This window comes from Cucumis melo, chromosome 10 (assembly GCF_025177605.1).
Source record: "Cucumis melo cultivar AY chromosome 10, USDA_Cmelo_AY_1.0, whole genome shotgun sequence".
Lineage (NCBI taxonomy): Eukaryota > Viridiplantae > Streptophyta > Magnoliopsida > Cucurbitales > Cucurbitaceae > Cucumis > Cucumis melo.
Genome location: NC_066866.1, coordinates 4,585,442 through 4,695,182, shown reverse-complemented (window position 1 = coordinate 4,695,182; position 109,741 = coordinate 4,585,442). Strand labels below are relative to the sequence as shown.

At 33.7% G+C, this 109,741-nt stretch overlaps 15 protein-coding genes and 1 non-coding gene across 31 annotated transcripts; 7 read left to right on the top strand and 9 right to left on the bottom strand.

Moving 5' to 3' along the window:
* Positions 1-4,949: 4,949 nt before the first annotated feature.
* LOC103488830 (uncharacterized) lies at positions 4,950-14,553 on the top strand. Of its 2 annotated transcripts, none has more exons than XM_051091305.1 (13): positions 4,950-5,112; positions 5,928-6,020; positions 6,633-6,767; positions 7,701-8,606; positions 8,839-8,929; positions 9,002-9,075; positions 9,785-10,772; positions 10,857-11,155; positions 12,068-12,174; positions 12,711-12,855; positions 13,438-13,590; positions 13,704-13,865; positions 14,104-14,553. In XM_051091305.1, exons 1-12 carry the CDS (start codon positions 5,074-5,076, stop codon positions 13,824-13,826), a joined length of 3,153 nt encoding a protein of 1,050 aa, XP_050947262.1. In that variant the 5' UTR covers positions 4,950-5,073; the 3' UTR covers positions 13,827-13,865; positions 14,104-14,553. The 2 variants fall into 2 exon arrangements, with proteins under 2 accessions (XP_050947262.1, XP_008445957.2); XM_008447735.3 differs by having other exon boundaries at positions 13,991-14,553.
* Positions 14,554-16,353: 1,800 nt separating this feature from the next.
* Positions 16,354-17,915, top strand: LOC103489540 (uncharacterized). Its single transcript, XM_051091304.1, has 2 exons — positions 16,354-16,874; positions 16,961-17,915. The coding sequence occupies exons 1-2, from the start codon at positions 16,867-16,869 to the stop codon at positions 17,541-17,543; spliced, it is 591 nt and encodes a 196-aa protein (XP_050947261.1). The 5' UTR covers positions 16,354-16,866; the 3' UTR covers positions 17,544-17,915.
* Positions 17,916-19,308: 1,393 nt separating this feature from the next.
* On the top strand, positions 19,309-23,991 carry LOC103488831 (protein S-acyltransferase 18). The gene is made up of 9 exons (XM_008447736.3): positions 19,309-19,476; positions 19,589-19,702; positions 20,181-20,501; positions 21,308-21,376; positions 21,468-21,539; positions 21,624-21,752; positions 22,181-22,261; positions 22,357-22,536; positions 23,227-23,991. The coding sequence occupies exons 1-9, from the start codon at positions 19,435-19,437 to the stop codon at positions 23,758-23,760; spliced, it is 1,542 nt and encodes a 513-aa protein (XP_008445958.2). The 5' UTR covers positions 19,309-19,434; the 3' UTR covers positions 23,761-23,991.
* Positions 23,992-24,422: 431 nt separating this feature from the next.
* Positions 24,423-34,552, bottom strand: LOC103488832 (protein translocase subunit SecA, chloroplastic). 3 transcript variants are annotated; one of them, XM_051091302.1, is made up of 20 exons: positions 33,929-34,545; positions 33,621-33,693; positions 32,149-32,355; positions 31,899-32,001; positions 31,625-31,805; positions 30,193-30,411; positions 29,579-29,692; positions 29,376-29,489; positions 29,003-29,170; positions 28,458-28,633; positions 28,221-28,287; positions 27,994-28,140; positions 27,734-27,829; positions 27,585-27,653; positions 27,305-27,406; positions 26,969-27,220; positions 26,815-26,882; positions 26,106-26,223; positions 25,276-25,515; positions 24,423-24,842 (listed from the first exon to the last, which is right to left on the bottom strand). In XM_051091302.1, the coding sequence occupies exons 1-20, from the start codon at positions 34,334-34,336 to the stop codon at positions 24,687-24,689; spliced, it is 3,078 nt and encodes a 1,025-aa protein (XP_050947259.1). In that variant the 5' UTR covers positions 34,337-34,545; the 3' UTR covers positions 24,423-24,686. The 3 variants fall into 3 exon arrangements, 2 of the variants coding, with proteins under 2 accessions (XP_050947259.1, XP_050947260.1); XM_051091303.1 differs by having other exon boundaries at positions 33,621-33,813; positions 33,929-34,064; XR_007824440.1 differs by lacking the exon at positions 24,423-24,842 and adding an exon at positions 26,519-26,664 and having other exon boundaries at positions 25,484-25,515; positions 33,929-34,552.
* A 705-nt stretch (positions 34,553-35,257) lies between these two features.
* On the bottom strand, positions 35,258-40,574 carry LOC103488833 (protein transport protein SEC23-1). Of its 5 annotated transcripts, none has more exons than XM_008447739.3 (6): positions 40,288-40,571; positions 39,522-40,213; positions 37,470-39,290; positions 36,446-36,562; positions 35,855-35,926; positions 35,258-35,614 (listed from the first exon to the last, which is right to left on the bottom strand). In XM_008447739.3, exons 2-6 carry the CDS (start codon positions 39,981-39,983, stop codon positions 35,477-35,479), a joined length of 2,610 nt encoding a protein of 869 aa, XP_008445961.2. In that variant the 5' UTR covers positions 39,984-40,213; positions 40,288-40,571; the 3' UTR covers positions 35,258-35,476. The 5 variants fall into 5 exon arrangements, 4 of the variants coding, with proteins under 4 accessions (XP_008445961.2, XP_050947256.1, XP_050947257.1 ...); XM_051091299.1 differs by having other exon boundaries at positions 39,522-40,208; XM_051091300.1 differs by having other exon boundaries at positions 40,316-40,571.
* Positions 40,575-41,563: 989 nt separating this feature from the next.
* Positions 41,564-44,555, bottom strand: LOC103489541 (probable receptor-like protein kinase At5g24010). Its single transcript, XM_008448775.3, has one exon. The coding sequence runs from the start codon at positions 44,290-44,292 to the stop codon at positions 41,779-41,781; it is 2,514 nt and encodes an 837-aa protein (XP_008446997.2). The 5' UTR covers positions 44,293-44,555; the 3' UTR covers positions 41,564-41,778.
* A 2,753-nt stretch (positions 44,556-47,308) lies between these two features.
* On the bottom strand, positions 47,309-56,830 carry LOC103488834 (ABC transporter B family member 4-like). Of its 2 annotated transcripts, none has more exons than XM_051091297.1 (13): positions 56,650-56,830; positions 55,386-55,441; positions 54,604-54,973; positions 53,964-54,018; positions 53,489-53,664; positions 53,176-53,397; positions 52,402-52,640; positions 51,798-52,323; positions 51,084-51,357; positions 49,722-50,596; positions 49,011-49,277; positions 48,650-48,913; positions 47,309-48,224 (listed from the first exon to the last, which is right to left on the bottom strand). In XM_051091297.1, the coding sequence occupies exons 3-13, from the start codon at positions 54,943-54,945 to the stop codon at positions 47,562-47,564; spliced, it is 3,903 nt and encodes a 1,300-aa protein (XP_050947254.1). In that variant the 5' UTR covers positions 54,946-54,973; positions 55,386-55,441; positions 56,650-56,830; the 3' UTR covers positions 47,309-47,561. The 2 variants fall into 2 exon arrangements, with proteins under 2 accessions (XP_050947254.1, XP_050947255.1); XM_051091298.1 differs by having other exon boundaries at positions 55,386-55,436.
* A 6,933-nt stretch (positions 56,831-63,763) lies between these two features.
* LOC103488836 (acyl transferase 9) lies at positions 63,764-65,270 on the bottom strand. Its single transcript, XM_008447744.2, has one exon. The coding sequence runs from the start codon at positions 65,198-65,200 to the stop codon at positions 63,875-63,877; it is 1,326 nt and encodes a 441-aa protein (XP_008445966.1). The 5' UTR covers positions 65,201-65,270; the 3' UTR covers positions 63,764-63,874.
* A 2,376-nt stretch (positions 65,271-67,646) lies between these two features.
* Positions 67,647-72,828, bottom strand: LOC103488835 (peptide chain release factor 1, mitochondrial). The gene is made up of 11 exons (XM_051091296.1): positions 72,120-72,828; positions 71,876-71,982; positions 71,082-71,180; positions 70,597-70,780; positions 70,442-70,490; positions 70,266-70,344; positions 70,121-70,195; positions 69,946-70,023; positions 69,685-69,843; positions 69,505-69,600; positions 67,647-69,419 (listed from the first exon to the last, which is right to left on the bottom strand). Exons 1-11 carry the CDS (start codon positions 72,271-72,273, stop codon positions 69,222-69,224), a joined length of 1,278 nt encoding a protein of 425 aa, XP_050947253.1. The 5' UTR covers positions 72,274-72,828; the 3' UTR covers positions 67,647-69,221.
* Positions 68,634-68,767, top strand: MIR408 (microRNA MIR408). Its single transcript, NR_120770.1, is given in 1 exon segment — positions 68,634-68,767. It is a non-coding gene; the product is annotated as a microRNA MIR408 (primary transcript).
* A 1,500-nt stretch (positions 72,829-74,328) lies between the features above and the next one.
* Positions 74,329-76,600, top strand: LOC103488837 (uncharacterized). The gene is made up of 6 exons (XM_008447745.3): positions 74,329-74,482; positions 74,565-74,657; positions 75,761-75,791; positions 75,995-76,021; positions 76,099-76,231; positions 76,314-76,600. Exons 1-6 carry the CDS (start codon positions 74,417-74,419, stop codon positions 76,366-76,368), a joined length of 405 nt encoding a protein of 134 aa, XP_008445967.1. The 5' UTR covers positions 74,329-74,416; the 3' UTR covers positions 76,369-76,600.
* Positions 76,601-76,901: 301 nt separating this feature from the next.
* Positions 76,902-81,690, bottom strand: LOC103488839 (tricalbin-3-like). The gene is made up of 8 exons (XM_008447746.3): positions 80,605-81,690; positions 79,893-80,134; positions 79,615-79,633; positions 79,298-79,503; positions 79,035-79,144; positions 78,804-78,902; positions 77,400-77,865; positions 76,902-77,295 (listed from the first exon to the last, which is right to left on the bottom strand). The coding sequence occupies exons 1-8, from the start codon at positions 81,396-81,398 to the stop codon at positions 77,207-77,209; spliced, it is 2,025 nt and encodes a 674-aa protein (XP_008445968.2). The 5' UTR covers positions 81,399-81,690; the 3' UTR covers positions 76,902-77,206.
* Positions 81,691-83,685: 1,995 nt separating this feature from the next.
* LOC103488840 (60S ribosomal protein L3-2) lies at positions 83,686-87,075 on the bottom strand. Of its 2 annotated transcripts, none has more exons than XM_008447747.3 (6): positions 86,910-87,075; positions 85,913-86,006; positions 85,408-85,518; positions 84,745-85,049; positions 84,191-84,600; positions 83,686-84,082 (listed from the first exon to the last, which is right to left on the bottom strand). In XM_008447747.3, exons 2-6 carry the CDS (start codon positions 85,995-85,997, stop codon positions 83,827-83,829), a joined length of 1,167 nt encoding a protein of 388 aa, XP_008445969.2. In that variant the 5' UTR covers positions 85,998-86,006; positions 86,910-87,075; the 3' UTR covers positions 83,686-83,826. The 2 variants fall into 2 exon arrangements, with proteins under 2 accessions (XP_008445969.2, XP_050947252.1); XM_051091295.1 differs by having other exon boundaries at positions 86,168-86,941.
* A 979-nt stretch (positions 87,076-88,054) lies between these two features.
* LOC103488841 (uncharacterized) lies at positions 88,055-93,062 on the top strand. Of its 5 annotated transcripts, none has more exons than XM_008447748.3 (10): positions 88,055-88,538; positions 89,392-89,448; positions 90,291-90,368; positions 90,709-90,762; positions 91,137-91,219; positions 91,535-91,634; positions 91,806-91,868; positions 91,997-92,215; positions 92,491-92,551; positions 92,673-93,062. In XM_008447748.3, the coding sequence occupies exons 1-10, from the start codon at positions 88,305-88,307 to the stop codon at positions 92,780-92,782; spliced, it is 1,059 nt and encodes a 352-aa protein (XP_008445970.1). In that variant the 5' UTR covers positions 88,055-88,304; the 3' UTR covers positions 92,783-93,062. The 5 variants fall into 5 exon arrangements, with proteins under 5 accessions (XP_008445970.1, XP_050947251.1, XP_008445974.1 ...); XM_008447750.3 differs by having other exon boundaries at positions 88,091-88,538; positions 92,676-93,062; XM_051091294.1 differs by lacking the exon at positions 90,291-90,368 and having other exon boundaries at positions 88,072-88,538; positions 92,676-93,062.
* Positions 93,063-93,492: 430 nt separating this feature from the next.
* LOC103488842 (SWR1 complex bromodomain subunit bdf1) lies at positions 93,493-98,252 on the bottom strand. The gene is made up of 7 exons (XM_008447753.3): positions 97,288-98,252; positions 96,744-96,821; positions 95,909-96,152; positions 95,532-95,622; positions 94,980-95,115; positions 94,288-94,629; positions 93,493-93,831 (listed from the first exon to the last, which is right to left on the bottom strand). Exons 1-7 carry the CDS (start codon positions 97,885-97,887, stop codon positions 93,631-93,633), a joined length of 1,692 nt encoding a protein of 563 aa, XP_008445975.2. The 5' UTR covers positions 97,888-98,252; the 3' UTR covers positions 93,493-93,630.
* Positions 98,253-101,484: 3,232 nt separating this feature from the next.
* Positions 101,485-109,202, top strand: LOC103488843 (probable ion channel SYM8). Of its 3 annotated transcripts, none has more exons than XM_008447754.3 (12): positions 101,485-102,526; positions 103,835-103,903; positions 103,987-104,613; positions 104,901-105,083; positions 105,168-105,227; positions 105,315-105,518; positions 106,104-106,352; positions 107,108-107,206; positions 107,335-107,529; positions 107,650-107,742; positions 107,905-108,177; positions 108,499-109,202. In XM_008447754.3, the coding sequence occupies exons 1-12, from the start codon at positions 101,651-101,653 to the stop codon at positions 108,712-108,714; spliced, it is 3,144 nt and encodes a 1,047-aa protein (XP_008445976.2). In that variant the 5' UTR covers positions 101,485-101,650; the 3' UTR covers positions 108,715-109,202. The 3 variants fall into 3 exon arrangements, 2 of the variants coding, with proteins under 2 accessions (XP_008445976.2, XP_016900212.2); XM_017044723.2 differs by lacking the exon at positions 101,485-102,526 and adding an exon at positions 103,484-103,503; XR_007824438.1 differs by lacking the exon at positions 108,499-109,202 and having other exon boundaries at positions 107,666-107,742; positions 107,905-108,051.
* The last annotated feature ends 539 nt before the right edge of the window (positions 109,203-109,741 follow it).

Below are 109,741 nucleotides of genomic sequence, written 5' to 3'. Positions count from 1 at the left end.
TACTCCGTTTTTGTCTTTAGTTATATTCATTCTTTTTTAAAAAAATATTTAAGAATTATAATTAATTAAAATTTTCTATTTTTTCCCACTCATAAAAGTTAAATTTAAAGTTTCATTTCAAATTTAAGACTTTTAGTCAAAAAATCAAAATTAAAAGAGTATGAATCTTTGAATATCAAAATTAAAGAGTATAAATTTACATTTCGAGACGTAAGAAACCAAATTCAAAACTTCCGAATTGAAAGTGTATTTTTTTTTTCTCAAATTTATTATATGGCTATTCGGCCCTAAGTCTTTTTTGAAAATGCATTTTATTATTTTATAACTTAATAGAAAAATCGAGCATGTCTTTAAGAGTTTTTTTTTTTTTTTTTTTAATGAGTAAATAAACATAAATTATAAAGAAAAGCATAACTAAAAATTATGTTGATAGCCATTTCGTTTTCAATTTTCATTTTGTGAAACTTCGGTCTATTTTTCCTCAGTTTTTTGTCGTGATTTATCCGTTTATTATACGAACATTTGAAATTTTAGTCAAAATAAAATTTAAAAAGAAACAAAAATCTTTGGTTTTTAAAAATCTTAGTTTTTGATAATTTTAGGTGGCTTGGGACTTAAAGTTTGATAAATGATTTTAGAAAAATATCGAGATTTAAATTTTATTCATTTTTAAATAATCAAATTTATGTTTGTTATAAAATGCTTAACAATTTCTATCTTCTACCGTTGTATTTGAAAATTTTAGAAATTATTTTACACAGAGATAACCAACAAAATTTTAACAAAAACTAAATTAGATAATCATTGTTCGACTAATTCCAAATCAAATCACTTGACAAAAATCACCCATCGACTCATTCCTCGATCAATTTGAAATCATTTTAGATTTTTCTAAAATCAATTTTAGGTCATTCAAAATACCATCATTTTAAGGAAAAGAAAAGCGATTTTGACCAAAGCAAAAAAAATAATTTTGATCATGTCAAAATCACTTCCAAACACATCTTTAACGATGGTGTTACGAGAAGTAGAATCTAACCTTTGATCCGAAAATACGTCATATTCAAACTTTAGTAAAGACAACCAATGATGTTGAACATATTGAAGAGTTATATTTGGATTCATTCATTATGAATATACATAAAAATGTATACCACAATAATTTTCTCTTTCACGTGCTATTATTGTAATTACTATTTACTATCACTATCACTATTATTATTTTAGTATCACAATTGAGCTGTCTCAACACATACAAACGTGATCTATATGTTTGTAGAATATCATTTAATGGCTCTCAATTAGTCTTCAAGTTGGCTTTGTATTCTTATCCTATTTGTATTATTATTTTAAAAATAAATCCGATTGATTATTTGTTGTATCGATTTAGACAATAAATTTTTACGAATGCTTGCATGAATTTGGATTCTAAACTTATTATTATAAATGTATTATGAGTTGATATATACTTTTATTATTAATTATTAATTTACAAAAGTTGTACTATTGGGTCATTTATTTTCTAAAAGAGAAAAAAAAAATGTCATTTTCTCATTGTTGGTGGAATTGAATTATTTTGTTTCTTTGTTGTATACTTCATATTCGTCTTTATATTGGTCATAGTATACCTTTTTCCAATTTCTTTTGAGAGATTTTTTATCAAACCCCTACTTGCATTTCATTTTTTTTCTCTTCAAACAAAATAGGGTTGAAATATTGTCTTGATCCCCAATTTTGAATTTTGTTCTATTTTAATTCCTATAATTTTAATTGTCTAATTTCAATCTCCATATTTTAAATATAAATCATACATTTGGTGAAGAAATAATAAATTTGATGTTAAGTACAGTTTAAAACCAAACGTTAACTTAATATTTATAGTGTCTTTCTTCTAAAAGCCCGCTTATTCATATTCACAAAATTTAAAGGGTAATTATAATAGGTAGCAATTTTTAGAATAATTATTAAGTATGTAGCAATATTTTTAAAAAATTACAAATATAGCAAAGTCTATCAGTGATAGAGTCTATTGTTGTTGATAGACTCTTATGGTTTATCAGTGATAGACCAACATTTGTTATATGGTCTATAAGTGATAGACTCCTATCATTAATAGATTTTGACAGATTTTACTATATTTGCAATTTTTTTAAAATGTTGCTGTATACTTAATTATTTTGAATATAATTGCTACATTAATTATAAAATAATCATCAGTTTAAATTGAAACAATTCTCAAAGTTTAAATTTTTACAAAAAATTAAATTAATAAATTGAGTTCAATCGACAACCCACGCAAAAAATAAACGTAGGGTAAGCCATTAATGAAAAATATTAAAACGTAACAATTGAAGTTGAAAATTCAACCATCATCGGAATTGAAGTGAAATTAGAACCAATAACAAGCAAGTGCAGTTCAATAAACAAACACCGATGGATGATAGATAAAAGTGAACAGTAGTCGATAGATAAACAAAATAAATAATAATGGAAAATATAGAAACGTCCCCACAAAATTTACAAGAATTAAGCAATAGAAATTGAAAATCGAACAAGATATTGAAATTGACACGAGACCTGATGTTTAGAAATGATTGAAATTTTGAATAAAACAAACATGACATTTGATAGAAAGTTAGAACAGGTAACCAAATTGAAAACTAATCATGACATTGAAATACAAATGAAATGGAACAACAAAAAAGGGATTCTATAGGAGTACTCATCATCAATTGAATGACAATGGAATACTAAATCTCACATATTATATATATCGAACTATATTTCGATTCATTTTCATTTTACGTGTATATATAAAAATGTACCGTGAACTTTGAAGATTAAAGATTTGATCCACTCAATCTCACATATTATAAAATAATAATAAAAATAAAAAGAAACGTATATGTCTTTTCCAATGTCAATCTTAGGATTGTCATGGAATTTGTTCGATTGATGATGATGTTTAATTCTTTTAACTCTGGTTAATTACGGGTAGCATCTCAGACTCTCATCAAAGTTCATCCTTACTTCATCTTGAAACCAACTCTTGAGGTGTCTCTCTCTCTCGTTTAAAATTTTCATGTGCTATATATGGAAACGAATAACTCAAATTCATTTTGTTTTACCATATATTTGGAAACAATTTTAACATTTTCTCAATCACATTTAGTGACATTATCTAATAATTCTAAATCTACTTTTAACGGTGCCAACCATAATAGAAAAGTTGGGTCCTCACAATCAATTGAAGGTGATCCCACCAAGTAAAGTGACAAAGGTTTCAAGCCATTGATGAGGTGGTTGAATTGTGATGGGTGGATATGTGCAAGTAAAATAGCACAAGTCTTTTAAGAAAAATGGTAAATATCAATTTGTATCATTGAAGTTTAGGGGTTGTATCGATTTAAACCATAAGCTAATAACTGTATCAATTTGAATCGTGAACTTTGAAGGTTCTATCAATTTGAATCATAAACTAATAGTTTTGTCAGTTTAAACTTTAAATTAAACCTTTCATGTATTTATCGATTCAAACCTTCAAATTTTGTAATTTATAAGTGTGCTCGAGTACATAATTGAGGGTTTGAATTTGATACATTTGTATAAGTTCAAGGTATAAACTGATACAATTGACAATGTTTAGGGTCTAAAATTGATACAATTATTAGTTTTGGGTTTAAATTTATAAAATAACCCCCGACATTTAAATTTTCAAAAAAAAAAAAAAAACAATTTGAGTTCAATCAGCAACCCACACAATAAATAAAAGTAGGGTGAGCCATTAATAAAAAATATTGAAACGTACACAAAAAATTTATGAGGACTCATAATTGACGTTGAAAATTCAACCATCGTCCAAACTGAAATGAAACAGAACCAATAATCAAACAAGTGTAGTTCAATAAACAAACTCGATAGACGATAGATAAAAGTGAATGATAGTCGATAGAAAAACAAAATAAATAATAATGAAAAAAATTGAAACGTCTCCACAAAATTTACGAGGATTAAGCAATAGAAAATGAAATTGACGTGACTTTTGGAAAAAAAAAACAAAATAGAAAGTTAAATGAGGCAACCAAATTGAAAACGAAATTCAAGTGAAAACCAATAAAAGAAGAATCATATTAAAGTACTTATCATCGATCGATTAGGATTTAACTATAAAATGAATATGAGATTGACGATATTATTGTCTAATCGACCCAAATTTAAGTCGATAAATGAAAAGTCATTCATCCGAACGCTCTTATAATCATATTAAAATCACCCTATCTAACTATGTGGTTTGACAAAATTGATTAGGATTAAGATAAACTTGCTAAGATTTTTTATATTGATCACATTCATTTTTTTGCTAAGATTCTTAGCATCTTGGGTTGGGTTTTTCTTTTCATTTGTTAGAGAGCTAACTTATGACTATGGGCTTTTTCCAAGTTACCTAAACCCAAATATATTGCACCATTTATTTGTCAATTTTTCTTCTTAGTAATGTTTAGAATAATTATTACGTAACAATAATTTTAAAAAATTGTAAATATAGCAAAGTTTATCGGTGAGAGAGTTTTATTATTGATGGACTCTTAAGGTTTATCAGTGATAAATCAATATTTGTTACATAGTCTATTAGTGATAGACTTCTATTATTGATAGATTGTGATAGATTTTGCTATTTTTATAATTTTTTTAAAATGCGGATAAAAATTATTTATTATAATAACTACTTTTTGTTATTGTAAATATTATTTAAAAGTCTTTGACTAGAAAAAAATAATTTACATACCAAATCATATATTATTCTAATCTAAACTAAATTAATATAGGTTTCAAATACAAACTATTATTTATAATGCCTCGTAACTATTGCTTTAATTTTTTTACTTTAATGAATAGTTTGAAACATATATAAAAATTTAAGTCATAATGAAGAACACAAATACCCGCCACACCGAAGTTCATTTTGGCGCCAAATCTGTCTCTACTCCGCCGCTCTCCCACCGATCCGTTCAATTTCGATTTCCATGGAGGACTAACCGACTTGTAACATTGATTTGTTCCTCAAACTTACAGATGGAAACTCTAGAGCTTCGTCTTCCTCAATTCTCCGAGGTAATTTATTCACATTTCTCCTTCTGAAAATCAAGGTTGCGTCGATTATCATACCGATAATCTTCTGGTGTATTTGTTTACTTTCATTGCCACTTCCTTTGGTTTCTTGAAAACCGGAAAAATAGAAAGATGAACCACGGAGCTAGCTTTGATTGATTGTTTTATTACACTGCTTATGGAAAGAAAATAAGTTGAAATCGATCGCGGATGCCGGAAGATGTTTTCAATTTCGTACTCATTATCATTATTTTGACCTATAAATGAATTGAGTTGCATTGATTTGAGAACAATTTTGGGAAAGAATTTGAGAAATTTGTACGATTCTCCAGGAGAACAATGCTAATTCAATCATTGATTCGCTTTTTATTTGAGATTTTGATTAATTTACTGTAGTGGGAAAAGAAAAAGAGTCATAATTATGCTTTAATTACTCATGAGTGCTTACCGATTACTTGTATGTTTGTGTTTCTTTGTTGCCTGTTACTATAAATACTCAAAAAATGAAACCTCTTGTGATTTTTGTTCAGTTCCAATAAGTTGAGCTTCATCAAACGATTCTACAAGAACTTATTTTGCTTATCTTTGTCCTAGGATTTATTAGGACTTCATTCTTTTAGATGCTTCATGCATGGTTTTGAAATTCATCTGTCTGATCAGCTCCGTTTCTTATAGATATATTTGCAGTATTTTAACCCATGCTTCTATAGTACTCTCTCGATCAGATAGATTAAATTTTTTCATCGGTTTTACACTTGGCATTACAGCCACCAGGCATCCTAGCTCCATTTGATTTTTCGAACATGTACTAATTTCAGGATTTAGCTTGGCTTCCTTGCTGGCTTCAGCATAGTCAAACAACACCATCCAGTGAGCAAGGAATAGTATGTAATTATGAGTCAGCAATCAAGGTTGGTATCCATCTCTGGTATTTACATTTACCATGGTCTTCTATTGACTAAGGATTTTCTTTTTGGCTTTTCCAATTGAACAAGTAAACAACGGGAAAGAATTAGTAGAGCGTATTAACATAATCTAGAGATGCCTTTCGTTTTGTTTCATACTCCAAAAGCAACTGGTTCAGGCACTGTACATTTGTCCGTCCTAAAAGTCAAATACTGAAAACCTTGCCCCACAATTGTTGAACAAAAGGAAAAAAAAGAAAAGCAATAGCGTTCTTGATCTCTATGGCTAAATTCAATGGATCTTTTTAATTTTGATGTGATACATTCCAGCGGCTTATGTTTCTACTGGGGTTGTCAGCAACTTATTTTAAAAATTGACAATACCGCTTTTTGGGTTTGAATTTCATATCATGGAAAGAATGTGATTTGCTATTACTAACGTGGGAAATCAGTACCAGTTTAAAAGAGAATAGGCATCTCTATCTGAATATAGTATTGCATGATTTTAGAGTCTTGGACCATATTTCCATATCGGGTTAGCTCAGGTAGTAGTTGCACTTCCTGGAGAAGCTACGTGGTAGTCAAATGTTTTGATAGCTCTATTCATATTTACTGCAGGAAGTTGGGTACGGAATCATCAATAAATTGGAAGATGCAAATATGTATCCAAAAGACAGTGGATGCAACAGATTTCAATTATTTCTATCAGGAGAGGACAGCATACCCGAAATTGTAGCTCCATCATCCAGTAATGTAAGTTTCTAGCCAACTTTACTAATTTGGGTTTCTTTTTTGTGGATTTCAAAATTAGGCTTCTTTGACGCTGGATGGCTGAATAAGCAAAATTTAGCAGAAAGCAAACTTTCTCTGACAAAAATAACCAGCTTCAGGCAGAATGCCGCAGATATGAATAAATAGTAATTAGACATTTAAACTGAAACTTGAGGAAAATGGATTAGTTTTAGATGTATTGTTTAATACCAACTTTGAGGAATGTATCCCCCAAGATTGGGAGAGTGCTGTATGGCAATCTAGACGTCTGGCAGACATAATTTCTGGGAACTTTGAGGAATGTATGTATTTAGTGATGAGAAGATCAACTACTATGCAAGAGAATCTTAGGAATGTGCCAGACATGGTATCAATAGTTAAACTGACTCCTGTTTTTGACTTGAAACATTGCAGTTTCATTTTGTAAATGAATTGGAAAAGGAAAACCAAGGGGGGCGACAAGTAACCAACACCAACAGAAAAAAAAAAAAAAAAAACTCTTTAAAGGATCTTTACTGATGATGGGAACTGGCAAAAGAAGAAAAATTAATGAACTTAATTTAATTGAGTACTATTATTCTACTTGTGCATTTAAATTCATCAACACACTAATTTTCTCTTTAAGAAATTCATCGCTAATTTTCTCTTTAAGAAATTCATCATCCTGTTATTAGGCAAAGCATTCCCTTCATCTATAGAAACGACCATAATATTTACGATCTTGAATTAAATATCAACTAAAGAACTCAAAGCTAAATGTTCATTTCAATACGTTTCCTATTGTTATTCTTATTTTTAAGGCTCCGTAGATTTGTAATATAGACATTTCTGCAACTGATTACCCATTTTTCTAAATGAATACATAAGTAATATGGTGCCATGTTTTTCTCGTTGTTTTTTTCACAACATAAGCAGGCGCTTCATTTTCATTTGCATCTTTCATCATATGGTGGCTCAGAATGTACTTCAAGTCAACATTTGGATGAATCTCACCAGTTGCTTGAATATAGTAAAGTTCAGTTGATCAGTATGTTTGAAGCACCAGTTGATCCCAGGGAACGTAGTCCATCTCAAAAGAGCATTAATGCTTGTGACACAGATTTGCCACCTCATTCTAGCAACAAAGATGTGTTGCACAATGTTGGCTGTCAATCTCTGACCAATTCTGAATATCATGAAAACCAACAGGGAGAAAAATTGGATGTTGGGTGCCTTAAAAACGCTGAAGTTAGTGATGCAATTGAGCTCTCTGTTGTGGCATCTGAAGCACTGGTTATACACGAATTATTAAAGGTTGAGCTAGATTCAGCAGCGGTATCAGTTGAAGCTGTTCTCGAAGCTTCCATTCAGGTCAAAAAAGCTCGTATTGAGTCGTTGGAAAGTGCCCATGAAATCATAAATGAGGAAGTGGACTTGAGTGACTCTCTTTCAGATTTGGACAACTCCACAATGAGAGATGCATTTGATGATGTAGGACTACCTTCGAGTATTTGGAACAGTGATCATTCTGGAACAACATGTTTTGATGTTCAAGATGCTCCTGTAAATAAAAATGAATTCGCACGTGGTAGTCAATGTAATTCCATAGATATGACAAGTCGACCAGACATTTTAGGGAATGGATTAACCTTGAAACAGTTCGAAGAGAATCTTGTTGTGACAAGACCTGTGGGTTTGCCTTTGGAAGATCTGAGTTGTAACATTCAACATCAACTTTCTAATGATGACGTGTTCGGTTCAACTAGTCCAAGCTATTGTAAATATGATTCAATGTTGCAACACCCAACTCAAAACGAATCGGACGAGTTTGTTATGAAACAGGTAAAAGTCCAAAAAAGGACATTGCTGTCTTGAGATTTTCCTGAAGTATTTTGAATGAGGTTTAGCAATGATCCTCCACTTCCTCCATCCACTTAAAAAAGAAGTGTATTAGGTTTCCTTCACTATTTGCCATTTTGCAGATAAATATAATCAATATTGAACGTCAGCATTACAAATAGCATTGAATACTCTTTAAGTTATTGATAACAGCAATATGATATCATGATTGCAGAAAATTGTGTCGTCTATAGTTAATACAAATTTGTGTACGATCCATGCCAAGGAAAACTCTAGCCTACATGAGTGCAGTAAGGTGTCAGCAAGTAAGTCATTTTGATCTGTATTTTTTATGCTATTGAGGCTTAAATACTAAATAGTCTTCTTCCCATTTCCAGAAAATGATGAACCGGTTGCTTTCTTAACTCCTGAGAGATTTAAGAGTCGTTGGCTGGGTGGATGGTCAGGTAAGGTGTGTACTCCACTCTTATTTACAAGCTACCATGTTGATTTATACATTATAGTTTAGACTATCGTGTTAAAATCTGGAGTTTGATAGTGTTAAACAGAGGAGATAACTCGGTGTTCAAGATCAACAAGCTTTTCCTTTGGTGGTTCTTTTATTATTTATTTCCAAGTGTTCTAGCAAAATAGATTCAATTGCAATTGAAGAACACAACCATTTTTTTAATAAGAAAAATAATGATAACCATATGATATGGTGATTTATTGAGTTTACTAGAATATATTTAGAAACGTTGGTCTTGTTTCAATATGTGAAAATGGTTATCAAAGGTCCCTATTCAGAACCCTTTTTATCCACATATTTATTCATGACATAAAGCTTAATCTTCTCACCAGTGATATAATGAAGGTGTTGGTAATTTTTATGTACTCTTATTGCTATGAATCCCTGCTCATAGTGGAGGGCTGCATTTACATTTCTCGTTGATGTAACTCCCTTAACCCAAAACCTTATTCTTTTTCACTTTTAACTTTATTTACGTCGAGTTTCATTTTTACTTTTGATGCATAGTCATACAATCAAGTACTTCATTTTAGCAGTCACTATTCTGGTCTCCTTCCCCGTTCATTTCCTTTTGGTTAGTATAATCAATTTTTCTTCCTCATCTAATTATTACTCTTATTGTGTGTTTCCTCTTCCATTTCCGTCTTGTAAGGAAGTAGATGTTTCCGAGCAATTGAGACAAGATGTTGATGGAAAAACCATTCCTTTGATGTTTGTTAATGAGACAAGCTTTCTTTCTGAATCCGCTGATATAGCACCAGATGAGAACTCTTGTGTGCAAAGATGTGAATCTAAGTTCCAAGTTGCTTCACAGTCAAGTATACATTTTGGTCATTTGGACGAAAAAGGTGACGACGGTTTGCTGATAGCTGAAGAAATCGTGAAATGTAGCCTATCCTTGGTCGATCCTCTTTGTTCTTTTGTTCCATGCAGCATTTCCTTGGACACTGATTCTGCTGGACAGAATCTGAATGAAGGAAAAGATCATACAAAAGAATGGTTAGGCACCTTTGTGGATGTTGGAGGTTCTAGGCTCTCAATTCGAAGGCAGGTAACTTCACTTAAAAATTACAGCACGATTTCACCCACTCATGCTGCTATGGAAGGAGGCCTAGAGAACCCTTATGCACATCAACTACAAGGCAATATGAGGCTATTATCATCAGATTCTCAGTTGGATTGTACACGACTTTCTTCTAAAAGAAATTTTATGGAAACTTTACCCTCTCAATCTACTAAATCTAGAGATGTGGATATTGTGGAGGACAGCCAAACTGACGCTGGCCACAATTTGGTTGAGGAAATAACAGAACTGAAAAGCAAAAGTGATGAAGTTGCAGGTGATGTGAGCGAGTTCCTAGTTGATACAGTGAAGAAAAGAAAAACTTGTGATATTTTAAATGAGAGCCTGCAGCTATCAAAATCTACAATGAAGGAATCCTCTATCGAGAAAGATCATCTACAGAGCTCTGAAACTATATCCAATCCCCAAAAGGTTGACAACGTCGTGAAGATGCAACATGAAAGAAAGAATCCCCTTGAGCCATGTATGTTGGTGCAGAAGAGAGTCCGTTTCTTAGAAGCTAATGATCAGCCTCAAGACAACTTGGACTTTCAAAAAGTACATCCTCCAAAAAATTGTAAGTATTGGAGTATTGTTGGTGTTATTGACATGATTTACTATGTATTTTTCTTAAGAAATTTACCTTTTGGTTGGAATGCAGATTCTACTCTCAGAAACAGCAAAAGGCGGAAGTTTTCTAATCAACATTTACTATCTCATCATCATGATGGGAAAGGTCATCTCAAGAGTCGCTACAATGGGAGCAGGAAGAAATTAATATTTCAAGGTATACAGTTCTTGGTAACAGGATTTTCTAGCCGTAAAGAAAGGGATATTAATGGAATAGTATGTAATAACGGAGGTATAATTCTTCCCGACATTCCTTGTCCAAGTTCAAGGGCGCAAAAGATGTCAAAATCAGACCGTAAGTGGCCTCCTGTTATTCTCTCTTCAAAGAAGGTTGGTTCCATGCAACTAATGTCATTCTTTACTTAAAATTCTTATGTTGATTTATTTTCCCCTCCTACTTGCCTATAATTGTGTAATTTTGTTGTTTTAATATATCTATTTTGATAACGTTTTGATGAAAAATTCAGAATCCCTTAAAAGAAAGGTTTAGAATTTTCTTTTTCTTTTGATGTAACTTTGCTTTCTTAAATTCATGGCAACATTCTACCTTCTTAAATTTTCCTTCGCTGTTCTATGAAGAATCCAAGATTAATGGAAACTTTCTAGTAAAAGTCTCCAACAGTTGCTTCACTATCATTAATGAAACAATAGGCGACCTTGATTTTCCTTTACTTTCTTATAAAGTGTAAACCACACGGGTCCGAGTAGAGGCATCTTTCATGCAATTTCACCTTAGCTTAGTTCCTAATTTCCAAAAAAGAAAAAAAAAATTCAAGGGAAAATATGTTTGCAATCAAATTCTAAAACTAAGATATTGCCGACACCAGTATACAGGCCTGTGGGGACGTCCTCTACGGTTCCTTTCGAGATATTCTTGTTGGCCCTTCTTTTGTTGGTTCGTGCTTTCCATAAAGAAAGAAGTCTGGACTTTCGAACTTGTCTTCCTGCTGTCTAGTCCGCTCCTTTGTTAAGGCTCTATAATCTTCTCCCGGAACATTTCTTTCGTTTCAGTAAGATGAGCAAAAAATCAGACTTTATAACAGACGTTTGAGGCTATTTCATTCCTCATGTTACTGCTTATTTGTTTTTATTATAACTATCCAATTAGATTCTAATGTTACTTAATAACGAACATGAGTATTCCATTACCATTTGCGCTGAGATTTTTTTTTAAAAAAAATATAGGTATTCTTTTCAATTTATAAACTTTATTAATTGATTAAATTTACTTGTTTGTTTTAGCTCCAAACAAAAAAATTCTTGTATGGGTGTGCGGTGAATTCCCTTATCGTCAATATCAGTTGGCTTACAGATTCAATTGCTGCTGGTTCTATCTTACCACCTTGGGAGTAAGTTATTCTTACATTTGTGCGTTTCACTTGTTTTTGAGAAGAATAGAGTATTATATTTTCTACTGTCTATAGAATCAAATACAATTTTTTATGTCAGAGATCACCATCTACAAGTATTGAAAAAAGAAAAAGAAAAAGAAAAATTTGCACATATTGTTTACTAAAATATTAAACATAAATCTAAACGATAGCTAATGTACTATTAATATCACACACACACACAAAATGTCAATGAAATTTCATAGTTTCTTTACGGCGCCATGACATTTCCATGGGTAGATCAACATTTCATAGGTTTAATGCCGCCAGACCTTTCAATTCTGGCTGTTTTTCAGTGAACGAAAATGCATTCGTCCATGCTGTTTACTTGATATATCCATATATTTCTTGTGGAGTGCAATTGGATTGCTAGTTCTGAAACATTTTTAATCCCATTATAAATTGTTGTTATTTACGTAGCTGTTCTTGGTTGAACTTTTGTACTTCTGATATTTCTTTATCTGTGGCTTATTTGATTTTTTTCCCTTGTTAAGATACATGATTATATCAAATCAAGCTGATTGTACTCAAATTGGAAGATCAGTTAGATACAGCAGTCGAAGATATATATTTGAGAATGTTGGAGTCATGCTTCATGGGAAGCAAGGTTTCTGCACCAAATTGACAAACGTATTAAAGGTAAGGCTAGCCTCCTTTTACAGATTCTTCAAGCTAAGTTCATTTTATCTTTCTCGCTATCTATTAAATACCCAGCTCATCAACTGTACTGGTTATACATGATTTTAACCATAATAAAGATACGCTTTGATCTTACCTTCAACTTCACTGTTATAATATCTTCAAAAAGACTAACTGTGACACCTTGAATCGACTGATGAAGACATCAATTGCAATCTAAAAAATTGATGGTTCAATCTCCCACTCACAATTGTTGAGTAAAAAAATGGCAGAAAGGGGAAGGGTTATTAAAAAAGCCATGCTCATAGTGTGGAGAGCTTTAAAAGTCACAATCAAGAAATAAAATATAATTTACATAGGATGGTAATTGTAGGACAAGATTCAACTAGAGTTGCCAAGAATTTCTGTTTCTCAATATATCCTTACCATTTTGCCTATCCACAAGCCTTGTATCTCTGATTCATATATGTATATATCCTGCATTTAGTTTTGATTTTCCAAATTCTGTTTTCTTTTTGTGTACTAATTTTCATTCACATTTTAGTACCAATTCAATATTTTTCTATTTTTTGGTTCATCCAGCATGGAGGTGGACAGGTTTTCAAGACCCTACAGTGGTTAGTAAAGAGTCTAAACCAGGAGAAGATTTCAGTTGGAGTTGTTATAGTCGAAGACGAGCACAAGGTGTCCCGTCACCTGAAGCAATGTGCCTTGGAACAAGGGATACCCTTGATGGTAACTACTTGCTTGCCACTCATAATTGTGTAATTGTTGTATAATTATAAGATATAGCACTCCACAATTCGGAGGAGTTAAATCGTTTTCTCTTCCTCTATGTCTTTTTACAGTCTACAAAATGGGTCATAAAGAGCTTACATTTGGGAGAGCTCCTTCCTTTGACAGAAAACAATCGATCCTCTTTAGTACAAACTACAAAAAATGGTAAAAATTTCGGCTTTCAAAGAAACTAGCATGGAATTATGAGTTGCCGCTTCAGAGTTATTTATGAGGTAAATATGTTATATAAGCATTAATTTTAGAACAAGATATATTGTAGTTTGTTAATACTTCATAATTTGAGTCTAAATATGAATGATACGAGAGCATTACTTCCATTCATTGTTGGTAATTGTAGATATCCAGCACCAACAAGCACTGGCAAATTTTTAAAGTTATGATATGTGATTATCGTACAACACAGATTGTTGGTGTGAGAAACTCGCACACGTGCGGTTGTTGTTGTTGTAGGTCTCTTGAGGGATCGTCCACTAATTCACTATCAATGATTTCCGAATTGGCCTACGTAGAAGTTTCTTGCACTTGTGTGGTATAGAACCTACCACACTTCAATGCTTAAGTACAACTAAGGTCGGGTATCTTCGTGGGATCTACTTACTCTTCACTTAGGTGTCGTCAAATACGGCTACACCAGAGTAGTTGTAATCTTCGAGGTTGCAAGGTATTTGGCCAAGCACAATTCGATTATTTCTTGATTGGTATATATTCACTCATCCAACTAGTCAGCTCCTGACTTTTCTCTTAACACAATAATTTTAGATGTTTTCTTTTTTTAAAAAAAACAACAATTGATCTAGCTAATTTCTATTGATATTGTATTTAGATGTTTCCAAATATAGCAAAATGAGTTAAATTATTTACAAATATAACAAAATTTTGTCAATGGATAGATCATTGATAGACATCTATCATTTTCTAAAACCAACATAATCCATTCGATGCTAAATGATTTATTAATTTGTTATTCATTTATTACGTGGTATTCACATAATTCTTAAACGTTATCTTTGTAGCAAGTTGAGTAGTTCCATGCAAAAGTTTCATATTTCTATAGTACTAGAAATCTTCTCCTAAGGTAAAGTGTAGCAATGTAGTTGAGTTTAGATATTGTTGAATGAGAAATGTTGAATCAACCCCAAATTGTCATGTTATTTGTTACATTAATAACAAAATCATAAATAATTGAATTTGTGACTAATTAAAAGTTATAGATGCTTCTAATGGATTAAATTAATTATTATGATTCAATTAAATATTAAGATTTGGGTTAAAATTCAATAGATTAAATAAATAGACTTAATTGACCCGAATATTAAATAGGGTAATTGGATGTAGAAATTTAGCAAAAAAGAAAAATAAAATGATTGATTTTCACCTATGGTGTATTTTTAAATGTAAGACATTGGTAAGGTGACCGGATTTGCCAAATAGGTTTAAAAAAAAAAGAAAAGGAAATTTCTTTTTTCTTTAAAGCGAAAAAGAAATAGAAAAGGAACAAAAAAGAGTAAAGGGATGCAAAGAAGAAAAGAAAGTAAATGAAGAAAAATGGATAAAAGAAGTTTCTTTTTCCTACCTTCCTTCCTTCTCTTTCTGTTGATAAGAGAAAAAAAATGATTGAGATGTAGGTTTATAGGTCAACAAGTTCAATTCCATTACAATCCTTATATATATTTTTTAAATAAAATAAAAATATCGATTTTCTTTTTTTATTTTAAAAGTTTTTATTTGAGGATAATTAGAAGGGAAGTTTACGTAAATATTTTATTTACGAGATAACCATTTTTTAAATATTTTAGATTTGTCATTCCATCTTTCTTTTGTTCTTTGTCGTCTTTCTTTTTTCTCTTTTTTCTCGATTTCTTTATACTTTGAGACTTTTTATTTGAGGATAATTAGAAGGACTTTTTCCGTTTTTGAAAATTTTTTATATTTTTGAAAAGATCCCTAATTAAAATCTTCAAAATTTAAATTCCATTCTAAGTTTAAATTAAAATTTGGTCGTACAGCACACTTTATTACAAAATTCACAAAAAAAAAAAAGAAATAAATTAAAATCCAAGTCAAATTACCTTGACCTCTACTTTATCTCAAATTAGCTATAATCTCGACTTTATATAAAAAAAGTTGAGAACTCCTATTTATATCAATTTTAGAATTGACTATATTCTAAACTTTTGTGCTACAAATTAAATTACGAATGAGAAATTAAATTTATCTTAAATTAAAATTAGTTATATTCCAAACTTCATTTTCAAACTTATATCATACAAATATGTCAAATGTTCATATTTTTATTTAATATTTATATTCTTCGACATTCATCCACCCATAAATTTTTCAAAAAATTTTAGATCAATAATAGATTGGCACGTCATTTACAAAATTAATCATAAAAATTATAATTTGAGACTAATTAAAAGTTAAATTCAAACTAATTAATAATAGACATGTACCATCACATACATTTGCATTTAGTTTATTATTTAGGTCAAATTGAAAAAAGAAACACACACAAGCACAGTCTATAAAATTTGTCACTTACGTTAAAAGAGCTCAAATATATATATATATATATATAAATAATATATATTCAATCTTACGAGATTATATTTTTAAATTTTACATAATATGAAAGTAATAAACTCTATATTATATTATATAATATTGTATTATATATATATATATAAACGCCCAAATCTGTGTCCTTCGAATTCAAAACCCCAACCAAAACCCTTACTTCATTTTCTTCAATCCCATCCCCAAATGTTCAAATTTTCCTCCACATTTCTTCTACATTTCATCCAGAAACGTTCTTTCAATACCGTTTCTACTTCTACGTTGCCTTTAGCCTCCGTTTCTACCATCCAATTCCTCACAAATTCATGTGGCCTTTTTTCAGCATCGCCTACTTCCAAAGGTCGAAAGCTCCAATTCCATGAAAAAACATCCAGGAGTATGAAGCCGTTATCGGTTTCTTCAAATCACATGGATTCGAGAATTCACATATCGCCAAGTTGGTCTCGAAGCAACCTTCAATCCTTCAATCCATAGTATCCACCAATTTGAAGCCTAAATTTGATTTCCTCCAGGAAATCGGGATCGTCGGTCCTTTACTTCCTAAGGTAATTCTATCGAACCCTGGAATTCTTTTTAGGAGCGTAAATTCTCAGTTGAAACCAACATTTCGTCTCATAAAGGAAATGCTTGAATCGGATGAAAAGGTAACTGCTGCTATTTGTCGTGCTTCGTGGATTCTAAGTGCTAATTCCAAGGGTACTATGCGATCTAACTTTGATGTTTTGGTCAGTGAAGGAGTACCTTCTACGAATATAGCGAAAATGATTGCATTGAACCCTAGAAGTATTATGCGAAATGTTGGTAGAATGATTCATGCAGTGAAAACGGTTAAAGAATCAGGCGTTGAACCAAAGGATCGTGCGTTTGTTTATGCAGTTAGTGCAGTGGGTTCTATGAATCATTCAAGTTGGAAGAAGAAAATAAATGTTATGAAGAGTTTAGGATGGTCTGAGAAGGAGATTTTTACAGCCTTTAAGAGATATCCACTTTGTTTAACTTGTTCAGAGGAGAAAATGAGGGATGTTGCAGATTTCTGTTTCAACACTGCAAAGTTGGATCCAGGAACCTTAATTTCTTACCCTGTGTTCTTCAATTTGTCAGTCGACAAGCGACTCCGACCGAGGTACAAAGTTCTCGAGGTTTTGAAGGTGAAAAATCTCGTCAAGAACAAAAAGATTGCTCTTACTGGGTGGTTTATGCAAGGGGAGAGAGAATTTGTGAAGAATAATGTTGTTAAGCATTTGGATGAAATCCCAAATCTGATGGATATATACCGGGGCAATGGCGCATCTGAAACCAAATCTGTTTCATAGGATTGGAAAGTTGTAAGTTAAAATGTTCTTAAAGTCTAAATTTGAGCATCATGATCTTCAAAGGTGAGAGCACTTTTGTTGTTATTGCGCCTATTGTTCTGTTTCAAATAACACTGCTTCTCGAGGTTTTCAAATGGGAGAATTGTGTTGTCTTCCATCCAAATGAAGGCAGTTAGTTAGGTAAATCTATTTGGTGTATATTTGTTCATAGACATGTTAATCTTGAAGTTGAATCCAATGATGATGTTGAAATGGGATGAGAGACATGAGAGTTGTAGATAAACTTTCTGCTTTGTCTGTTTTAATGTAGAGGAGATTTGGGTATTGTAGTAGAAGGGATGTAATACACAATACATATCCATCTCATCATAATTCTTTTGCTATTCCAAATAACAATCTTCTTATTTTCATAGCTATATTGCCAATCAAATAATGACCGTAGTATTTAATACCAATTTAAATAGCATCGTTAAAGTATGGTTTTTTTTTTTTTAATAATTATTGGGCTTGTAATGACAACAACTTATTTTAAGAACGGATGGTATGAACTAAAATATATACCACAAGATATCGATAAACACTAATATATTTATATCACACCCTATTGATTATTCTTTGATTTTTGTTAATTATTTTCAAATTAGTTTGGTTATTTACAATGATTTTTTTAATTTTGACGAATTTGAAGCCAGAGATTTTAGGGAAGAAAAAATATATGACCTTCTTTTTCCTTTATTTTTTATTAGAAAAAATTGAAAAGCAGGGAGTGAAATCTTTTAATTAATTTCTGGAAACGATGAATTAATTTCTGGAAACGATGATTGATTTGATGCAAATATAAAATCATAAAAGAACTTTTATCTTTTCTTTTTTTCTTTTTACATCGAGTTTATTTACATATCCTTCGCTAAGAATCTTAGGATAACACCTAGAAAATTAATTTTTAAGTAGGTTATCACGAATTGAATCCAGGATGAGAATAAAAGACAAATGAACCTATACTAACAAAAAATTGTCTTTTATAAAGGGGTATAATCGAACAAAAAAAAAAGTAAAAAAAGTTTTTATCAAACTCGAATTCAATATAATTGGCCTGAGGTCATGCCGAATTCCTAAAGCCTAAGATTTCTTTTTTCAATTAGAATACTCTCTAACTTTGGAAATTGAACTACACCTTTCCATACAATATTAAGTTCAACTGAAACGAATCATAAGATCAAGTTCTAGAGATCAAAACACATGACATCAAATTTTGCATCAACACAAGTTCAACTCAACGACATCATCTAAAGTGATTACAAACATAAAATAATCTACAAATTAGCAAAAACGTAAAGAAAGAAACGAAACCCAAATTCTTGTCTTCAATTTCAATTTCCGTGCTGTAATTAACTCCAAATTTAATAATTTGAATGTTGTCTTTAATTTAAAAAAAAATGACAATTCCGTGTGATTGGCATAAAAATCTCGAACATCCATAATGTATTGTTATTATTATCATTAGTAAAATTGGTAAAAATATTTACAAATATCTACTTTTTCACGTAGTACTTAAAACAATTTTCTTCTTATTATTACTTTTTTTTTTGTAAGATTATTATAAATGACAGAACTATTATCCTTTTTTTTTCTACAGTAAATTTTGCTAAAATATTTTTGTTCATTTTTTTTTATTGTTAATGAAAATTTATTTAACGATTAGATGATTTAGTTGAAAGTTGAAAGGCGCCGTTCAAATTCAAATTTGGATACGAAGATATTCGACCGTTGGAGGGTAAGGACGAAAGGAAATGGGTGTCCTCTAAACTCCACTCTGTCCCGTTCTTTTGTGAACTCCACCTTCTTCTTCTTCTTCTTCTTCTTCTCTCTCCCATTCCTCAAACAAAACATCATGAGACGCCATGGCTGGCAACCTCCTCTCCATCCTTTACAGGTTTAACCCTAATTTTCTAATTTTTCTTTCCCTACTTTACCAACTGCATTTCCTTTTTCATTTCCTCATATTTTACATAAGAACACAAAATCATTTCCATATTTCGTTTCAGATTGTGGGCATCGCAATTTTCAGCTTTCTAGTAGTTGCCTTCTACACTTTCTTGGGGCTTTTCCTTGGGAACAGAATTGCCGAAACTACAATCACCACTCTGTTTTCCTTTGTGGTAATATGGAAGCTTTGATTCATCCTTTCTTTTCATTTTTAATGCTTTAAATCTGATTTTTCTAGTACGGGTGGTCTCAACAGTTCGTGGTAATATGCCCTAGAGTTTAGAAGAATGTGGTGGTGTTGAAATGACCCAACAATCTGGACCATCGGGGGGTTAGTTTTGTTTTTGGGTGGGTTCAAATTTTTGTATTTTAGACGGGTTGGGTTGGGTATCGAGTTAGTATATATGATCCTTGCAACCCAGCCCGACTCAACCCGAGGTGTCTCTTAATCTGTAATCTAGATTGTTTTTCTTTAATAGCAAAATTGCTCTCACCTCTCCTCGTGGATGTAGCTAATTCAGTGAACAATATGAGTTTCTGTGCTGATTCTATCTTATTTATGTTGTTCTGCATAGTTCTTTTTGTCGATTTCATAACAATATCTTTCACTAATCGTTGGATCTTTACTGCTTTCCGGGTCTTTCTATTCAGGTTCTCTCAGTTATGTTTCTGTTCATAAGGTGCACTGCTATTGACCCAACTGACAAAACCCGCCTCCGAAAAAGGAAAAAAATTAAATCGAAACCAAAACTAAATTTTGGATTCGTGTTGGTGCAAATCGTTTTGAGACGATTCAGGAATGTAGAGAGAAAGATTCTGAAAAGATTGATCCGGAGGAAGTATTTGGATCCATGGATGGGTGGCCCTCAAATGGAGCCTTTGGTTCCTTTTCCTCTTCTAATGAAGGAGGATGTGATCACTCCTGATCACAACCAGGATGATATAACATTTTGCTCTCTCTGTGATTTCGAGGTACGTACTGTAATGCAATGTTTGATCCCTATGAGGAATAAGTATTTGGTTGAATTAAATTTGAGCAGTATGGTTTTAGATGTTAGAATTTAGTTCTCCTTTATAAAAACTCATAAATAGTTCCATAGTTTGATAAAACACTCATGAACCATAAGGACCAGAATTTCAATTCAACCTTAGTATTATTATCAGTATCATTGCTCACACTCAATCTAATCCAAGCCTAATATTAGAGAACACGTTCCATCTGAAAATTAATTAGCAATGAAATGTACACTATATTAACATGTCCCCTCTAGATGATGCCTCTTTGGGTTCACTATTCTTAGATTTGATCCAACTTTTATTTTTAGATTGAATGTAGGTATGGATTTCATGTGCTCTTATCATATTAGATAATATATAGTTTCATCTCAACACTAATTAGTTGTGGGAGGAGTATCCATATTAACACGATTAATGTTTTGATAAGCCTAGGCGTATATCTGGCACCTTACTTTAAAATGGCACGCACCTTTTATCAAGTCTTGGGGCTTGTGGTTTCTTCAGTAATAATTTGAATTTTCCTTCTTTCTTAATTAAAAAAAAATCAAATTTATCAAAGCTAAATGCAAAAGTTCTGTGTTTAAGGGTCTTTTCATATTTTCAATTCAACAATGAACTCTTCATTATGTATTACTTTTATAAACAAGACCCTCACAAAAAAGCCGCACAACAATAAACTCTTCTTTGTTAGCTATTTCTCTTTATTACGCCTTGAGCTTTAAAAAACATTGGTTCTTATAAAACCTTGCCTTGCAATGCAGGTGCAGAGGCACAGCAAGCATTGTCGAACCTGCAACCGTTGCGTTGAAGGATTTGATCACCATTGTAGGGTAATATATAGATAACCCAAATCACATTCATATCCATGTTTCAACAGACAGCTTTCTTGATTCACTGGTTGGTTGTTTCTATTTGTTCCAGTGGCTAAACAACTGTGTTGGAAAAAAGAATTATACCACATTCTTTCTTCTGATGGTATCCGTGTTGTTAATGGTTAGTTGCTTTATTTACTTTTGAGTATTGTCAAACTATGGTTCTTTGAACATCTGATTGACAAATTGTTTGGGGCGAATGCAGTTAGCGATTGAAGGAGGAATGGCCATTGTCATATTCGTAAGGTGTTTTGTAGATAAGAAGGGAATGGAAATGGAGCTGCGAACAAGACTCCACGTGGACTTTCCACGAGAAGCACTTGCTACAATTACCGTAAGTACATCAATCAAATTTATCTTAAAATAGTTAAAATCACTTTTTTCATGTTTAAAATACTCCAAAATTCACATTTAGTGTATGTCTAAAAGTCAATTTGAAATTGCTAAAATAACTTTTTTCACGCTCAAAATCACTTTGAATATATCTTTGATCTCGTAGAATCAATTTAATATTTAACTTTCATATTATCAAAACTGATTTTGAATAATTAAAAGCATGAAAATGAATCACTTCAAACATTTGAACTCAAATTTCATACTATTTAAAAAATTCTTTAATGATTAAAAGCATTTTTTTATAGTTTTGAGGATGACAAAAGCGATTTTAACCGTTACAAAATTAATCTCAAACATCATTTTTTGTTTGTGTTGATTGAGATTAGTTTAACAAGAATTAATCGAATTCGTCAAATGGGACGACAGGCCATGCTTGTGTTGATGACTGCTTATGGCTCAGCAGCACTTGGACAACTATTTTTCTTTCACATAGTTCTCATACAAAAGGTGCATTTTTATGATTTTCTTTCTCCACTTTCTTGATTCATTATGGAGTCTATGTTTGTTCTTCAATCAATGTATTTAATGACCACTGGCTTCAGGGAATGAGAACATATGACTACATACTCGCCATGAAAGAGGAGAGCCAATCTATTATTGAGGAGTCATTTGATGAAGACTACTCCGATTTCTCTTCAGACGACGACTTTGATTCGCCCGAGAAAAAGCCAACTTTGGTGTCACGTCTTGTCATGTGCCAAAGAGGAGGACAAGTCACGGAGGTAATCCTTATTTAGAGAAAATTTCCGGTACTACGATAGTGTTACTTTCATTCATAAGTTGGCATATATACTGATTTACGACAAATTACAAAAAACCTATCTCTAGAGTATGGTGTTAAGTTGTAATTATACTTTCAAAACTTTCAATTGTAAAACTTAGAGCCACCCTTAAACTTACACAAGTATTAAAATTGGACCCCTCAAGACTCAAACTTAAATAATTATAGAATTTATAACGATCGTAGAATTGTTAACACTTGAAGTTTGAAGGCTCAATATCTACCGTTGAAAATCTTAGTGTTATTGCAACTATATTAATCATACTTCAAGGGTGATTTTTACTATATGTGAATTAATTTATTATTCATTTATATTGTAGATCCCACCAAATTCTTAAATTCTACTCTTGTGGCAAGCTATGATTATGAAGTTAGTATAGAAATTTTTTTCATACTATCGTTTTAGCACAAAATTTCACCACCCAATTGACTATCAAGACTTTGCCTGTCTATAGCTTTAAGCAAAAAAAAAAAAAAAAAAAAAAAAAGTTCTATTACAATTTTTTTGCCACAAAATAAATAAATAATAAGTTAATATATCATTCAAACAATGGAAAGCAGTAAGTTCTCTAAAATCTTCCATATAAATGAAATGACAGTCGCCTCAATCTTTTTTGTGTTGTACGTTCAGGAGTCAAAGAAATTGTCCATAAAAATAGATGGAAATCCCCAGACTCCGTCCACTAGAAAACAAGGCCTTCATATCAGTATCAATCCATGGAAATTGATAACTTTGAGCAGAGACAAGGCTCTTGCAGCAGCTGAGAAAGCCAAAGAAAAGCTTGAGAGGTCAAAACACAATTACCTCAAGCCTTTGCCACTAGAGACCAAATCTGGCCTTCTTACAGATAATGTTACTACTACTACTACTACTAGTAGTTATGCTGATATAGATAGAACGAGGAGGATGAGCTGGGGGAATGCTAAGGGAAAGGTACCTACCGGTTCGCCGGGAAGTTTTTCAAGCCCAAGGAAGCGTTGCTCTGGCTCCGCCCTAACGTCTGCCGCTTCAGCAGCATCCTTATCATCCCCTAAGCATAACAAATATAGAAGCAATTTTGACCTGAAGTTGACACAAGTGTCTAAAGAGCTTGAGACTTACATTTCAAGACAGGTTTTATGCTCTATCATTAAAAAAGAAGAAAGTGTGGCCTCCCCAAGATAGTGCTTTCTTTGTGTGTGGTGGGGAAGTAGTTGTGAGTTTGTGTAACTATTCTTGAATTCTTCTTCCCAAAGAAATCTTGTTCGGCATCGGCATCATCTTTACTGTAATATTCCATTACAATACTTATTTACTACACTGACGATTATTATGTGCAGCCTAGGCTACACTTATTATCTCTTTATGCAACTCCCATTTATTACACAATAAAAAAATAACCATTCAATTCTTTTATATATATATATATATATATATATAATATTTATCGTATGACAAATTTTAATTGGACAATTAGTGAACGACATAAAAATAGGTGAAACAAATATACTAAGAGCATGAAAAATTCATCTATAGTGTGACTAACATTTTCTAAAATCAAAGTATGAGGTTCATTGACATTTTAGGAAGACTAATTTACAATATAAACAAAAAGAGTATAGTTCTACCAGAGTACAAACATCGAAATTCTTTCCAAGAAAAGTGGCATTAAGCACCTAATCATTTTTCTTTTCACACGATGCTTACCAAATACACCGGTTACTGATGAGCAATACTTTTGTGCATTCTAAAAATACACACATCTTTGTATTTCAAAAAAGATCCAAGAAGAATTAGTCCTATGAGAACCTATGAACGGACAATTTCGTGAGAAGCACAAAGAAAGATACAGTTTTAAGTATTTTCGATTTCTTATTACTCTAAAATTTCTACAAAATTATATGGTACAAATCATCTTGGATTCACCATACTTTTGCAGTTGAACAAGAATTGAAATATACAAACAAAAAACCCCCCACGTTAATCCACAAGTACCCTACTGCTCATCTGCAAGAATGGCTTCAAAAGAATCCTCCTATACTGAGAATTTATGCCGGACTACGTTCTCCATACAATTTCTTAAAACACATAAAAAGGGGAAACTGCAGAACTTAAGCAGTTGCTTTGGGATTAGTAGCTGAAGAAGATGATTCAGCTGCAACTGGACCTGAATTATTATTATTTGTACCTCTACCATTGGTTACAACTTCACCTGATTTCTCCTTCCTTCCACCATCCTGATCCTTCTTAACAAGCACCGGTTTGAACTGTCAAAACACGAGTAAAAAGAAAATTTGTAATAAAAATATAGGAGAGTGCAAAAAAAGAGGAACAACGAGTGAAGTGTACAGTCCAGTGTTTTAAAAAGCCTTGCCGAGCCGCATCTAAAGCTCAAGGCTGGAGCCTCCCCTTTTGTGAAGTCCCGAGGCTCAAAGTCTAGTCCCTTGGGGCTTTTTTTTTATTTTAAAAAATTAGTAATAATTTCCTGTGTTGTGTGTTTTTTCTAAGCACTTCTATACATTGGGGCTATTTTTTCTCCCTTATGCTTAAGCCCTAAAAAACTATTGTTTTTTATTAATGGCATCGTAAGCAAAGTACTCTAGAATGGTCATCAAAATAAGCTTAGCTCAATTGACAACAACCTGAAAGCAAAAAGGAGAAAATGGATAGATTCATTACTTAATAGAATAGGATATATACCTGATAAATAGAATAAATAACATTTCTCCGTATCTGTGCCATCATATCCAAGAAGAGGTTATAGCCCTCAAGTTTGTACTCTATAAGTGGATCGCGTTGTGCATATCCACGTAACCCTACAGCTTGTTGCACGAACTTAAGTGCCTGCAAGTGTTCTTTCCATAATCGGTCAATGTTGCTCAAGATCAAGAACCTCTCAGCTTCCTTCATTAGTCCTGGCGCTTCCTTCTCTACAATATCCTGAAAATAGAAACGGTACTACAATATCAATAAACTTGAAATTTTCATTTGTTGAAACGGTACTACATTCTCCATACTTGGAAACGTGGAAATGAATAATTGTTCAGGATACAAACTTCTGAATAATTGTTCTTATAATAAGCTCAACAAGGAAGAAAACCAAGAACCAACGACAAAAAGATAAAGATCCAATGGCTTATCTAAATCCTAAACCCTAAACCCTCAACAAAAGATCCAAAGGCATCAGCAACAAAAGCAGGACATGAAGGTACTCGAAAAAACGCTATTACCCTAATAAATCACCACGACTCCAAGAATTTAGGCTGTTAAAATAACTATATCTTTTCATTTCGTTCCATGTCTTTTCATTTCGCTCTTTAACGCATGCGGCAGTAAATTTAATTTCATAAAGGCATGGTAAAGAAGGTAAAGAAAAAGGAGCGCCATCAAGGAGGTGAGCATCAACTTAAAATGAAAATAAGACACTTCAAAAGGTAAATTTAGGCGGGTTAGGGGTGGACCACAAGCAAGAATCCGATGGCAATACACACAAACATATATGTATGTATGTATATTATCGAAGTACAAACCCTTTTCTGTAAGTATGCTTCACGCCCACGTAGACGAAGATAGTTCTGCAAACTCTCATATGTTGGATATTTACTCCTTAGTAAATCTGGGGTCAAATCGTCCAACAAATAGCAATACCTAAACAAAGTGCGATATGAGTCAAGGAAAAAAGATCAGGTTATGTGAATATCTATCACAAAGCATTTGTAAGGTTGATTGCAAATACGATTTCCAACAACACAACCATTCTAAGCCAAGGAAATATACCGTTCTATTGATCTCAACCAACAAGAACAGAGCTCCACAGCAACAATTACGAAGGAAAAGAGATCAACCACGACATGACACGGGACAAAAGGAAAGATAATTTAACCCAGTTATTCGAGAGAAACACTCTCCACCTTCAGCAACCTGATTGCTATAAACAACCTACCTTTCTCTGGCACGTACAAATCCTCAAAAAGCCTTCTTAATGAACCCCACCTGACAGACTTGCTAACAAACTCCAGCAGCCCGGCCCATCAACAGCCACATTGTGCAAAAAGGCATCTCTTAACCCTCCTTTTATACGCTTGAATACTTATAGCATTTCATGCGGTAGATTTAACAAATTGATGCACAGGCAAATTAAACTTCATAAGGATTTAAATCACTATTATGCTTCATGCCTTTCTAGCCACCTAACAACAAAGCTGATGATAAACACTGAAAAGGAATTCAGCCCCTTACTGTTGAACTTTTGCTATGAGCTTCTCAAGATCCCAGCTTTCAGTTGGAGTATCAGAACCAATATTTGCCTGTAGTTTTTAAAATCAATGAGACATCTGTTATATTTGGATTAAATGAGTCCTCTGCGATATGAAAGAAAGTTCATATGACTTACTTCTAATATGTCATCCATTGTCAGCTCAGCATATTCAATAATAAGTGACTGTAAATTGTCTGATTCGAGTGCACGCCTTCTCTCGGTGTACACACGATCTCTTTGGCTGTTTAAGACTTCATCATACTCAAACAACTGCTTTCGGATATCAAAAAAGTAGTTCTCCACTTTTCTTTGGGCTTCATCAAGTGCTTTTGTTAACATCTGGGATTCAATAGGAAGGTCTTCTACCCTAAAAGCTCTCATTAAACCCTACAGATGCAAATAAAAATAATAAATCAACAATCATGGATCAGAATCTGAAGAATAAGTCCTAAGCTAAATATAAATGATAACCTGAATTCGGTCTCCACCAAATATCCTAAAGATGTTATCTTCAAGACTTAAGAAGAAACGTGAACTTCCAGGATCCCCTTGTCGACCACTTCGACCACGCAGCTGCAATGATATTGAGAAGTCAATTTCATCCCAAGTTTCGTAAGAATAATACACAAAGCTTTTACAAGCATAGAGTAATCGTGACAATGGAAAAATCATTGTAAGATGATAAATAAATTTCAAAACTTAGTATTTTACAGGATTACAGCCTGGCAACATCAAAATACATAAATTCGACCTGATTATCAATTCGTCGGGATTCATGTCGTTCTGTCCCTACGACATGGAGTCCACCTGCTAACACAACCTGCAAGGATGAGAACATAAGAGATACAACATGAAATTACGGGCAATAGATTTCCCACTTTTTGAAAGAAAAAAACTGACCTTCTTCCTTTCTTCCTCCGTATAAACCTTGTATTCTTTGACAATTTCTAAAAATGCATTCCGCAACTTAGCTATGACATCATCTTGAGCAGGGCCCTACAAATTCATGAGATAAGAAAACAACACCAAAGAAAAAGAACCTAAAGTTGTCTTGTAACGGAATGATAAGAAGTGCTTCACTTAATTTTAAAAAAAAGTACATAAATTCTAGGAATTCTTCAGCTGCCGCTTAAAAAGGATACAAGTTTCAAAGTATATACCTTCTCACAAGAATAAGATAGACGCTCTTCTGCTTCAAGCTCAGTTAGTGATTTCTGACCCCAAGTTTTCACAGCAAACTGTACGGCTTCTTCAGCCAATTTGGCATTCTCACTTGAAAGATCACATGGAAATAAACTTTCGTTCACCTAATGTATCATAAAATTGATCAAATGAGATACCATACAACAGAAAGATACAAATCAAAGAATAAAAATCGTTACTGCACCTTCCATGTTTTCTTTGGAGGAGGCTTCTTCACAGATACAAAAGCTCCATTAGTTAGTTTGACAAGTCTGCAATAAAATATTCCCACAAATCGTAAAGCTTGATTTATTATGCTTTAACTTCCATCTATTATTTTGTTTTCTAGAATTCTTCCTAATTTCTTTCAATGCAACTACTTCGAGGACAAAAGAAGTTCATCATGGGAAATATTAAATCCATGACAAGATGAAGATGATACCTTGGCATAAGCAGCTCACGTAACTTCAGCCTTGCCATAAATTCGGAATTTCCACCCAGAATTATATCAGTGCCCCGTCCAGCCATGTTGGTAGCAATGGTCACTGCACCCAGGCGACCACTCTGAGCAACAATTTCTGCTTCTCTCTCGACGTTTTCTGGTTTTGCATTGAGAACCTTCAGAAATTGAAGTGCACTAAATATCATCAGTCCCAAAGCCCTCTAAAAGATTGAAATGTTTCCAAAGCCAAATGGTAGCTTTGGAAGGAAGCACTACAAACTCTTAGCATTGCAATCGAAGCGTAGCACCCATTTTAATGATTGTGTAGAATTTTTCTCAATCTTCATATTCTATCAAAATTTACAAGTTCTTAACACAATTTGAGAATATCAATTAAAAGATTAAAACTGAAGTATAGTAACTTATCGGCTTTAAGTTACTGAATTTAGTGGAATTTAAAAGGGTAATAGAGTAGGAGGTTCTCTCCATTTCATATAATAGCCTATTTGTTGACTTGTAAATTTTCAAGAAGTAAAAGATTTGACCTCGTGTGGAATTCCAGCTTCTTGCAACTGTGCAGAGAGAGCATCACTCTGCTCAACACTAGTTGTGCCAACAAGCACAGGGCGACCAGTCTTATGCATTCTAGAAATCTCTACCACAACAGCTCGCCACTTTCCTGTTGTTGCCCTGAAAACCACGTCTGACTCATCCTGATAAAAAAATGGAAAAGAAAAAGAAAAGAGCATATTTGTATGATAAGACCACAGATTTGGGTGAACCTTAACTTAACACTTCTAAAGAAACTAAGGTTAAACCGCAGGCTTTAAGCATGTAAGCATATAGACACATGTAAAACATGACAATCAAAGTTCTACAATTATCTATTTATGAGGATCAGGCTTATCATATCAGTACCTTTCTTATCATAGGCTTGTTTGTAGGTACAATTGTGACTTTGAGCTTATATATACTCTCAAATTCAGTGCTTTCCGTTGCTGCAGTGCCAGTCATTCCACAAAGCTTTGGGAACTGCAAACAGTGGAAAGAAGATGCATCAAGGAGAATGAGAAGTTTTTTTTTTTATTGAGTTTACAGAAGAAGAAGGTCCTGGAATCTACCTGGAGGAAGAAGTTTTGATAACTTATTGAAGCTAGTGTAACAGTTTCATTTTGAATTGGTAAACCTTCTTTTGCTTCAACTGCTTGATGAAGTCCATCACTCCATCTTCTCCCCTGGACAGTTAAATAAACCATTATAATTCCATCACCAAATTGTAAAGAATAAATACGTATGACGTACATGTACACATATATTGTAATATGAATGATTGAATGCAGCAATTGACATTACATTATTTACACTTCACAGTATCATTAAATAAAAAATATGGTCAAATATCAATTGAAGGAATGGAGGTACAGTAAAAAAGAGGACATACAAAAATATAAGCTAAAACCAAAGAAACAAGGTACAAAGAGTAACCATGTAGGATGGCCCTCTAACTTACAATCAACAATTTGTAGCTTTTCTCATTCCTCAAGTTATTTTATACAAATAGGTAGCTGAAACCATAGAGCTGATCATAAAAGAACATGCCATCACTGAAACAGATGACCTACTCATGGGACGAGATCATTTTTCTAATTCTCAGAGAAAGAGTGAAAAGAAAAACCATGGGTGCAATCAAATAAAAATATCTTCCTGAGGGTACGTATGAATTCAGAAAAACTACCTGCATCACTCGACCAGTGAATTCATCTACAATTAGGACCTCTTTACCACGAATTATGTAATTGACGTCTCTTAGAAATAGTTCTTTAGCTTTTATTGCATTAAGAACATACGATGCCCATTGTTCTCGAGGATCATACAAGTCTTTAACATCCAGAATTTCCTCAGCATCCTCATAACCTTGTTCTGTCAGCAGCACAGTCTTCTGTTTCTCATCCACCTGCAACAATTACAGCACAACTATTAGAATTTTATATTCTTGTTTTTCCCTACTTTTTATCACTCAACTTGACAAAGCCAGAAATCTCCATTACGCTAGGGAAATATGCTATTTCTTAAAATCACATGTACACGAATCAGATCATTTACCAACCACACACTACATTAGAACATTATATATATATATATATATAAAGTAACGTACATAGATAGGGAAACTTTAACACTTGTTAAGACTTCCAATCTATGTCAGCCAGTAGAAGTCAGGTCACCTAAAAGATAGGACAAACTAAATATTGCACAATCCAACAGCATATTCTCAAATTTCACTTCAATAATGAAATTAAATTTTACTGTTTAATTGTGAGGTGCTAGTGTGCTCATCCCTTGTGGAGCAATTGCTTGAGCTTGTTCCACTTATGTTTGACTCATAGAGAGTGAAGTGTCATGATTGAGGAGGTGCTCTTCAATTCACTGTATCAAGATAAATGAAAAGTTGTGGTACTCTTGTTTCTTTACTACGATCAGGGGGTTTCAGCTTGAGAGAAATAGCAGAACTTTTTGAGAGATCAAGAGATCTTGGGATGAGCTTTGGGAGGTTGCTCGATTCAATGCGTGCATGAGGACATTTATTATCCAACCTTTTGTAATTATGAGCTTAGTTTAATCCTCTTGAATTGGAGTTTGTTTCTTTAGTTAGGGTGTGGGTTTTAGTTTTAGTTTTCTTTTTTCCTTTTTGGTCCTTTGTATATTCTTTTATATAGAAACTCAGTTCCTTACCCCCTTTTGCTATTTTAGTTCTGAACTCTATATGGGGAGTCTGATATGAACAAGATCCAAGAGAAACATAAAAGAAGCCTAATTATGTCCCTGATAGCTAATGAATGAAAAAGAAGAACTAGTTAGTTATCTTGCAACAAAGATAATAACTAACTGTAAATATTACGTTATCATCTGGCATGATCTGGTTTAGTTTTTTTTTCTGAGAACGCCAAATTTTATTAAGAAGAATTGAACAACAAAATGTATCTGAAATCTTTCTTGTAGTCTTGTTCTTAATCAAACAGCCAAAGTTCTAAACAATATTTTCAAGAAATCTGGGGAATGGGGAGAGCTATGGAACAAAATTCAGTTCTTGAGCTACTAAAGATTTAAGCTAGCATACTCTCCCTAGCATCTTAAGCAATTATAAGAAACACAATTGGTAATCTTACAGTGTAATGTATATCACTTTCAAAAGCAGAAGCCAGCTTTGCAGCTTTATAATATCTATCACTAGGTTTCTCTGCAGGGCCAGATATAATGAGCGGCGTTCTTGCTTCATCAATGAGGATCGAATCAACCTCGTCAATCACACAGTAACTGAAATCTCTTAAGACAAGCTCTTCAACACTCTGCACATGTCACAGATGCATTTAGGTGATTTGATTGGAACAGACCAAATAAAATGTAACTCAAAGCAAATGAATAAGTCAAGGATTACTTTCCGTGGCAAGATTGTCCCTCAAGTAATCAAAACCAAGCTCGCTATTAGTGACGTAGGTAATATCACTTAGGTAATTCTCTCTTCTTTCTTCACTTGTCATATTCTCTGTACACAATTTTGGTGGGGGGTTAAATGAGAGGCCAATGAAACACTATGAAAGTCCAAACAAATACAGATAAAATTTTAAAATTTATAGTGTGGCAGATGGAACCAGACGGTAATAATACAAATTTAAAAAGGAATGAGGCATACGTTGAATGAGGCCAACCTTCAGTCCAAGAAAACGAGGGACTTGACCAACCCATTCACAGTCTCGCCTGGCCAGATAATCATTAACAGTAACAACATGAACCCCTTTTCCAGTTAAAGCATTCAAATAAGCTGGTAAAATAGCAACTAAGGTCTTTCCTTCTCCAGTTCTCATCTCTGCTATTTCCCCCTTATGAAGAACCATCCCACCTGCAAGAAAAGAACTAAGAAAACTCAAAAGTTTGTACCTTAATAGTGCATAATAATACTTCAGTACCAACTACCAAGAATTCCATATGCATTTGAACTTCAAATACACAAAAAGGAATGAACCAAGCAAACATTACTCTGTTGTAAACAGCAATTCCAAAGTTAAAAAGTAGTAACTAGCTTATCGGAATATTGATAAAAAAAAAATAAAGCTGGCATTCCAAAACTATTTCTTAGCAAAAAACCAAACTTTCATAAGAATGAGTATGATGATAGAAACGAAACCCAAAACAAAGGAGCCAACAGCAAATTATAAAAAAAGTCCAGGTTTCAAGAATCAAAATAAAAGATAATATACAAACAACCAGCCATAGACACCGAAAGGAGGAATTGAGTGAACAAATGCCCTTCTACACCTCCTCTTAGGCAATCCTATAGCTTTTATATGCCACATAAAAGCAAAAAACAGCAACTAAAGAAGAGTCTTTTATCCTAGATCGGTGAATATAAGAGCACCTCCTCCAACATCAACTAACACTACTCAAAGCCAACTTCAGTCCAAACATGTTCAAGAAAAAAGAATCTTCCCTCAACTCCTGCGATAAACTAACATCTCCATAGCATATCATCTAAATCCTCTTCTGCACAAACACACTACTGAAGCTCCTAGACCATTGATGAGATCTTCTAAACAAAATAAATGGTGTTAATCCTGACATGAGCAACCAACAATGTAAGAATTTTACTGCAAGATTTTAACTTTCGAATGAGTCCTTCTAACAAAAAGAAAAAGATAGTATCAAACAATTAACAAATTTCTAAAGCAATTCATTACATAACAAATATACCAAAAACCATTACTGGTAAACTAAATTCGAGGCTCAAGGAGTTCTTTTTACTGCTTACCTCTTGAATACATGATTATTTATTTCTAGATGTCAACTGGTGGTTTTCTTTCTATAACCCTCTTGGAGTACTCATTGGGTATATGCACTCATTTCTCATTCAACTTTTTCTTTTTGTTTGATCATCCAACAATAATATGAACCCGTCTTCGATCGAAACATTAGGCATAGTATTTTTTTCCCCGATAAGGAACATTTTACACTATAAAGAGAGATCGCTAAATAATTCGTGGCAAATCATCACGAACTTGTTGTACACAGTAGCAATACTGCTAAATAAAGCTAACTCGTAACAGATGACAGACAGAACTATTCATAAGAAGAAAAGAAACGGAGAAAAATGTAGCTTAGATAACTTGCCTATCAGTTGAACATCAAACGGCCGGAGCCCCAATACCCTCTTCGAAGCCTCTCTCACAACAGCAAATGCTTCCTGTAGCAGGAACTCCATGGTTAGAATTTCTCTTTAGAGCATTCAGAACAAATTACCACCAGAAACGAACTTTCCGCATAAGTTGGCCAGACATTATAACTTCGAGTATCAAACTACAAACTAGTAAAGCAACAGTTATCATCAGAACTTTACGCATGAACGTACTACTGAAAATTTTAGCAAAGAATAAGCATAGAAACAGCAAATTATAGTAGTATTTGTTCACGAAACTTACAGGCAAAATAGAATCCAACGACTCGCCCGATTGCGCTCGCTCTTTCAGCATAGACGTCTTATCCCTTAGTTGCGAGTCCGATAAGGCAGACATTTGCGCTTCAAACGCATTAATAACAGCAACAGTTGAAGCATATTGCTGTCTAGTAGACTCACCAGTGTCAGTTCCTTTAAAAATTCCGCCTAAAAAACCACCAAGCGAAGCAACAGGGAGCGCATTCCGTTTCGTAGAATGCACCAATTTAGAAGTTCTGGGTCGGAATTGGAAGGGGTATTTGTGGATAAATGCGGAACGGAGATGGGATTTGAGCGAGAACGGCTCAAAAGAGAGGAGAAACTTATGAGATTGAGATGAAAGGGAAGGGAGGTAGTGGTTCACCATTGGTGAATCACAAAGCGGCGTTGTCATACTGATTGCAATTATCAGATGGGAGAGTGGATGAACAGAAATGATGAGGAAGTTTATGAAGTTGAAACGGCAACGGCGAGAGTGGAAGTGAAATTAAGCAGTTGGTCGGAGGTGGTAAGCTGGAGCGGAGAGTCCATCGGCATTTGACTATGGATAAGGCAACCAAATATTGAGGACAGGTGGCGTTAACGCTTACCACTACGGCGCTCCCAAGATTTTCTTTTTTCCCATTTAGACAATAATTCTTTTTTATGTGTCTACTTAATTCGAACCACAAATTTCTTCTTAACCATCCTTTCATATATCTATTTAATTTGATTTATTTTCAAATAGTAAAATTAATTAAAATATTTATAAAATATCAAATCATAAGTTAAATGAACAAGAAATAGATTCAAAATTTCTGATATATTTCTAAATATTTTTAGAAGTTTTATCATTTAAAACAATTTTTTTTATAATTATTTATTTTGAAACTCTTTCATATGTGAATCACCATGTAGTATTAATCACAAACGTCGACTTCATTAATCTAATATTTAAAGAAATAGAATTTACAAACACCTAAAGGATATAAATTGATTCAATTATAATAGTGGTAGGAGGTTGTTTGAAAAGGAAGACTTATGTACAACATTTAACAATATTTGGGAACACCAACCATTTCTTGTGCACACACCACCTCATTCATGAAGAAGAAAATGCACTAAAACCACTCGAAAACCTAAGTTAAAGGGGCAAAGTAAACTCAAGAAGAAATAACATGACAAAGTTTATCTGTATTCCGTTGTTGATTGATTCAAAAACTTAAACTAATGAATGTGCAAAAATTGAACGCATCAAACACCGAAGAACAAATTAAACAAACTAGCGAACTCCAGTCTTTGTTCAAAGTGGGAAAAGAAAAAAAGGAACTTTACGTGTCTCCAAGGAGATTGCATAGTATAATTTTTGGTTCCTGCAAAAGCTTATTGCAAGCATCCGTAAGAATACAAATGTGCGAAAGAACTTTGTTTAGTGAGTATAGTATAAAATTTTGCCGTATGAAAAGAAGAGAGAGAGAGAGAGAGAGAGAGAGAGAGGAAAGACTGTGAGAAGAGATCCACAAAAAGAAGAAGAAAGAGAGAGTAAATCCTAATTTTAACTTGGTTCTGGTGGGATCAACTTCAAGCTTCGCATCCATTCACAGTAGCTGGGATCATCGAAATGAAGAAAACTACTTTTCAACTTTGTTCTCTGTTCTGTCGATAATGTTCTAAGTTGTGGAAATCTCGCCTCCTACGATAATCAAATTCATACAATCTGTTAGCATCACCATATCAAATGACTTATTAAGCCCCATTTAATAATCATTTTCGATTTTAAAAATGATCCTTTTCACCTCTAAAAAAAGTAGTTTTTGTTTTTGGAATTTGGTTAAAAAATCAGGAAATAAGCTTAATTTTTAAGATCCAAATGATTATCAAGACAAACACAACCAAAATTCATGAAGAATGGGTTTTATTATTTCTAACTCACCTGTTCGTAAGGAGGGTCCTTGTGTGCTGGAATCAGCCGAGAAACAAAATACCGAGCTTGAGAGCTCCCTTCCTGCTTCAAATCAAATAGGTTCTTGGTTATTGCAGAGTTTATAAATTAATTTAAAATTATTATGAAGCAAAAAAAAAAAATTAATTTTAAAAGTGACGAAAGATGGTTTGACAACTCTTTTGATGCTGTTAAATTAATTAATAGTTATTAACACCAAAGACGATAAAAAAGGAGACCTAAAACCAAATTGAAACAAAACTAAAATATAAGGGTTAAATTATATTTGTAACATATTGAAACAGGGGACTAAATTAAAACTAAAGTTAAAAGTTAGAGACAAAAAGGACCTAATAGAAAAAGAGAATAGCTCAACTATTATAGGACTTGTACTATCAACTTTGAAGTTCGAGTCCTCCACCCACGTATTGTCAAAACATTAAGTAGAGTAAAATAAAATATATTTTTTTTGCAAAAGGAAAAAAAAAGGTCTCCAGTAGAAGACCAGCAAACCAGGATTACAAAAAACCGAATCCAACAAATAAGGAAAGAGCATGTAGCATCTATAATAACGCGACATACCTTGAATGCAAGAATCCTGGGAGCTGGAAACCTTGATTCAGTAAGCTCTTCTGCTAATGTTCTGCAAGCTGCTAAAGCAGCTGCACTTTTTCCTTCTTCAGCTGCAAGCTCAGCACCCTAAGTACACCAAAAGTAGAAAAATGAATAATAAGTTATGCCAAAAGAAAGGACAAAAAGGAAAGCGAACTAGAAGATTAACCTTTGAATGTCAAAAAAAAAATCAGAACATTACAAGGCCATGACTATAGAAGAATAGGAATAATCGCACATAGGTTAAAGAGAGAACACTCCTACCCTCTCTATCTGATGCTCATTACCATTCAATTGTTTTTCATCTTTATATATTATATTTGAGTCAGAGTAAACTTCAAAAATAATAATTATTCATAGTAAAATAAAAAGGAAATAATTTTAAATGACAATTTCTGAAAATATTTACAAACATACCAAAATATCACAATTTATCCGTAATGGACCACAATAGACCAAGATAGACCAATATAACAAAATATTACAATCTACATTATGATAAACATAGATAGTAGTCTATCTAGGTCTATTATGGTCCATCGTAAATAAATTGTGATATTTTGCTATATTCTGGTTCATTTTATTATATTTGAAAATAGCCCTAAATAAAATATACTTCTAAATATACAGGACAATCTTCAAAATAGCACAATATTGCATCTGTTCGCGACGTTTTAGTTTTTTTATATTGAACTTCTCTTGGGAGAAGACAACAAAGTGGCAAATTTTTCCTTTTAAGCGTTTCCAACTATTTTTCTTTTTATTAAACTGGTAAAGATATCAAGTCATATTCCACTGAACAGGTTTTCCAATTAAAGAAAAAAATTTCACGTAGCACTTGATTTTGAAGAAAAAAATGTCAATGGAAGCATTCCCAGGAAAAGATTAAAGATGACGCTGCAATATGTGAGGGTACAAAAAGAACATGAAGCACGCCAAAAATAAAAATAATCTGCCAAAAGATGGTAGAGTAACTGAGCAAGCGGTGACATACCAACCAAATGAAGACATCCGTTCCATGGTCGAGCACAACAGCAGCATCTGACTGCATAGCTAGATCATATGCTGGAAGCTCTTCAAAAGTACCCCCCTCCCGGTGCATTAAACAGCGAGGTGCTATCATGCGGAGGGAAAGGTCAAAAGACGCATTCAAAAACAAGTTTCTCAATACAGACCTTTCATCTTCATGACCAACAATGCTTCCAAGAAGAGGGCCTCTTCTCAAGTGAAACAGCAGCTCTGGCACTGAAGATAGTTCCTTTGGAAACCGATAAATCTTCGACTTTGGTGCCAGGGTACCAAATTTCAAAGCAATATCTTTTACTCTTTCATCTATTGTAGCCCGCATATCTATTGTATCAGACTGGCTTTTAGCTTGCAAAGCTGTCCTCTTGGCAATAAGGACTGCAGCTATTTCATCTTGAACACTTTCAAGATATTCCGATACACTATCAACAGTAGGTAGTCTGACAGTAATTACTCTCGATATGTCAGCTTGATAAACATTTGAATATTGTACAACAAACTGGAAAAATAAAAAATCACTCTTTAGGTCTCTTTTAGTCTCCATGGAGAGTGCGAAGCTCTGGGATTCTTCTACACTTAGCATTTGAATGTAAAGAGAGGTGTCATTTTTGAAGGTTTCATGTGTATCTACATGTGCCTCTTCGCCCGGACCAACAACTTGGGTGATTAGAATTTCATCAGAACAGCGTACTTCTAATAAACCATGAGAACCTGCAGCCCTAGCAGATGCCCTCTGCAAGTTTACACCGAAGGCCTCTCCAAAGTCATCATGAAGAACCAAAACACCACCAGAAGCTTTTGCAAGAGGCTGCAAGATAGGAACTCTTACAGGGCACGTTCCTGCACATAGAATGTCAACCACTGTATTTTGTTGATGGGCCTCATGACCAAGGTGCTCCATCCAATTTAGAGCAGACTTTTCCATGTGCAGGTAATTTGGGTGATTGACAGAATGGGGAACTGACCCAGGGCCATATGTATTCGGTCCACCAGCACAAACAACAATTCTACTATTAGCCCCCGACCTTCTAACCACTCCTCGAGACACTTCTGCTGAAGGTCCTTGGATTATGGCAAGAGCAACTTCAACTGCAGTACCAAGGCATCTATCTCTAGAGGCTTCCGGCACGCTTGATTTATAAGGTCTCAGTGATGAAAATATTGTATGCGCTACTGGGAGTGAGGCGTGCATTGGTGATAAATATATCCCTGTTCCATAAATTAATGCTTTTAAAGACTCCGGGGTTGGTGATTTATCACCAGGAAGCACATCAGCAGAGGCAACAGATTCTTCTGAAAAATCATATACTGATACAGTACGACCATACAGTATAATTCCAATTCTTGTTGTAGGGGAAACAGAGTCAATAAAAGCATGCAAGGAGCTCTGTAGGTGCTGCAGATGTGGCTCATCTAAAGACTCGTCAATAACCAGAACAATAGGTGCAGACGTTCTTGAGTCAGAAGCTGGAATAAATCCTGGTCTCCGGTTCCCAGTTCTGACATAATCAACCATAGATGACGATAGTTCTGGAAAATGACATAGATCTTCTTTGCTCGGTGCGACGTATTCACCCTCACTTCCATTCAATTTCCGACAAATTACACACTGCCATTGACCTGAACCGATTAAGATCTTGCAGTACAGGTTTGAATAAGCCCCACAACTTGGGCAACGATGGGGTTCTCGCTGTAATATTTGAGGACCCGATGACATCTCCCTCCCAGGCGAAACCAATGCTCCAAAACCCAAACTAGGAACATTAGCTAGTTTCTTTGTCTTCAGCACCTGTATCAAGGTCGAGAAAGAAGTAGATTGCAAGAAAATCAATTCCAACTAAATTTTAGAAAAAAACTAAAGTTCGTGATAGGGCATTTGTTTAAGAAAACATATACTCAAGGAGTCACTGAATCAACTGACGTTTAGCATTCCAAATGAGAGTGAACAATTAGGCCACACTTTCAACATTCATTTTAAGTTTATAACTGATCAGAGAAAAAAAAAAAGAGAAAGCAATACCTTCTGCGAAGAAAATAGAACATTCGACGATTCCGCTACAGACGTAGAATCCTCTGAAACATCAGATATCTGGTGTTGCAACCCAGTCGATGTATTCAAAAAATGTGGAGGTGTAGAAGCTGGTAAGGACGACGCAGAAGAGAAGACAACTGGCTGAGGAGATGCCGGTGAAGTACGAAAGGGGACAGCAGCAGGCCTAATGGGAGAAGAAAAAACAGGGGGTCCGGGAGGAGTACTCAAATGAGGAATGGGACTCCCAGTTTTAACTCCATTCGCCGGAGAAGCTGCAGCTGGCGTTCTAATAGAAGGAGATGGCATCTGATCCTGTTGGAATTTTGGCGGAAATCTTGATGGTCCTGTAGAGATTAAGGGCGGAGGAATCGAATTTGTCTCAGAGCTTGGCGCTGGGGTGTCGGGTTGCGTAGCAGAGAATCCAGGAGAAGACTGCGATGTATAAGCCATTTCGGAGTCGAGAACAACGAGAATCAACGAATGAGAAAACGATCGAAGAACAATGAGGATGATATCATACAACAAACTAGTCAAAAGAACTCCACAGGATGGTGGAATTCAGATGGATTCATTGTAACGAACTCGAAGAACAAGCACAAAATCGAAGACTGATCAGATGAAAGGAATCATGCAATTGATCAAAATGAAGCGAAATTCAGTTCAAATTCGTATAACCTAACCTGCAGAAATTGTTCATCAACGAAATCAGAAATGAGAAGAAGAAGCAAAAAAAAAAAACAGATCTAGGGTTTACATTGAATTGGAAATTGAAATGACTGTACGCTGCTATGGTACCGGGAAGAAGCGTTCACCGGCGTAAACAAAGCGAGTCAAACTGAGCAGAGACTAATAATGGAGCCAACCGCCGTTGTAGTGGGATTTTCTCGGCAGCCGCGGCGTCCGTCGGCCGTCGTCTACAGTGAAAACTCAATTTCCGCCTCTTTGTAATTAAATTTCAGCCAATTTTGGTTGCCACCCAACTCATGAGAACGAACAAAATTTTCCGTTTTTCTTTTTCATCGTCGATTTCTTTTTATTATTCTACGTAATGTGTTCTATCCTTTTAGGCAAAATAATATATTCAAATATAATATTAAATTTATCAAAAATTTAAAGAAGTGATTATGTTAAAGTTTAATTAAAATAGAAATCGTAGGTTGGATGATATAATATTAAATTTATTTTCGACCATGATTTTGAATGAATCTATTTATATTTAATTAATAAATAAATTTTAAAAAGTACATTTTTAAGTGCAAATGAAATGCCCAGTAAATAATAATGAGTTAAAAAGATTGAAAAAAATTCAATATCTCTTGAAACTATTTTAAAAGAGAAGTTATGAATTTCTTGGTTTTATCGGTCAAAAAGATATATATTTTGTACTAAAAAGTTGGTGGGTTAGAATATTCACCTAAGTTGTACTAAAAAATTGTAATCCTTTTTATTTTTCTTTAACAAATCACTTAATATTCCTTTTGAATTTGTTAATCAAATATTTCGTTTTCTATAAATTGCTTTGATTGAGTTAAATTCATGAAAGCTTCTCATGTTTGCCTTTTTTTCATTTTTCATTTTTTTTATAAGTTCTAATGTTTGCCTTTGTTTAATTATTTATGACCAATCCTAAATTTAATTAGTCTATTAAACATAGCTCACATCATTTGCATAAATAAATATTACGTGGTTTTATATACTCGGTCTCTTTCCCTCTATTTCATCAACGAAGTCTTGAACTAGACTCGATTCAACTACATTTCAGTTCACTCCTACTTTGAATCAAGTTTATGTTCTTGACTTGTTAGGCAACGTACTTGTTACGTTTCGTTTTGCATTGACTTACATTTACATTGTCATCTTGAACTCTCTATTTTCTAATAACTAATTGGGTAGACGTTGGATCCTAGTTCAAGTGAATTTGGTGTGTTAATTATGTTAGAACTGAAGTGCTAATATATGCCATGAATTGTGTGGTTGTGCAAGTTCGAAAAAGATGTGATGTGTTTGATATTAATATATACAATTACTCATTTTAAACAATGTATATGTGAGACAAATTTAATTTAATAGATATAATACAATCTATACAACTTACCGAGATGAGTTTAGCTCAACAAGGATTGACGTGATCTTCCTCTCTATAAATTGAAAATTCGATGTACATACAATTTGTACATATATAGCAGACTAATTTAAAACAGATTGCAACTAATTTACAAACGTACTATATAAAACTTATTGACATCTATCTGCCATGATCTGCCATGATTTGAGAGAAAACTTCAGGAGCAGTTAAATGAGTGTCTAGATCTTGACTCATACTTGGATCATCCCTTAGAATTGAAGAACCAATAGAAGGAAAACGTCTAATGGCTGTGGAAGAAGCATCATTGACATTTGTTTCACTATCTTCATGTGGCATTCTTGGATGTGTACTTTGTTGAAGTTGCAATGCATATTCCAAATCCCATAACACATCTGCCATTGTTGGCCTATTAGCAGCATCATCTTGTAAGCATTTTTCTATTGTATCACTGTACTTTCTCAAAGAGTTTGGATCGATTTGACCTTCCAATTTGGGATCAATGATCTCTTCGAGTAAATCCATTTTCTTGCATCTCAATCCCCATTCTGCTAGATTTATTTGCTCTCTTGGTAGTGTTGGATTCAAAGCTGGTCTTGCACATAGAATCTCTAGAAGGAGTACGCCGAACGAGTAGACATCGGATTTCTCTGTCAATTGTTGTGTTCGGAAATACTCGGGATCGAGATAGCCGAACGTACCTTTGATATCGGTGCTGACGTGCGTTTCGTCAAGAGGGCCTGCTCTTGAAAGTCCGAAGTCGGAGACTTTTGCAACAAGGTTCTCATCAAGCAAGATATTGGTGGATTTGACATCACGGTGAATGATTCCCCCAGCTGAGCCTTTGTGTAAGTAATGCAATCCTCTGGCTGCTCCAATGCAGATTTCAAGTCTTTTCTTCCAAGGTAGAGGAGGGAAGTTTGAGTTGTAAAGATGTTCTCTTAAAGTTCCTTTCTCCAAAAACTCATAAACCAAAATCATTTCTAATCCTTCATCACAATACCCAATGAATGAAACGAGGTGTCGATGGCGAATTTTCGACAAGATTGTGATTTCTCTTTCAAATTCAGAAATGCCTTGTCCTGCCCCTGGTTGGCTTCGCTTCACAGCGACTTTCGTGCCGTTCCTCATCACTCCTTTGTACACTTTCCCAAAACCGCCTTCGCCAACAAGGAATTTCTTGTTGAAATTGTTTGTGGCAGTTTTGATTTCAGCAAGTGAAAATTTCAACCCAAGATTCAAATCTGGGATGGGGGAACTGCTCGTAGTTCTTTCATTAAACCTGCTATGAGTACTCCCACCTACAAACCTAGACAATGGTGTCCATTGTGTATGTGTATGTGTATGTGAAGGTTCATCACTTCTTTTTTTCCTGCATTTCAAACCAAACCAAATTCCACATCCTAAAATGCAAATCAAACAAAAACCCCCAACAGATAATCCCACCAAAAGACCAACACCACTCTTCTTCTTTTTATCTCCAAACGACTCCTTAATAAAAGGATCTTTGCTACCTTCATTCATAACTTCCATAATCTCGACCCCATTAAGAAAAGCATTGGGTTGACCAGTTTTATCAGAATCCAAACGACCAACACTAACATGAATTGACCCATTTTCACCTGAATCCACAGGGAAATCATAATGAATTGGATAAGGGGCTCCATTAAAGTCAGTAGGAGAGTCAATCTGGTATTCGAAGTTATTGCCAATGTACAAATTGAAGATAAGAAAACCATTAAATGTTATACCAATGATATCATAGAAATGAACTCGAACAAGATGGAGAGTCTTTTTTCTCAAAGGAAAAGACCATGTTATATTAACGAAATTGAAAGAGGAGTTCATATTCAACTCCTTGGCTGTTCGATATACCAAATCTGGCGCGAAATAATCGTCTGTCTGATTCGCGTAATTCGGTCTCGATGTTCTTGGATTGCTGTTCGTTGCAGATATTGGATTCAACAGATAAACATCATCCTTTTCCCATTTCCTCCATAGTTTATCCCCATTGGAAGGAATTTCTGGACCTCCCACATTAATTCTGTAAATTGTATGTGTAATCATAAAAGGTAAGTTAATCGCACCTTCGTTTCTTCCATCTGACTCTGAGATGATTGCCTTAGATTCAGACTTGAAGAAGTTTGGTGGAGTAGGGAAAACTTCAATGGCATTTACAAACGCAATAGACGAAGATTTAGGTACAAACACTATACGAAATTTTCTTGTATTCAAATTCAGGAAGAATTCTTTAACCGAAGCAGAATCGTTACCGATTGTTTCGGTGGCATTAACATCCTTGAGAAGGAAAAACCCAGAAGCCGAAACATCGAAAAGAGCAGAAGATAAATCGGCCATGAAATTAGAAGAAGAGAAATGAAGTCGTACGATATAAACAGCATCTTCTTCAATATCAAATTCGTAAAACGCCGGCTGATTAAAAACCCTTACGGAGTCATTCAAATGACTGAGTTCCGTGGAATTGTCTGAAGTGAACCTGAAAGTATCAGTAGCATTCAAGTCGCCGATGAAAATCCGGCCAGTGTCGTCAACGACGTTGGTTGCTGATCCACAGTTGACAAAATACTTATCCGGAGGAGTATATGACTGAGCAGAGACTTTGAGGGAGAATAAGAGAAGAGAGAGAAAGAAGTTAAAGCTTGTGAAGTACTCCATGAAGGGAGAGAGAGAAAAAAATGGTGGGTTTAGTTCAGAAGAGGATAATCACGGGGAAGAAGAGACGAAATTTGAAAAATTCCACCATTCAATCCAAACCCCACATGAAAATAATTGTTCACCTACCATATGCAACTACTTGAAACTCCATTAAAGAATACTAGAATTGGAGGAGGAAGGAAGAAGACGATGATGAAGGGTCGAAAATTGAAATAAAGCGTAAACTAATAAGTCCAAAAAGACTTTTCTCTTTTGGAGAAATGTAGGAATGGAACCATTTTATGGTTTTGTAGAGAATGAATCAATGGGTCATATCGTGGGTCGTAGGAGAACGAAAGCCATATGATTAAAAAGTGAAAGTTCTTTAGAATGTCTTTCCAATTTTGAATTATTTTATTTTTTGATTTTATACAAAACTAACCTTTTTACTTTCTAAAATATTTTTAATAATAATAACATATTGGACTCTTTAATCTTTAATATGATGTAATAAATCAAAATATTCTATTATATTATATGAGTTCCTAAATATTTTCAAAAAAATATTGTTATTTAAAATATTCTCTTTCTTTATTAAATTAAGTAATTCAACTAACGTAAGCTTTGTGATAATTTAAAGAGTGTATATTTCACATACTTTGTATATATTTTAAGATAGATGATGCTTTCATATTATTTATTTGAAATAAATAACAAATATATATTGGGTATGTAGAGAGATTCGAAATGCTAATTGAAGTAAGTTCTTGAAAGGATGTATTTTTTTTCTATATGTATTTTTTCGTATTTTTATTTTATCATTTTTTTATAAAAAAATATCATATGTGGGCCAAATTTGTGTGGAAAAGAATAGAGATGACCAAAATGTTACGTATATCCTTGGAATTTGTGATTTTATGTTATTGATAATGTTGTTCAAAGAAACTTATTATCATTAATATTAATAATAAAGCTCACAATGAATATCCTGACAACGAAAGATGAATGAGTTATAAGTGAAATTGAAAGAATTTCAATTTACTTATTCTAAATTAGAAGATTTGAAGAGATGAGAAGGTATAGATACTAAACAACCTTAAGAGAGATACAAAGTATGTTGCTGATGATAGCATAACCTTGTCATCACACGTGTGCATCAGCTACCATCTTAGTTGGTTTGTCATATCATAACAATCTATAAACATTATTATATTTTGAAAACATCAAATGTCGTTTGCTTCTTTCTCTTTTTTTCTCGTCTATTAGTTGTTTCTTTCAATTTTATCATTTCATTATTTTAAAACATAACATTTAAATTCTTTAAAAACATATACTTAAAGAAAAATTAATTTAATTAAGTATTAAAAGTCAACGTGTATTTTGCCCAAATAGACAAACTTAAACGTTGTAAAACTAAATATCTATATTTCCTTAAAATAAATTACAATATAATATTTTTTTAAAAAAGAATTTACATATTATATATTCAATTAGTTTTAAAAACAAATTGAATTGATGTTATTTGAAAATGTAAAACAATAAAACAATAAAATATATTTATTTTTGTGTTGTTTTCTAATATAGAAACATGAAAAAAAAATAGTTATAAAATATACCAAAATTTTATAAACTATCAATGATAGATATTGATGTACTATTCTATCATTGATGTATTCTAAAATTTGACTATATTTGTAAATATTTTCAACAGTTTTATCATTTACAATAATTTTCTTTTAATTTTTTTTCTTTTCAGTATATTATTTAATAATTTAAAATAACTAAATTTGTCCGCAACACATACTAATAACAAAAGAAATCATAAAATACAAAAATGTTAAATATCAAAATCTAAAATTTTCATTACAAATTTTGAACAAATGTCATAGCGATAATATTTATAATTTATAATATATATAATTTTCAATATTAATAGAACTCTTGTAAACATTTTTGTATTGTATCACTCTACTAACTCAATCCGGTCGTTATAATTTGGGTTAGGTAATCTAGGTTGTTGGGTCATTAAACATCCCTATATAAAACTCTAGTAACGGGCCCAATAGTTACAGAATTGGGTAATTAGAATGGATAGCAATTGTTAGAATAATTATTAACTATCTAGCAACATTTTAAAAAAATTGCAAATATAGCAAAATCTATCGGTGATAGACTTCTATCGTTGATAGACTCCTATGGTTTATCAGTGATAGACCAACATTTGCTACATGGTCTATCGGTGATAGACTCCTATCATTGATAGATTTTGACAAATTTTGCTATATTTGCAATTTTTTTAAAATGTTGCTATATACTTAATTATTTTGAATATAATTGCTACATTTGCAACTATCTCATTTTTATATGTGAATTGAGGTTTGAACCTTAGGGTATTTTTTTTTTAAATATATGTATGACATGTTTTTCACGATCTTTATTTAGGATAATTTGTCCTTTACAGATATAGGAATTCTAATAATCTACTAATGCATCAAAGATGATCAATTCTTAAATAGTAAATTGGTCATCACAATTCCAAAAAAAAAGTCTTAAATAGTCTTTTCACTAACATAACAGTTAAAATCAAACACAATAACTATTTTCTCTTCAAAAAGATTGATTAGGAATTGAAAGGTTCAAATCATTATTAACGATTTTGAAGTTTTACATGAGAGAAAAAAAAACATATATACTCCTTTTCATCTTATTTTGGCTATATGAGCTAAAAATGGCAAAATCTAAGTTAATTTAGATGTCAATTAATTAAGCACATTGAAGGTCTTTTTCCACATTTTAGTAGAAATTCATGGCAAATGGTTTTCTAGCTATGGCTTTTCTTTATTTTCTTTTGTTTGAAAATTTCTATTTTGGTGAATTATATTCGACTGTTTTGTATTACTATCTCTAAAAAACAAAACAAACTTCTTTGGATGACCATTTAGGTTTTCTAGTTTTTTTTAAAGACGGTCCTCTAGATAATTTTCTAAGAACAATATACTCGACAAATTTTACGTGTGTGCTTGCATGACAACAATTATATCATCTCACACCTTTTAATTGGTTTAAGTAACATTAGGATTCAAAATCTCTAACTACTTGCTAAAGTACCTTAGCTTGTATACTTAAATCATTGTTTATATTGCATCATACACTACATTTACTTGGGCTTCAACAACTTAAAAAGTAAAACTTAAACATACAATTTTGTTTGTAATATTTGAAGAAAAAGAAAAAGGTAAGAAGAGAGAATTTAGGAGAAGGTACAATTTTAGTTATAAGGGTGATTGGAATTAGGAAGAAGAAGCAGCAGCAGAAGTGTGGAGTTGAATTAAAGAAGCATAAAACCCATCTTTGATTGTAAGAAGTTTTTCATGCTTACCTTTCTCGACGATGATTCCATTTTTAACAACGGCGATCAAGTCCGCATTCATGATTGTCGAGAGACGATGAGCTACCACCACCGTTGTTCTATTCACCATCACTTTATCTAGTGCATCTTGTACGATTCGTTCTGATTCTGCATCCAATGCACTTGTGGCTTCGTCTAGCAACAATATTCTCGGGTTCTTTATGATCGCTCTGGCGATCGCAACTCGTTGCTTTTGGCCTCCTGATAATTGCACTCCTCTCTCTCCAACAACCGTGTCGTATCCATGTTGCAATCCGCTTATGAAGCGGTGTGCATTTGCTGACTCCGCTGCCGCTATTATTTCCCCTTCGCTCGCCTCCCCATCCCCTCCTTTTCCATACGCTATGTTGGCTCGTATAGTTTCGTTGAAAAGGATTGGCTCTTGGCTCACTAGACCCATTTGTTGTCTTAGCCATTTCAGTTGTAGCTTTTGGATTTCTACGCCATCGATCGTTATGGTACCCGAATCAGGATCGTAAAACCTCTGCAATAGAGCGATCACTGTGGACTTTCCACTTCCACTTTCTCCAACTAGAGCTATTGTCTGAAACAAATATCACAAGGGAAATAGTCAGTAAATAACCTCAAAAATATTTCATCCTTCAAAACTAGCACACTTCCGAAGAACTCGATGAAATAAATTTTTGCAATTTGATTCTAATAGTTCGGGATAGTATGTAATATTTTCCAAAATTTAACTTATTTTATAAATAATAAACCATACCACAATCACGCCTAGATCTTATTTTCTTCCATAGCACACCGCAAAAGATTACATACAATCACGGTGTTCATATCCTAGTCAAGATTCCACAAAAAAAAAACACAAAAAACGATAATTTTGATATACGGTGAAAAGAAGTTAAATCCTATCTGAACTTCACAAGAAGATCCAAGGAAAACTATTTCATTTTCAAAAAGGGTGTTAGTTGTGAAAGATAAACTTCTTTAACATATGATTTTGAATACCTTGCCAGGATGAATGTGCAAGCTGAGATCTCTAAATATTTGTATATTTGGCCTTGAAGGATACTTAAAGCTGATATGTTTAAGCTCAATCTCTCCTTTTAGATCACTCAATACTAATCCAGATTCATTGCTTGGATCTATCTTTGATTCCCTATCTATTATTGCAAACACTGAAGCAGCAGCAAGTTTAGCTTTGGTAGTGTCTTGAGTCATAGAACTAGAATGAGAAATTCCAGTAGCTGCCATTGTCAAAGCAAAGAACACCTACATTGTCCACAAATTCCTCATATGTTAAAAAGAAGAAATGACAAACAAAAAAAAAAAAAAAGCAATAAAGCAAGAAGGGGATGGATTAATTTACTCGAAACACTTCGGAAAACGTCGTTCTACCACTGTCAACCAAACGAGCTCCGATGTAGAATGTAAGAGCGTATACGTTGAACAATATGAAGAAAGAGACTCCAAAACCAATTCCGCTAATGAGGCCTTGTCTTATTCCGGATTTCAATGGAGCTTCACATTTGGTTTTGTACATGTTCATCACTTTATCTTCTGCACAAAAAGAAGCAACGGTTCTTATGCCTCCCACTGCATCATTTGCTACTTGGCTTGCTTCTTCATACATACTCTGCATTACAAATAAAAGATATTAATGTTGTTTCATGTATAAGTTGAACTTAAGACCTTCTGAATGGGTTGAGACATGCACACTGCTCCTAACTGCTCATAACTAACAAGCCATTTGGCCCATATTTTTTAGAAACAAGAAACAAGAAGGAAAAAAGGGAGAACAATTGCATTGAGAAGCACTTTTACAGCTAATAATTAAGCATACAGCAACGTTTCTAAAGAACTTCAAATGTAGCAAAACGTTTCTAAAGAACTTCAAATGTAGCAAAATCTATTAGTGATAAATTTTATAACTAATAGACTCCTATAAACTATATGGTCTATCGCGAATAGACTTGAGAACGGAATCTAAATTTTCTACTACTTCAAGATAAATACAAAAATGGAACAAGAACGTTATCAAACAACTAAAATACACAAAATAAGGGGTTTCAAGACTCACCTTAGCATCGCCACTAAATCCTCTCATGAATCTAATTTGAATAAGAGAATTAATCCCAATAAGAGGAATGAGAGCAAGAACAATGAGAGCCAATTCCCAACTTGCAACAAAAGCAATCACTAAACCTGCAACAGCAGAAGCAACATTGCCTACATTTTGAGAGAGTGAATCCCCAACCAAGGCTCTTACAGAAGCTGCATCAGATGATAATCTTGCACCAATGGCTCCACTAGAATGCTCAGTCTCATCAAACCAACTCACTTCCATATGAACCACCTTCTCGAAACACAACGCTCTGATGCGCTCGATTAACTTACATCCTCCTACCGAGAAGAAGTAAGCTCGCCATGGATGAGCCACCAATGAAGCCACACCAAGAACTATGTAAATGATAGCCCAAAACTTGGTATCTTTTTTGAGTTGGTTTGGAGGAAGGTAGAATGTCTTTATAACAGTTGAAATTAGTAGACCAAAAATGGGAAGTATCACTCCACACAGTACTGCTCCAATTGTTCCTATTAGAAGTACTGGAATCTCTGGCTTATTAAGTCCAGCGAGGCGGCGGAGAGAAACGGGAGGAGCTTTTAAGGATTGCTCTTCAATTGTGTCATCGATGTCACCCGCATCTGGTAAGTCGAGTCCTGTTGTTAAACCAAACATAGATAAAGACCGACGGCTGCTGCGACCAACGGATGATCCTCTACTTATGGATCTTGGATAAGGTACCTTCTGACTTGATTGTCTCATTGATTCCAAAGAAAACTCTGGTCGATTTACGTCTTCCGAAGCTCGTTTTGTGTCTTGGTTTGCTTCTTGCAGGCGTATTAGTTGTGAGTATGCACCATTTGGATTCATGATGAGTTCTGAGTGGGAACCTGCTCAGGATGAAAGGTTTTGTTAGATAATTTAACATTGAATACACCTTTCATCCATCGACTTAAGCTTTTGGATCAATCGGTGATTTATTAAATTTATTGTGCTTCTCTAGGCTTTCGTACACATGGTCAAATTATCATAACACTCCTGAGATGGACACACGGTGCCCTAAGTACTCGATTTTCACTCTACCTACTCGATACTCAGTCTAGCTACTGTCTCATTTTAGCTCTTTGATTCTCACTCTAGCTAGAGTGAGAATCGAGTAGCTAGAGTGAGTATAGAGTAGCTAAAGCAAGTATTGAGCGTGAAGCATTAAGCCATCAATCGTTAATCTCGGGGTTGATGACGCAAGCAAAAGGTCATAATAGCCAACTTTTTTAGAGCCTAGACCCTTTTTCATTTGAACCCCTATTACTAAATTCCCAAGAAGTTTCATACTATGAATAGTGAAAATGAATGAAATGAAGAAGATATAAACAATACCTTTCTCAACCATTTTTCCTCTGTGAATAACAGCAATAATATCAGCATTCCTAACTGTGCTCAAACGATGGGCAACAATCACAGTAGTTCTATTCACCATAATCCTATCTAAAGCCTCTTGCACAACTCTCTCAGATTCTGCATCAAGTGCACTTGTGGCTTCATCAAGTAGTAAAATTCTAGGGTTTTTCAAAATTGCTCTTGCTATTGCTATCCTTTGCTTCTGCCCTCCAGATAGTTGTGTTCCATGCTCTCCCACCATAGTATCCAATCCCTACAACTCATCAAATTAAACTTAAGTAATATGTTCATGTTTTAAATGCATTCAAATACATACGAAAAATTGTCATAACTAAACTAAAAAAGTTTACTGGCACCCTTTTAGAAAATTCATTGAAATAGTTTTTTTCGATCCGTCCCAACTGACATTGACATTTGAATAAAAAGTATTTTCATCTTATATCTAAATTACAGATTCTTTTGGGCTTCACGGTGGAATCTCATCCTTTGGAAATCCAGGAAACTGAAATTGGGCATAAGTAGATTTGATAAAAGGTGTGTTGTACTTTTATCGAGATAGTTTGAATATAAGATAAAAATCTTGGTAGTCATTCGAAGAAGTAAAAGCTATTTTGATGAACTTTCTAAAAGGGTGCCAATTGCGAAAATGAAAACGTTTTGATATTTATTTCTGATGATCAATTATAGAATTACCTGAGGCAGTTTGTCAATAAATTTAGCAGCATTTGCTAGTTCACAAGCACCTCTAATTTCCTCCTCAGTTGCATCATCTTTGCCATATGCAATATTATCTTTAATAGAGGCAGTGAAAAGTATTGGTTCTTGGCTTACAAGACCGATTTTTGTCCGAATCCATCGAAGCTGAAACTCTTTCAAGTTAACACCATCGATGAGTACCTCACCGGATTGCGGATCATAAAATCTCTCTATCAAACTGATTACTGTTGACTTTCCACTCCCACTCTCCCCAACTAAGGCTGCAGTAGTTCCTCTAGGAATGTGAAGAGAGAAGCCATTGAATATGGCTTCATCTGGCCTGGTTGGATAACTAAAATACACATCTTTTAAATCTATGTCCCCTTGAATATCATCTAATGTTTTGCCCTTTGGATCATAAACATCAATATTTGGCTTCCTTTCGATTGTCTCGAACATCTTATAGGCAGCGGCTCGACCTGCAGCGAATGCGCTCATACACGGCGATATTTGACCCAAGGACCTGAAAGAAATTTTGCATATGAATGTTGAACAAAATGGGATGGATTTGTAGATATACAAAAGATTGTTGTGCACTTACATTGAGCCAGCCAAAACAGCTACGATGACATTTATTACTTGGCCCCCATTATAGCCTTTCTCTAGTATCATCTTTCCACCAAACCAAACAGCTAAAGAGTATGAACAAAATACAATCATCATTACCATACCAATTCCTATTCCACCTCCCAAGCCTTCCTTTACACCAGATTTATAAGCATGTACTAGAAACTTTTTGTAACTTCTTATAGCTTGTTTCTCACCGGTAAATGATGCAACCTAAAGATACAACCATTTTATTAGTATGAAATCAACAATCAAACATAAACAAAAGGACATAAACATTAGAGAATCGATATAGGAATTTACATAGTTCACTGAGAGGTGTTTGGACCAAGAAAGTAGAGAGTGAGGAGTTGTGAACCCTATACTTTGTTCGGCCAAAGGAGTTTGTGGGCCCTACCAAGAGTTCATAACTCCTTACAATTCACAATTTCACTCCTTGTCCCAAACACCCCTTGACAATGTGTGTCAGATACGTCTACAGACAGAAGGAGAGAGTAGTTTATTATTAGGGAGATAAAATATATGAGATTACACGGATTCAAAAGGACCCGTAGAGTTAGCTTATATAGGGCACTTTTCTAAATCTTATTACCAAAATCTTAAATAACACAAATACGAATACATATTAGGTTGTGTCTCCCCTAGATCCTAACTCTTTGACGCCGTATTCCAACACTTGTGTTTCAAGCTAAAATGATCACCTATATTCATCTTTCTAAGCAATAGAGAGTTGAATTGCAATATATACCGTTTTTATCGAGCCAATAGTTTGCTCGACGACATTTGCAGCATTTGCATAAGCACTTTGCCCTCTAGCAGCCATTTGATACATATATCGAGCAATGGTTGCTCCAGCTATCACAAGAAGTGGAATAGCAGATAACATTACCAATGCCAACAGCCAACCTCTTACAAAAGCAATTGTGAAGCCTCCAATAAAAGTTGTAATTAGTTGGACAGTTTTCCCAACCTATATAAGAAGAAGATCAACAATGTCAGTTTCCTTAGTGACCATCGGGATAGAAATTTGAAAAACCTGGAATTGTGAGTTATGATTATACCTTTTCACCCATAGCATCTTGAATTAGGACAGTATCACCAGACATTCTACCTACAACTTCTCCAGTATTTGTTTCTTTGTCAAAGAAAGCAACATCTTGTCTCAATATAGTTTTCAAATACAATCCTCTAATCCTTGCTGCTTGTCTTTCCCCTGTCACTATCCAGCATGACACCTCTGCACATAAGTTATCCGATTAGACACGTCCCCGTTTTATATTTAAGATATGTTTGGAAGTGATTATAAAATAGTTAACATCACTTTTGTCATTTTCAAAATCACTTTTAAAGATATGAAAGTTGCATTTAAAAGTATAGAATTAAGAATTAGATTAGTTATAACTGATTAACATTGGTGTTTTTTCAAAGCGTGATTTTGAATTTGACAAAAGTGATATAACCAATTTCAAAATTACTTCCAAACAAGCACTAATATGTATATATATTAGACTTTGGTTGATTTTGGTATCTACTTACGAAGAAATGCGGCTACTGCAGTTCCAATGGCCAAGTACACAAATTTTAGGCACACCTACATGTATATGTATATATATGCTTAATGCTCGGACGTGAGAAGACAACCAGGATACACCTCTTATAAACCGAAGGAAAAAGATCAATTTATACTTCTAAACCTTGGAGATTGTATCAATTAGAATTCTGAGCTACTAATTATATCAATTTAAGTCATGAACTTTTGTAAGTGTATCAATCGTCAATTAAACTCTTAAATGTTCATAAGTCAATCAATTTAGATATTTTATTACGATTACTTTTGAAATCATCCATGCATTGATTCAACTCAAACACGTGTAGTCTTCTTCAAATCTCAGTTTAACAAAAATGCACGACTATAGTCAATGCATGGACGATTCTCCAAAGAAGTTCCGATTAAAAAGCCTAAATTGACCGATTTATGAAAGTTTAGAAGTTTAATAGATACCATTATAGATTTCACATGAGATTTTCCCAAAGAGAACATAATGAAAGGGGTAAATTGATGCACTCACAAAAGTTCATGGCGTAAGTTGATACAAACCCTAAAGTTTAGAGGTATAAATTGATATTTTTCTTAAAACGAAATCGAAAAAACTTGAAGATTATAAATTTGTTTAACCTTGGATACTGCAGAAACAACATTGTGGGTACCCTGATTGCTTCCAAAGGAATTGATCAATTGTCCAAAGAGCACTGTCATTAAAGGCATTCCCACTCCATTTCCTATGCCTCCAATGCTTCCAACAAACATAAGTAAGTAATCATATGAATCTGCAAAGGAAAACAGCTTAAGAAAAGGAACTGATTTTGCTTTCTCCTCTTCATCTTCTTTCTTCTTTTTATTCTCCTCTCCCTTTTGCTTCCCATTCGTGCTCGGGTTTCTTGATCCCGACGGCGATAAGTTCTCAGTCGTATTCCTCTTCCAAACCCCATTTTCTCCGTTGTCATTTGATGTCTCCATCTAGCCTTTGATTACTTTAAATTTACACCTACAACATGCAATTTCAGATGACCACAACCGTTGAGCCAAACTCACTTTGTCAATACATATTTATAGTTGATCAATAACTATCAAAAACATTCGTTCCTTCATTCATTTGCAAGGGGAAGACAAAGCAGTACTATAACACGTAAGAATGCAGAAATGATCAAATTTTGATTTTTAAACATAAGCTTTGTTGCAATGTAATATCTATAGTCTATAGTCTCAAATCACAATAAAATATCTCAAACTTTGTAAACCATAATTATTTCAGCTAGAAGCATGAAATCACTAGAATTTATCATGAACACTTTTGAGAAATGTTAATGTAATTTTTCTTAAGTAAAACATAATTATATATCTCTTGACATTTCTTATAAGGTAAACGATAAAAATATTTAGTAAGATAGAATACTCACAAAATTGACGTTATGCTTCGGATCATAGGCTGAGGCTTTTCCTACTTCTGTCTAACCTGAAATTATAATAACCATAGCATACAAGCAATAAGGGTAAAATCTTTAAAAAAAGGTTATGAGAACACATCTCCTACTGTATAGACAGTGTCACTAGCGTGCCTCAATCTAGAGAGTTCTAATACTTTTTCGATTGCCAATTTAGTCATTGTTGATTTAATTCAGAAATCGTTAAAGTCTACCGTATTACTTTCTAAAAGTGAACTTACTTCAAAGATAATTAACATTATCTACCCCTTCGATGTTAAGAGTTTAGAGATTAAACGAAAAACAAATTCAACCAACCAAAACTTACTAAACGTCCAAGATAAAAGGAGATTCAGTGTCGAAATTGACAACATTTAAAAATATTAAAAGGTTTAAACCGACCAACCGACTCCCATCCATCCGATCAGGGCTTACCTCTCCATCAAATACTATTTTCTTATAAAACCAAAACTTTCCACGTTCAGAATAAACGCTCTTTCATGCTGCCAATGTTGCGAAGAAAAAAAAAATTAGCTTTACCCAGCACATCGGCCAACCATATGACGCCACGTGTCAATCCTCGTTTTTGTTTTTTCTTCTACGTTTTTCATTCTGCATTTTGTCCCTTTCTATCTTTTTTATCTGTTGACTTTTTATAATTTAATCCTAAAACTTTTTTACTTCTTTTTATCATTTATCGTTTCCTTTATTAGGAAAAAAAAGAGAGAGAGAGAGAGAGAGAGAGAGAGAGAGAAACTGAGTGCACAAGATTTTAAACATTGTTGAATTTTTTTTTCTTTTTGTAGATGTTGAATCCAATGGTTATTTAGATGATACATTTTGAACCCATTAATCCAAATTAGTGATTATTAGATCTATACCATAGACGTACTTAATTATTAAAAAAATAATTAATATGATTTTGAATTTTAAATTACTACTGAGATTTAAAATAAATTTTTATATATAAAGATTAGAGAAAATATTCCCTTTTTAAGCAACTTTTTTATTTTATTTTATCATCCCCCCCCCCCCCCCCCATCATCTTCTTCTTCCTCTTTCCAAGTCCTATAAGTTATTGCTCAAAGAAGAACGACAGAACCCATTTGATTACCATATAAATTAAGTTTAATCTCTATTTTTGTCTAATCCCATTTGAGAAAACAAAAAAGAAGAAGAAGAAGAAGAAGAAGAAGAATTCAAGGACTTGGGTTTAGAAAAAGAGTGGAGAAATACTTACCAAAACTTGAGCAATCCATAATTGTGTTTAAGCTCCATAGATCCTTCCAACTTCACCCCAAAACCTCTCCTTTTCCCTATTCTGATCCCTTTTTATAAACTAACAATTTAGCCCTCCAAAGTCTCTCCTTTACCTACAATATAATGTAACATAAACCAATTTTAAAATAACTTATCAAAAATTAAAAATGAACAACAAGGACTTGGTCCTTCCTTTATATATATATATATATATATATATATATATATTACATTACATTACACACTTCACCTGGCTTATGTGTGTGTGTGTGTGTTTGTTTTCATTAATAATTAATTCACACTCAACTAATTAAATAAATCAACTAATCATAGTCGCTTGCTCGTATAGATTAATCACTAATTATTTCATTTAGATGTAACAGTTGACTAATCTTTTAATTTTCTTTTGTTTAGAGATATTAACCAAAAATTAAGTCCGGCCTCTAAGGAGGACTTTTTTGTCTTTCTACCTCTCTAACATTTAAAAAAAGAATAAAGTCAAAATTGTTTGTTAAGGGCAAAAAGGAGAAATTCAAAAAATAAAAATAAAAATTGGTAATACTTACAAATATATAAATCCTTTCAACTTGAGAGACTCAAAGCTCTTTCCTCTTTCTTATTATTATTGTGTTTGTTTGTTTTTGTTTTTGCAAAGTAAGACTGAACCATGTGTCTATCGCACAATGCACCACCTCCAACCCACACGTGCCCTCCCACTTTGAGTTTTGATACTCAAACTAGGGTTTGGTAGTCGGTTTGATTTTCTTCGGTTTTTCTTTAGTTAATTAAGAATCGAATCGATTCAATTGGTTTTATGAAGAAGAGAGTGAACATATTGATTATTGATTTTTTTTTATTTGGTTTAGTTTATTGTTTATTTGGTTTTTTATTTTTTTATTTTTTTTAATGAGTTATTTATACTATTTTCAAACTAAATTTGGGTATTTTTATAAATTGAAATTGGATATTTTTGTTTTGTTTTGTTTTATTGGCATTTTTTTAAATAAAACAAATATAAATGTATTATCATAATTAAAATACTAAAAAATTTATTTAATTAGTGTTAGTGTGTAATTTTAAAGGTATACATATAATTGGTTTGGTTTGTGGTTTTTATTAATTTTTCCATTAAAACATTGATCAAACCAATATATATATATATATATATATATATATATATATAGTATAGGTTTATACTAAAATATCAAACCAAATCATGTATTGGTTTAGCTTTTCTTTTTTCTTTTTAGTTTTTTGTTGCAATCCTAAATTTTCTTTTCTTTAGGTTTTAAGAAATTACGGTTTTAGTTTTCTTAAATTTTGAATTTAATTTTTAGTCTATATACGTTTCAAAGTATTATGATATTTTTATCGAGAGCGTAGCTAAGTTGGGACGTTACAATGATACCTGTTTATATGTACTTACGTCGATTAGGTAAAGAGATGATCTTGAATATATAAGTAAAGATAATTATTTCTATTGGTACGAAGCTTTTAGAATGATATAAAAAATGACAAGTATCACGAACAAATTTTTCTCTTTTTTCTTTGATCTATACAAATTAAGTGAACAAAGAAATGAATGCTTAGAATTTGTACACAATGACCCCACCAAACTCAACCTTACATTTATAAATATGGTCAATAATTTCTCCATCTTGAAAAGAGGAAGACAAAGAGGAAAATGAATATATATAGGTGTAGTTGATGATATAAAGTGACTTCAAGTTGGTTATTATTTATTACATTTGTTTTTGTGTTAATTAATGAAGCATAGGAAAATTACGTAAAACAAGACAACTTTCTTTCTCTCTCTCTCTTTTTTCTAATTAAGAAAAATTATGATTATTAAGAAAGCTTAATTAAAATTTTATTACGATTATTCGATATAACAAAATTTTAAATACAACGCAAATAAATGTCGATAAATTTTTATATTTTATAAATAATTTTGTGCAACAAATTCAAAAAATCAAATAACAATGAGTTCATAAATAAATTTTAAACTATTAATAACTTACGTCGTAGTTGCCTATTATAAAATTTCAACGACCATTATACTATGATCCATCGTTTTCTTTTTACAGTATTTCTCTTATTTGAATTTCAAATTAAATACGCAATAATATGAACAAAAGTATATAAATAAAGAATAAGAATAAGTAAAAAAAAAAGTAGTTGAAAGATATAAAATTTAGTTTTCAAAATTAAAAGAAGTAAAATATTTACAAAATATTATAGCAAAATATCATTTTAATTATACTATAAAAATCAAAATATTACATTATTTATGTTTCTTGGATCGGTCAATATCAAGAGGTTTGTGACTCTACGGTTAAATCCATCGCTGTCTATTATACTGAAGAAAATAAAATTGTTGCATGACATAAATTGTAGTCGAGTCAACGAGATAGGTAAACTTTAAAGAATAGGCGCGCAATCGAGCAAGTAAAAATATTATTTATTTTCTATTAAAAAGAATTGGACATCATTCACTCTCTAGAAGGTTGGTCACTATCATTATATTCATCAAAAAATGAATAAGAGGAAAAGTCTTTGGTTGCTAGCAAGACTAATGCTCTAATTGTTTTTTAATTAGGACCTTATGGATTATTAGAGCCAGCCAGCTGCCAATATAAGTATTGTTCTTTTAATTATAAATAAAACTTTATATATATATATATATATATATATATATATATATATATAGGAAGTCATAAATGTGTTTTATTATAATAATACACTAAATCTATTACTTAGTAATTTAATTGTAATTAAGTGCACAATATCAGATCTGCTAAATTAAGTTTAAGTATATTGAAATGGAAAAGAGCATAAATAAATTAATGTGTCTTTATATCTTTATTTGTTGTTGAATTGAATAAAATTATTTTAGGTGAAAAATTATATAAACAAAATCTCCGCTTTCTAATAATGAAAATAAAAACCCTCTTTGTTTTATCTCGAACATCGAACGTTCATTTATTTATAGTCTAACCTAAATTTGGTCACGAAGCAAATTCAATGGTTCGAAGTTATCTTTGATCATTTAAATCAAATCTACTGGAAATATACTAATTTAAACAATTTTTACTCTTGTAAAATTAAATTACGGTCATTTTTTTTAATATATTTACAAAATATAGAAGAGTTTCAAATTTATTAACAATAAACACTAATGTTTTTTTTTATATATATCAATGTCATCAATAAACACTGATTGAAGTTTATAAGTGTATATCATTAAAATAATTTGAAAGTTTATTATATTTTTTGTACATGTTTTTCGTCATTTACTAAATTATTTATATCTTTTAAAAACGAAACTGTTTATAGTAAATGATATCATATATGATAATGAAGTTAGTTAACGATTAAATAAATATTAGCATGTACTAATTAAGTTAGATACAAATATATTTTTTTAAAAAAATTATTTATATTCTAATTTGAAACAAACGTCTTCAAATACTAAATTAAGAAAAAAAAGGTTAACATTCGAGAAAACAATATCGAAATTCAAAATAATTATAATTATTGATTTTAATAAATTTAATTTATTATTATCATTCCTTGTCAATTGTAAAAAATATAATTATACTATAGGTATTTTAAAAAATATAAAAAAGCGGCAAAACATTTACACTCTAGAACAATTTAAAAAACGAAAAAAGTTCAGATGCCCACCATGTAAAATATAAAAAATGTCCAGTCAACTACGCCATCATAACGCGTGCAATATATTTGCGATCGACCACGCCATCAATAACATGCGCAATATATTTGCGATCGTTTAAATTTTGTTATTGTTTAATTTTGTTACTCCATAGCTTAGCTTAGATTTGGAGACCCAAATCTAAATGATTTTTTTTTTATTTGGTACACGATTTTTTTAATTCTTTTCGTACACGACCATTTAGATTTATTTACATAATCGTTTACTTATTTACACGATCATTTATATTTGGCTATGATTTTTTTTCAAGATTTTTTATACACGACCTTTTATTTTTTTTTACACGATCATTTACTTTTTTATCGTTTACATTTGTCTACTCCAATTTAAATGATTTTTTTTAGATTTTTTATGCACAATCTTTTTATTTTTTTACGCGTAAAAAAAAAGACGATTGAAAGAAATCACAACGAAAAAAGAAGAGGAAAAGTAAAAAGTCGATGGAAAGAAATCGAAGCGAAAAAAAACGAAGAGAAAAAAGAAGAAAAACGATAGAAAGATTAAACGACATAAATAAAGAATTGAAAAAGAAGAAAGACGATGGAAAGAAATCGCAGAAAAGAAAAAAAGAAAAAAAAAGAAGAAAGACGAAATTGCAGTGAAAGACGAGGAAGATGGAAAGACGAAATAACACACGACAAGAAAAGAAAGATGAAAAGGCAAACATAAAATATTTAAAAAATAGCTAACCTTACCGGCTTTGTTAGATAAATAGTTTACCGTTTCGTTAAGTTTCTATTATAATATTTTATTTTTGTTTATAGTTTTAATAAATAGGAAAATGTCAATATTTTGGTAATATTGAAATATCAATTGTGTAAGCTTTGGTATGCAATGACGTGAGACTTAAATCTGGAACACGTGGCTAAACTGGCTGGTTAATTTTTTTAGGGAAATTAATGATATGGTTGCAATGAAGCTTATGCAGGCAACCTCATTGGGAAATGGTCTTTTGAGTTTGAGTAAAGATCTCAATAATATATTTTCTTTCATTTTTTAATATATACTTCATAAAATACTTGTTTTCTTTCTTAACTTTCTTTTTTTATTATTATTTTCTAAAATAGTACTATAATATAAAAAACTTACCTTTATAATTTTTTATTAGGTTTAGATCTTATTTGTTCCTTAAACTCCGTATCTTGTTCTATTTTCGTCACTAATGCATATTTTGGTTCATGCTGTCAAAATTTTGTTAACTATCTAATTGCATGATGAAGTGATTTATGTATTTGAATGGTTAGGTTGTTAAATAAGATAATCGGTTTTGATAAATTAAGGTTTTAATTTTTAATTAATGACTAGATGACAAATTGATGTTTTATAAGAGAACTAAAAAAGTAATTGTTTTCAAGATTTTGATCGTCATCATCTTGGCGTATTGTTATGCTACTTCATCTTCACAACTCGTAGGGTAAATGCATTTCATCTACATTCACTTTTTTGTGATTTATTGAGTTTTTTTTTTAATTTTCCTCCAAATTATCTCTTCGTTCTTTTTTTTCTTGTGTGTTTGTGATTCATTGTGAGAATATTTATCTACAATTTCGTAGAGTTTATTTTATGCATGTTGTACTTATTTTACCTTGTCAGTGATGTTATTAGTGAGTTTTATTTTATTTTTATTCTTATTCTACTCAATATCGTCCTTCTAATTTGCTTCAATATTTCAATTTGAAAGAGAATAAATAAGTACAGAGTGGGAGTGGGAATGGATGTAAGAGATTTGAGTTTTGGAGAAAAAAAAATTAAACTAGTTTTTAATTTAGGTTTATTTGATTGAGTTCTGTTGATTATATTTCTCTCTTGTCATAAAAGATTAATAAAATAATTTAGCAAGATTTATTAGTTATTTATCTATTTAATTTATATGATAAATAATCGAAAGCTTAATCATCAAGATATAGAAGCCACGTCATCATTCCGTTAAAATTTAAACTTTCAACTGCAAGAACCAAAGTTTTTTTTAAAAGTTTGAAAACAAAATACAGATATTTTTAATAGTTTAAGATCAAAATAGATATAAAGTTTAAGAACCAAAATAAGATTTTAATATTATTATAGTATTAAAAAAAATCGTAACAAAAGGTAGCCAAAATATTTAGAGGACAATATCAAATTTGATAGATCTTTTATCTTTTAGTAATTGTTTGTTATAAAGTTTAAATATTTTATTACCATTAAATTTAAAAAAACCACCCTCTTAATATTTTAAAATAGAATAAAAATCATTTGAACCAAAGAGGAAATCATTCGAAATCGATCCTAAACATCTATTTTGATATTTTGATATCTCTTTTGTAAAAACTCGTAAAACATTCAACTAGCGTCTATTCAGTCTAGTATAAGAAACAACTAAATTTTATTTTAAAAAATTATTACAAATAGTAAAAGATGTTATTTTAAAAAAATATCAAAAAACTAGAAGGACGGTAGAAAGTTTGATAGGTTGTGTCATATTTTGTAGATATTTTTACTATTTTACTAATTTTTGAAATGCCTAATTTATTAATCTATATAAAATTTATGAAATGTTTAAACAAATATTTTTCGACAATGATATTATGATCATTCGTTTGACATTAATGTGTTAGATAAATAAAATCAATCGCTCGAGTTTACTTAAAACCAATGCATTTTTACTCATGGTTAAATAATTGATTGATTACGTTGAATTGGCGCAATCAATTAATAAGCTAAGTTGATTCCCATATGAGTTTATGTTATCATTTTGCTCCAGTTGAGCTAATACCACTTCTAAAACAAAAATAAGGTTATGATTTATAGCTAAGATTAGAATTTAAAATTAAGTAGAGGAGACTCGACAACAAGATAAATTTTGTAAACGGTAAATTACTAACGAACTGGTGAAACAGATTGTTCATCAATTTGGTCAGTACAATTTATAAGAAGATGCATGGTTTAGTTCGATTTTTTAGTGATTAGCAATTTTGGTTCAAATTTCTTCAAGACTAATGTAAACTAAATTGCTTATACCCACATGACTACATCATGACGTATTGAAAAGTTGTAATGAATTGGTGTAACAGTGAGGTGTCGCACATTTCATCACACGACGTTTAGGTTTCATTCTCATCAAATGTAAGAACCGTAAGTATTATAATAACTAAATTAAAATTGATTTCAACATAAAAGATAATTAAACTTATTACGTTTGAAAATAAATATACAATGTTTTTTGGTGTGACGAATATGGTATTAAATTGTTGTCGATATCTATACGTTTCTAAATATTTGATATTCAGGTAAGTGTGAATCAACATTTTCATTATCTCGCAGAAAAATCCGAAAAACAAAAACAATAATTTGTGGAAAGTTATAATTTAGTGTTCGTAGGTAAGATAAAATTTTGAGGAACAAATTTTATTAAACAATAAGAAGTAATTTTCAACTTTCTGATTAGAGGATTAGTTATTTGGATAATAGAAGTGGAAAAGAAAAAATTTGATCAAAGGAAAAGGAGTTGAGAGATTTGGTGAAGAAAGGAGAGGCGATGGGGCTCTTGAACGCACCATGTCATGAGACGAATGCCCTTTCCTGGCAACGGAAGCGAGCCCACGATTCCGACGGGTATTACTGGCGAGCCTTGGATCGGAACCACATGCACCGGTGGTCCAAACCCATAATCCACCTCGTTGAATCCAAGCCTTCCCCATTCCGATATGAACAGCGTAGAGTACTCAAGCGGCGGAGCAAACGGGTCCGATTCCCTCGTCTTCTGTGATATGTACTCTCCAAATTCCCTTCCCACTCTGCTCTTCGCTTCTTGTATCAGCTTCACCACTTCGTTAATGGGCATCTCCCCAATTCCCTTACTCCAACTGCTGATTCTCACCGGAAAGAAGCAGTTGCCATAAAACCCTTTTGGCAGCGGCGGCTCCACCATTTCCCGGCAGTTCGCGAAGAAAACTAGCTTTATTTCTTGATTGTTGTCACCCGAAGCCTCGTAAACCGCCCGTGTTCTACTCCTCCAAAAACACGCTGCCACAATTTCAAAGGTGGAGCAGGTAATTCCTGTTGATTCTTGAAATTGTTTCTTTAGTGCATTGATTCGATCTATGGGAATATCGATGTTGGTGTGTTGTAGGCTGTATTTGGGCAGGGGTGGGGGAGGGATTGGAATTGCAATTTGAAGATTAATTGGGGCATTCTGAGGAGGATTAGGAAAGAAATCTCTATCCCATGTAGGTTTAATGGTGGGAGCTAGGTCAATTCCTCTAGCGAATTCCCCCACAGCCTTCAAGAATTGGGCAGCTCCAAGGCCATCACAGATACTATGGCAGAAAATCAAACCAATCACAAACCCTCCACAAGCAAACTCCGTGATCTGCATCTTCACAAGTGCTTCTGCTTCTGATTCTGATTCAGATTCAGATTCATGTTCCTCAGGAAGAAGAAGATGAAAGGGAATCGAACTAAGATCATCCAAGTACATAAGGGAATCAAGGGTCGAGTCTGAAGAAGCTTCCACGAACAAAATTCCTTGTTCTTGGTTAGAGCAGTCAAGTTGAAGAGGGTAAGTTTGTGGTTTAAGGCGTCCAGCAAGAGGGTAGTAAGGAACCAAAGCTTTTGATAATGCTTCTCTAATAATGGCGGCAGGGGAAGCTTCAGAAGGGGAATCTCTAAACACATGGAGAGTACGAGCATTGCATCTCAATACAGGGAGGCTATCAATTGGGGATAAATGAAGAATGGTTGAAGGAGTTTTTTCACAAGGCTTAACCAAGCTGGGCTTGCATCTTTTTACATTCATCTTGCAATTACTACAATCCATCAAGATCAACAAACTGAAATGGTACCTGCTTCTTGCTCTTGCTCTTACACTTGCACCATATATATATATATATATATATATATATATATATATATATATATCTGTGTGTATATATAATAATAGAAATGTGGTCTTTAGCTTGAAGCAATTCTAATCCTTGGCTTTCAAGTGCTCCAAAGTAAACTTGCGAATTGCTTACAGCACAATGTATGTTTCTTTAACTCTGTGTTAGGTGGATATCACTACTAATTTTCAAACTTCATTCAATTACATTTCTTACAGTGCTTTGGGTCATTTTTGAACATCTGTGTTTTAAAGGTAGCAAGCACTTAGAACAATGATGATTGTACTAACAATGTCTTTGCACTTACTGCTCAGATAAGCTCCCACCAGAATCCACTTCCCAAAATGGAGCAGTGTTTATCCTATCCATTATCCATTATCCATTATCCATTATCCATTAAAGGACATCACATACGGGTATTGCCAAAAAAGGCTGGAAACTTTTGTATACTACGGTAAAACCTACTACTTCTCCTTAGAATTTTACATGTCATCAAATGATATATTAATTTATTATCCATTTATTTCATGGATTCTTAGGTTAAGATACTATACTTTGACGTTATAGTTTCAAAATGTTCACTTTGACTTTGACATTATACTTTGAACTTCGGTTTATTTTGGTCCTCAGTGACTATTTTTGTCTCTTCATTTTATTTTTGATTCATTTTTAAATGATCAAAATTATTTTTTCTAAGGTTCAAGAAGTAAAATGGACCAAAGTGAAATGACTATTTTGAAAGCAAATTACTAAAATGAACCAAAACCAAAAGTATAGAGACCAAAGTAGTATTTAAACCTAATTCTTGAATTTTACTTTTGTGACAAATAATGAGCAGAGGTAGTATGAAAATTTTCTATACTATCGTAGTACTAAATCTTTTCCAAAAAACACCCATTCTCCACAGATTTACGCTGCTGATCTTCTGTCTACAAATATTTTCTATGCAGTGCTGAATGGCCCTGGATCCAAATCTCCATATCTTCCATCCATTTGTGAGAAGATGGGTTTCATTTCACTGATTTGATGGAGAGAGCTATCGCTATCGAGGTTGAACTGATCCAGCAAGAAGAAATGAACACACACAAAGGAAACAGTGGACAATGATAACTGTAGGGTCAATAATCAGGTAAACTATGTAAGTTGAAATTTCTGTTATTATTTCTTTTTTTCTTAAAAGAGGGTTGTTGGTAATAAGTGGAAACTACACGCAAAAATGAAACATCGCATGAAATGGAGTTATTGGTGAAAAGTGGAAATCCGAAGTATATAGATTTCTCACGATTGTGGTACTCAAAATTGTCTACTAATGTGTGGAAAATGTTTTTGTACTACTGTACATTTATTGCATGTAACATTCATGTGGGGTTAACTAAATAGATTAATGTATCACCGGTCGGATTCGATTAACAATGACTATTTTCTTGCCCAAACCAAACATAAGTTCTTTTTTTTTTTTTCCCTTTAGGTATATGTCACTCTTTGTTTTTTAAATTTTGAGTTTCGATTTGATTTTTGTTTCAATGTATTTCGTTTTTAGACCTCAGAGTTTTGGTTTCATATTGATCACTAGATTTCATTAACTTAATTTTCATTTCTTACAATCTTACAATTTTATCGTTAATATGTATTATTTTAAAATTACTATAGAATCAAGTCTTAGGTTTAATTAGTGGAATGGAAATAGTGAGAGTATGTGCGAAGACTAAAGTGAGTATTCATTGAAAGAACAAAATTTAAAATTATGGTGACCGAAAACATTTTTCTTTTCCAAATTTATTTGGCTGTGTAAGGAGTGTTTTTGCCTAACAAAATCTTTCTATTTTTTCCCATAAAAAACATTGTCATCCAAAGGGAGCCTTGATTTCTTATTTAAGTCCATTTCTAGGGAAATTGTGAAAAACAACGTTTAGACAAGATTACAATAGAAATCTTATCTACAGAATATATATATAATTTGATTGGTCTCGTTTCATTTCGGATAAAATTGTATTGAAAAGTTGAATGTTATCAATGAATGGAGATCGTCAAGTTTTTAGTACAATTTTGCTACACCTACATAGTTTCTCAATTATATTTTTAACATTTGATAGGTTAATCTTAAAATTTTGAAGAGTTAATAAAAAATTAGTTGAGATTTGAAAAGAGATATGAAAAACAGTAGAATCTCAATCATTAGTCTACCGAGATGCACCGAAAGAATCAAAACAATCGATAAGTTGAAAATTTTTAATAATCGAAAAAAGATTAAACGATTTTTAAAAAAGAATGTTAGTTTTACGATACAAAACCTTCTATTTCCCCCTTTCTACCATTTTAATATTTAACTCTTTTCCCTACCATGCTATTGCTGCGCTTCTAAAGTTCGGTAAGACGAGATAATTACATAAGTAAACACTAAAAAATAAATTGACTTGTGAATTTTAAGAAATTTGTTCTCTGCTCACATCATCATCAATCAAAATTATTAAATTACTTAGTTTTCTTACTTTTTCTTTCTTTCTTCTCTTGATTTTCTCTGTGTTTTTTTTTACCTTTCCCCTTCTTTATTTTCTTGAGCTTTGCCTCCGCCGTTGATCAACATTTCTCCTTGCTCTCACGACATCTCTTCCATTTCAGTACCTCAGTGTTGTCGCTGCTTCTCTTCACGGAATTGTTTTGCAGAGGGTCTCTTCTTCATGCGGCTTTTCAAATCTATCTCTGTTGTGCACTCAAGTCTTCGATCTCGACAAGTTCGTGTTGGAGTCTAAGACTCTGAGCGAGAAAGAGAGAGGAGAGAGGAGTAAAATGAAAGAGCGAGAACATTAACGCGAGAGAGGACCAATCTACGTTTACGAAGTTTCATTTTAGCAAAGTATCACATGTCTTATTTTAGGCTCAAAATTTGGGTACTGAATCCTAAATAAGACACCATCAGTGTGTGGCAACCGTGTGAGTGTGTTTGTATATATTAAAAAGTTCACCAAAATTAAATTCGGTCATTGTTGCTCAAACATGAAGATGCAGCAACGATGTTTCGTGTTGACCAGGCAACGGAAAAACATGGAAGGAAGGAGTAGGGAGAGAGTAGTTCCAAATTCCCCATTATAGAGTACAAGTACTTCTTGCACATGCAGTACAACCATGAGTTGAAATTGGAGTCAGCCAAATGACTATGTACTTTGTAGTACATTCATGTGTAGGGGGGAGAGTTGTACTTGGCAAAATGTAGAATGTACTTTAACACAAGTCTTAGCTAGGGCTAGGCTATGCAGGTGCTTATTATTTAAGCCTAATATTCACCAATGACCATGGAAATCCTTCAAACACATACATAGCACACAACAATGGTAAGTAGTTGAAGTTGAGGTTTGGGGGTTGGGGGAGAAAGAGCAGCGGGGAACAGACAGAGCATGAATGGAGTCCTCAACAGTCTCAAAATCAGATCAACACATACCTTTTACCCTTTTATCTTCCTGTTGTGCCTCTACTCATGCACTGCCTCTTCCCTGGCTGCCCCTTATTTTTCTATCTGCATCCCCTTATATATCTATATTTCTTTGCTTCTCTTTTCCTTTGAACTTTTGTTGTTTATTTTAGGTAAAATTACAATTTTTTTAGTCCCTATACTTGAAAGTATTAAGAACTAAAATGATAAGTTTAACCTTTGTTTTAACTTCCATCAAAGTTTTGCATTTTTCAGGATCAGGATGACTTCTCCGACGAATTCAAATCCAAACTCCTGTTTACAGCTCTATCAATTTTACTACTACGACATACTACTAATCATTGTAAAATAAATGAAATTTAATCCCTTCAAAATTGTGTTGTGTTTAACCCCCACCACGTTCTACTCGTGTTGTACTTCTATAAGAAACCCCTTTTTTTTTCTTCTTTTACCTGAATCAAATGCAAAGTGGGGAGATCTTATTTGATGCAATGCTTCTCCTCTTCACTACCACTTCTTCTTCAGTACCACTACGAAGAAGAGGAAGTGAAGGATGCAATTGCATCCATTTCCTGTTGCAATAACAGAGCGTCCACGAATGTATCCAGATTCTCCCCCTGCATTACCTCCTCAATTGAGTGGTCGGTAATGCCTACTCGATGATCTGTTACCCGCCCCTGCGGAAAGTTGTATGTGCGGATGCGTTCCGATCTGTCCCCACTACCAATCTGCATTTCATCATCATTTTAACATAAAAATCACTAGGATTATGTTTATAATCATTCAATATTTTTTGGACTATTAAAATCTTACCTGTTCTGATCGAAGTTTTGATCGACTGCTCTGAATTCTACGTCGTTCCATTTCGTATAGCTTTGCACATATTAATTTAAGCGCCCTAGCTTTGTTCTGTCCCAAACCAAACAAAACAGAGTGGAGTTAAAACCAAACAGAACTATTCCAACAAAATCATATAAGCAATAGAAACACTACCATATGTTGGGATCGCTCGTCTTGTATGGTCACAGTCAACCCAGTTGGAATGTGAATCACTCTAACAGCACTGTTCGTGGTATTTGCATGCTGACCTCCTGAACCGCCAGATCTGTACGTATCTATTCTTAGGTCCTCGTTCTTCAACTCTACATCTACCTGCACATTCCCTCAACGATATCACCACCCAAACCTAGAACCATAATCAATCCTTACTCTGGATATATTCATTTTCTAGGAAGAAAGTGGCTTGGGTTGGACCTCGTCTGCTTGAGGGAGAATGGCTACAGAAATAGCACTCGTGTGAACTCGTCCAGATTTCTCTGTCACAGGAACTCGCTGCTCAAGGAAGACAACGGTTTATCAAGATCCCATTGTAGCCATTGGTAAATATTGAATAATGCTAAAAGGCTAATAACATGCGTGTCAAGAAAACCTGTACTCGGTGAATTCCACTCTCAAATTTAAGTCTTCCATACACCCCAGCACCTGATATCGCAGCAATGGCTTCCTGCGAAAAACGATGATAAAGATACAAGATATTTACTTCAAATGAAATTAAAATTTGCTAATGATATCACCTTATATCCTTTTAGATCTGATTCTGTTATGTCTACCACCTCAAACTTCCAGCCTTTCTTCTGTGCGTATCTCTCATACCTATTTTGATCCACAAGAAATAACCTTTGAGAACTAGAACGTGTGGAAAAATAATTAGAACCAGTCATACTGAGCATACTATGTAACTCTCACTCACATTTTGAATATATCCATGGCAAACAAAGAAGCTTCATCTCCACCAGTTCCTGGCAACTCTTTCTATTAGCTATAGCTGTCAGACATAAGAAACAAAGAAAAGGAGAACAGGAACAATGATGGTTACGTTCGGTAATATGCACCACCATGACCTACCTGCTCTCACCTCCAAAATGGAATCCCTCTCATCAGCATCATCTCTGGGAAGTAATGACTTGAGCAATAACTGCTGTAATCTTTTCTCTTCTTCAACTGCCTGTTCCAATTCCTCGGTAGCCATATCAAACATATCTCTATCCTCTGAGCATTCCTCCATCAGCGTTCTCAAACCATTAATTTCCTACAGCAAGAACACAATCATAAATATTTTTTTATTTCCTTCTATAAATATTACAACCACACACTGTTCATTGAGGTAGCGGCTGCCTCGAAGACAGCCCACTTTTCAAGAATTCCGATAGGCGTCTGGAATCCAAACAAATAGGGAATTGGTATAATTGTGATACAACAGCATGGAAAGAAATTATCTTTGCACCTAAAGGAAATAACCCAGTCATTTGTTCAACATTTCAGAGGTAACATCATAAGCAGTTCGTAATGTAAAGAAAGACAATATCCATTTTGTTGACGGTACTCCATACCTTCTGTTTAGACCTCAACTCAGTTATTAGATTCATTGTATCTCTGAGTTTTTTAAGCTCCTTGTTAGCCTTTGCGTAGTCGGCTGGTGGAGCTTCTGGCTATCTTCAAATAACACCACGAACAAAGCAAATTAAGGTCTATAATTACAAGAGAAAGGAGTAGAAGAGAAGAGTAGGAAGGGTGAGAAGATTTTAATTACTCGTTTATTTTACTTGATTATTTTTCTTTTGTGATGAGAAACAAAATTATTAGATTTAATAAGAGAGACAACTTGTACTAAGAGATAGCTACGAAAATCATGTTCTTAAAAATCCAGCTATAAGATTCTTCTTTCTTGGAGCATAGCCAATGATTTTCTTTAATCCAAATTGCCCAAAAGAAAGCTATAACTATGTTTATCCAAACTATTTTCTTCTCCTTATAGAAAGGATGTCCTGGGAGAGTGGATGAGAGGAAACCTTTGGGATGGTGTGGTAAAGCCACTGACCAACCAAAGAAAGAGAGCATATCATTCCAAAAGTCTGGAAAATGTGACCTTAAGATTCGGCTTCATTCATGCATAGAACCAAGATTGATAAATATCGCAATAATACATTAAAGCCAAGAAGGAAAGATTTGGTAAGGAATCTATGTATTTTCCAAAATGTGTGCGATATATGGCTTCTATATCATTCAATTTGTCGCATACCTTTGAATATACTAACTAAAACTTTTTTTTTTTTTTTTTTTTGCAGCGATGACTAAAAACTAAATTTTCGAAGCTGAAGCATAAAAATTTGAGAATAAGCGGTACCCGATTGATTATATTTAGAAGAGAAGTGTTTCTGAGCTCAATAGCCGTCAACCTTTGTTCCATTATCTTGATAAGCTCCATTGATAACTGCTGCGATTGAACTTCCCCTATTTAAAACAAATTTGAAGAAATCGTCAGCTCATAACATACTGAGCATCGAACAATACACTCAAACATTTCAATCAAAAGGCAACCGCCAATAGAAATACAATTTCATAATTCAAAGTGAAAGAAGATAAAGAACCTTTAGAATAGAAACGGAAAGACGGAGAAGAAAGAGGATCGAAATGAAATGGAAGTAACGGATTTTTAGTAATGCGTGAAGAATTATTGCGGCAGTGTAGGGCCAGTGTTCGGATTTGTTCAACAAGCCGCATAGTTCCTCGATTGATTCTCATATTGCAATCTTCTCCGTCGAATCTGAAGTGATGGGTAGTAATAATTAATTAATCACGAAATTGACAAAGAAAAGCTGAGAAGAAGGTTGAAGGCTAGGGCACAGGGCGGAAGGGAAGAGTAAACTTGAGCAAAGAGATGAATGATGAGGTTCTTCGCTCCGGTACGGCTGTCTGAAATCGGGGAAGAGAGGAGGAAAGTTGAAATATGGACGCCGGGAAATGGTGAAGTAACTCTTTCGGGTTTTTCTACGGACGCCCCCGCCAAATGAAAAATGACCTACACCTTCGCATGCCGTGGAAATAAGTTTTGTATATTATCAATATAATTTGCTAGACTTACCCTTTTTTTTTCTTTTGAAAAAATGTTAATACTCTTAATTATTAGAGTAATTTACGTAAATAAAAATCCAAAATCATGGCCCAATTAAGATCCAAGATCGAATAACTAAAGTCATAAGTCTTACTTTTCCGGCATCTCAAGACAATGTATGCCTGAATAAAATAAAGGTAGAATTTTTTAATCCCAAACCATCTTGGTGCCACTAATGTTCGAGATCGTGTATTATGATCTACACGATCGTTTAAATTTGAAAGTTATCGTTTAAAATGAAATAAAAGATCATGTAGAATAGATCTACGCTTATGTTTTTTTATCTCGAGTCATCTCAGTCCATTGTATATCCAATATCTCAAATGAATTAAAGGTAGAATTCTTTCATCTCGGGACATGATATATTCTAGATCGTGTATCGCACGTGTGTAACCGATTTATCTCGCATAGTAATTATGGTATTTTACATTGTGTACCTGTAGGCTTTTTCCATTTTCAAAATTGTTTTGCACAATATAAATATTTTGCCGGTTTGTTTGAAAAATCTCTAATTATTACCTTCTAAAATTATTGTTCATTATGCATACTCAAATTCATAGGAATGATCCAAAAATTGGACTCGAAATGTCAATTGTGTTGGTTTTAAAACAGAAATCTACAAAAAAGAGTGACAAGAAAATGAAGATAAGAAAGAAGAAGTGTATCGAGTTCACGTAGTAGTTTCATATGTAGCTAATATATGCATATGATCAAAATTTGTTGGTTTTTAAACTCGTTTGTCCTATTTTTTCTAAAATTTTCATTTATGTAACATTAGCTTGCACTCTTTTATTAATTGTTTGTAATAGTTTCTTTTGGGCTTATTGGTAAAGGTTTGATGCATGCATTCGTATTCAAATAAAATGTCAGTTAATCTATGCAATTTTTATGGACTTGATAGAATCTTTACCAAGATTGTATGTAATTTTCCAATCTCGTATAATTTATTTTGTGTAATCTTCTTCAAATTCTATATTCACAATCCACTTAAAATACATATGATATGTTGAAAGTGCACTCATCTTCTATTTTCGTCAACTTTTTAGTACAACAAAAAGCTTAAGAAACCAACAAACCACCAAAACAAAGTTGAATCTGTCTAAAACAATTTCCTTGAACGCAGTAAGCTAAGTCTTGAGTGATATAGTACCATCGGCCATTGATTAAAAAAAGAAAAAGGTTTGATGAGATTATTTGTTTGTTTTTACGGACTTTTGTTAAAAGTTAAACACTTACAAATAATTGACAGCAACGTAAGAGTACTATGCTATACTAAGTATAGAGAATTTTAAGAAGATTAGAAAAAATCTAAGTAAAAGTTGATAAAGAATACATATAATTTTGATAGAAAGATCGCAAAATCGCAAACCTTGTTTAACTGAAAGTTCATAAAATAAATATATATCTAGATTTACAAGGTAAAAAAGTCAAGTTTGTATTTGAATCTCGAATCGACCTAGACCAGGAAATGATGAAAAAACTATTATAACGTATTAAATCATATATATGCATATGTGCGTACGTACACACGTAATTTGTAATACTTTAGGAACGTTGTTATACACTTTATTATTATTATTAGATTCGGTTTTTATGACACTTTCAAGGAAGGGCCGTTAATATTGGGTTTTGGGCCCAACAGAAGGCATGTCATTGGGCTATGGACGGAGGCCCGTTTGGATCCTCCCATTGTTCTCCATTATTCTTTGAGATCTTTAAGGCGGGAGCTAAGCTGGACGTGGAAGAAGGGGAAGCCACGGAGAAATTTGAGAAATGCGGGGCGACGAAGCCAGAACCTTGCTTGGGTTCTCTCCTGGTTCCCGTCCGTCTTCTTCTCAGGTGCAGCTTCCGCATTTACTATCCACTTCAATTCTGATCTCCAACCCTTGTATGGATTGGTTTTCATGATCGCCAATTGCAGGTTAAAGAAGCTTACAAGAGGATGGTCTGGGATACTCATCCTGACCTCTTCCCTGCTCATCAAAAGCCTCAGGCCGAGTCCAAATTCAAACTGGTAAACATTTTACTTGCTGAATTTTCCTATGAAGCCGTATTGTTTTTACTTTTCGTCACTAGCTTAGGACTGATTTTGAAATGGTTCAAATCAATGTTCAAGAAACACATTTCATCTCTCAAAATGTTGGTTTGAATGGTTTCCGATTCCGCTTGGTTCTAACTCAATGGATTTTGGCATTTTGCCCACTTTTTAAAACTTACGAATTTTGATATCAGCCAACATTATCAAAGGAAAAATACTGAACTATACATTTCTATGTAATCGCTTTTGCCAATCTTTTTTTACAACTCATTAAGTGCTCAATCATAAGTTCATGTGGCAAATGTTTCCTTTTCAAAAGAAGGGAAAATATTTGGTTTTATGTATTTCTCTTTGAAACTGATGAGGGTACATGGAGATAGATACCTAAGTATTGCCCTTATAAAAAAACCTTTGGCTGTTTGGAGAACTGGAATGTAATTAGGACTAATGAGAATAAAAGGTGTGTTGGAAAGCATGAGTAGTCGAAAATGGGAAGGAAATGGGATGATAGTGAGAGGGAGGGTTGGATTTACCCAAAATGTTCAATCCAAACATGAGTTTTGGATTACACTATATTACAAACTCATCCGATTTCAAATCATCAAACTCTCATTGATATTCTCGTAGAGGTATCACTATAGGCTTTGATCATAGTGGTTGAATGTGTCATGGGGTTACTAGGGTGTTGGCCTCAGATGTGAGGGTTGCCAGAAAGCAAGAGAGCAATCAGAACACTGGATGTGAAGGTGAGCATTGTGGAGATAAGAGAGCTGAGAGGAGATCGAGATGGGTGAGCATCAGAAGTGTTGTCGAGGAGAGTGAAAGAGAGGAGATGTGAAGTTGGAGAGGAGAGAGTGCGAGAGACCTAATCTGCTTGTGATATTCCATTTTGGTATTTTCGTCCTGATAAAATCTTAAAATTTTAAGGTGGTCAAATCTCGTATGATTATTCTATACATCGTAACTTTTCATTTATAAAACTCGTGGTGAATCTGCTTGTTAATTATTACAACGTCTCCTTTTTGCAACTCCATATAGTTAACATTTTGTTATCTGAAAATATATGGCATCTGCTGCAGATTTCCGAAGCTTATTCATGCCTTCTATCCGGTAATTCTCTGCAACTAATCATAGCACAGAGATTTTAAAGCCAGTTTGAATTGACTTTTTAAGTGTCTGTGTACACTTCTTTTCGCACTTATAAACATTTATCTCAACACTTAGAAAATCAATCCAAATACACCATAAATCTCATGAACTGCAAAAAGCTAATACCAAATTTGTGAATAATCTAAACAGCTTAATCCTTGCAGGTTCCAGAAATGGAGATTCACATTCAGGTAATGCATAAACAAATCCTTCTTAGTTCTGCTGTTAGTTCATTCTAGGATATGATATGATGAGAAGTTCTGGACAGCTACATATGAAAGAGTTGTTAGAAGGGGAGTTCCTGTTTCACATGGAGGAAGACGAAACCACGCTTTAATCAAGCTTCCATTTCTGTTACTCATTCTGGGTACTGTGTCACTAGGAGGATTAAATGTTTCGAGGTCAGTTTTAAGCATCAACATATTATGATGTCTAATAGAATTCTATGGTCTGCTTTAAGGAGTTGGATTGTGCATTATTCAGGGCTTACAAGAGGCAGAAGGAAATGTATCCTTCTCACAATCCTTTTCTTCCTTGAGGCCAAGAATGATGTAAAAAGCAAAAGTTTCAGAGGTTATGTTTGTTGATGCTATTGGAAAAAGAGGAAGGAATAAGAAGACAGATGATGGTTGCGAAGTTACATAGCCCAAGTTGAGTGTAAATTTGTTAGGATTTTCTACACATATGTAATACAGGTAAAGCTTCTTTTGTTATTTGATAAGTGTGGACAAGACAATTTATATATATAGTCAGAGAGGGTTATAATTTAATTTGTATTTGGTGCGTAAATTGTTTTATTTTCGGTTATAACAATACGTGTTAAATTGTAGCAAATAGCAAATGAAGGCTTTTGAATTAACATTAATTGTAGTTAATTGAAAAATACAAAAATGAAATAATATTGATGGCAGCCAGTCATCACTAATCCAATATTTCTCGATCTTTTAAAAGAGGATTTAAAATATCTTAAATAACAAAAAGATTCAAAATACGAAAATGACATCAATGAGGAAAGAATTAATTAGTATTCAAGATAACAATGAAAATATTAAACTGGTCTAAAGCTAAAAGTTTCAACAAAATAATTCAAAATCTACTGCATTTCATAAACATATGGTGGTGTACAAAAGATTTTTTTTTCCGTGTAAGAATCTTATAATACAAAGTCAAAATTGGCATGCCGCCAACAGAATATTGCTCCATTAGCGACTTATACACAAACCTAACAAGAGTTAAGTTGACTGAACTCTAATTGTTCAATTCAATACGTATATGGGTGAGCGATATACTCAACTCAAGGCCAGCCAAAGGTTGCTTGCTCTATGATACAAAATAACTGATGGCTATGGTTGTCGAGAGTCCCCCCCCCTGTAAAATTATGGATTAAAGAAACCCGAACCACCAATGTTGATAGCAATCAGCACAGAGATGCTTGTGATCACAGTGAGCCAAAACAACGCCGAATCTGTCAAAAAACACGCATTAGAATACTTCATCACCATCCAAACAAGATATGACACCAAAAATGTATATATATGTACGTGATTGATAATCAGACAGCAATATTACCGGCTAAACCTCCAGCTCCGTTACTTGAAACCGTGGGTTTGTTGTCTGTAGCTGTATCACGAGATCTCGAATTCGTTGTACCTGAGCTAGTAGAAAGGGTGGCATCATTTTGAAGCTTCGTATTCAATGCATCGGAGGCCACTATTCCCAGAAATTCTTCACTCACTATCAATGCGGCTAGTACGTCCATAAATGATTCCTTGCCGGTTGCTTTCACTGTGTCGTTTTCACTCTCTTCATAAGCACCATTTGGTTCGTCGGTATCAGATGACTCGTCGTCATCTGAGATATCTATATCCAAGGCATTTGATGCAGCCTTGTCATCTTCTTCGTCCTCAACATATGCTTTGTACGTCAACCTCACGAGTACTTCACCAGAAGACCTGTTTCTGAAGAATCCCCAACCTCCCCCTAAAACAACAATTGTATCTGTTGGTACGGTATCTTGGAGAGAACCAAGGTCAACCTGTATGTTTTGTACGAAAAAGGTAAGAATACACGAAAAGCAGCTAAAACACGGACTTCGACTTTGGCGCAGGACACTGAATCAGTAAATTGATGGATCGAAAGTAATGCGGTCGGGCAGTTAGCGTTCTCTTCAGAAACTATAGAATTTCACCTATATCATTGCCAGAGCTGATGCTACCTCAGGGTTTAAAAATCGATTTCTTTAACTAGAGTCCCAAAGCCAATATTCTCGATTAACTTGTACACTACTCAATAAAACTTTCACATGATTGCACAAACTAGCAAAGCAAGCACGTCACACCAAGAATGCTCGTAATTCAAGGGCTGCGTACCAAAGACTAATGAGCTGACAAAATGAGCTAATGCTTCTGTATGGTAACTAGATAATTAGTATGGTATTCGTAAGAGGTAAAAGGGTAAGTGAATCTTGTCATAAATAAGAGGGTAAGTGGAGGAAGGCAATTTGCGAGTGATCTAAAGCTTGAGTTAGAATAATCACGGCCCACGGGGAGGTTCTAAGTACCTTGAACTTCAACTTGGTTTAACTTGTAGTTCGCTATCTTAATATTTTAATATGTTTCAGATCTTAATACTAATTAGGAGGTACCCTAACAGATGCACAACCCCCAATTTATATTCTATAAGTCGCAAACTCAAATTAGAAGAATATCTAGCCAAGTTTTGGACTTTAAACAAGACTTAACCTGAAATGACCAAATTGGCTATACATAATTTTCAGCAGTTTTAGTCCTTGATTAAGTTTGCACGGTTACATAAGAGAAATAAAGATGTGATGGCATAGTAATGGTGGAGGGACAGAGAAATGTCGCAAGGTTTCGCTAGTTTTAACTTACCCTTTATCAAGATCGGCAATAACATAGAATCATAGATATTTCAAAATCTAAATAGCATATGGGTAAGGAAAAGATCAGTTACCTCTGCGTTACCAATGGTCAAATCTGCAAATCCAAGAGAGTCTTTCACTTGAATATACAATTTTTGCTTCCTAGGATTTGCAACAAGCATATGAAAATCCTGCCAATAATCCCAATGGCAATACATGTGAGTACACAAACCAGATTGAATACTTCAAATGAACCCGAAAATAACCAATATTGTTCAGGGAACATATTCTCCAGTAAAACAAAAATAAGCAATGAGCTTCACCTGATTCCAGATTGGCTCACCAGGTGGTCCAATCACAGTGGTTTGGCTGTTCTTTTTGCTGCGTATTGTCTGATCGCCCAAGCTTAAAACGACATATGGGTCCGTTTTTCCTGAGAGGAACAGGGGTTGATGAGTAAAGTACAGGGTCATAAATTAATGGGAATAAATAGTGATGCCAACTTTCTGAAAGCAAAGTGGCAGTGCCACATTAATGTTGATAAGCATCACAACCACTAGAAAGGATAATAGATAAAACAACGTACCATAAAACAAATAAGAAAGCTTCCGAGCATCTACAAGGGTTACTGAAAGTTCCCCAACAAAATCATTATTCCCTTCCTGCATGACTCCTGATTTAACCTCATCTGGAACGGGTCCAACTGCTTTTCCTTTCTGGAAATCTAGAACTATCTTCTTCGGACGCACAAATAATTTCGGTAAGTCCTCAGTGAGAAGTTTTGTCAAAAACCTATGCAGACACAATAAGCATAAAGGTCAGAGGGCAAATAAATGGAAGAAAATCAAGCCTAAAAATCTTATCATAGAGCAGTACGGCAACAGTTAAGATTAATCAACTTACATAGAGAGAACAGGAATGGCTGATGTTGTACCAGGCGTGCAGCAAAACAATTGGAAGACAGAGAGAAATGTCCATCAGTATTTAAATGTCAAAACTTAAAGCAAAGTAAAAAAACTATCATCAAAGACGAATGCAACCTCCACAAGCATGCCTACTAAAAACATAAAGAGAAACTAAAGAAGAACATGAAAGTAAACCAAGTTTCATGCTTCCTTGCAGTGACTAGTAATGAAATGTAATTCGTAAACTGTAATCAAAGTCAAAAAACAATAACATACCCATTAAATTGAACAAGCGGAACGGTGACAACTCAAATTTGATCTTCGGTAGTGAAACAAATGCCCATGAAACGGCACCTACCCAAGGTTCAGTGGGAATTAGCCGTAACTTGACCCATAATTCACCATCTATGTCAAAATCTCGGACAACAACTGGAACAACAATGGGGATGATGCCAAATTTTAGTGAAAGCATTAATAACATACGAGCACCACCAGTATACCGCAGACCAATTTGGTACCTGAAGAACATTGAACGAAGATACGACTATTGGTAATACTGTAATTCTAATAATGAAAAAGATGAAACAAAATGTACCCAACTTGAATATAGCTATATATTGCTTTATGAAATCGAGAATCAAAAGGAACAAAAAAAAAATGCAAACAATATAGAAATCGGCATAGATATGCACAAGATTCACGAACAATGTTGTTAGCTATATCAAGAGAGAAGTACTATTATCATAGAGAAGTAGGAAATTACATATTACGAAGGCACACCTCACCAAACCAGCCAAAATGGTAAATAACAACATTACAAATACAATATTCCAAGATATTGATTGAACTCAAAAAGAAAGAAATGTAAAAAACAATAATGACTGAAAAAATTCATGGAACTTCATAGCCAGTAAACATTGAAGGAAGGTGTTCAATCAGTATACCAGAGAGTACATAAAACTAGAAAGATGAGTTCAAAACAACTTACTGCAAATCATTGGCTCGACGGGACGTTCTCCGCTCAACATTCCTAACTGATAATGGTTCTTCCCCCAACGAAAACTGCTTGATTTCCACTCTCTCCACATAATCAGGTTTCTTCAAATTATCAATAACAGGTTGCAACAACCCAACAAGCCAATCCTCAATACCAGGTCTATAAACTTTCCACAATTTACCCAACACCATATTCACCCACTCCACCGACTCCTTCCTTTGTAAATCCTTCTCCAAAAACGAAGAGAAACTAGTAGGCACCTGAGGCCATGTACCAAGACGCCCATCATCATTTCTAGATTTACTTCTTTTCCTAAATGTCCATAACTTGTCAAAAGCGACTCCAACAAAGAAAAAGAAAACGAAAAGTCCAACAATATTTCGATTAATAGGAGGTGAAGGAATAGGGTGTATGACTCCTAATTGAGTCCTTAACTTATCAACAATAGGATCCTCTTGAAAACCAGTAAAATTCGACCCCACTTGCACAGAAGACTCTTCCTGGGAGAATTCTTCCCCTTCCAGTTCATTACTAATACGCTTAACTACAAAATTTCTAACACCCCTTCTAGCAGAAGTAGCAAATTCTAAATTAAAGTTGCTAGTAACACCATCTGGAGAAAGAGAACAAACCAAAAACCATCTCCGTCGGAAATTAAGAGAAGATGAAAAGGGTTTTCTGGATTTTCTGGAAAAAGGGACGAAAGCAGTGAAATTGTTGCATGGGCAATGTTGAGAGAAGGAATTGGAGAAATCAAAGGTCGGAAATGGGAAGTGTGTAATCATTTAGATACAGAAAAGAAAAGAGATGAGAAATCATAAGGAAACGATGAACCTGAAGCTGAAGCTGGATTGAGAATGGGGAAATGGGGGAAGAAAATCAATGGAAATTGGTGTGGATTGTTGTTGTTATTGTTGATGATGATGATGACATGAAATTGTTCCAAGGAAGAAGGAAATTGAAGGGATTATGGGGCAGGGGAACTTGGGCTTTCGGCTTGGAGGCCACAGCCTCAGAAAATGGAAGACTTTCTTTTTTCTTTTTTTTTCTTCTTGGTTTGAAGAAGAGAAAATGAAAGATTGAGAATAATATAGAGATCGATTCATCGTTATATGGAAACGCCACATGGAATGGACGGAGCCGACGCGGCAACATCTACGGTCTTCCTCTTCTTATTTCATATTTTCTGTGATCCTTTTTCTCCTTCTCACCTCTTCCTCTCCACGACGTCGTTTTCATTCCCTTCTCTTTTTCCCCTTTATTTTTTTCTTCCTTTTTCTAAAAAGAAATAACATTAAATATACAAAATTGGTAAAAGTGTAGAAAATATTTTAAAAAACATCATATTTTCAAAGTCTATCAATTATAAACACCGATGATCTCATTCTATCTACGTCTATCATAAAGAAAAAATGAATTTATTTCATATTCTTTTGTATTTCGTAAATACTTTAATTTATTTTGACATATATTTAAAATGCTCCTTAAGTATAAGAAATTTTAGTTATTGTATTTTGAGTATGTTTTTTCATTTAAGATTTTGAAATATTATGTCTTTCAAATTTTGAGTTTGATTTTAATTTATTTACAATTTTATCTATATGATTCGAGTGGTATATCAGCTCAGTTTATGAGTTTCAAAATTCACATTTTGAATTAAGCTTCGTTTTTGCTATCATTATTAAAATTAATATTAAATTCTATGTTATCGTTCTTATAAATTAATTTATAGACATTAATGTCGATGAAAAATCAAAATTGAAAAAAAAAAGTAAATATTGAAAAGAAAACAAAATTGGAGCAAAATTAAAAACTTGAAAATCAAACTTCAATTCCCTTTTAAAACTTAGTAATTAAATCAAAATCATATCCAAAACTTAAGCATAAAAAATGTAACACTTGGAAATATTACCAAATTCAAACTAAACCTAAATTTTAGAAATCAAATATCTATAAATCTCTGTAGAAATATTAGCAAGAAAAGGCGATTCTTAATATTATTATTATTAAATTAAGAATATGGAGTGGAGAATACGTGTATACAACAGTGGGATTTAAAAAGTTGAATAGTCGTATTCCGAATTGGAAAGAGAAAAGAAAGAATAAGCCGCAAGAAAAATGTTGCTATTAATTTAGGTATTGTAATGGGGACTCTACAACAGTTAAAGAAACGTGATTAAATTGGAATATATTTCGAAAACACGCGGTATCTTCTTTTCTCTTCACTATTTCAACTTGCTTGAAAATCCATTTGCGTTTGCCGTCCAAACGTACTTGTTGCAAGACTTGAATAAACACATACAAAACTCACATTTTTCTATGATTCCACACGTGTTTTCTTCTGTCTTTTTATGTTCACTCTATTACTCTACTTTTTAATTATTACTCTTTCACTAAGTGCTTCAACAACACATATGGCTACAAAATGGTCTTACTTACATGTGGGTGGCACAATATCCATTCACTGCTTTAAACATTCAAATCGAAGGTTGTTTGCATTGGAATGACCAAAACAGAACTCCAAACACACATATTGTTCACTTGCTTTCGCTCTCCTGAAAAAGAGAGTTGAGAATAAGATTGACAAAGAAGTGAGAGGAAATAAAAAGAGAAGAAAGTCAAGAAGAGATTAGGATGAAGACAATAGAAATTTAAGTAAAGAAAACACTTTGCCTTCAGATTGAGAGTTATATCAACTTATCTTAAGTCTCGAACACTAAATTGATATTTAACTTTATATCCCAACTTGCTTAGAACAACCTTTCCCGAGAACATACATACATTCTTCTATCATCAAAGTTAATTTTCACATTTTTTAAGAAAATATAATTTCTTTCACGATCGGTTAGTAGTAATAGTCGTCGTATTAACAAAGTTTCATTTCTTCATAGTAAAATGAAAAGGAAATATTGGGGAATTACATTTTCTAAGTTAAATCAATAGATACAACATAGAAACTCATACAAACATGCGAAGAACCAATATAAGTATGGAAAGGATTCAATACAAGAACAACAATTGAGAAAGCATCACCAAACTATATATAGTACCAGCCTATGCCAAAAAAAATGATGCTGATAAACTATGGGATATTTTCATTGAAAAGAACAATCAAATGTTCGAACATGAGAGAAGAATATTCGTCACAACATCAACCAAATCTGAAAACGACCAAAAATGAAGAAACCCAATGAAAAAAGTGGTCCATAAAACCTATTTGACTCGTCCATAAAACTTAGCCTTCTCCTGTGTTGTCTGGAACCGTCCGTGGCCGAACTTGGAAGATGTATCTATGAACTTCAGTTTGATTTCCTCAATAGCAACTCTAGATGTTTGCTTGATCAGTGACTGCCTCAATGTGACCACACGCTTTTTTGGACCCGCACAACAGCCCTTGATCATCAGGTAATCCTCTTTGACGATACCATAGTGAGGGAATCCACCAATTGGAGTTATATCCTTCTCGGTCCTATAAAAGAATATCCAGAAGCATCAGCATCAGCAGCAGGAAATCTACAACAAGAAATTGAAGTAGAAAATATTATCCACAAGAAAAGATTGGCTTTAAGAGACCTACCTATCAAATTCAGTCATGGCGGAGTGAGAATCTTGACCAGTCTTCCCAATCTTATAAACTTTTTTATTCATTTCTGTGCGGTGATGATAACCATTCTGTCCTGCCCTGGCAACTGTGAACGACACTCTAGCTGGATGCCAAGCACCAATACAGGCTACCTTCCGAAGGCCACGATGAGTCTTACGGGGCAGGCGAGTGACACCCCAACGGGTCACCACACCTTCGTAGCCTTTGCCCTTCGTTACTCCAATGATATCAATCATCTCATCCTTTTGGAAAATGGCATCAACAGGGATCTGCTTCTCAAACAAACTATATGCATAATCAACCTTCTTAGGAACATCTCCGCCATTCACTTGAATTTCCATTAAGTGAGCTTTCTTTTGCTTTAATCCTTGCATCTTCCTTATCTGAAAAACAAGGTTTTTACATGGGTTTTTAAATATAGAGTACATATCTAATATGAACCAAGATTTTATAAAGGTTTAGACATTCAGTTGATCAACATCGCCTATGAGATGTTTTGGAAAAGATGAGAAGGAAACATAAAATACCTGTGAATGGGCAAGAACACGAATTACAGTGCTGTGTTTCCTCAAACTTTCCAACTGCGACTGAATATCTTTCTTACCATCTTCAGTCTCGTACTTCTTCGAGTACTTCGTGAAAGCCTTTTTCTTTGACATGCACCAGTTCTTGTAAAATCGCCGCTTTACCTCCTCGCTCAAGTGCTGGGCCCACACAGTTTTAAATGAACGCAAACCTCGGGGCGTTTTGATATAGCCAACAACCCCAACAACAACCATGGGGGGCGCTTCTATGATTGTCACAGCTTCACATGTTTCTTTCTTGTGTAGCTCTGAGAGAATCATTATAATAAAATTAATAATACATATAACGCATAAAACCACAAAATATTACAAACTTGTCTACTAAAAGTTGTACTATACAAATTACAAGTCGAGTCTCAATCTAATTAATAAAAGGATGAGAAAAAGATAAATGGTTAACAAAACTATAAAAAAAATTGAATGCCTAATCCAAATCTTAATCCAATGTCCACACAAACAGCAGGCCACACAATTGCTAAATATGGTAAACAGATGCAACTGTAGCTTACAGCGAGATATACATTATAAAGTGCACGTCAGATAGTAGACAACTGGATTTATCTCATTTTGCCAAACAAGATTTGGATATCTTAGAACATGACTCACTTGAACCAGGCTTTTCGACTTCTCTGACTATATGGGTCATCCCAGCCTTGTATCCAAGGAAAGCAGTCAACCTACAAGGCTTTGATGGATCATCTCTAGGGAACGCCTTCACTGCAAAATACACATTAACGCGACAATATTTATTAATTAGCTAACTGGAATTTAATGCACATAATTTAAGGATAATGATAACGTATGAAAATAATTATGTAACTGAAGTGCTACAAATGTTCTTAGCTAGAGCCCCTAGTTATAGAAGAAAACATTCAGCATATTATGATATAACAGAATAAACTCAATAAAGCACTAGAATGGTCATAGAGCAAATTATGATATGCAAAAAAAATCCACATGAATTGCATCACACAAATACAATAAACTGAAACCACTATATACAAATAAGAAGTGATTATGATTTATAAACACTGAATACATTACAAAAAAATAGTCGGGGGTCCCATAAACAGCAACCATGCATCCAGCATAAAAGTTAGATTGCCAATACCTTTTCCTCTATGCCGAGAAGCTCTCTTCCTTGGAAGAAACCCTAAAGAGCCATGTCTTGGGTGCTCAAACTTGCGATGAGACATGTTGCCTTCCTGTAGCAATTAATAGGAAACTACCAAATTTTAATGATGTTAATTGAACCACTAAGAGTCCCAAAATAACCGAACATGAAAGGGTTTTCCACTTATATAGAGATAAAAAATAATGACAATATCATAGACACCAAACCCAACAGCAAAACATACGTACGTACAAAAGAAAACCATGGCAGGAAGAATAAACGAAGACATAGTAGTTTCACATCAACCGAATTTCCGTTGCCTATAATGAAACAGATGGTCAAAGAACTACAGAAATAGTTTTCAAAATGATATGCAAATATAAGTTTCTTCGTATAATATAAAATCAATTGAATGTGTCAGATCAAGAGAAGAAGAAATTCTAAAACAAAATTCTAAAATCTTTTAAATAAAAACGAATGTGACTAAGATTTGGAAAGATTATCAGAAGAAAACAGGTTCCAGGTTCAAGTTTTTCCAAGTTCCATGTTCCAAAATCCAGCAGACTACAAAATGACCCCCGACCAGTGGCCTATGGCACTAGATAATGCCAAAACTCAGGCTCCCTTGTGTTCCATTCCAAAAACCCAAAAATAGGCATTGGTGAAAGAGCCCGTTCTAGACTCCAGCCCTGATTATTAATACTTTCTTATGGGGGTAACCATTTTGACTATCATTTGGAATATTGGAATTAGACCAGAAAAACATGATGGAACAACAACCGTCAGCAAATTAGTAAAACCAAAACCCCAGCAAATTTAATGGATAAACATGAACATCCAACCATCCAGATGTATAAGCGTCGTAATAAAAAAAAAATAGAATACATAACCAGCTCGTATCAAGCAAAAGAAGATGAACGATCCTGCAGGAAGAAGTTTATCGAACGATGTAAAATAAACAAAGAGGCCACCATACTCATTGAAACAAGTATACCTGACACAGGAAACCTCAATTGAAGTGGCGGAAGGGAGGAGAGGTTGTTGCCGACGTTACTAGGGTTAAGGCTACACCTTTGTATTTATAGTAGAAATGAAACAATGGATACTGCGGCTACGATTTGGCGGCTGCGATGCGAGGGAAGGAATTAGGGTTTTCTCACGACAAAATTGGGCTAACCCTAATTTTACGTGGCGTAGGCCGTTGGGCTTATAGAAACATTGACCAATTTGGAAGTCCAAGCCCACGTGCTTCGCCGAAAAGCACGTGAACATTGTCAGGAAAACGACACGTCGGTTTGAGGTAAAATGCATTCGACTGGTCGACTTGCAAATGGATGGCTCCTTTTCATAACTTTAATTCAAATTATATTAAATTTAAAAGAATGGGTCTTTCCAAAAATATTATTTACACTGTATATCAAAAATGTCTTATCAATCATGTCGTCAACCATATTCAACGTTTAGATTTGGTTTTATTGTTTTTGATTACTTTAGATTTGGGTAGAAAAAAAACAATATAAATAACTTGCAAGAAAACCTATTGGAAGAAATCGCATCAAATTAAAGAAAAACGTAATGAAATCCTGAAATATTTAAAGAGTTGCTAACTGGCCTTTGTTATGCGTTGTCATATTTATGAAAACTAATCTTAAAAGAAAAACAGTTTAGTTATGTGTTATATATTCATGATAAATTATATAGTATAATTATACAACCTCAAAATTTCGACAAATAAAGGAATAAGCCAACAAATGTTATCATCGCCCCATAAACAGAAAACAAAATCTTTTAATGAAGAGAATGACTCCTGTAACTCATAAAACAATACAAAATTCAAGACAAACTAATCTGGTCATCGAGTACGCAACTCGATAACATCATCAAGCAATAGTTATACAATGTATTTTTAACATAAGATATGTTTGTAAACTAAACGATAATAGTTCGACTCCTAACCTCGTAAAAAATCGTGTCGTCCTAACATTACGTTTTTGGATTTGCCACTTTCCACTTGATAGTCATTATGGATGGTTGGCATGTACGTTTTAAAATTTAAGGAAGGTGTAATATTTACTTTTTTCTTCATTATTTTATCAACTCTAACTATATGTCTATAGGTGTAAAGAAGTATGAGAAAGTGTTTGAGTCACTAAAGAGCAATAACGAGAAGGAGTGTCGAAATGAGCGACAATCAAGTCTCGGAAGGTGATTTGGGCCTTCACAAACGGGCCAACGATCGAGTACGACCCAGCAAAGCAAACTACCATCGTCTACCTTCGGGCAGTGGCGAGGCAACTTCTTCAACGTATGCCGGAGTTCAATCAAGCACTCATCTTTAACCTCTACAATGCATTAAACTCACACTAGAACACTTGCTACGCTTCAACCTATGACGGAAAACCAGAAACATGGGCTAGAATTAAGTATAGACTCATCATCTCAAAGGCCCTTGAAAATTGGAAAGACCACAGACCAAGTTTTTCACGGCGACGAGGAGGAAGCAGAAACCATGAACCCTAAACCTGGAATCCAACGCTACCTTGTCGCAGTGGAATATATTGGAACTCGGTTTTCTGGGTCTCAGCAACAGCCCAACTGCCGTACGGTGGTTGGCGCGCTCGAGGTACTTTCCCATTTTTCTTTTAACTGCTTTTTTCTTATTAACCAATGGAAATATTTGAGATGGGACATGGCTTCTTTGTATCGGCGCTCTGTGTAGCTGGTTTACATGTTTTGACAATTAGTACCTGAGAGAGACCAAAAGGAAAGATAAATTTTTAGAGACATAGTTAATGCTTATTTGAGTTTGGGTTTGAGTTGCATACTATTTAGTCACAATACGAAAGAGGAAGAGTAAAAAAATGCAACTAAAGTGCATAAAGAAGGATTTGAAATAGTAACGATGTAGTTAATTGAAGTTATAATTGGAGCCCAAAACATGGGTGGTTTATGGAGTGAGACATCCCATTGAAATTAAATGGTTCCCTTTTCTCTCTATCTCTTTTTTATTGTTTAGTAATCAGAATATGAAACATCCATATTGATATTATCTCATTGACACCCTGTATCGCTTCCAAGTCATGATAGTTTCAACTGTCATGGACTTAAGCTAAAGTTTATTTCTATTTATGTTTCTGTTGTCATTTCGATGATTTTAAAAGTAAGATTCATTTTTTAACAATGCATCTCCTTAATTACACCATGTAGTAGTTGTAAGGAACTGATAGTTGTATTAGCGAGGGCACTAGGGTAATTAGATAGGGAGTTAGTTAGGCTGTTTAAGGGAGAGGGATCGAAGGAAGTCATGCAATTGTTAAGTGATCAAGGACTTGGGTTAGGATACTCGAGAGGGCCTTGTACTTGATTTATCTTGTAGTCTTTCATACTTTGTATTTCAATATATTTCAAATCTTAATTCCTATTAGGTGGTACCCTAACATACCCCTCTTTCAAAATGATTAACTTACACTTGTCAGGAAGCATTCCAGAAGTTTATCGGTCAACCAGTCTCGGTGTTTTGTTCTAGCAGAACTGTAAGTTTATCTTATTTTAGATATTTTTTGTTGTCATACAAAGCAATCTCATTACTACTATTACTTATTAGAATGTTCAGTATGCGTGTAGGATATTATTACTTATTATACTAGATGAAGATATAACCGAATTTAAATTGAAAAGTAGTTTGAAGACCGTTCTCTCTGTCAAGGTTCTACAACAATTTTCTTGTTGATTCTTCAGTCGTCTGGAAGTTTTTCTCCCACTAGGTTGGATACGCGTAGAGAAGGATATGCAATTGAACTAATTATTCATCTGGACTCACATTTATTGTCCTAAGTTGGATTTTGAAACAAATGAACTGTGGCGTTTTAGGATAAGTTACTTTCCTGGCTTGTTTGCTGCGGAGTGCAATGCATCTTGCTCCATATTCGTACATTCTGATGTGAGAAAATCAGAAGGGGATCCATGATAGAGTTGCTCTTTTGATTACATTGATTGTCGGCCAAAGAAAATTAATATTTTGATCTACTTGAAATTTATGGACCAATCATATTCTTATAAATTATGTTTAGTTTAGAACAAATATGCTAATTATTTTCAGGGTAAGTTATTTTCTTTCTTATAAGAAAAAAGTATCAGGGTAAGTAACTTTGGGATTTTCTGCTGAACTGCAACCTTGCCTCATATGCATTTACTACTGTTGTTGTAAAGACTGTGAAGACCAAATATTTTTATTAATTTTATCAACCCAATTGTTTTTGCTTTCTTTGTTATTCGAATTCTCATGTGTGTAATATTATGCTTCTTTCTAACATATTTATATTAGGCATCCGATTCATGCTGTGACTTTTCTTTATTTTTTCTTGGTACGGTCAAGGATGCTGGAGTTCATGCCTTATCAAATGTTTGTCATGTTGATGTTGAGCGCATAAGCAAAAGAAAGCCTGGAGAAGTGGTTTGTCCCCTTATAATAGAATATCAACATCCCTATTTCCTCTCTTATGTACACATAATGTGTCCTCAACTAGATGAGTAATTTTCCTGAAAACTTTGGTTCACTAGTTGACTTTATTGTTCATTGGCTGTTGGTATCATATTCCATTGCCTTGTGGAGCAGCGTTGCTACCTTTACTTCTTGGGATTGGCCATGAGACCTGCGTTACTTCTTTCTAATTCAACTAATTGACTTTATTGTTGAGATTGAAGTTTAAACTTCCTCATGCATATGAGTTTGAAGAAATGGTGCTCAACTTTGCCACGGAGAAGCTAACATCTTTTTCTTAACTATGATGCAGTTACCACCTCATGAACCAGGAGTGGTTCATAAGGCCGTGAATCATTTCTTACAGGTTTGGTTCTTCGCTGACCAATCACTTTCTTCAGCTACTTCTGCTTCTCCTAACTTTCATCGTTTTGATTTGTGCTTCATTTTTAATGGTACTACATGCAATTGTCTTGTTATAATCGCCATCTCCAATCTATAAATTTATTCTGTTTAAATTTGCAAGCACGTTAGAATAAAGAATCTTCCCCTTCACCATTACTATTGAATTTAGATTTCTCTATATATCCTCTTACCATTATTGTCGACTATTGTTTAAAGGCTATATATGAGATAGCACCTGAGACATAACTTCCTTTTCTCAGCTTGAGCCTTTTGTTTCTTTATTGCTTAACAAAGAAAATGATGAATGAGAGGTATTTATGTTGGTTTTGATTTCAGAAACATGAAGGTGATGTTACTGTAGTTGATGTTCGAAGTGTTCCCAATGATTTTCATGCTAGATATAAAGCTCAAGAGCGTACGTGAGTACCATTCATCCATGCTTTAGTAGTTGTCTAGTTGATACCATTGTTGCATATTAGATAGTAGGATTAATTGTAAACCTTCGTAAGTTAGTCTAGTAGTAAGAAGGAGATATAATCTCAATAAATGGCAAGAAGTCAAGGTTTCAATCCAAGGTGGCCACCTGCCTCCGAGTTTCCTTAACACCTAAATGTAGTTGAGTCAGGTGGCTTGTCCTATGAAAATAGTCGAAATGCGCATAAGTTGGCCCAGCAATATAATTAATTATACATACCTCTTTAAAACTAGTTTTGTATCTCATGAAATATTTTCAGGTACTTTTACCGGTTAGTTTCTGGACCAGAAGCTCTCTCAAGCTTTGAGAAGGATCGAGCATGGCACGTGCCTGAGACACTAAACATTGGGGCAATGCAGGTATGAAAAAATAACAATTCATCGCTGGTGATCATGTAGATTTTGAATTACATTTTAGAACTGATGCAACTTTATTGGAATGTGTAACGACCTTATTTGAACATGATTTGTTCTATAAGTTGTACGGTTGACTTCTTGAGTTCTAAAAATTATTGGAACCTGTAAATTCAGGAGGCATGCAAAGTGCTGGTTGGGCATCATGATTTTAGCTCCTTCAGGGCAGCTGGTTGTCAGGTCCCTTAATACTAAAATTATTTATGTTCCCAGCTTATCATACATTTTGTTTGTAACAAAAGTGGGGGAGTGGTCGGGAAATGAAATGGTTTGTATGGTGTAGTTTAGATGTGCATTGTGCAGTGCAGGCAAACTCACCAATCAGAACTCTGGATGAACTAAACGTTTGTGAGGTGGCTTCAACTCCTTATTTTCCAACATCAATGGAGCGAAAGCAAAGGCAGGGCAAAGAAGAAAGTGAGAATGAAGAGCCACACTCAGAAACTTGTGAGGTTGGATTTGGAATCAGGAGAAGGCATCGTTGTTTTGTGGTGACAGCACGAGCACGCTCTTTTCTCTATCATCAGGTTTAAAACCCCCAACACTAGACCTTGCACATGTTTGAGAGTGATTTTAAAATTATTGAAATCACTGTCTTATTCAAAAATCACTTTGAAACACATTTTTTATTCATTTACAATTAATTTAATGTTTAGTTTTACATTTTTAAATGTGATTTCCATATTGTCAAACCCAGTTTTGGATCATTAAAAGCATTTTAGAATCTCTCAAACATGTCATTTCTTTTCTTTTTCACGAGATTGATTGATTAGTTAGTTATTCTGAAATGGAACATACTTAGGTGAGACTGATGGTTGGAGTTCTTAAAGCAGTCGGCACTGGAGATCTAACCGTCGGAGATGGTAGGTGGCTAGGCAGCAACGTATACAATAGAAATACTTGAAAGTAGTTTGTATCTTTGAATTAATAGAACACGGATGCTTCAATGTAGAACCATAATATGGTGTATGTGTGTTGCTGCAGTAGAAAGAATATTGGAAGCGAAGAATGTGAGTTCAGCAAGGCCAATGGCTCCTGCGTGCGGACTCTACCTCGGCCATGTCAAATACGATCTACCGCCAGCTCCCCATTAAGTTCAATCTTGTTGCACCTAATTCCATGTTTTCCTTTTCTTTACTAAAAAGAGAGAAGAAAAAACGTTTAGAAAATCATTCTTTTTTAAAAAAGTTGCCACATGGTAATATTTTATTAGACTCTAGACTAAGTAGAATAGAGATAAGTTTAAATTGCATTAAGTACTTTTTGAGCTTTACTTATATGCAATTCTCCTTTTTGTTGACATCCAAATTAATGGTTGAGTTGAAGTTGAATCTCATTCCATTCTATACTAATTTATTCTTTAATATTTGTGAATTGTGAGAATAAATATTTTGAATTGTGATCCCTCATAAATATTATCACAAGAATTTTAATTATTATATTATTATATTAGCGAGTTATAGTAGTATGTGTTTAAGATAAATATTATTTTAGAAAATTTTTGAATAGGTTTAATGTTATAATAATTAGGAGATCTATACATATAGCTCCAAAGGCAAGCGAAGAGATTTGCTTCATCCCATAAATCATACCTATCCTTAAAAGAACAGAGTTTACCAACTAAATTAATCTAGTTCTGCATTTACAAATTCATAGTTAAATTTTCAATTCAAATTTGAAGTTTCTAAATTGGAACTAAACATGTTGTGATAATAAAGAGTTTGTTTTCATTTTCTACAAAATTATCTGTGTTAAAAACAAAATTAACACATTTCACCTAAATTTGCTAATGTTCCTAAGACCATTCAAAGGCAGAGTAATGATTTTCATTTTTCAATAGGAAGCCAAATATGATACAACTAAACTACACAGAGTCGAATACAATTTTTATGATACATGAAACACAAGCCTACAAGTATCGGGTAATACAATAATTAATCTACTATTTCATGAACTCTTCTATGGCCATGTGAATGGAGCTAGTGCGAGAAGGTCTGCGATGCGGAAGCAATGAATGGGGTCCTCTCCACACAGATTTTGGATTCACTGGGAAAACGACTCCACACAACTCCAAAACCATCGGATTCTTAATGCTCAACTCCTCCCATGCCTTTAATTTCTTCCTCTGTTTTTCTTCTTCCTCCTGCCATCATGCCATCAAATCATTCGTTAAATCACCGATTAACATAAAAATTTAAACTGATAGGTGGAAGTAAATTTAATATATATCATCTCATTCACTTGGACGCTTGAAATATGCAATAGACAAAACAGGTGGAAAGGAACATCGTAAGGATTTGAACACAGAACCTTCTAAATCATTCGCTCTAATATCATGTTGCATCATAAAGACTATGCACGTAAACTTAATATTATATCATTTAACATCATCACAATATACTCCGTCCGTTTTTCCTCAACTTCGTTGCCCCCATCCTTGTTTTTGTTTCATGGTTCTTGTTTAATGAAAGTTGTGTTTGCTATCAATTAAATAAGCTATGTTTGCTGAAATTGATTTATCCCGTTTAACTTTCATAGTTCAATGATGGTTTGATGAATGGTCCTCGTTTTCTAAGCTAACAAAATGAAAGCAAAATACCTTCTGTTCGGAGATATGAGTATCTTGTGGAACATCCTCCATTTTCAAGTTACCCGATTCCTCCGTTGTTGATTTCAATGGTCTATCATGATCCTCCCTCGACCGTTCCGACTGCTCAATTCCTTTAGAATCAGCGGCTATTCTCTGCCCCATTTCATTTTCTTCATCTTTTTCCTCCTCAGCTTCATCTTGCTTATCATCTGGCATGCTAAACTGTTGCTTTGAAACATCCATTTTCACCTCTTCTCCTGTTTCTTCTTCAACACCTAGTTCATTGTCTAGTGAATCATCAGCATTTGATGATGAATCCACGCTGCCAGGACTTTCCCCACGCAAAGATTCCTTAACAAAAAGAAAAAAAGTTAGATGGAGCATTATTCTTTTTCTATCCCATAGTAAAGAGAAACAAATGGATGTTATAAACACAAAAAATCATTAATGTCAATATCAAATTGTTTTCCCAATACTTATGTCTTTGCAATCACTGTTATGATCTCACGAAAAGGATAACGAAACATGGTTCACTTCTGCAAAACTGAAGTGTATACAAAGTACAACCTAAAATAGAAATGGAAACAACATTCTAAATTGACCCACCATTAATTGTAAATTTTTAGAAAATAAGACACTGTTCCTGATTTTCCCTAAACATCAAGAGAGGTTTGAATAAATTCCAAGCACTTTTAAGTCACCTCAAACTTTAACTCTCGCGCTAGGTTGTTGCCAGCTCCAGTTTGGTCTTTAGCAACTCTAGCAGTCTCTTCACGCTCCCTCCTACGGCGCTTTAAAACACATATTGCACATAAACAATCAGATTTATGGCGCCTTCTGCAGAAAGAAGCACTTCAATCAGCTTATCACTTGAAAAGTTCTATGCTGAAGAGACATAAGAAATAAAGAGACTTTATTTCATACAAACATCATGTTAGTGACTTCAATACAAAAATGGGGGTAAAAACTAAGAAGCAAATTTCCAACTAGCTAGCCAGAGATTTTACTGCCGAGTTAAAAAGTTTTGTTCAACTAAACTCAATTGGTTCTTTTGTAGCTATACCAGCAATTTCCTTCTACCATCAGGTTTTGTCCTATATCCAGACTGTTGGATTACAACAAAGTAACTCCAGTACTTCCCTCATCATCTAAACATGAACATAAAGGTCAAATTTTTGTCCTACTGTGCAACTCAAGAGCCATAAATGTAAGTTGCATTTGATGTAACTTTATGCAGGTTGGCAGAATCATACCCATGACGCTTCTTCGATTTCTGTTTTGACTGACCTTTCAGAGGTTTCGCCTGACTGGATGCTCCACCATTCTCTTGGCTTATATCAACACCTGCAAGGGGAAGAAGAAAAAACATAAATTACATGCAGCAAAGAATCCCTCGACCAAGTTTGTCAAATTGCAACAAAACTTTTATATGGATATATCTTTGCAGAAAGTCATATCTATGCCAGTGAAAAATGCCATATGTGCATTTATTTTATTATCCAAATATAAGAAATAACAAATTCATTTGATTTGATTTCCACATGTCAGCAAGAGATTACTAAGAAATGTAATAAATTTAGTTCAGCACCAATGAATTGTATTGGCCCCAATATTTTGAGCAAAATCTCACCATTAGTTGCTGTAGTTTGCCCATTGTACAATCCAGCAGCACTCCAATATTTTGAAAAGTTTTTCTTCACCCTCCTCATAAGATCCAGGATGTAGTCACCTTTATTATTATACTTATAGCAGTTCTCCCAGATGTACCGCACATCCTTGAAAACATCCTCTGAATTCATATATTTAACACCATTTTCAAGATTGCTGCATATTGTCCCAAAATCCATTGGTGTATCTATCACATCAAAATAATCCTGCAGGAAAAAGAAAATTAAAAAACGACAATGTGTAGAAGGGACAACAGTTGCAATATAATAAAAATGATGCCAGTATAAGAACAAGCAACCAGTCAAATGTAAATGAATAAAAATGTAATATTAACAGTTTTTCAAGTTAAAAGGATGTCAACCATACTAGAGGAACGGCTAGCCCATTCCTGTTCTTAGCTCTATAAGTTGAGTCCAAATGCAAAACATGGAAAATTAGAGACATGCAACGCTCCTTATCCTAATCTTCTCTGCTTTATTTTTCCGCTGCCATTAAGTGTACAGTGCAAACTCATCAATTCTGAAGCTTCCTACGAGGAATCAAGCTATTTGATTAAATACTTGCAATTTGGGGAGGAGAATCATTGAGAATATTAAAACTATCAGCTAGCTAGAACCTTCATGCCGTGCTTATAAATAAAATTAGACATCCATGACCTCCTTTTCACTAGTCTACCCAAATAAAGACTGAAAAATATATAAGAAGATCTGTAAAGCAGTATGGGAACAGGAACACCACTACATGTAATGACAACAAAACTGACCCAATGAGCAATTAATATAATAATTCATACTTACGGGTATCCCTAAAGCAACAGGATTCACAGGAACATTAAACGGTTCAGCTGCATCCATTTTCATGACTTTCTTTATGACCTGAATATAAGAAAAAACCATTGAGAGATATGGATCAAGCAGGCTAAAAAGGTGAAGCAAAAACCTTAAATACTCATTAAAAATATAACAAATGGTCGGCCTTCTACTAAATTTACAGTTTTAACATGTTAACAGTACCTAAAGTTTTTCTTACATTTACATGTTCTTGACGCCATTTGTGCAAGTTACCTTGGCTCTTCAGGTACATAACTAATCTACCACATTGGTACCGCATTTTCTTGGCATTTAAATCGAGTTTCTTAGAGCATGTTTGGGAGTGATCTTGTAACGGTTAAAATCAAAACCACTTTTTTGTCATGTTTAACAGCAGCTCGAACAAAGATTTAATCATATGACAGTCGCATTTAAAAGTGTAAAATCAAACCTAAGCCAATTTTGAGCGAACAAAGACGTCTTTCGTAGTGGATTTGAAGAAAAAGGGAAAGCGAAAGAAGAGACGACTTACCGTGAGAGCAGATTCCAACTCTCTCTTATTAGGTCGAGAATCCTTTGAAGGCATACGAGTATCAGCTTGTACCTTCACAACAGTACTTGTCGAATTATTACTTGCTCCGGAGCTCTTGGAAGCCTTAATCTTTATGCTCCCAGGTTTCTTGGATGCAATTATAGTATTCCCAGAAACACCGGTTTCCTTTTCAGACAACGAGTTGGCACAATCTTCCATTTTCTCAGAAGCTACACTCTGCTTCTCTAAACCCATTTGAAGACTACTCTTATCAGTGTCACTCTGAGTGAGCGCATCGGAAGAATTAAGCTGAGTATCCATCATTTTTGAGGTCTTTAGCTTCACTTTAACACGTCCAATTGATGATTTCCCAGCATCTTTTTCGATCGAATCCTTATCAGTCGCAACATTGAGATGATCAGTCCCCGTGGACGAAGGCGTACGGATTTCCGTTGCAGAATCATACCTGTCATTATCATTATCATTATCAAACTCCTCCAAACCTGAATTCTCCTCAGTACCTAAAGAAACCGCTCCCTTCCCAGCTACTTCAGTTCCCCCTTTACGCTTGCTCTTTTTGTTCCCTCGTTTACGCTTCATTCTTCTTCAGCCCAACTTTTGTTATCAATCAAAATCTTCAAAAATGCAATGACCAATGACGAGAATTAAGGAAGTAACGAAACTCTTGGTTTGATCGTAGGAAGAGATAAACAAAAAACAGAGAGGAAAGCAGATTGCCGCCAACCCAGAAGGCAGAAACAGTAAAACCCTAGAATGAGAGATGAAATTGAAGATTGTTAGGGAGATTTGAATCGGAAGACGTAAGAGTGGGAGAGTATTAGCGGAATTTTGCGGGAAAATAATTGGAATCGCAGTAGTAGGAGAACAGGAAGAAAGAGAACAAACACAAGAGCCAAGTGAATTAAGGAGACGATAGAGATTGAATCATCGTACCGTGCTTGCGACCGTGATGACGACTATGAGCCAAGAATTCAGTCGATTTACATTATTGGGCTTTCCCGTTCTTTACAATGCCCACAATTACGACCGGCCCAATACAAAAATAAACCGAGGTTTGGGTGTTCACGGTTCGGTTTTGTTATATCAAAAAAAAATTTGTGTTTTTTCTAGGTATTTTGCTAATAATATTTTTTATACTAAAAACCATAACTTATTAATTATTTTTTTTAAAGACAACTCAAATTATGAAATACAATAAAAATTAAATCCTATAATCACTCCTTTAAAACAAGGGAAAATACAATTTTAAAATTTGACAAAATTGTCACTAATGTTATAGGTAAAATTACGAGAATGAAAGGAAAAAACGAATTAATTTGTATTTGACGAGTTTTAAAATTGACAATATTAATACTAATGTTTCGGTTCAAATTACTCAAATGAAAGGGGCATAATGGAGACAACAAAATTCCATCCTGCGAGTCCTTTTATACATAGTATATATATATAGATTTGGTGTTACTATAATATGTAGATCTCTCGTTAACTGTTTATTAATTTTGTATTCATTTATTTGACAGATCTTGTCTAATTTCCAAATGCAACTCTTCTAACCAACTAACAAACGAACAAATATTTAGAGAAATCATCTAGTTTTGAGATGATGTTACATGAATGTTTGAAATTTTCATTTCTTTTCTCCATTACGATTTGTGTTTTTTAGAACCATTTAAACCTTCACATCAATTATAAATAAAATTGATTTTTAAAAAAATATATAATATAATACCATAATTATTATACCACATTTATTATATTCCATAATTAATGTAATAAATAATATAGATTATATTTGTATTTAATATTATGATATCGTTTATTGGAAAAATAATTTTAGTAGGGTATAATGTTGAATATAATATGGTAATACTTATATTAAATGATTTATAAAAATTGACTTTATTAAATTTCGTCCATAACACAATTAGAAAAATCACCTTACACCTTTCTAGCGTCATCCACGTTTTTATAGAACAGTTTTGTCATTTATTCAATTTCATCCGCAACATAATCAGATAAATCTCCTCCAACTAATTTTTTCACATTTTTGTTCCTAGGTTTTATATTTTTCATATACCTACATAATATACTATATATATTTTTTCATATATCATAATTTGTTGATCAAAAACTACATAATATACTATATAGTCTTCCTATACCAAAAATATGAACTACGTAATATACTACATATTTTTCATATACTCTAACAAATTTTGTATAAACCATAAACTACTGCTTACCGAAAAAAATTGAAAGAGATGAATGAAATAAGAAATGATGGACAGGGAGAGATCGAAAGAGAGAATAATTTTTGAACAAAATGAACAAAAGGAAAATAATTAATGGATAATTTTGATTCCAGTATTACTATAGTACGATTATTCACATACCATATTTATATAGAGTAACTAATAAATGAAAATCTTAATAACATATTATGGTCCACTTTCCTTATTTTATTTTTATACTTTTTTAATATATTATTAATAATAAAGATGGTTAGTTGAATCTTTTGGACTATAAATTATGTGTAAAATTGAAGAACATTTATGAAAATTTTTGGTAACATTAGATTTAACTAAGACACTCCTATTTAGGCTATAGTAGTTAAAACTTCATAAGTGGATGCGTTAAATTTTGTTTTGAAAAAAAAAGGTACATTTTTAGTCCTTAAGTTTTGAAGAGCACGTATGTTAGGCCCCTAAATTTAAAAAATGAACCTATCCCCAAATTTATATATATATATATATATATATATATATATATATATATATAAACAACTCATTTGTAGAGGAGAGCATGATGGACCGAAAAACCGAAATCGAATGAATCGAGGTCGGGTAGTCGGAATAGTACAATCGATGATCTAATTTTGGTTCTAGAAACTCAAAAACCTAGTTGTTGTCGGTCGGTTTGGGGGATATGGTCAATCCGTTAGTTTGAACCGACTCATGTATTTTTTTAATATAAATAATATATAATATAATTATAAGTTTAGGTTTAAAAAGATAAATAAAAAAACAATGCAATTCTTAATTTTTAAAATCGTCTATTAAAGAAATTTTTCTCCGACCATAAACCACAATCCATAATATTTGTAAAAGGAAATTCAAAGTTCAAACGAAAAAATAAACTGAATATATATATATATATATATTTCACATCTCAACAAACAAAGGGAAAAAGGAAAAAGAAAATGAGGAAAAGAAAGTAAGAAACATAGAAATAAATAAGAAAGAAGAAAAAAAAAAGCAACCAAAATGAACGACCGACTGAGTGTCGAACCAGTCAGTTTTGTTGGAAACAGCGGTCGAAGTCGATTTTATAATTTATGTGCCAACTTGTGGTTTGGTTGAAAAATCGACCTCGACGGTCCAATGCTCACCCCTACTCATTTGATCCCAAAACTTTTAAGAAATACATGTTTTGTTAATGAATTTTTAAAAATAGATTTAAAAGTCCCCGAAGTAATTTTATACTTTTGTTTTAAATAAAATTAAATCATTGCAAATGACTACAATATTTTCTAAAAGCTATATATTATCTAAAGCTATTTTTTTTCAATTTTAAATACAAGTTAATTATTGTTAAAAAAAAATTAAATAAACAAATAAAGTGCCGAAGATCTTTTAAATTTATTATAAAAAAATCAAATACTAAAAAACCAAATAAGTCTATTCTTATAAACTTAGGAAATATTAATTGTTTTTAATATTTTATTCTTCCCTTATCTGAAGTTTTTTCTTCTTCTTCTTTCTTTTTCTCATTAGTAATGTATCTCTTCTTTATCTACTTCCTTCTTTTTTTCTTCTAACATTTTCTTTTGATTTATTTCTAATTATTTTTATTTTCAACCCAATTTTATTTTGTATATTTTAAAAATACTAATTTAAAATCAATGTACGATAAAAAAAAAAACATTTCTCTAATTGTTTTAATGTAATTTTGCTTTTTTTCTAATCCATCTATTTTCCAACTCCAAAAAAAAAAAAAAAACAATGGATAAATACTACGCTCGAGCTGAAAAAGATGGACCAAAAATGCAAAAACTCACATTTTCTATAAAACATTAATTCAAAATTTTTAGTATTTTCAAAATATAAATAAAATTGGTGGAGAATAAAACAAAAATATAAAGAAAGTGTTAAAAGAAAAAGAAAAAAAAAAAAGAAATACATCACTAACAAGAAAAAGAAGAAAAACATTTCACGACAACATTAGGAAAACAAAACATTAAAACAAACGAACGCTCCAATAAATCCAAAAAAAAAAATCCTCTTTCCCTAATATTTCTCAAAGCTAAACCCGTTCCAATCGTCCCATTGACCCCTGGACAGGGATGGATCTATTTTGGATGAATTTGTCTACATTAGTCCTTGACTTTACGAGCCATCAAAAAACCTGCGGACCCAACCCAACCCAACCATACCTTTTGGTCCTCTTCCATCCCACGTGCGATAAAAGAAAAAAAACTCACACCTTTTTTGCTTTTGATTATGCCTTCCACGTCACGTCCGTGTCATCCTCTCCGGCCCAGATAGACCCGAACGGAAGCAAGCCGGGGCGGGGGGGGGGACACCCGAATCCCGCTGTCTTTCCCCCTAAATCCACTCTCCATTTTCCATCTCACTCTCCCCTTCCCTTCATGGCTAACCACAATGAAAATTCCACTCTCACCAAACCCGACTCCCCCCCTCTCCTCAAACGATCCAAGACCATCGCCCTCGATACTCCCCCGCCGCCCCACCACTTCCCCGGCCCACTCTTCCCCGCCGTCCGCCGTCTCTCTTCTCCTCCTCCTCTCTCTGCTTCTGCTTTCCGTCAATCCAATAACACTGATCTCCGCCTCTCCCTCGATAATAATAATAATGATTCCGCTTCTCCCCCCCACGGTGCTCAGTTCTTCAATCGGGATTATATTTTCCCCTCTTGTCTCGGTCCTTATGCGTCTAATCCTAGACTCTCTCTTAAAACCCCCAAGCTTGCTAACCAGGACGTCTCCACCATTACCACGTCATCGAATCGTCGGATTGGTTCGAGTAGGGTAAGGGGTGTGGCCGCCGAACAGTCGCCTCCGGTGGCAACTCCGTTAAAGGTGGAGGAATCGAAGAAGGAGGGGAAGGTGGTGAAGGTGATTGGTAAACCTGATTTGGATTCTCAGTCCAGCAGTGTGAGGAGATCTTGGAAACCTTCGCGTTCTTTAATGCAATATTTGGTTGGTGATTCTATTACGTTCTTCTCGTGTTTTGAATTTCTTTTTCTTTTTCTTTTCCTCTTGCTAGCTTTGCTGCTTTTATCTTCATTCAGCTTTCTTGAAACCGGAGACATTGGAAGTGTAAATCTAAATCTTCATTTTCACACTTTCCGAAAATAAATCTCGCTGACATCATATTATTTATTACCGCCATGAAATTTATTTTCGTCGTGGATTGCCACAAAAATTCATAAAAACATAGGCAAAAATAACTAATGTATCCTAAAAATTATAAAATGTTTACGTCAAATTTCAATTTTTTCTTTTGAATTTTTTGTTTTTATAATTGTTCCAAAGTATCCATAGTCTACATTTTAAACCTTGATTACTGCCTCGTTTAAAAATTTTGTTCCGTTTTTATACCAACAAGATACACGGACGACACTGGCGGTTTTTTCTATACTTTTATCATTTTCATTACATTTTGCATCGTTTTTTTTTTTGCGTCAAATTTTGAGATTAACCGACTCAGGGAAAGAAATACACACACATATATCTATACGTATACACATGTATGTATGTACGTGTATTACCAGAATTGGAAATAAAGGGTGCTATTTGGCTTTGGAAATAAGTGCAATGTGTACATTTCTTGCGACTATGGCTAGTATGTATGTTTTAATATTTTTGTGCAAGTGTGTACGACGGAATGTATGAATATATTTTTTCAATCAGAAGATGAGTATAACATGCTACCTTGAATAGGCTCTGTTCTATAGTACAACCGCGTCTCTGAGTTCTAAAGTAATTGTCTAGTCCAACAACAAAACTTCATTGGACGTGTACACCCTCTTGATCAAGCACAGTGTCGTCTTATGGTAAAAAAAAAAGATACCCATGTGCTGGGGCACTTGAAAACTGCAGAAAAATAGCAATATAATTTTTTTAGAAAGGGAGGAAATCGTGCACGCTGAAGTTGACATCCTTAGGCAAGAAAGGTATATGAATGGAAAGACAGCAGTCCCGGTTTAAGTATGCGTCTACCTTATGATTTACCGGCTATGATTCTCTTTATACCTAACTTTTAAGAGTGAATCTCATTATATTACATCTGATTCTATTCAGAAGTTATTATTATTGTTTTTTTTTCATGTACATATGATATGGAAGCAGATAAATCAGTTTTCTTTTTCTAAAATTGGTATAAGAGCTAGAACACCTGTGAAAATTTACCTTTGGTTTTCTCTGTAATGATTGGTTTTGATTTTCAAGTTGCTTCAGCAGTTTATTTTAAAATTATTGATGTCATGGTTAAAATGATTTTTACAGCCCATTGTCGCTTGTATGTTCATGGGACTCTATGTAGTTTTCCTGCAAACGAAAGTTACGAAACTTGAGGTATATTTCGTACTCAATTGATGCTATATTTTCCCTTTCAATACATGTATTCAGTTTTTTTAAATCGTTATACATTTCTGCAGGAAGAGAAATTTCACCTTCGTCAAATATGTAGTACTGAAAACGTTATCAATGCAACTTGGGGAATTTCAGTACCAGGAGATAACAATTCGATATTTTATTTTTTTAATGCTGACAGTCGAACTATAGCTTTGTATACCGTAGTGTGCACACTTGTTATGCCGTTTATATTGTACAAGTATCTTGATTACCTTCCCCGAATTAAGAACTTTTCAGAAAGAACTCAAAATAGCAAGGATGAGGTTCCTTTGAACAAGAGAATTGCATATGTGGTCGATGTGTGTTTCTCCATCTATCCTTATGCAAAGTTGCTTGCACTTCTTTTTGCCACTGTATTTCTTATAGGATTTGGTGGGTTAGCATTATATGCTGTTAGTGATGGTAACTTTGTGGAAGCTCTCTGGCTTTCATGGACATTTGTGGCGGACTCAGGAAATCATGCTGACAGGGTTGGCATTGGACCCAGAATTGTTTCTGTCTCTATAAGTGCTGGGGGTATGTTGATTTTTGCAATGATGCTTGGGCTTGTTTCTGACGCTATTTCAGAGAAAGTTGACTCACTGCGAAAAGGAAAAAGTGAAGTCATTGAAAGAAACCACATTCTCATTCTTGGATGGAGTGATAAATTGGTAAGTTACTTGTGTGTACTAAGAGTCAATATCTGTGTCACTAGTAGACATTGATTTAATTAAATTTTTCATTTTGGTTTTTGTTCTCTATTCCACACATACTTTCTCTTTACAATTAGATGCAAGCAATTGATTTTTTATTTTCATTTGAAGTGTTAGATTATCAGATAGATTTTGGTTTTGTTAAGACAGAATTGGTATTAACCAACAAATGAAACTTTTTCTTTAAGAGAACAAATGCACACGTACTCATATCTAGCAATCATGGAGTGTTTCTCTTGTTTTAGGGTTCACTTTTGAAGCAATTAGCTATCGCAAATAAGAGTATTGGTGGAGGGGTAGTTGTTGTTCTTGCAGAAAGAGACAAGGAGGAAATGGAGATGGATATAGCAAAGCTAGAATTTGATTTCATGGGGACATCTGTCATTTGTAGGAGTGGCAGTCCTCTTATACTTGCCGACTTGAAGAAGGTAAATTCATTTCTGCTCGTAGGATTCAGATTTCTTTTGATAATCTTAAGAGAAATTTATATGGTATTCATTATAACTACTCAGGTCTCTGTGTCTAAGGCACGAGCTATCATTGTATTGGCAACTGATGAGAATGCAGATCAGGTTTTGTATTACTAACATTGTATGACTATGATGCTTGCTTCATCTTTTGCTAATCAGTAGATAAATCACCAGTATCCCTCTTTCCAGAGTGATGCACGTGCTTTGAGGGTTGTGCTCAGCCTCACTGGAGTGAAGGAAGGTTTGAGGGGCCATGTAGTTGTCGAGATGAGCGACCTCGACAATGAACCTCTCGTAAAGCTTGTTGGAGGTGAAGTTATTGAAACAGTTGTTGCTCATGATGTAATTGGACGCTTAATGATACAATGTGCTCTGCAACCGGGACTTGCTCAGGTTATACAAGATGCACTTCTTAAATATGTTATTTCATTGGTGCTTGTTTAGCCTATCCATCACTAAAAGATGTTGAAACATTGTGAAAATTTACCGGTTATATAACTTTTATCTTGTCTAAGTTACTATACCCCCGTGTTTCAAGTTGTTCCTTTCTCATCGGAGTTTTCTGCTGATTTGCATCCTCCGACAACCCCTCCCTCAATTAGATCATAATTGCAAATTAAAGTGGAAAAATGAGGTAATAAAGGCTGGTCTGTTCACTGTTGATGGAAAGAAATACAGAGGATGACTCTCTCTTGCTTCACCTAATATTTTCCCACATCTCTCTGACCCCCAAACTCGCTTATATTCATAACCACCAGTACCCTAATAAACTCCAAATATTACAAACTAGCCCCTAGTAGTCAATCTCATGCCATCTTAATTTTATATAACCTATTACCGTGGGTTCTATTATTTTATTGTCTCTCACTCTCTGCTAATATTTAATAATTTTCATGTTGATTCACACACTTTCAGCTTCTGTAAGCCTTAATTAAATTAATAGGTGTTTTTATATTCTCTTCTTATTTACTTGGCCAGATATGGGAAGATATCTTGGGGTTTGAGAATTCAGAGTTCTACATCAAAAGATGGCCTCAGTTAGATGGGCAACGATTTGGAGATGTACTGATTTCATTTCCTGATGCTATTCCTTGTGGAGTTAAAGTTGCTGCAGATAGTGGAAAGATAATCTTAAATCCAGATGATAACTACATTTTAAAGGAGGGGGATGAAGTCCTTGTTATAGCTGAGGATGATGACACCTACGCTCCTGGTCCCATTCCTGAGGTTATCCTAACTTCAAGTCACTAATGCTGTACCTCCCCTTTTTGATTGTCAATAAGATAGCATGCAGAGTTGACAATTATAGAGTTTATATTGATGGGACGTTGACTTTCCCAATTCTTCCATTAGTCCTCCATAATTCATAGAAGCATTAACGGGAATGCTACTAATCCTTTTGGAGAGTAGTACCATTATTCCTCTTTAACTAGACTCCCAAAAGTTACTAGTGCATTACTTCTTAGTCTAGGTAAACAAAAGGTGCCAAAGGAATTATGATAATAATTATTCAACAAATGGCTGAATTAATCTCATATTCTCATTGCAAGTTGGAAATATACAATCTCTACTTGTGTTTTAAACATATGGTAGTCTTTAGGAGTTCATATTTTTATCCTCATAGTTCACAAGGGCCATGTCTGATAATTACTTGCTATAAGTGGTGATAAATCTTTTGACATTTATTTATTTTTAATTTTAGAATATTACATCACATGTGGGTGGGGGTAGCAATTCAAACATACAACCTCATAGAAGAAGTAAATGTCTTAGTTGCCAAGCTATTCTCAGGTTAGCGAAATAAATCTTTAAACTTGAATACATTAACTCTGAGCATTCTAGAATTAGAAAAGACATGATACTGCTCCAGCTTGAACCTAATAGAAATATAAATCAATGCCTTCATCTTAACTAGTTGAATAATTTGTGTCGTGGTTGTCATCTTAGGTTTCACGCTAAAATTTTTGGCACTTTTTCCTCAGGTACGCAGGGGATTTTTCCAAAAGATTATCGACCCTCCAAAATATCCTGAAAAGATACTGTTTTGTGGTTGGCGCCGTGATATAGATGATATGATTATGGTATATTGCTTATAATATTTCATTTCTGATTCGGTATTCTGAAGAATAGGCGTGTTTAACTGTGAGTCTATGATAAAATAATTACTTACTGAAGTCTCACAGTATGAAATATGTTTTTCCCATCTCAGGTTCTAGAGGCAATCCTTGCTCCTCGTTCAGAGTTGTGGATGTTTAATGAAGTTCCTGAAACAGAGAGAGAGAAAAAGCTTATTGATGGTGGACTTGATATTTCTAGTCTAGTTAACATTAAACTTGTCCATCGCCAGGGTAATGCTGTCATTAGAAGACATTTAGAGTCGCTTCCACTGGAAACTTTTGATTCTGTAAGTCCTCTTACCATGTTCATTCACGGTTTTATCTTTAAATCTCTGATCCCATTAGACCATTTCAAAGTTAGAAGTCTGTTTGACTTTAACGTGTGATTCTAACACCATAAGGAACAGATACTAATTCTCGCAGATGAATCCTTAGAGGACTCCGTTGTGCATTCAGATTCACGTTCTCTTGCCACTCTTCTTCTTATTAGAGATATACAGGTAACTTTATCACCGTTCCTGGACTTTGTGCCTCAAGCCATTATGAAATAACAAAATAGTTAATATTGATATATGAATTGGTGTCTATTAAGTTGAATCGGAAATGTCTATTGAAATGCTGGGATATTAAGGTAAAAGGCTGTCAACCTTGTCATATTGCAGTCAAAGAGGCTTCCGAACAAAGATATGAAGTTAACTTCAACATCTTTGCGGCTTGCTGGGTTTTCTCATCACTCATGGATTCGAGAAATGCAGCAAGCATCAGACAGATCGATAATAATTAGTGAAATCCTGGATTCTAGGACCAGAAATCTGGTATCAGTTTCTAGAATCAGTGATTATGTGTTGTCCAATGAATTGGTAAGTATGGCACTAGCTATGGTGGCGGAAGACCAGCAGATTAATCGTGTCCTTGAGGAACTATTTGCAGAAGAGGTATTTCTTTTCTTTCTATCTAATCTAATGCAAGGGCTTATTTAAAGAAAGGTTAAATAATTATATCTAAGATAAAGTTAAAATTTAGTCTCTAATTAGAATTTAGTCTTCATACTTTGACAAAACCTCGTAAATAGCCGCTTTAAGATGATTTTATCATTCTAATTATTAACCATAGGAATTACATTCTAACTCTATCCAAACCATAGAGACTGAATTTACACTTCAAGCCTTAAAGAAAAGAACAAAAACTTGTACCTTTCACACCTTTGTTGTTTTCTTTTCTTGTGATTTTAAATGAAGATGTATGTGTGATTGCAGGGCAATGAAATGTGTATTAGACCAGCGGAATTTTATTTAGTTGATCAGGAAGAGCTCTGTTTTTACGACATAATGATTAGGGGGCGACAGAGGCGAGAAATAGTGATAGGCTATAAGCTTGCAACATCCGAGCATGCAATAATCAATCCACCACAGAAATCTGAGCAGCGGAAATGGTCTCTCGACGACGTTTTTGTTGCAATATCGTCAGGTTGAGGAAATGTAGAGACACAAGACAACAACAAACAAAGGATGTGACAGGTACAAGGTTGTATGATTATTTTTGCAAAATCCCTCGATGTGCTATCCATGATAATGATAGGAATGGGCGGGGGGTTATTATCTCATAACGTACTCATCGAGAATAGAGATGATTTTGTGAAGCTATCTATGATTCATAGGCTCGATGACATAATTTTTGTTTATTGGCGGAAGGGATTTTGAAGATGATTTTTTTGGGGGAAGAAGGGCAGAGGATGCTTTCGTGTAGTATTATTAGATCAGTGTACAGAAAAATGAAAAACTTTAGATGTCAGCCATCAAAGAATGTGTATAATTTTGATTGATATTGTAAAATCGATGGAGCTCTCTTTTGCATTGGGGAGGGGATTAGGAAACATACACATTGTTACATGGTCATAATGAAGCAGGGTATTATGTTATGCCAATAAATCATATCATGCTGCTCCTTCCTTGAGGTTTTACTTTTGTTGTTATTATTTGGTAGAGTGTCATGTTCTCCTAAAATTGACTTTGGTGTCAGTTTGGTTTCTAGAGTTTTAAAATGAAATATCTGGTAAATCCTTCTTCTAAATGGTCTTGAGCTAATTTGACCGTTGGTAGGCTAATATAGCGATGGAGGTAAGAGAAAGACAACAAAAGGAAAAGAAACAGAAAAGGAGGAAAAAGTTCACCTAATAGAAGAAAAGTAATAATAAATTGGTAAAATTGTCTGCACTATTTCAAATTGGATAATTATAATGAGCAGCAATTTTTTAGAATGATTATCAAATGTATAGTAATATTTTTGAAAAATTGCAATTATAGCAAAATCAATTAGTGATAATTGATAGACTCTTATGGTTTATCAACGATATACCAACATTTGTTACATTCCTATCATTGAAAGATTTTGTTATATTTACAATTTTTTAAAATGTTACTATGTACTTAATTATTTTAAATATAATTGTTATATTTGTAACTATCTTTTGAAAATTGGTCAACCCAAATGGTCTACATT

Bases quoted from the DNA above. Each gene is read 5' to 3' on its own strand.
- LOC103488835 (XM_051091296.1), bottom strand. From the start codon at position 72,273: ATGAGAATCAATCGAGGAACTATGCGGCTTGTTGAACAAATCCGAACA. The intron at 70,491-70,596 runs GTAGGTCATGGT...AAGAGTTGCCAG, and splicing joins CATTTTGGAGGTGAGAGCAG to GAACTGGTGGAGATGAAGCT. The intron at 69,601-69,684 runs GTAGTGTTTCTA...GGTTTGGGACAG, and splicing joins ACGAGCGATCCCAACATATG to AACAAAGCTAGGGCGCTTAA.
- LOC103488832 (XM_051091302.1), bottom strand. From the start codon at position 34,336: ATGACAACGCCGCTTTGTGATTCACCAATGGTGAACCACTACCTCCCT. The intron at 28,288-28,457 runs GTATCATCTTCA...ATTTTATTGCAG, and splicing joins CGTGAGCTGCTTATGCCAAG to ACTTGTCAAACTAACTAATG. The intron at 25,516-26,105 runs GTTTGTACTTCG...TTCTATTTTCAG, and splicing joins AAGCATACTTACAGAAAAGG to GATATTGTAGAGAAGGAAGC.
- LOC103488843 (XM_008447754.3), top strand. From the start codon at position 101,651: ATGGATCTATTTTGGATGAATTTGTCTACATTAGTCCTTGACTTTACG. The intron at 105,084-105,167 runs GTAAATTCATTT...ATAACTACTCAG, and splicing joins TACTTGCCGACTTGAAGAAG to GTCTCTGTGTCTAAGGCACG. The intron at 108,178-108,498 runs GTATTTCTTTTC...GTGTGATTGCAG, and splicing joins AGGAACTATTTGCAGAAGAG to GGCAATGAAATGTGTATTAG.
- LOC103488830 (XM_051091305.1), top strand. From the start codon at position 5,074: ATGGAAACTCTAGAGCTTCGTCTTCCTCAATTCTCCGAG. The intron at 8,607-8,838 runs GTAAAAGTCCAA...TCATGATTGCAG, and splicing joins ACGAGTTTGTTATGAAACAG to AAAATTGTGTCGTCTATAGT. The intron at 13,591-13,703 runs GTAACTACTTGC...GTCTTTTTACAG, and splicing joins AACAAGGGATACCCTTGATG to TCTACAAAATGGGTCATAAA.
- LOC103488841 (XM_008447748.3), top strand. From the start codon at position 88,305: ATGACGGAAAACCAGAAACATGGGCTAGAATTAAGTATAGACTCATCA. The intron at 91,635-91,805 runs GTATGAAAAAAT...CTGTAAATTCAG, and splicing joins TAAACATTGGGGCAATGCAG to GAGGCATGCAAAGTGCTGGT. The intron at 91,869-91,996 runs GTCCCTTAATAC...TGTGCAGTGCAG, and splicing joins TCAGGGCAGCTGGTTGTCAG to GCAAACTCACCAATCAGAAC.
- LOC103488831 (XM_008447736.3), top strand. From the start codon at position 19,435: ATGAGACGCCATGGCTGGCAACCTCCTCTCCATCCTTTACAG. The intron at 20,502-21,307 runs GTACGTACTGTA...CTTGCAATGCAG, and splicing joins GCTCTCTCTGTGATTTCGAG to GTGCAGAGGCACAGCAAGCA. The intron at 21,540-21,623 runs GTTAGTTGCTTT...GGGCGAATGCAG, and splicing joins TGGTATCCGTGTTGTTAATG to TTAGCGATTGAAGGAGGAAT.
- LOC103488834 (XM_051091297.1), bottom strand. From the start codon at position 54,945: ATGGAGACATCAAATGACAACGGAGAAAATGGGGTTTGGAAGAGGAAT. The intron at 53,665-53,963 runs GTAAGTAGATAC...ACTTATGTGCAG, and splicing joins TGCAGTAGCCGCATTTCTTC to AGGTGTCATGCTGGATAGTG. The intron at 49,278-49,721 runs GTGAGTCTTGAA...TTTGTAATGCAG, and splicing joins GATTTAGTGGCGATGCTAAG to AGTATGTATGAAGAAGCAAG.
- LOC103488833 (XM_008447739.3), bottom strand. From the start codon at position 39,983: ATGGCTTATACATCGCAGTCTTCTCCTGGATTCTCTGCTACGCAACCC. The intron at 39,291-39,521 runs GTATTGCTTTCT...ACCTTGATACAG, and splicing joins TTCTATTTTCTTCGCAGAAG to GTGCTGAAGACAAAGAAACT. The intron at 35,615-35,854 runs GTGAGTTAGAAA...TGATTATCGTAG, and splicing joins AGGACCCTCCTTACGAACAG to GAGGCGAGATTTCCACAACT.
- LOC103488839 (XM_008447746.3), bottom strand. From the start codon at position 81,398: ATGATTACACACTTCCCATTTCCGACCTTTGATTTCTCCAATTCCTTC. The intron at 80,135-80,604 runs GTAAGTTGTTTT...AATGTTCTTCAG, and splicing joins CGTCGAGCCAATGATTTGCA to GTACCAAATTGGTCTGCGGT. The intron at 77,866-78,803 runs GTAACTGATCTT...CAAAACATACAG, and splicing joins TGACCATTGGTAACGCAGAG to GTTGACCTTGGTTCTCTCCA.
- LOC103488837 (XM_008447745.3), top strand. From the start codon at position 74,417: ATGCGGGGCGACGAAGCCAGAACCTTGCTTGGGTTCTCTCCTGGTTCC. The intron at 74,483-74,564 runs GTGCAGCTTCCG...CGCCAATTGCAG, and splicing joins CCCGTCCGTCTTCTTCTCAG to GTTAAAGAAGCTTACAAGAG. The intron at 74,658-75,760 runs GTAAACATTTTA...CATCTGCTGCAG, and splicing joins CCGAGTCCAAATTCAAACTG to ATTTCCGAAGCTTATTCATG.
- LOC103489541 (XM_008448775.3), bottom strand. From the start codon at position 44,292: ATGGAGTACTTCACAAGCTTTAACTTCTTTCTCTCTCTTCTCTTATTC.
- LOC103488836 (XM_008447744.2), bottom strand. From the start codon at position 65,200: ATGGATTGTAGTAATTGCAAGATGAATGTAAAAAGATGCAAGCCCAGC.
- LOC103488842 (XM_008447753.3), bottom strand. From the start codon at position 97,887: ATGAAGCGTAAACGAGGGAACAAAAAGAGCAAGCGTAAAGGGGGAACT. The intron at 95,623-95,908 runs GTGAGATTTTGC...TTCCCCTTGCAG, and splicing joins GCAAACTACAGCAACTAATG to GTGTTGATATAAGCCAAGAG. The intron at 93,832-94,287 runs GTATTTTGCTTT...GCATGATGGCAG, and splicing joins CTCATATCTCCGAACAGAAG to GAGGAAGAAGAAAAACAGAG.
- LOC103488840 (XM_008447747.3), bottom strand. From the start codon at position 85,997: ATGTCTCATCGCAAGTTTGAGCACCCAAGACATGGCTCTTTAGGGTTT. The intron at 84,601-84,744 runs GTATTTTATGTT...CTTGTTTTTCAG, and splicing joins GTGTTCTTGCCCATTCACAG to ATAAGGAAGATGCAAGGATT. The intron at 84,083-84,190 runs GTAGGTCTCTTA...ATTCTTTTATAG, and splicing joins GCCATGACTGAATTTGATAG to GACCGAGAAGGATATAACTC.